Source organism: Microcaecilia unicolor, chromosome 6, assembly GCF_901765095.1.
Source record: "Microcaecilia unicolor chromosome 6, aMicUni1.1, whole genome shotgun sequence".
Classification (NCBI taxonomy): Eukaryota; Metazoa; Chordata; class Amphibia; order Gymnophiona; family Siphonopidae; genus Microcaecilia; species Microcaecilia unicolor.
This window is the reverse complement of record NC_044036.1, coordinates 324,326,295-324,459,758: the sequence shown is the minus strand read 5'-3', so window position 1 is coordinate 324,459,758 and position 133,464 is coordinate 324,326,295. Positions and strand designations below refer to the sequence as shown.

Genomic DNA, 133,464 nt, shown 5'->3' with positions numbered 1-133,464 from the left:
TTTGTAACAGGAGGGAGTGGTGTCCGTCATGGGTTTTTTTTCCTATAGCCCTGATCAAGGTTTGCTTTTGGATACCCCTGAATAAATGATAACATTTTGGCTTGTTTCAAGCAAGACACAAAAGGGGTTGCCCTGCTGCAAGCTGGAACTACCGCCGGCCCAACGCGGTCGCTGGCAGTGGTTCCGCCTCCAGCACGCACCATTTCCAGTGCTGCTGGATTTTCTTTTTAAACTAGTAAAAAAGGCCCGTTTCTGACACAAATGAGATGGGCGCTTTTCCTCGGAGTGTGTATGTTTGAGAAGAGTGTATGTGAGAGTGACTGTGTGTGAGAGAGAGAGTGAATGTGCAAGTGTGTGTGTGTGAGTGAGTGAGTCTGGGTGCGAGTGTGTCTGAGAGAGAGAGTCTGGGTGCGAGTGTGTCTGAGAGAGAGAGTCTGGGTGCGAGTGTGTCTGAGAGAGAGTGTGTGTGTGAGTGAGTGTGTGTGCAAGTGCGTATGTGAGACACAGTGTGAGAGAGAGAGAGAGTGTGTTTCACACAGATACAGTGTGTGCAAGAGAGAGAGTGTGTGTGAGAGACACAGACTCTGTGAGACTGAGTGTATGAGACCAAGAGTGTGTGAGTGACTGTGTGACACATAGAGAGTGAGTGTGATACAGTGTGTGAGAGACAGTGTGTGAGAGTGAGAGAGAGAAAGACATTGACTGTGAGAGAGACAGAGTGTGTGTGTGACAGAGATACCTCCCCCCCTCTCTCTCTGTCTGAGCGTTACTGTGCAGGACGCTGAGCTCTGGCTGTGCTTCAAGGAACTGACCAATCCTATTTAACAGAATGCACCTCCAACATTCTGAAGCTGAGAAACCTCGTGTGGTTGGTCACTTCTTCTTGTGAGGAACCCGGAAGTACGTGATGTCAATTCAGGAGATGGATACAGAGAGCAGGAATGCCTCAGCCATGTGCAGTCAGCTTCAGAATGTTGGAGGTGCGTTTTATTATATAGGATATATACTGTAGCGGGTTACCCGACGGTAATTGGCACTGCATGGTTACCGCCACCTCAGTGGGTGGTGATTAGCACCCCCCTCCCCAACATGGCCATGCTGTGATTGCCATGTGTTGTTTTTTTTTTTTAATTTCAGACTTTTACCCACTGTGGTAAAAGGACCCTGGCACGCAGCAAAATCAGCTGCCGCCGCTACCGCGAGGCTCTTTTTACCACAGCTTCGTAAAGGGGCTCACAACTTTGGAAGCACAGTTTGATCTTTACCGATTTGAGAACATTTTTGAGGACTGCGATATTGCTGTTATAGACGGTGGTTAGGTCTCAGTGGTTGATTTATGAGATTATCTTTAGTGCATCACATTCCCTCATTTCACCTCCTCAGTTTGATAATGAATTTTAAATGCATATGTTTATCGCAGTATGAATAATTGCATATTCTATGAATGTAACAAACTTTTTATAGTTTTATACAGCCAGTATTTAAGCTAGGTGTTACTAGCGGAACAGAAGAAACAAATGCTTCTACTTTTTTTTTTGTTACATTTGTACCCTGCGCTTTCCCACTCATGGCAGGCTCAATGCGGCTTACATGGGGCAATGGAGAGTTAAGTGACTTGCCCAGAGTCACAAGGAGCTGCCTGTGTCTGAAGTGGGAATCGAACTCAGTTCCTCAGTCCCCCAGGACCAAAGTCCACCACCCTAACCACTAGGCCACTCCTCTTCCACTGTTGCTACTATTTGAGATTCTACATGGAATGTTGCTATTCCACTAGAAGTCGGCCCTTGCAGATCACCAATGTAGCCGCGCAGGCTTCTGCTTCTGACGTCAGACTCACAGAAACAGAAGCCTGCGCAGCCTTCTACATGGAATGTTGCTAGTGGAATAGCAACATTCCATGTAGAATCTCCAATAGTAGCAACATTCCATGTAGAATCTCCAATAGTATCTATTTTATTTTTGTTACATTTGTACCCTGCGCTTTCCCACTCATGGCAGGCTCAATGCAGCTTACATGGGGCAATGGAGAGTTAAGTGACTTGCCCAGAGTCACAAGGAGCTGCCTGTGCCTGAAGTGGAAATCGAACTCAGTTCCCCAGGACCAAAGTCCACCACCCTAACTTTCTTTTTTTGATTAGAATTTTTACAAGATATTTTACATGAGAAATGTGAAATGTAGAAAGATTAAATCCAGAAACACTATAAAAGCAGCATCACTGAATATAATTATAGTAAAGCCTATGTTTACATCTCGAACAAAGGTTGAGAACAATCAAAATCTACACAAAAAAAGCAATACTTTCATAAATCTTAAGAGGTAATTAAATCTTACCTCATTAGAGCCTTAACAATCTAACAAACCCAATGATCTCAATTATTCTCTTGACCGTGATCCAACAAATATCCCTTTCCAGATTAGAGGGATCAAAAAATATAAATCTTTCCTTGATGATGTAACGGACCTCTATGGCGAAAACAAAAAATTCTTCTACCTTTCACCTGGAATGTTTTTGTGACAGTGTTGCGATTATGAGAAAACTGGCATTGAGAAAAGTAAATTTTATGTTAATGCTTTGTTTTGGGGGAGAAATTTTGCTCATACATAAAGAGCGAGGCATTTTCAAAAAGTCTTTTTTTTTTTGTTATACTATTAACCTTTCTGGTTGAGTGAACTAATCACAAAGGAAATGGCATTTTATAGTAACGTCAAGTTAGCGATAACGGCTTTAGCATAATTTTGGTTTCATAGAAATCTGACAGGAGCCACATTAGGACAAGGCAAAAAAACAGAAGACTAGCAACCCTTGCAGTCACACTAACAAGTCAAACACAGCAAGGGTGACAAATGATGGGAACAGCAGACGATGTTCAATATATTGAAGCTTTATTGCAACATCTGAGACTTGACACGAGTCGTGTTTTAGCCAAAAAAGATCTTCCTCAGGAGTCTAAAAATATATATGTGTAAAAAAATAAATGACAAAAAAATATTTAAAAACTGATCGAGAAAACATAATTATATCTTGACACAGTATAAATAAGTAAATAAAAGAAGATATCTTAACACCATATGGATAAACAAAGAAATGAAATTGACAGATATACTACATAAGTATGTATAATATTATACAGAAATGGTGAATAATGTAACAGAATAAATTGTACAATGAAAATTAAATAATTAAAGTAAAATATAGCCATATGATACACACATATATATTAATAATATTGCACAGAAATGGTGGATAATGTTACCATCTCAAGAAAGATATAGTAGAATTGGAAAAGGTGCAGCGAAAGGCGACTAAAATGATAGCGGGGATGGGACGACTTCCCTATGAAGAAAGACTAAGGAGGATAGGGCTATTCAGCTTGGAGAAGAGACGGCTGAGGGGAGACATGATAGAGATATATAAAATAATGAGTGGAGTGGAACAGGTGGATGTGAAGCGTCTGTTCACGCTTTCCAAAAATACTAGGACTAGGGGGCATGCGATGAAACTACAGTGTAGTAAATTTAAAACAAATCGGAGAAAATTTTTCTTCACCCAACGCGTAATTAAACTCTGGAATTCGTTGCCGGAGAACGTGGTGAAGGCGGTTAGCTTAGCAGAGTTAAAAAAGGGGTTGGACGGTTTCCTAAAGGACAAGTCCATAAACCACTACTAAATGGACTTGGGAAAAATCCACAATTCCAGGAATAACATGTATAGAATGTTTGTACGTTTGGGAAGCTTGCCAGGTGCCCTTGGCCTGGATTGGCCGCTGTTGTGGACAGGATGCTGGGCTCGATGGACCCTTGGTTTTTTCCCAGTGTGGCATTACTTATGTACTTATGTAGATGACCTCTATAAAATATATGTGATGTCTTGTACCTGAAAAAGGAGAGAATGGAGAGCATTTTAAAGCTTGGAAGTGTATCTGTATGTATTGTGTAAAAGTGATTTAAAAAACGTATAAAAACTATATGTATAAGTGAAAGGGAGGAGCTACACTGAGTAAATGGCGTCAAACGTATATTCATTAGTCTTATGAAGGAACATAAAATGTGGCGAATGTAAAAATAAAAGTCCAGACTCTTTATGGGTAAATGTTATAGAACCTCATTCTTCTCCTTTTAAAGTAAGCATTTTTTTAAATTTAAAGGTGATATTTTAAAATTGATGAAACAATCTGGGAGTAGCGTGGAAACTAAACGAGTCCTCTAAATGCAAGTACGAACAAACTATTTTGTACTGATAATAATATGTAATTGAGCCGCAGCTAAGATTACAATATTATTGTTCTGCAACTGAGCTACATTAGAACATTATTTTGTAATGGCCAACTAATTAGACTGAAAACACTGGCTCATTGCAGAGATCACCAGAGCTGGGATTTGAACCTCTGGCTTAATGGTAAGACTATGGGGCCTTTTTACTAAAATGTGCTTGAATTTGGGCTTAACGTGTGCTGGGATTTTACCACACTAAGCCCAGATTTAATGCAACACTTTCGGAGGAGAGGGGTTTAAAATATTTTATTGAAGGTCATGGGCTAATGTTATTAGCATGTGGTACCTACCTAGAGTTAACACAGATGTACTTACCGCCTCCTATGTACGAGATACAAAGTACTCCCATATTAACTCTGCAGTATTTAATCATAACACACTAGCTGCATAACCTGGGACCACCCATTCTCTGTCCATGACTCACCCCCTTTGAAAAATATTGTTTAAAAATGCGAACATGTAAGTTAGTATGCGTAAACAGGCAAAAAAAATTGCAAAACATTTACAGTGGACTTGTGTAAATGGTGGTTAAACTTAGCTATTGCAAATTTGGATGTAAGCAAATGAGTAACAAGCCAATTACTACCAATAATTGGGTACTAACAATCAATTGCTGGTATTAATTGGCAATTTGAATGGACATCTTGCTAAGCGCTATTCTATAAAGATGCGTACATGAGTCCTTTAGTGTGCAATTGAAAATGGGGTGTGGCCATCTGTAGGTAAGGGGCGTTCACTAAAGATGCATGCACTGCTATAGAATTCAGGGGGGGGGGGGGAATCCATGCCTAACATAGGCATAGGGATTTATACTAGGGTTTAGGTGTTGAAATCCTTATGCTTAAAGGTTGGGCGTGGATCCTGGTACTACTCGCTGTTCTATAAACAGTGCTTAAGTCAGAGCATCGTTCGTAGAATAGCACTTAGCGCACGTTATTTTGGGCACAATTTACTGAATTTAGGCCCATGTGCATTCCCATGGTAGCCTGTTTACTGTGCATTAAGGGGTCCTTTTACAAAGGCATGCTGAAAAATGGCTTGCGGTAGCATAGGTGCGAGTTTTGGGCGCACGCACCGATCCATTTTTTAGCGCGTCTGTAAAAATGGCCTTTTAAAAAAATTTCTGCCGAAAATGGACGTGCGGCAGAAAATAAAAAATATTTTTGGATGTGTGTAAATGGTAATGGAATTCAAACATGCTTGGGATAAACACAAAGGAATCCTGTTTAGAAGGAATGGACCTACGGAATCTTAGGGAAGATTGGGTGGTGACGCCGGTAACTGGAGAGTAAAACCAATGCTGGGCGGACTTCTACGGTCTGCGCCCTGATCGTGGCTGAATAGATATGGATGGGCTGAAGTGTAAATTTTAAGGGGCTTCGACATTAGCTTCAGAACTTTTAGTACAGGAACAGTGCTGGGAACATTTTCACGGGGTGTGCCCTGAGAAAGGCAGGGACAAATCAAACTCAAGTATATGTATAAAGTATTTCATACCATGTAAAATGAGTTTATCTTGTTGGGCAGACTGGATGGACCGTACAGGTCTTTATCTGCCATCATTTTTCTATGTTACTATGTTACTCTTTGGGGTTCCACATGGAATGTTGCTACTAATTGGGATTCCAGAATCTTGTAACTCTTTAGGATTCCAGAATCTTCAGAACTTTTAGTGCAAGAACAGTGCTGGGCAGATTTCTACGGTCTGTGCCCTGAGAAAGGCAAGGACAAATCAAACTCGGGTATACATATAAAGTATCACATACCATGTAAATGAGTTTATCTTATTGGCAGACTAGGTGGTCCATTCAGGTCTTTTTCTGCCATCATTTACTATGTTACTATGTAAAAATGGAATTACCGCCCCAGTGCACATGGTAGCCGGGCGGTAGTTCCAAACTGATAAGCGTTAGACGCATGTAGGTGCCCAGGCGCCTTTGTTAAAGGGCCCCTATGCTTGTACACGGATAGCGGCCTTTTGGGTTGCAGGTCCTGGACTGTGGAATTCCCTGCCTGGCTATCTACGTTACTGTACTAATGCAGGACATTAAGAAGCTTCCGGATACTCTTTTTTTTTGTTTTTTTGTTTTTTTGTTTTTGTTCAGGCCTTTTAATATCTTGTGGTAAAACTTTTTTAAGTTCCTGGCTGCTTGGGATACAGTGGGTATTGTTATTGTTTGTATTGTGTAAGAAATTGTGAATGTTATATTGTTACCCACTTAGGTTTAGGCGGGATATAAATTTTATAAATAAATTTGAGAATATAATGTATTTCTCTGATGAAACATCATTTTGTACATGTTTTGTTACTTTAACAAAATGAATGAAAAAGATTTGAACTAGAAAAAAAAAAGAAATCAACTTTTGTACCCTTATACATAGTGAAGTAATTTTGCTGCCAAGGTCAGTTATGTATTTGAATTCTGCTAACGAATCAGTTTGTTAAATATTAGTTATGTCTTATCAATGTGTCTAATGCTAATAAACAATGATCTGGCTCTTGTAACTGGCAGCTACTGCACAAAAGACTATTGTGAGATTTATTTACTTACTTTCAATATTAGCTCTTGTTGTTAATCTTTTGATGATGTATTTGATGCCAGGTGGAAAGCACCTACTTTGTTCAGCAGTTTCATAGTTTCTAATGTTTTTTTTTTACTTGGATTTGGAAATAGCCTGAATGTTTTACACTTGATGTACATTCTTTGAATTCTTCCTTTAACTACTGCCTCAATGGAGCATGTTAGAATTGAGAATATTAGCAGCCTCAGAGTTGCAGGGCTTTTATTGAGGGGGTACTTGGGGGTACTGAGTGCCGGCACCATTTCCATTGTCTGCTAAAATTGACCCACGGACCCCAAGTTTTAATGAAAGGGCTCAGGCTCTACACACCAATTCTGCCTTGTCATAGATTCTGTGACTGGTTGCAGGGGGCCTGGCTATTGTGGGGTGGGTCCCTCAGTGATCACTCCACCCCTGAAGGGTGGCCTGGCATTTGAGTACCAGCACCTCATTTGCTAGAGCAAACGCACTGGATAAAGGGACCCACGTGTGGGTTGATCAGGCCTTTGTGACATCACTGATGAGGTTGGCTGTTAGCCATTGGTGGAATGAGGCATTATGACATCACATTATCAAAAGTGAGCCAAGTATAGAACAATCAAGCTAATTACAAGTTAACAGTAAAATAACATGTCTTAACAATAGCTCATGTTGAAAAGCCCCCTAAATGAAAAAGAAATGCCTGTAGAAATCAAAATCACTGCTACATGTGATAAAAGCAGGGCTTTTTTTGAGGGGGTACTGAGTACCGGCACCTTTTCCATTGTCTGCTAAAATTGACCCACGGACCCCAAGTTTTAATGAAAGGGCTCAGGCTCTACACACCAATTCTGCCTTGTCATAGATTCTGTGACTGGTTGCAGGGGGCCTGGCTATTGTGGGGTGGGTCCCTCAGTGATCACTCCACCCCTGAAGGGTGGCCTGGCATTTGAGTACCAGCACCTCATTTGCTAGAGCAAACGCACTGGATAAAGGGACCCACGTGTGGGTTGATCAGGCCTTTGTGACATCACTGATGAGGTTGGCTGTTAGCCATTGGTGGAATGAGGCATTATGACATCACATTATCAAAAGTGAGCCAAGTATAGAACAATCAAGCTAATTACAAGTTAACAGTAAAATAACATGTCTTAACAATAGCTCATGTTGATAAGCCCCCTAAATGAAAAAGAAATGCCTGTAGAAATCAAAATCACTGCTACATGTGATAAAAGCAGGGCTTTTTTTGAGGGGGTACTCGGGGGGGGGGGGGGGGTACTGAGTACCGGCACCTTTTCCATTGTCTGCTAAAATTGACCCACGGACCCCAAGTTTTAATGAAAGGGCTCAGGCTCTACACACCAATTCTGCCTTGTCATAGATTCTGTGACTGGTTGCAGGGGGCCTGGCTATTGTGGGGTGGGTCCCTCAGTGATCACCCCCATCCCTGAAGGATGGTCTGGCATTTGAGTACCTGCACCTTTTTCACTACAAAAAACACACTGCAGAGTTGTAATGCAGAGCATCATTGGGGGAAGACAATGTCACTTGGCCTAACAGTTAGTGCAGCAGGCTTCGAACCTGACAGCTTGGGTTCAATTCCCACTGCAGCTTCCTGTGACCTTGGGCAAGTCACTTAACCCTCCATTGCCCCAGGTACAAAAAGTTAAGATTGTGAGCCCTCGACAGAGAAAGTATCTGCATTTAATGTGTACAGTGTTGCGTATGTCTAGTAGTGTTACAGAAATTATTAGTAAGGGGGCTTAGGTCAATCTCAGTTCCTCACTGTTGGACTACAGATAGTCAAGCCAAACCACCACGAGGGTGGAGGTACACAAATTCCTACGAAAAGTAGAATCTGAGGAAAGGAGGAGTAGGCTCTTGAACAGCACTAGTGGGTGTCGTAGGTTAGGAACAATCTCTTTATTTAAATATACACCCGAGTCGAGTGAATATTTAGAGATTGTTCCTAACCTATGTCGCCCACTAGTGTTGTTCAAGAGCCTACTCCTCCTACTCCCCCGTTCCTCAGGACTACAGATAGTGCCACAAAAATATGGGCCTGTTTGCAAAGCCATAAGTGTAGCGGTGTACTGAGGTGAGGCGGTGGGGTAGGTCCGCCCTGGGTACACGTTGCAAGAGGGGTGCAGGGAGCAGTCCTGCAACTGTTGGGTTCGCCGGTTCCCTGCTCCCTCTGCTGTTACTTCCTGTCTTCCTGTTCTAGGGCAGAGGGGCAGGGAACCGGCAGAGCTGACAGCCCCGCGGCTGCTTCCAGCACCCCAGAAGGTAAGAAGAATGCACCCGGGGGGAGGGGGGTTGGAGGTGATGCGTTTGGGGGGGGGGGGGGGGTGCACACAGTGGCAATCCACCCTGACCAAAGAACACCACTGCATAACTGGAATTGAGAAGATAGAAAGATTAACAAAGAACTGTAACAGAAGAACTTTGACCCAGCTGCTGAAGAAAACCGTGGAACGTCTCAGTCATGACTGACACAGCTGAGAGAGCACTTCAATAACTGCATCATTAAAAGTGAGGAATCACACAAGTGTCGTGCAAGGTTGCAGCAGCCGCAAGGGAGCTTTGCTCCTGCATCTATCACTCCCACTTAGACAACCAAGGGTACAGGTAGGCCTGGGGGGGGGGGGGGGGGGAACTGCTTCAGAGAAGGGGCTGCTGAGACATTGGGGAATACAGTCCTGGGGCCTGCATAAAACTAGCTTGGGTTAGGTCCATGGGTCCTGGCACCTGCATAGCTGCCTCTGACTCGCCCACTGCATTGGCTGGTTTGGTGCCATTGAAGATTGGGGGTTACGCAGGAGCCTCTCCCACCCACTTAAATCACTTTGCATAGCGGGTGGTTTCTTTTTAGGGTGAACCTTGCAGGTGTTTTACAGGATTGTCAACTCAGCCTCTGCTGTATGTCTTCCCGACAAGGACACCTCTGCTTTCTCTCTGGCTTGCTGCTGGTATATGTTCTTCAAAATCATGTTTCTACTTGTATGGTGAAAAACTGGTTTGAGCTTTCCTCTTGCTTCTGTACTTTTAACCTAACCAGAAAGTGAAGATGGATAAGCATTCTTCTGGAGCAAATGTCAGTATAGGGTGTGAATAATAAACAGTGGTTGGTTAAATGTACCGCAGTAGACAAGATCGGAAAACTTTCATTTCATACCATTATACCACTGCAGTTTTAAGAATTCAAGTACCACTTGCTGCTCCCCCCAAAGCAGTGGCATAGCCATGGGAGGGGCCTGGGCCTACCCAATTTGGACTCAGGTCCACCCAAAATTACAGCACTCTTTGCTGTGGCTGGTGGGGATACTCCCCCCCCCCCCCCCCCCCCCCCCCCAAGCTGAAGACCACTGGCTGCCCAAGGAGGAAATCTTCAGCTGATGGGGTTTGGGGAGCCACACCGGCTTAGGTTTTTAATATTTTGGCAGGCAAGTAAGGGCAGAGAGTGGAGATGGGGGGCGGCCAATTCTATGCCCACCCAGCTTGGGCTCAGGTGCACCCAAAATTGGCTGTCTATTCCCCTGCCCCCAACAACTTACATTCTAAATGGGCACCTGAGGTAAATTGATGTGCCCAAGGCAGTGGTGTAGCCAAGGGTGGGCTTGGGTGGGCCCAGGCCCACCCACTTTGGGTTCAGGCCCACCCAGTAGCAGCATACCTATGATGTGGCTGGCAGGGATCCCCAAGCCCCACCAGTCGAAAACTCCCAACAAGTGTCCCTCCTGCATACCTTGTAAGTAGCAGATCTTCGTCTGCAGTGAGCAGTGACATACAGACTGCTCGCACCAGCCCCACAGCCTTCCCTCTGATGTATTTCTGCCTAGGTGGAAACAGGAAGTTGCATCAGAGGGAAGGGTGTGGGGCCAACATGAGCAGTGTGTATTAGTTGCTGCTCGCTGCTGGTGAAAATCTGCTATTTAAAAGGTATACGGGAGAGGGAGGATGTTTGAGAGATCATATGGCATGCAGGCGAGAGGAGAGACCAAATCACCTGTGGGGCGGGGCGAGGTTCTTCTGCCCACCCATCTTGGGCCCAGGCCCACCCAAAATTGGGTATCTGGCTATGCCCCTGGCCCAAGGTCACAAGGAGTGTCAGTGGCCAGAAGTAGGATTTGAACCTTGGCTTCCCTGGTTCATAGTAGAAATGTGCACCCAGAACATTTTCATGTTAATTGTCATTTCCAGGAATGTTAATTTCTTCAGGGTTTTGTTTTTCTTTGGTGTTATGTCTTCATAGGAGCAATGAAGAGTGTACATTTTTTTTTTTGTTAACAGCACACACTCTCAGCAGAATACACACTACTGATGACAAACAAAAAAACACACACACATCAATATTCACAACAGGCAGGAGTGAGTGGGCTTCACTCCTGCCTGCTCTCCACTGGACCACCAGGGATGGGGAAGATAGACCCAGGGGTGGGGGTAGGTTGTTGATGTTTTGAAGGGGGAGCAGAAGGTGGGCTTTCTTCATGTTTTAGGGGGGTGATGTAGGGAGAGCAACAAGCTTAAGCCTGGTACCTCCACCCCCAAACTATAGGCACTTATAAGGAAGGTCACTGATAACTTGAATTATATTATCTTTCGATCAACAAGGCCTGGCCATTGCAGATCAAATCCTGTTGCAGTGCTGATTGCATCTTGTTTTGCCTCTGGCTTGCATAGCTTTGCATCAGATAGGCTTCATGCACAGACCCTGTGCTACACACCCCCAACTGTTTCTGCCCCACCCACTAGTTATGCAACAACAAGGGAAGCCAATGGCCCCCAGCTTCCCTTGCGGCCTGTGTGGTTGCATACAGTTAGCTAGGACCCAGGCATTAAACAGCAGCTTGAGCCAGGATTGCTGCTCTCAAGGTTGGTGCCAGCAAACAGTGCCCAGCGTCTGGAGTTTCAGCCAAACCTGAGTGAACAGGCAAGGCCTCAGATACACTAGTTACATCACTGAAAAGAACTTTTGGATGATATGTCTAACTTTAGCCAGACATCCTCATGTTATGGATCCTAAATTCACTTGATCATAAATGCACTCAGTAGAAGCTTGACAGCTTTGATGGATGAAGATGTGTCACTCAGTTCATATTTTCAGAGAAGGAAATCCTTCTACATTCTCTGACTCACAGCTTTTGGCATCAAGTGAGCTTCTCTAAAACTATGTGGAAACCATGCGTCCTGTTCCCTGCCCCTTCCTTGTCCTGCCTAATAACGGCAGCAGTGCCCTGGATCACAACAGTGGCGAGACTACAGTGTTACTCATGTATATACATGACAGACAAATCAGACATACAAAAATGCACCATACGTTACAGAAACCAAAATTTTTAGAAAAGGTACTGCAGTTACCACTGTTAAACAGGGTCGGTATTACACATACTGGGGTGGTCCCAGGGCAGAAATTTGGAAGGAGACACCAGAGCACACTAGCAGGCTGCATTTTCTTCAGCTTTGAGCAGGTTTGGGGACTCGGGTAAAACTGCCCTGTTGTCCAAATCACAAGGCTCGATGAACTGTTTGCACTTTGCTAAATGATTCAGGAAACAGGGACCCTTTTACTAAAGGGTGTAAAGCCCTTAGGGGTCCTTTTACTAAGCTGCGTAAATGCTTTGAAAATGAGCCCCTAAAAAATTAAGGCTCCTTCCTTATTCAGTTTATATAGATCAGGTAACTTGTTCTGTTGTTCACTGAGTGCCTACCGACAGAATCCTACCCTTCAGTGCTCACCATACTGGGGTCAATATTCAAAGCGATTTACCTGGCCAGAAAAGGCTCCTGGCTGGTTAAATCGCCTAGTCAGGGCTATCCACTGATATTCAGTGGCACTTAACCAGTTAGTACCACTGAATATCAGCACAGACCACTAAACTGAAAGCCGGTTATTTTGTTGGAGGTCCGGGGTGGAGTCAGTTTATGTTACGATATTTAGCACTTAACTCCCTAAAAGTCAGTCCCATCAAGGAGATTTGATAACAGGAGATGGTATGATGTCATAAGGCTGAAGCCAGTCTCTACCCAAGGTTTTAATTCTCGCCAATGCAGCTGCTGCCTTCTTGGTAAACCCAAAACAATTTGATAAGGAGACAAGCTCCACCTAGTGTCTTCAGGCCACATAATGGGGCAGATAGGCTCATGTCGTCTCCTGCTATCAAACCTCCTTGGTCCCATCTTTATACGGTGTTCCTTGAATGGTTGCTTGAATATTGCACTTAACCACATAAGAGATAGCCAGCTGCATAAACTGAGATACTGGATGCCAGTGCCCGGACATGGCCTGGCACTGAATATCCGAGGATAATGGTTACGGTGGCTGAATCTCTACTCTATATTCATGCCATAGTCTTTTGTACAGCACTGGTTTATCTCCTGCTGGAAACAGATTCAGCCACCACTTCCTTTCTTGGTTATGAAACAGGAGAGCTGAAGAAGGGCCTGAACATGCTGAATGACTTCAATTAGTTCACTTTAGAATTCCCTTGGGGATGGGAAATTATGAAAACCAGAGGTGGATCACGCTGGCAGGGTTGGACCAAGTCAGATGCCATAACTATCTACTAAACTAGAGACTGAGGAGCATCTTTGCCCCGTGGTGACTGAGAAGAATGCTCAGACAACCAACGCTGATCTCTCTGAGTTGAATTCCCTTGATCTCTTAGGGAGTTTACCCATGTGTTTATCATCAGTCAGCTATTTCACATCCAGATCCGTCTGACAAAATTGAGACCTGTTGCCAGAGGTTTCGGCGCAGCCCAGAGAACGTTCTCAGAGTCTACAGGAACTGCTTTCAGGTTCTGCCAACAACTTAAAATTGGCCAGAACCACGCTGCCTTGTCCAAGTTCCAGATGTTCTCTTTCACCATCTGTTTGACATTGTTCTCATTGACTTTCTCCCACCAGCTGTAAATCACAGCTGGAATTTAAAAAGCTTCATACAGCTAGTGAGTGTTGACATTTTAAGAAAGAACAATTGAGCGAAGATATCCAAAGTCTTGACATTTTTGTGAAAGATAAAATAAGAAAGCAATTAGAACACGTGTGGGACCAACCTTATTAACAGTATACTTTTCTTGAATCGCTTGGATTTCTATAGCTGTTGGCTTCTAAGACACTGAATGGATCCTGAATACCATGAGTCATGTAAGTGTGCATGCAATATGGATAAGTCAGCATAAGAGAGAGAGCTGGATGCGCGGAACCAGGGCCAACCTTTGGGGTGTGGGAGCTGAGATTGCCATACACAAGGAAGTACTGTCATGCTGTCATCACACCATTTCCTTCTACATCATAATAACATAAGGCCCAACATTCAGAAAATGCTGAGCTGCTAAGTTAGTCTCCTAAATTTGTGCCCGATTTTCAGCCAAACTTAGGAGCATAACTTCTCAGCAGAAAATTCATCCTAGTTTAGGAGTTTAAAAGTTATGCTCATAAATTCACTTGCCTAGATTTATGAGCCCAGTGCTAAGCTCCTTTCTTATCCAAATGTACAATTTCAACAAAAATGATTAAACAATCTTTAAAAATTAGAGGAAAAGACCTCAGATGCCCCTAATATGCTGCAAAGCAGTTTATACAGGGTCTATCCTTTATCTTTCATTTGTCTTAGAAACCTCCAATCATGCTTTTGTATTTTTAATTATCTGCTTTAAATATTATCCTTCATGCAACAACTGAATAATAAATATTAGTCCAGCACGTCTCCAAAATCCTGCGTTTTTCATCAACAAATTCTTTTCACTTATTCAAGGAAAAAGGGGACTTATCTGCATGAACTGGAGCATTCAGGGGTCCTTTAACTAAGCAGCGGAAGGGCTAACATAAGCCAAATCAGCACTATCACCAGGATAAATCTCTCTTGTCTGTCCCCTTCTCCTCTACTGCTAATTCCAGACTCCGTTCCTTTTATCTCGCTGCACCCCACGCCTGGAATAGACTTCCCGAGCCTGTACGTCTAGCCCCGTCTTTGGCCGTTTTCAAATCCAGGCTAAAAGCCCACCTCTTTAACGCTGCTTTTGACTCCTAACCACTACTCACTTGCCCTGTACCCTGTACCCCACCTCTTTAATTCCCTTACCTCTTAGCTGTTCTGTCTGTTTGTCTGTCCTGTTTAGATTGTGAGCTCTTTGAGCAGGGACTGTCTTTTCATGTATGGTGTACAGCGCTGCGTATGCCTTGTGGCGCTATAGAAGTGATAAGTAGTAGTAGTAGCAATGTAGAAGCCTGCCCTTGCAGATCAGCAACGCGGCCGCGCAGGCTTCTGTTTCTGTGAGTCTGACGTCCTGCACGTACGTGCAGGACATCAGACTCACAGAAACAGAAGCCTGCGCGGCTGCGTTGCTGATCTGCAAGAGCAGGCTTCTAGATGGAATGTTGCTAGTGGAGGAGTAGCCTAGTGGTTAGTGCAGTGGAACATGGAATGTTGCTACTATTTAAGATTCTGGAATTTTGCTATTACTTGAGATTCTACATGGACTGTTGCTACTATTGGAGATTCTGTTGCTACTGTTTGAGATTCTACATGGAATGTTGCTATTCCACTAGCAACATTCCATTTTTAGATTGTGAGCTCTTTGAGCAGGGACTGTCTTTTTCATGTTTGGTGTACAGCGCTGCTTATGCCTTGTAGCGCTATAGAAGTGATAAGTAGTAGTAGGGTAGCATGGGCTCCCGGTGGGAATTCCGAAGTTGGCGCATGCTGGTTCCGGTGGTAGAAAATAATTTTCTATTTTCTACTGCGGGGGGTGTTCCCAGCAGTAATTGGCAGCGCGGCCACATTGGCGCATGCTGTATGAGTAACGCTTGAGCCCTTACTGCTAGGTCAATGGTTGGTGGTAAGGGCTCAGGCAATAAATAGCCACACGCTATCTCTAATTTTAGCACATGGCCATTTACTACCCTCATTAGAAAAAGCCTTTTTCCCAGCCGAGGTAAAAAAAAATGGTCCAGCGAGGGCCAAAAACATGCGCCCACACTACCACAGGCCACTTTTTACCGTGGCTTAGTAAAAGGACCCCTCAGTTAAAGACCCTTTCACTAAGCAACGCTAAAATGTGGCCTGCAGTATCCCCAGCACGGGTGTTTGCCACACACTGAGCCCACTTTTAGCACGGTAGTAAAATGGCCCCATTTTCTATTTTTCCTATCAATGGCCATGCATTAGTTTCCCCATTAGCGCCGAAGCCCTTACCGCCACACACTAACCACAGGGCCGGTCCTAGGCAGGGGCGACTGCACAGGGCCTTGCACTGCCAGGGGGCCCTCCACGAACCTACCTTAATGCAAAGCACACTGGTCCTGGTGAAGTGGCATACTAAGGGTGGGGCAGTGGGAATGGTGCGCCCCGAGTACCGATCATGAAGGGATGCTGCCATGAGCGCCCATCCCCCCTCCCCTACTGGTACGCTATTCTTCTCCTTCCTCTTTCTACCCCCTGCCCACTCACCTGCTTGCCCACTGCAGCCTGCCAGCACCAAATCAGCAATGTAAGCGTCGCCTTCAGCCTGCCCCCAAAGCCTTCTTTATACAGCATCCCGCCTACGCAGGAACAGGAAGTGGCTGTACAGAGAAGGCTTCCGGGGCAGGCTGAAGGCGGCACTTACATTGCTGCCAGTGCCGGTGGCCTGCTCCTGCCTTGTGGATCTGACTGCTCACTACTCAGCTCTCAGGGAGGGAGGTTGGGGCTGCCGGACATCATACTGCCTCCCTCCTATGCTCAGCTCCGGGCTCTTCTTCATCCTCCTCTCAGTCCCCTTCTAACATCATTGAGCTCTGGTGGTAAGTGGCAGCGACCCCACCCCTCTCAACCCAGGGGCTGGGTTGGGCTAGGCAAGGAGCTGGGGTGCCCCACCGAACTGGTCTGCACAGGGCCCCGCAATTGCTAAGATTGGCCCTGGCTAACCACACACTAATCGGTTAACACATGGTGATATAGGTTCACTAGACAATTAGCACAGAACATACCTACTCTCCACCCCCAGGCATGCTCCCAGTGCTAAAAAATGAATTCTATTTTTTCAGCAAGTGGGTAGCATGCACAAATCCCAGAACTATGGGTACTGCTTTCTAACCTGACGAAGAAGGGCAACCTTCGAAAGCTAATCAAGAAATGTATTAAGTTATGTCCAATAAAAAAGGTATCATCTTATTTTCTTTTCCATGTTTTATTTTGTTTGATTTCTATTGATAACCTTTAAGAGTGGACTAACATGGCTACCACATCTCTCTACTTAACCTGCAGTAAGAACCCATTAGCATTGATCGTAGCTTAGTAAAAGGACTCCTCAGTTTGTTAAAACTATACATTAAAAAAATGTATTAACTATAGATATTAGTTAAAAATAGTAGTCCATTGGGGCAATTAATGATTATATTGAAAAGCATTTGGTTTGTTTCATCATTCAATCCATTTTTTTGTGTGTCATACACAGGATTGGTTGTTCATTCATTTCCTTTGATAACTGTGCCATCACGGGTGCTCTGATGAAGCTACTGTCATTGACGACAGAGGGGGTGCTGGGTCAGAGCTGCCACCACTAAGGAGGGGAGGCACAAAGAGGGTGTTGGTCAGCCTAGAGCCAGCCCTGCGTTGGACAGACTTCTAGTAAATGCAGTGGGGTAAAAATGGGATCAGAATTCAATCAACTATGGCAGTGCTTCTTACCCCAGTCTTTGGGGCATCATGAGCCAGTTGGATTTTCAGGATATCCACAATGAATGCGCATGTGAGAGATTTGCATATAATAGAGGTGACAGGCATGCTAATCTCTCTCATGCATATTCACTGTGGACATCCTGAAAATCCATCTGGCTGGGTGTGCCCTGAGGACAGAGCTGAGAAGCGCTGAACTATTGAACAGACAAAGCAAGCAAAGTCTGCTGTAAGGCAGCTGGTAAAGTTCTGTTTTTACTGGCTCTGGCTGTCAGTTTCTCTGTTTGTGGAACTTGATTCAAAGTTTTTACTTAGACCCAAGGAGGTTAGATAGAGACAGGCGAGAGCAATGAGCCAATTATGTGGGCTGAAGCCAGTAGGGCGGAGCTTGCCACCTTTTTAGTTCACGCAAAACAATAGCTAAAGATTATTAGCAATAACGGACTGCCTATGTGTGGTCCATCTGCAAAAAGTCTAAAGCTGTTCCAGTTGGATAGGCAATGTGTTAAAAGGTGGAGAATAAAAGATTTTTTAAAACTTACTTGGCAGCTTTTTTATTTATTTGAAAGCTTCCCATATCTAAATATATAGCTCATGAAATAGACTTGAATATCACTAGACCTCATAGACCTCCAAACCAGAAACACAAGATCAGCTCGATCGTATCTTAACCTCCACTACCCAAACAACAAAGGACTCAAATACAAAACAATATATGCATCCAGCTTTTCCTATTTAAGCGCACAACTATGGAACGCACTACCAAAAACAGTAAAAACAACATACGACTACCTAAAGTTCCGGAAAAAACTAAAAACGAACCTGTTCCAAAAGGCATACCCCACCAACCCAACGTAAGAACCAGAAAGCCTGCTACACAACAACACCAAGACTTTAATAGATTCACCCCTATCTCCCTCTTCACACTTAATGTTTCCCAATGCATTTACCAAATGTGAACCATACCCCAGTGGTGTTCCTAGGGGGGCTGGCACCCGGGGCGGATCGCCAATGTGCCCCGCCCCCCTGGGTGCAGCGCCCCCCCCCCGTTGCAGCGCGGACACCCCCCCCCCCCGGTGAAAGGACACCCCCGCAAATGAACACTCCCCCCCGCCGGGTGCACGCCGCTGAGGGGGGTGCCGCGCGCGCCTGTCCTCCGTTGTTCCAAGCTTCTTCTCTACCCCGGAACAGGAATGTTCCGGGGCAGAGAAGAAGCATGGAACAACGGAGGACAGGCGCGCGCGGCACCCCCCCCCCCCCCCCAGGAACGCCACTGCCATACCCTACCATAATCACAACTTGTACGTGAGCACACTATGTATTTGTTCAGACCGGAACCGGCGACCGCCGCTACGGCACTATGCAAGCCACATTGAGCCTGCAAATAGGTGGGAAAATGTGAGATACAAATGCAGCACATAAATAAATAAATAAAACAACTTTAAAAATGATTGCAGCTGGTAGAAACAGCAGTAATAAACTCTGGGGCCCTTGTCCTAAGCTGCGTAGGCGCCTACGCATGCCCAATGTGTGCCAATGTGGAACTACTACCTGGCTACCGTGTGGCCCAGGCGGTAATTTCATTTTGCACGTGTGTCCAGTAGGCGCCCCAGACATTTTCTAGCGCACGGCGCTAACCCATTGTACACATGCTGACGATTACCGCCCAGTTAACACATGAGACTTTACCACTAAGTCACTGGGTGGCGGTAAGGTCTCAGGCCCAAAATGGACATTCGCCAATTTTCATTTTGCCACACGTCCATTTTCGGCCCCCCCAAAAAGGCCTTTTTTTGCAGATGCTCTGAAAAATGAACCTGCGCGCATCCAATACATGCGTCTACACCAGCGCAGGCCACCTTTCGGTGCACCTTAGCAAAGGACCCCTCTGTATTTTGCGCTCACTTTCTTACATGGTCCTGTAGAATACAGTAACACATGGCCAAATTTAAGTGAGGATATAATCTGCCTTGGAAAGCCTGGTGTTATAAAGATGGAATATATTATAACAAAATAGAAGTAAAATTAAACTCCTTCCATTGGGGCACATGGAATCACATCTTTGTAGAAGTTTACATTTTAGATACACAAATGGATTATTCTGTTTTGAGCACGTTTCAGGAACAAGTGGTTTTAGAAGTCAAAATAATAAAAATAAATATTTTGTTTCATACAGATCTCTCATTTGTTTAAACATAACTAAATTGACTGTAAGCCCCTAATACACTCCATTGGTTTTCTTATATTTTGTTCTTGTGCTGACTTATACTATTCCAAAACTGAAAACTCTTATCTCTTCTATCTGGTTGATAATAAACGAAGCTCATTGTGAACACTATCCACCCTAAAAGGCTGTTTCTCTGGCTGAAGAAAGCATGAGGGATTGTGATATTGAATAAATAAGTGTATGTTTGTGTTCCTAGTCATGCACTTATATAATCCTTTCAAGAAACCAGTTAATCATGTAATTTATTAGTGGAACATAACCACAAAGGCATGGTGTGGTCACATTTTCAATAGACTAGAGCCCAGCTAAGGAACAGGTTATTTTGAGTTAGTCTTCACTGGACCAAAGTTGCTTTCCTTGTGCCATCACCATCCAGTTGGATAGACAGTGCCTTAAAGGGTGGAGACTTAAGGATTTTTTGTTTTTACATGTATATTCCACATTACCCCAAGCAAACTTGGGTTCAATGTAGTTTACATTCAAAAATACAGAAAGACAGAACAATATAATTCAGTAACATCATGGGAGCAAGTAGATGGATATGTCTGAAACATTTAACAAAGATGAGATTCCCATACTGGGCATTTAAAAGTCTGTCTTTTAATGATGCCGCATGTTCAGAAATCATAGCCATAAGTATAGACAGTTATTCAAATATTATTACATGCATACTGTCAGCCGCTCCTTCCGGCCGCGTAATTGTCTCTCTCCCTTATCCGTGCTGTCTGCTTCCGACTCCACACTCGTCCGTGCAGTTCGCTCTCACTGCCACACCATTCCACTAGCAAGGCAGGGCAACACAGTTCAGCTTGTTAGTCTTTTAAACAACGTTCAGCTAGTTAGGCTTTAAACACAGCCCAGCTTAGCCAGGCTTCTTCTCCAAAGTTCAGCTAGCCCAGCTTTCAAACACAGTTCTGCTAGCCGGGCTTCAAACACAGTTCGACTAGCCAGGCTTTCCAACAAAGTTCAGCTAGTCCGGCTTTAAACACAGTTCTGCTAGCCGGGCTTCAAACACAGTTCGGCTAGCCAGGCCTTCCCCCACCGCCTTCTTCAGCAAGGCCTCAAAACAGTTCAACTTAGCTAGGCTTTAAACACAGCCCAACTTAGCCAGGCTTTCTCTCCAAAGTTCAGGTAGCCCAGCTTTCAAACACCGCCCTCTTCAGCAAGGCCTCAAACAGTTCAGCTTAGCTAGGCTTTTTACACAGCACGGCTTAGCCAGGCTTTAAAGATCCACCACACTCATTTGTCAACACTTTACCTCTTGACATCCACCCGCTGGATCTCTCCTGACTATTATTCTTTTCTTGATACTTTTGGGCTCCTCTAGAAGTCACTCTTCTTCTCCAGCCACTTCCTCTCCCACCTCCATTTCCTCTTCCACACCTACCCCTCCTACCTGCTCCAACTCCTCCCATTCCATCCCCTCATTCTCCACCCCCTCCCTCAGGTGTTCCACCCTCTCCTCAGCTGATTCCATCTCCCAATCAGCCCCCTCTCCTTTCCTCTACTGCAGCTCAGGTACTCGTTTGTCCTCCTCTCTCCTATTCTTCCAGGCAGTCTGAAATCTGTGTTCTCTACGCTCCTGCCTCCTCCCCTCCCGCAATGCATTCTGGGATCTGTAGTTTTTCCACTCTGGCTTTTCTCTCTTCCCCCCCTGCATTCTGGGCTCTGTGGCTTCTCTGATTCTCACAATACATACACCAGAACAGGCATCCATACACACATTGCACAAGTAAACTTCTACAGAATACATCCAAAACAGCAGATGTAACGATCAGCAGGACCCAAAGCAGTCCAAAACAAGTAAAGTCAGAAACAATACAGTTTATTCTATTCTATATATAGCTTATATTCCGCTATATCTCCACTGGATTCATTGTGGATTACAATAAGAACATCTCAAACAGATGGAATTACAAAATAATACATCAGAACAGAATAGACTAAATTAAACTAAATCTACACCTAAAAATTTAAAAAAAGTCTTCAACTGTTTTCTAAATAAAAAATAAGAAGAGATAGATCTAATCTGATATGGAATTCCATTCCAAACGTTTACAGCTAGATACTAGAATGAATTACTCAAATAACTTTTTAATCTAACTCCCCAAAAAGTTGGGAACAGTAAGATATTAGAAAGTTTAGAACAAGAGTCTCAACTCATAGACAACGTAATTAAATATTTAGACAAACAAACTGAATTTTGACCCATTTGAGTTTTAAAAACCATGCAAGCTAATTAAAGTGTCTGTTATGAAAATTAATAAAAGAAACTGATTGAACAAAAAATATGTGATACATGAATGAATCGGCAACCAATGCAACTTTTTAAAGAGAGGAGACTCTAAAATTTATTGACTAAAAATCAGTCTAGCAGCCGTATTCTGAAGGAGCTGTAGTCTTTGTAAAAGCTTTAATGTAATCCCACCCCCCTCCCCCATATAGGGAGTTGCAGTGATCTAAATATAGTAAGAGAATAGCCTTGGCTAAACTCCTAAAACTTTCCATGCTCAAGCTAGACTGAATTGCTCTCAATTGATGCAAACAAAAAAAAATATTTTTTTACAAGAGCTGTAATATGAACATCAAAGGATAATCTTGAATCAGTATTATACCCAAAACCTTGGATTTATTTGTAACTATAAAATGTCTCCAGTAGCTAACTGTAAAGATTTCGGAGTTAATGCTCCAAAATTCACAAACCAAACTATATTGGTCTTTTGTCTATTTAGTTTCAGAAAATGTATACTAGCCCATAAATCAACCTTAGATATAGTTTCAATTAGCACTGAAGACGTATATTCAAAAGTATCTAATGCAGGACACAGTAAAAAAAATTATCATTGGCATAAGACAATACTTGTATACCAAAGGAAAATTTAATGTATACATTAAATAATAAAGGAGACAATGGTGACTCTTGGGGGACACCACCCAGGAATCAGAAAAATCACCATTTGTATGGACTACATAAGTTCTCTTGCCCAGAAACTCCGAAAACCAATTCAACACTTTTCCTCCTATACCCAATTTGGCAAGCCTATGAGGCAGCAATGAATGATCTACAGCATTGAAGACTGCCGAGATATCAAACTGCAACGAAGCAGCAAAGCAGCCTGACCTTCTTTACTGAAAATAGCCTTTATTTCTGATGTCAAAGAAAGGAGCAAGGTTTCAGAGCTGTGTAAGGGGCAAAAACCATGTATAAGCAATCATTAGAAAAAATAAACCTATGAAGCCGCTGATATACCAAAAACTCCAACAATTTAGCTATCCTTGGAATGCCTGCAACAGGTCAATAATTTTCTACAAGGAATAAATCTGCATTAATGGACTTGGGAATGGGGGTAAGAACAATACTTACTACTACTACTACTTATCATTTCTAAAGCGCTACTAGACGTACGCAGCGCTGTACACTTGAACATGAAGAGACAGTCCCTGCTCGACAGAGCTTACAATCTAATTAGGACAAACAGGACAAACAAGAGATAAGGGAATATTAAGGTGAGGATGATAAAATAAGGGTTCTGAACAAAGTGAATAAGGGTTAGGAGTTAAAAGCAGCATCAAAAAGGTGGGCTTTTAGCTTAGATTTGAAGACGGCCAGAGATGGAGCTTGACGTACCGGCTCAGGAAGTCTATTCCAGGCATATGGTGCAGCAAGGTAAAAGGAACAGAGTCTGGAGTTAGCAGTGGAGGAGAAGGGTGCAGATAAGAGAGATTTACCCAGTGAACGGAGTTCCCGGGGAGGAATGTAGGGAGAGATGAGAGTGGAGAGGTACTGAGGAGCTGCAGAGTGAATGCACTTATAGGTCAATAAGAGGAGTTTGAACTGTATGCGGAAACGGATAGGAAGCCAGTGAAGTGACTTGAAATTAAGTCAGGACAAATAACATCCTCCAAAAATACTCTCATTAACCCTGTCAACCAAATAACTACATTTAAAAAGAAATTAATTTCAACAAGTATGACAGACAGTTGTCCAACTTACAAAACTTCTTAGAAAGAGTATTTAAAAGATTAGACACAGCTTCTACAGAGACAAGAGAAAATGAATTCCAAGATCTATCTGCTGGAATTGCATCAGAAGTTTTAAGAATTTCCAAACCTAAAGTAAAGCAAGCATCAGATTTAGCATCAAAATTCTGCCTTATTTTCTGTATTTTAGTCTGAAGGACAAAAGCCAAATTATCTATAGATGGTTGCGCAACCTGAGATGAAGAGATTACAGTATCAAAGTATTAAAAATTCAAAATAGTTCTTTAGAAGAATTACCTGCCTGCTGTACTTGTAAATCATAAAAAATTAGTTTTAGAGCTGAGATTGCAGTCATATTTCCTGATATTCTTTTGCCAAAGATGATAAAAAAAACCTCATCTCTAGTCTTCCTCCATCACTTTTCTAGTCTTCTACAAATTTTCTTCTGATGGGCTAAAGATTCATTATACCAAGTCTGGTTATTTCAATGTAAAATCTTAACAGATTTTAATTTAAAGATAACTTAGAAAGCACTGTATCTACCCCAAGATTCCAGGAATCATTAGTAAATTCAGCAGGACCTGAACTTCTTAAATACTACTACTACTACTACTACTATTTAGCATTTCTATAGCGCTACAAGGCGTACGCAGCGCTGCACAAACATAGAAGAAAGACAGTCCCTGCTCAAAGAGCTTACAATCTAGTAGACAAAAAATAAAGCAAACAAATCAATTAATGCGTAGAAGAAAGAGGAGAGGAGGGTAGGTGGAGGCGAGTGGATACAAGTGGTTACGAGTCAAAAGCAATGATCCAGAATTAGCAATGTTGTAACATTTCTTAGACTGCACAGCCCAGATGCTCATGCGAGAGATCTGGCTCACGCTTCAGAACAAAGGTCTTTTTAAAGACCACTACAATACAAACTGTATTTTACAACATTGCTAATTCTGGATCATCATTATCGTTCTCAAGTATTTAGACTCCTGATGTAGGCTCTTTGGCCGAAACACAACGTTGTGTCGAGTCAATATACTGATTAATAAAGTTTGGTTCATCTTCACTCTGGAACCTCAGTTCATATAACCCCAATAAGGGCCCCCTGGTTTCGCACAGCTTCATCAGGAGCAGCAACTCTTCAACGGCATGAATTAGCTACCCCAAATATAAAGGACTAAAATACAAGTCCAGATACGCCACCAGCTTACTACTACTACTACTATTTAGCATTTTTATAGCGCTACAAGGCATACGCAGCGCTGCACAAACATAGAAGAAAGACAGTCCCTGCTCAAAGAGCTTACAATCTAATAGACAAAAAATAAATAAAGTAAGCAAATCAAATCAATTAATGTGAACGGGAAGGAAGAGAGGAGGGTAGGTGGAGGCGAGTGGTTACAAGTGGTTACGAGTCAAAAGCAATGTTAAAGAGGTGGGCTTTCAGTCTAGATTTAAAGGTGGCCAAGGATGGGGCAAGACGTAGGGGCTCAGGAAGTTTATTCCAGGCGTAGGGTGCAGCGAGACAGAAGGCGCGAAGTCTGGAGTTGGCAGTAGTGGAGAAGGGAACAGATAAGAAGGATTTATCCATGGAGCGGAGTGCACGGGAAGGGGTGTAGGGAAGGACGAGGGTGGAGAGATACTGGGGAGCAGCAGAGTGAATACATTTATAGGTTAGTAGAAGAAGTTTGAACAGGATGCGAAAACGGATAGGGAGCCAGTGAAGGGTCTTGAGGAGAGGGGTAGTATGAGTAAAGCGACCCTGGCGGAAGATGAGATGGGCAGCAGAGTTTTGAACCGACTGGAGAGGGGAGAGGTGACTAAGTGGGAGGCCAGCAAGAAGCAGATTGCAGTAGTCTAAACGAGAGGTGACAAGGGTGTGGATGAGGGTTTTGGTAGAGTGCTCGGAAAGAAAGGGGCAGATTTTACGGATGTTGTAAAGAAAGAAACGACAGGTCTTGGCAATCTGCTGGATATGAGCAGAGAAGGAGAGAGAAGAGTCAAAGATGACCCCAAGGTTTCGAGCTGAGGAGACAGGGAGAATGAGAGAGCCATCAACAGAAATAGAAAACGGGGGGAGCTTCTCCTACATTTGTATGCAACTATGGAACGCATTACCAAAGGCCATAAAAACAACGCAAGATCTAGCTAGCTTCCGAAGACTACTGAAAACTGACCTATTCAAGAAGGCATACCACAAACAACCATCCTAATTACTAAACATAAGACTGATCATGAACGAGACAGAACCGATCTCTTATCACTCGACTTGTTAGCCTCACTGCTTTTAATGTACAAACACTACCACTTCTACCCTAGAGTCGAAAATGATCTTTCTATAAATGATGACCCAACATATGTTACAATCCAATCTATTACTTAAGAATCTATTTGCAATACCTTAATGTATTCCTCTATCATGTATGTACGCACTTGAATGCAATACCATTTGTAATTCTGCTGACCGGAAATGGCAATTGCCACTACGGCAAATGTAAGCCACATTGAGCCTGCAAACTGGTGGGAAAATGTGAGATACAAATGCTACAAATAAATAAATAATAAATAATTCGAGAATATACATTCAAGGATTGAGGAGAAAGAAAGGATGGCATTATTTTTATATTTCGGAGCCAAATTGCCTTCATTTTCATAGAGGCTTTGTTATTGTCTTGTGTCCAAAGGATCACCATTGATTCATCACATTTGGGCTTTCAGGGCAATAAAGACAAGGGATAGGAATAATACCAGGTGAAGTAAAGGTGACCTCTGCTGGTGAGCAAAGGTTGTACAGCCTGGAAGAAGACCTTTTCAGCACTCAGCAAGTACAAGAGCTTAGTTTAAACTTCCTCTATCCCATCGGCCATGAGGCAAGATGGAGGGCAAAGAAGAGGGCTGGGGGGAGGGGGAGAGACTGCAAATCAGAAGGGAGAAGTTCTGCAGATGTTTTGGATGAGTATTAATATAAATGAATACTGTGTCTCTGGATCTATCTGCTGCATTCGATTTGCCCTGTCTGGCTATGCAGCATCCTGGGAAGGGGGCAGCAGCATCAGTCCTGCCCGGGGGGGGGGGGGGGGGGGCAGCAGCATTAGCGGTGGTCCTGCCCTGGGCCTGGCTCAGTCTCTCGGTGGCCCTGCATGCAGATCTCAGGATTCTGCCCAGTTTTGAGTGCTCAAGTACTTAACACACTTTAGTAAAGGGGTCTTAAAACTTACGTACAATTTAAAAACACAATAAAATCCCTCCTGCACCGCCATGACCCTCATCTCCCAGTCACCTCTTCAAAACACTCTGTTTTTCATTCCATTTCAAAAGAAATGCACATCTGATGAAATACCTATATTAGTCCATGAAGATACAGATCAATAAAAATATAACATATTTTTCCTTCGTTATCCCTGTAAATGCTTAAACCATTTTTTCTGAATTTTTCTCTGAGGGGCATGGTATGGGCAGAGAGAGGGTATGAAAACGTGTTATACTTAGCGTGTGCTGATTGACTAGCTCTGAGTTAATGCGGGAGCATTTAACATCTCCTAAACAGGAAGTGGTAAGTAGTCTTGCGTTTACGTTCCTGCAGGTACCATGCATATTAAATGACTGTAATCATGTTACATGAGTATTGTATGTTTTTCACATTATATTTGTATATTCACGTATACTATGGTAAACATATGACAATCACTTTTTTTAGACACTTGTTTACATGCATGGACACCAGTACACTTGTTTATCTTCTGATTATTGTATTTATACATATATTGATATCGTATTGTAATTTTCTTTTGTAAGACCCCCTGAGGCAGGTGCCCATCTATGCTGAAACACCGCCCGCATCGGGTCTTTTGCATCAAAGATTTCTACATTGTTCCAGTCTTAAGCAGTGGCGTAGCCAGACCTGACATTTTGGGTGGGCCCAGAGCTAATGTGGGTGGGCACTATGTATATAAGTATGAGTAGTGTTTCTTGGGATACTACAAAATAATGCCTTCCCTTCGCTACCTTACTCTATCCCCCCACATCTATCCCTGTAGCCTGGTATCAGCCCTTCCTTTCCCCACCATCCATTCCATAACTAGGTATCGGCCCTGTCCTACCCCCTACACATCCCCATTAAATATAAGACTTTTTTTTTTAATGTCCTGGGCACTGCAGAGCCCACCTCCTCCCAGAAAACTGCCTACACTTTTTTTTTTATTATTTTAACCTGGGCACTGCAGAGACCATCCCCACCCAAAAACCCGCCAACATGAGAAATAGACAACCTTTTTTAAAAATTTTAACCTAACTAATATTCAAATTTATTGTTGGTGGGTTTCTGGGTGGGGGTGGGCTCTTCACTGCCTAGGGCAAAAAAAATTCATATTTAATGATTACACCCAGGCCCACCCGTAGCTACGCCCCTGTCTTCAGGGCTGTTTTGTGCTTTTTTTTACTGTCCTCTTTTGTGAACATTAATGTATGGCCTGCAATGAAAAATGGAGGGAATGCTCCAAATGGTTCCGTGTTAAATTTGGACAGTGTATGGTCAAATCTTTGCTATTTGCCCTTCTTTTCTACCTTATTTCTTATGGGGATAACTCCACAATTTACGTACTCCAGCCCCTGACGATTGTGGTCTAATGTGGAAGGGCATGGAATATCTTTATTTGTCGCTTTTTAAATTTGTTTTCCATCCTTTTATTATGATCCAGTTGCTCTCTGTAACAAGCGCACATTTATGAATGCTTGAGATAATTTATAAATAAAAACTAAAAAAAAATCATTAAAATATAATGTCAATTGCTACCTTTTCATTGGATTAACCTACTATATTTCTTGACTAGTTTTGTGGACTTGACACTCCTTCGGGTCTAAAGAGAATGAGCCTGTCAGAGAAAAAAATTGGTTTGTCTGCACATCCATGTGAATCATAAAGGGGCCTTTTTACTAAGGTGCGTAGGCGCCTATGCGTGTCTAACGCATGTCGAATTGGAACTATCACCCAGCTACCGCATGTCCCAGCTGATCTGCAAGGCTTCGACCTGTAAGTCTGACGTCCTGCACATACAACGTGCAGGATGTCAGAAACAGAATGAAGGAAGCCTTTTGCGGGAAGCAGAGACCCTTGGCTGGCAGGGGTTGGGGTCCCCCGCCAGCGAAGGTAGGCGACGGCGGGTTGGCGGCGGGAGGGGGGCTGAGAGGGTCATCGGCGGGGGGGGGCAACATTGGTGGTGGCAGCAGCGGCGGGGTCGGTAATGGCGGGGGGGGGGGGTTGGCAGCGCCAGGGGGGGCTAAAATGTGCCCCTTCACCTCGGGCTCTGGCTACACCCCTGATCCAAAACATGCGGTAGAAAATATTTCCTATTTTCTACCGCATAGTGCTTGCCCTGCGTAATCTGCAGTTCATGCACACTGAGGCTTACCGCCCAGTTAGCGCACGAAACCTTATCGCTAAGTCAACAGGTGGCGGTAAGGTCTCAGGCTGAAAATGGACATGTGCTGGTTTTAATTTTGCCACCTGTCCATTTTTCGGCCACAAAGAAAGGCCTTTTTTCCAGGCGCGCTGAAAAATGGACCTGCGCAGGTCCAAAATACGCACCTACACCAGTGCAGGCCACTTTTCAGCATGTCTTAGTAAAAGGGCCCCTAAGTACATTATAATGGTAGAAGGAGGGGACTGGAAAAAGAGTCAATGTGTTATTATTATTATTATTTGTTACATTTGTATCCCACATTTTCCCACCTTTTGTAGGCTCAATGTGGCTTACATATAACCGTTAATGGTGTTAGCCAATTACTGTTAACATATGAGAATAAGTTCTGGTAGTGAGTTAAAAAAAATTTTTTTTATCTAAATTGGAAACAGGATACTGGGCTGGATGGACCATTGGTCTGATCCAGTATGGCTATTCTTATGTTCATAATGCAGAGGACTATTACTTGTCCTGGGATTGGAGAAAATGGAATGTTGCTACTCTGAGTTTCTGCCTGGAATCTTGTTACTCTTTAGGATTCCAGAATCTTGCTATTCTTTGGGATTCTACGTGGAATGTTGCTACTCTTTGGGATTCTGCCAGGTACTTGTGACTTGGATTGGTCACTGCTGGAAATAAGATACTGGGCTAGATAGAGCATTGGTCTGACCCAGTATGGCTATTCTTATGTTCTTATTTATTGTTCTGCTTTCCCATTATCCAGAGGTCCCCCGGATGAGGAACAGTAAGCACACACACACAGGGAACAGCGAAGGTGACTCAAAAAGAAGGATTGGGCAGTACTCTTGAATACAGAGTTTATTGATCAATTTACAGACTCGACATGGCCGTATTTCGGCCAAAGGGCCTGCCTCAGGAGTCTTGATTGATGCGATTAATAACTATATCTCAACAGGATAATTACGTTGTAATCAGTAAATGCTGGTAGCAGCTCTTGGTAGGAAAATCAAAAACCACCATTATTGAGGAACAGTAAGCATCATGGCCCTATGTACTTACGCTTTTATGCAATTGGCTTTATGGTAAATAACATGTGATAATGGCATTATTGTATGCAAGCATTGGTAAATAAAGCCATATATATAATATGCAAAGCATAAAAATTATAAAAGCAATAAAATAAGTTAAAATATGGACCATACAAGGTCAGCTTAGCAGGGTTGGATCTGGTCAGTATTTGGATAAAAGGCCTGCAGATATTAGGAACTGAAAAACTGTGACATCATCAGTCTAGGACCCTAATACTGCAGAGACTCCCATAAAAAATATGTTTTCATGCCACCAAAAAAAACAAACAAACAAACAAACAAACAAACTACTTAAAGCATGTCTAGTACTAATTTAAGTACAACTACATTAGTGCCAGTACAATGCCTGTTCTCTCCTGTTTTGCTTTTTAATCAAGTCCTTCAATTGTTCTTCAAAATTTAGCTGCACAGTAATATTTTGATTTACTATTAACCACAATCTTCCGCTGAAACTTAATCTGATGATCAAAGTAAAGAACAAAGGATAAGGTTCTTGGCCTGGCTGCTGGTTACATTCCGACTTTGGCAAAATTCTTTAAGAATCAGCTGGAGAAATGGGATGCTGCCCAATGTTTTTGCATTCATAAAAATATGATTTTATAAACGAGTCTGATATCTTAACTAAGAACTATCTTCTTAAAAATGATCTTTTTTTGCCATACTAAAGTGTTAACCATATCAAACAGAATAGCGTGCCTACTGCCTGCCTGGATCAATCGATGGATTTACTGTACAGTTGGGTAACCATTTCATTTTGTCCTTTCAAATGATTTGTCTTAATGCATCCATAACTCTGGGTGCACCCTATTAGCACAAATGGAAGATTAATCCAGATTCAAAGGTTAGGATAGAATCGTCGTGGATCAATGGCTTAGCAAGATCATCCTCATAATGGTTTCCCTAAGACCCTTTTGAAAACAAATACGACAACCATTTCAGAAAAGGATCTCAAAAGACATGAACTATCAACATGGTTGGTTTAGCTAAATTGAGATTTCCAGACAGGAATTATGTGTGTGGATCCAGTAATAACAGATTCTATTCTGCAATAATAAGATTGTTGGCTGGCTTCACAATTAAGCTCCCAGAAACACAGTGTTTTGGGGGAAAGTAAGGATGTGCACAAAACAAACATTTTTGGCTTTTTTTTTTTTTTTTGTCCTTTGGTATGTTCCCTTTCTTAGTGGACTTTTTTTTTTTTTTTTTTACTTATTTCACACATTTGTTTTAATCGACTTATCATGCATTAATTCATATATTACTGTGTGATAAATCCAATTTAACCTGCACTAAACTTTTTAAGGCACACTAATGAACCTCAATGAGAAGGTTGTTAGGCTGTATAGAGAGAGGTGTGACCAGCAGAAGAAAGGAGATGTTGATACCCCTGTATAAGTCGTTGGTGAGGCCCCACCTGGAGTATTGTGTTCAGTTTTGGAGGCCGTATCTTGCGAAGGATGTAAAAAGAATTGAAGCGGTGCAAAGAAAAGCTACGAGAATGGTAAGGGATTTGCATTACAAGACGTATGAGGAGAGACTTGCGGACCTAAACATGTATACCCTGGAGGAAAGGAGAAACAGGGGTGATATGATACAGACGTTCAAATATTTGAAAGATATTAATCCGCAAACGAACCTTTTCCGAAGATGGGAAGGCGATAGAACGAGAGGACATGAAATGAGATTGAAGGGGGCAGGCTCAAGAAAAATGTCTGGAAGTATTTTTTCACGGAGAGAGTGGTGGATGCTTGGAATGCCCTCCCGCGGGAGGTGGTGGAGATGAAAACGGTAACGGAATTCAAAAATGCTTGGGATAAACATAAAGGAATCCTGTTCAGAAGGAATGGATCCTCAGAAGTTTAGCGGAGATTGGGTGGCAGAGCCGGGGGGGGGGGGGGGGGGCTGGTGGTTGGGAGGCGGGGCTAGTGCTGGGCAGACTTCTACAGTCTGTGCCGTGAAAATGACAGATACTAATCAAGGTCAGGTATACACAAAAGGTAACACATATGAGTTTATCTTGTTGGGCAGACTGGATGGACCGTGCAGGTCTTTCTCTGCCGTCATCTACTATGTTACGTTACTCAGGGCAATTCTATACCTTGAAGAAACAAGAAGGCAGATGATCTACAAAATCCAAAAGTAGCAGACCAGACGAGAAACATCTGTCACCAAGTTTATTCACCACAACATATAATGATAAAAACTAGCTTCTATCACTATATATTGTGGTGAATAAAATTGGTGACGGATGTTTCTTGTCTGGTCTGCTACTTTTCTGCGTAATTCTGTAACTTGGCACCAAGATGTACCCAGCAGTTCTAGCACAGATTCAGGACACGCCTAAGCCATTAAGCTGAAATCTAGACACACCCACTTACAACATGTCAATGGCTGGGGTAAGTTTGGGAACCTACATGTGCCATGCAATGCATATAACTGATACTATTCTATCACTATAGTGCATAGAAAACTTAGATCAACATAAAAATATACGTGCAGACCAGTGGTATAAAATAGTTCCTGGTGTATTGGTAGAAAGTAATCAAATATTTATTGCAGCTACCCATATTCCATACTTTTTCTGTAACATTCAGATTTCTACAATTACAATGACTGCTTTGCTAATAATTGTGTAGAGGAAACAATAATTTTTGATCAATTGTAGATGATATAGTACTATTAACTAAGGGCATAGCCAGCCCTCCAATTTGGGGGAGGCCCCAAAGGTGGATTGGGGAGGCAATGTAGTCCTTCCCTCCCCCCCACCTTACCAGTGCACCAAAAATAATACCTTTCCCAAGGGGAAAGCCCCACCAGTCAAACCTCATCCTCGTACTGCTGTAATACAGAAGAAGTCGTCGACATGCCTCCAGCCACTGATGCCGGGACTCCCTGAGCATGCTCAGTTCTTGCAGAAACTGAGTATAATAGCAATAATAATTATAAACTTTATTTATAACCCGATGTTTCTAAAACAATCTAAGCGGGGAACAAAAAGTACATACATAATAAAATCCAATTTAACAAAAATAACTAATGATAAAACAAAATCATACATTACTACAGCTATTACAAACGATCCATATGCACAAATAAATATCTGGGTCTTTAGATCTTTCTTAAACTGAGTGATTTCCTGCACAGAGCAAAGTTCCATGGGCAACTCATTCCATAACTTAGGGCCTAAAACCTGTATTTTTCTAGATGAATCTGCTTAAAAGAAGGAACTTTGAGTAATTGTTTTGCGAGGATCTTGAGAGCATGAGGGTTGGTAAGTGGTGCTGAGTTCTTGTGTCAGTGGCTGAAGGCTCTGACTTCTTCTGTACTGCGAAACATGCCGCATGTCGGTCTTATTTACTATTGGTCCTGCTTATTAGCACCAAATTACTACTAAAAAGCTAAGTTCTAATTAATTTAGTTTCTAATATTTTGTGTAAGAATGAATAAATGTTTTGGAAGGAAGGTTGAGTGGACCGATGAGGAGCCAATGGCGTGTTAAGAGTTGAGAGCAATTGGGTCTCTTGACAAATGAATCACCACTATCGCACTCATTGTGCTACTGAGGTCCGTTAGTCAATTGAGCCAACTGACACTCTTTTAAATTTAAATTTAAAAAGTTTTTCGAAATCTAAAAAAGATCAGATGTATAGATTTGAAAAGTTACAAGGGAAGATACTACAGTAGGATTATTATGTGATCTGATGGCGCTGGGCAATTGCTAAGTGAATTAGAGAATCCAAATTAGACAGTAAAACGCTGTTCCCAAAAACTTATTAAAAGAATTGGGGTGGACCAAACTGTCTTGCAGCCAGAAGTAAGTTGCAATAAACTTTATTTAGCACTACTCGTGCATGTGACCTGACAAGGGCCATGTTTCGACAGGACACACCCGTCTGCTTCAGGGGTCTTACACTGTACATGGATAAATAAACACAAACAAGCAATTACAAATTCTTTAGTACATAAAACATATTAAAATAAAAATACACTATGAGTAAAAGCAAATTATCATAAAAACAACAAAATATGAAACTTGAGTGACAAAACAAGAGATGAAAATGTAGCAAAGGAACTAACCTTACAAAACAGGGAGTTGGTGCAGAAAAATAATTGTATTTGAAAACCCTAGAGACAAAAAACATGATGTATTAAGAAATGGATATGTGCCTAAAGACAAGATATATTGAAACAGATGGGTGTGTACCATCAAAATAAACTCACCTTGAACTAATACTGAAAAAGGTGGTACTTATTTACTTGGATTTAATTCATACAGTACCCCCCCCCCCCCAACAGAAGATAAATCCCAATAAATAAATATAAACAGCATGTGCAGTGATTAAAAAAATAATTTTCCTTTATGGGATACATTTTTATTCATTTTATCTATATTTCAGTTTTTGTTACTGTTAATTCTATAAAAACAAATGACCACATCATACAGTTTTCTTATGGGGCAGACTCAAGGAAAATGTCAGGAAGTATTTTTCCATGGAGAGAGTGGTAGATACTTGGAATGCCCTCCCGCAGGAGGTGGTGGAGATGAAAACGGTAGCGGAATTCAAACATGCGTGGGATAAACATAAAGGAATCCTGTTCAGAAGGAATGGATCCTCAGAAGCTTAGCCAAGATTGGGAGGCGGGGCTGGGGTTTGGGGAGGCGGGGCTAGTGCTGGGCAAGACCTCTGCGGTCTGTGCCCTGAAAATGGCAGATACAAATCAAGGTAAGGTATACACAAAAAGTAGCACATATGAGTTTATCTTGTTGGGCAGACTGGATGGACCGTGCAGGTCTTTTTCTGCCGTCATCTACTATGTTACAATCCACCTTATAATCGAAAGAGAAAAATGCCTAGATTTCGACCCAAATCGGGAGATAGACATTTATCTCACAAAAACGAATAAATCGGTATAATCGAAAGCCGATTTTGGACGTTTTCAACTGCACTCCGTCGCGGATGCGGACAAAGTTGATGGGGGCGTGTCAGAGGTGTGGCAAAGGTGGAACTGGGGCGTGGTTATTGGCCGAGGAGAGATGTATGCGTTAGGGCGATAATCGAAAAAATAAAGGCGTTTTTAGCGAAAATTTAGGACACTTTTGTTGGACCCTTTTTTCACACGAACAGGTCCCAAAAAAGTGCTCTAAATGACCAGATGATCATCGGAGGGAATTGGGGATGACCTCCCCTGACTCCCCCAGTGGTCACTAACCCCCTCCCACCTCAAAAAAAATGATGTTTCACAACTTTTTATTTTCACCATCAAATGTCATACCCACCTCCCTGGCAGCAGTATGCAGGTCCCTGGAGCAGTTGTTAGGGGGTGCAGTGGACTTCAGGCAGGTGGACCCAGGCCCATCCCCCCCTACCTGTTACAATTGTGCTGCTTAATGCTTATTAGTCGTTCAACCCCCCCCAAACCCACTGTACCCACATGTAGGTGCCCCCCTTCACCCCTTAGGGCTATAATAATGGTGTAGACTTGTGGGCAGTGGGTTTTGAGGGGGATTTGGGGGGCTCAACACACAAGGGAAGGGTACTATGCACCTGGGAGCTCTTTTACCTTTTTTTTTTTTTTTTGTAAAAGTGCCCCCTAGGGTGCCCGGTTGGTGTCCTGGCATGTGAGGGGGACCAGTGCACTACGAATCCTGGCCCCTCCCACGAACAAATGCCTTGGATTTATTCGTTTTTGAGCTGGGCGCTTTCATTTTCCATTATCGCTGAAAAACAAAAACGCCCAGCTCACAAATTGTCGAATAAAACATGGACGTCTATTTTTTGCGAAAATACGGTTCGGTCCGCCCCTTCACGGACCCGTTCTTGAAGATAAACGCCCATGGAGATAGACGTTTTTGTTCGATTATGCCCCTCCACGTTACTTACATGAGTGGTGCTGAATAAAATTTTTTACTTCTGGCTGCAAGACTGTTTGGTCCACTCCTACTCTTTGGATTTTATCTTGGATTATATGTAGGGTTTTTACCTTTACCTTTGAGTTTTGTTTTTGTGCTTATAAACTTATTGACATGAGCACAACACTATTATCACAATGTTTAATTGGGCACCACAGAACATACGGTAATAAAACCACAATTTATTTACAGACAGGGCAAACTTGTATAATTTAACTCACAGCTATGCAGTAGCAAACAGATGAAAACGCATTAAACATTGTTTAAGAGGTGTTAAAAAGTAAAAAAATAAAATGTTTGCATATATGAATACATCTACCCAATATCTGGTGCAGTCTTAGGAAGTTCATATGCCTTCAGATTCTATGTAGGTCACTCAAATATGGGCGTGGATCCCAGATCTGCAAGTAAACTAATTAGTTCATGAGTTGTTAACAATCAATAATGGGTGTTAATTGACCATCATTTGGAATCACGTGTGGATCTGCCCTGCATCCTATTTTCTAACATGCGCACCTACATTATCTGGTGTGCAATTCAAAAGGGGGTGTGGCCATGGGAGGGGCACAACGATGGCAAAAAAACAAGCAGACCAGATGAGAAAGTCAAACCAGATGTTTACTGAAATAACATAAATTCAAACTACCCGACACAGACTGTGTTTCGCTCACATCAGGACTGTGTCAGGGGCTCTATGAGGTGGCAGCAAAAAATATCATATCGGTTTGATAAAAATCTCCAGAAGATGGCAGCGTCACCTCATGAAACCAGCAAAATCTCCAGAAACAATGTTGCATGGCAGAACCACTGGTGAACAGATATCTTTTATGTGCCTTGAGCCAGATCTGTATCCAGTTCCTCCATCTGAGTCAGATCTACAGATGGCCCACAGCTTTCCCCATGCCGCCTGGATTTTAGATTTGTTGATATTACACTTAAAAAATATTGATTCAATTTTTGACTGTGAAGTGTTTCCCAGCTTGGTCCGACAGGTTTTGCAATTCTGTTTCAGGGACCAAACAGTGCATGCAGTGGCGTAGGAAGGGCGGGGCGGTGGGGGCGGTCCGCCCTGGGTGCACACTGCTGGAGGGTGCAGAGAGCAGCCGCGCGCCTGTCGGCTCTGCTGGTTCCCTGCTCCCTCTGCTCCGGAACAGGTTACTTCCTGTTCCGGGGCAGAGGGAGCAGGGAGTCAGTGTAGCCGACAGGCGCGCGGCTGCTCTCTGCACCCTCCAGCAGCCAAGAATGCACCCAAGGAGGGGAGAGCCTGATGCGCCAGGGAGGGGGTGTCATTGCGCCGGGGGGGGGGTGTGCTGCACCCTGGGGGGATGGATGCCGCTGCACCTGGGGGAGGGGGGTGCGCAGCGGCGATCCACCCCAGTTGGCAGCCGACCTAGGATCGCCACTGAGTGCATGCACAATAAATCTGCTCTGACTGGTTGGCTGGGGCAGCACCTGGCTTTCCAGAACTCGCTTCTCTCCTTTCACCTGGAGTTTGCTTCACATCTCCTGGGCATGAGATCTGCACTAAGCAGAATACTAGGTTTGTGCAGATCTTCCTGGCATCTAATTTTGGATGTCATTTGCTTAATCCTCCCACCGCAGCCCCCCCCCCCCCCCCCCCCATGGTCCTTAAGCCTAAAGCACCTAAAATTTAATGTATAGGGCCCTGGCCCATTGCTGTGATTCTGAGGCTCCTGTTGCTGCAAGGGTTTAAGTTCCCCTAAGTTTTCAGTTCAATTCAATTCTTGTACACTGCTAATTTCCCCTTTCCAGGGTTCAGTGCGGTTTACATTCTAAATGAGACAAAAGCAGATAGTGCGGGTGTGAGGTATGAGAAACATTAGAGACCATTGGTGTAATGCATGAGACTAAAAACATTAACGGAAAGGACAATGGATGATACTAGGACGTAGAAGTCATGATGGATTATTATGACTCTGGGCAAGTCACTTAACCCTCCATTGCCCCATGTGAGCCGCATTGAGCCTGCCATGAGTGGGAAAGCGCAGGGTACAAATGTAACAAAAATAAAATAGATACTCTTGGAGATTCTACATGGAATGTTGCTACTATTGGAGATTCTACATGGAATGTTGCTATTCCACTAGCAACATTCCATGTAGAAGGCTGCGCAGGCTTCTGTTTCTGTGAGTCTGACGTCCTGCACGTACGTGCAGGACGTCAGACTCACAGATGCAGAAGCCTGCGCGGCCACATTGGTGATCTGCAAGGGCTGACTTCTACATGGAAGAATAGCAACTTTCCATGTAGAATCTCAAATAGTAGCAACAGTGGAGGAGTAGCCTAGTGGTTAGGGTGGTGGACTTTGGTCCTGGGGAACTGAGGATTCCCACTTCAGGCACAGGCAGCTCCTTGTGACTCTGAGCAAGTCACTTAACCCTCCATTGCCCCATATAAGCCACATTGAGCCTGCTATGAGTGGGAAAGTGTGGGGTACAAATGTAACAAAAATAAAGTAAAATGAAGCTGTCTTTGGGAAGAGAAAGGTTTTTGGCCTCTTCCTGAAGTTGAGGTAGCTGTTTTCTGTTCTGATGGGAATAGGTAGAGAGTTCCATATTTTGACTCCAAGTACGGGGAATAGAGAGCTGAGAATCTTCAGATTTTGCATTGTCTTTCGAAATGCTGATGCCAGCATTAGTTGTTATTTCAGTCTGTTAGATTGGACCGGACATAGCGAAGTGGTCTTAGTCAGCCGTTATTTATTGGCTTTTACGTTTGTCTATGAGAACATATGAGAATTTTATTTTTCAACTACTCCCTTTTTTTTCCTTTTTGGGTGCTCCTAGGTACCTTGAGATTAGGGATCATATTGCAGGCCTAGGGTGGGTGCAGTCGAACACCCGAATTTATCGAAATTTATGGGAACCGCTCTGTTGTGTGCTGAGACAGATAATAGAGCTGCATCTTTGTTTTGAATTACATTGAAGTGAGGAAGTTACAAAGCTGCATTAGGGCCTTAAGTTATGTTATTTGCCTCTTAACATGACTTAAAGGGCTCTAACACAGCAAGTTACATAGTAATGAGGTGACATGCAAATGTATGTAAAACAGCTCATTACTATGTGAAAACTGGATCATAGTAACATATACATAGTAACATAGTAGATGATGGCAGAAAAAGACCTGTACGGTCCATCCAGTCTGCCCAACAAGATAAACTCTTATGTGCTACTTTTTATTTGTACCTGTACCTCCCAACCACCAGCCCTGCCTCCCACCACCAGCTCTGGCACAGACCGTATAAGTCTGCCCCGCACTATCCCCACCTCCCAACCACGAGCCCCACCTCCCACCACCGGCTCTGGCACAGACCGTATAAGTCTGCCCCGCACTATCCCCACCTCCCAACCACGAGCCCCACCTCCCACCACCAGCTCTGGCACAGACCGTATAAGTCTGCCCCGCACTATCCCCACCTCCCAACCACGAGCCCCACCTCCCACCACCGGCTCTGGCACAGACCGTATAAGTCTGCCCAGCACTAGCCCCGCCTCCCCCCACCGGCTCTGATGTGATGTGCTCTGGGTGCACATTGCATTGCATTCTGGGCTTAAAATGATGGTAAAAGAACCCCAGCCAATAGCTAGGGTAATTTTACCATACCAAGAAAATCGTAAAGGGCTGAGGATACCCCCCCCCCCCCCGCTGGCATCCCCCATGTCCTCCACAAAGGTCCCCCCACCATCTTTCACAGCCTAGCATCAGTATCCCTGGTGGTCCAGCGGTTTATGGGCAGGAGAGATTCCCCAGTAGCTCCTACCCTGTCAATGCAATCTACAAAATGACACCCCTAGTGGTAGTTTCACACTACTAGCACTAGGGGTCATATTTCCTTATCAGGGGTGGGGCTTGATCAGAGTGATGTCCTCAGCCAATTTGTAAGTGCAGCAGAAGCAACTGGGGATAACTCCTGCCGAAGACCGCCGGATTACCAGCAATACTGATGGTAGGTAGTGAAAGAAAATGGGGGGCTCTTTAGAGGTGGGGGGAATGGCACCGAATCTTTAGTCTCCGTTCTGGGAACAACTAGAGTAACGCTGCTTGTGAGGTGGCTCATGAGCAACATTAGTCCTTTACCATGGGAGTCAGCAAGCTTTTACCACAAATTGTAAAGCGCTGCGTACGACTGGTAGCGCTATAGAAGTGATTTATAGTAGTAGTAGTAACTTGATAGCTTCCCTTTTAATTGCCAAGTTTGTAACCTATTGTATATATACTCCTGATGTTGGCATAATGCCAAAATATGATCATGTCAGGTGTATTTTTTTTAATATGTTAAATACGTTTTCATGTTATAATTTGATTTTGCTGTGTCTATACATAAATTATTGCGTGAAATAATGCTTGTCACACTTAAACATTGTGGGGTTGATATTCAGACTATGGAAGGCAGCTTGGCTAACTCCCATGGTTGATGGTGAGACTGGACACTCAATGCCAGACTGTTTCCGGTGACCGGCATTGAATATACAGTTTATTTTTGATCGGTCTAAACCAGCCAAGTCAATGGCCTGTTAAGTTTATAGCGGGCAAAGGTAGGCCTGTTATTTTGGCAGCCGTTAGCCGCTAAGCACTGACTGGGAATGTATTAGTGGGAGATAACCGGCTATCTCCCTCTGAATATTCACAGATAGCTGAATATTGGGGGTGGGGGACATTAGTGTTGTACCCCTTCATTCTTTCTTCTGCATTTTATTGATTTATGGAGGTTTGTCCCCTGGCCCTTTCTTCTGTTGGTTGGACTTGGGCATGACTATAGGTGGGTGTGTTCAGCATTAATCCTCCATCAACAGCGAAGCAATGGTAAGATGAATCTAAAAGTTCCACTAAGTTAGTCCCGCCTGGTATAAAGCCATCAGTGCTAAACAAAGTGCCAGCCTCCAAAGCAGTCTGAGGACACATTGATTTTCTATCACTTTACAGACTGTAAATTTGGTAGCCACCGACTATCTTGACACTAATTCCTGGATCGGTCGATCAACTTGATGCAAACATCCAGGCCTAAATTATATCTGGGAATGCAACCAAACCTTAACATCCTGCAGTCAGCATTAAAAGTGATTGCAATTAGTCTAATGCAAAACAGATCCAAACATTTGTTCTTAATTGTTAAAGCTCAACGGTACAAATGGACTGAAATTGCTAATGTGCTTTTTATTGTTGCTATAAAGGATATACAGTAATGAGCTATGGAAACTCATAGGGGTCGATATTGAGCCAACGGTGCTCAGGGTTTTTCTGACCGCCACTGGCAATATGGCCGAAAATTCAATGCCAAGCCATGCTCAGGCTCCAGCATTGAATATCTGGGTTTACGAAGCCGGGAAACCATAGCCAGTGTCATATCATATTTATTTATTTAGGTGATTTATACCCCGCCTTTTGCCGCAGCCCCAAAGCAGCTTACAATGAACTAGTAAAATAAATACAGTTACAATAAAATAGTTAGGATCGGAAAATCAGGGAAAGGGGAGAAAGACCAAGAGGGACGGTAGAAATCCAGGCGAGATGATGAAGATCCAGGTAAGACACCGGGGCTGGAGCCAGTCCAAGCAAGATGATCCCCAAATGAGCACTAAGAAAAACAGAAGCAGCAGGGCGGCCAGGAGTGAGGCGACGAGCACCAGAGGCTGACGAAAGCTTGGTAAGTTAAGCACCGATATTCAGCTTTTAACTGGCTAAGGGTTACCATATAAAGATAGAACCGATGTTTATGTGGTCCCATTTATGCGGTTACCTTTGCCGGTTAAGAGCTGAATATCAGTGCTTAACTGACCAAGTGCGACTCCACTCCCAAAATAGCTGGTTTTGAGTTTGGCACGAAGGAGGAGATTCTATACATGGCACCTAAAAAAATCAGTGCCTAGCTATGGCGTAGCCATGGGTGGGCTCAGGTGGTCTGGGGCCCATCCACTTTGGGCTCAGGCCCACTCAAAATTGGTTCTTTCTTAGTGTGGCTGGTGGGGAGCCCCAAGCCCCACTAGCCAAAGACCTCCTACCTGCTGAAAGAACTTACATCTTGTGCAGCCGCTGGCACTGTCCCCGAGTTGCTGCTTCCAGCCACAGACCCCTCCCCCCACCACCACTCATGCTCAGTTTAGCGCATGCTTGAAACTGAGCATACACTGAGGCCTGCCCAAGATGTAAGTTCAGTTGGCAGGGAGATCTTTGGGTGGTGGGGCTTGGGGATCTCCACCAGCAAAAGTATTTCATTTACTTGGGAGGGGCTGAGCAGAAATTAAATTTGGGTACATGCTTTAGTTGTAGGCCCATCGCCCAAACATTTTATTATATTTTAACTTTTATTTAATTAATAGACAATATATATCCACATCTGTTTTTCATGTAGATTCATCAAGACCCCTGAGGCAGGCCTTCGGGCCGAAACACGGCAGTGTCGGGTCGTATCTTAGGCATTCCTTATACAGACTTTGTTGTTATCCTCCTTGGATCCACCTCGCTGTTTTCTTTTCGCTGCGCACGGTTTCGTGAGGATTGTTCCTTCTTTGTGGTTGTTTAAACCTTAATGCCAATGTTCTTTAAAAGTACTGACAATGTGAAAGTTAATCCAAACCCACATTTTCAGAACATTTAATACATCATACATACCGACCCAAGTTATCATCAATAAGCTTAAACTACTAACGATTTCAAAAGTCCCAAAGTCATCTTATCTGTGAATAATCTCTCTATATAAAAGGCAACACCAACGTTCTAAGAAGCCTCCAGCCGGAAGTGTGAAGGGGGAGAGATATCCGGTTTCCCCATGAGTGTCTGCCCCGCCCTCGCCCTCGCTCTCTCTCGAACACAAACAGTGAAGGAAAACAGCAAAGCAGAAAATCAAATCGCTCTCTCTGTAACAATGAAGGACTCAGAGTGGGGAGGGGAGAGAGGGCAGAGAGGGCAGGGACACACACACTCCCACATGCACACAGAAGAAAACCTTGCTAGGCCCCGTTTCATTTGCATCAGAAACGGGGCTTTTTTACTAGTAAATATATAATCTTTACTCTGTCGTTTAAACATTGAAGTTTTTATTTTTCTCTTTCCCATATATATTGTTCTTTCAAAATACATGGTCAGTATTTGTATTTGAAAAATACTGTACAAAAAAGTATTATAATTACTCTGTATAAACTTTACATGCGTTATAATCTCTCTTCTTTTGGTCTATAGTAAACATTATATTGATCAGCTTAACCACAGCTTATGACAACACCAACTGCCTTTATGAAATACACCAGTGTCTTTTACATTCATCTTCAGAAGTCTACTTTATAAAAACCCTAAAATAAAATAAAAAAAAGCACTTAACTAAAAACATACAGAATTCCAAAACAATGAGATCATGAAACACTCCAAATTTTGTCACATGAAAAACAGAATTTCATAAGCGTACCAAAGAGTCGAGGCTCTAAAGGGGATTCTTTTTACAAAGCTGCGTTACTGATTCTCAGTTCGGCAAACGAGAGGGAGCCCATTCAATTCTTTGGGTTTCCTCTCATTTGCCGAACAGGAATTGCTAGCAGGGCTTTGTAAAAGAAGCCCTACAGCATCTAATTGGTGATTTATAAAAAGTTCTTTGTTGTTATCACAAAATTGGTAGTAATAATAATAAAGGGAAACAAATGTAATTTTGTTCGTGGAAATCTCATCCTAAAACAAATTTCAAGATGGCTTAACGTCTAGCCAGGCAAAACTGGTTCCTTTGCTGTTCTGGACAATACATTTGTGATCTAAGGAGGTCATGCAGTACATAGCTTTTCTCAAGGATGGCTTATTTCTGTTGCTAGGAGGAGCCATTTTGTGAAACCACCAGGAGGACATTCTGATATCACTCACTGTTCTGCTATTGTTGGAACAAAATGGCTGCTCCCAAGAAGGCCTCTGCAAAGTAAGCAACCCCCCAAGAAGTTGTTTGGATGTAAACCTCCTTTTCCAGCCAAGAAAGAATTCAGATCTTGGCAGGACAAATCATTGGAGAGCCACTGTACTAAAGGGAATCAGCATGGGCCATAAAGGTGCAGTAATTACACTGGATTGGCAGACTTCATGGGCCATGTGGTCTTTATCTGCTGTCAACTTCTAGGTTTCATGTTAAAAAGACATGAAAAAGAGTTTTGCATTAATTTTCAAGCATTAGAAAAAGATACCGCTTGTACACATACATTACCAAAAAGATGCTTCTAAACCTCTGAAGTGTAATTAACTTTGTGCTCTTAATAGGTCTCTGTTAACTGCACTAACAGTTTTGCATCCCAGTAGCATATCGTGCTGCATTAAAATTCACAAGCTAGTTCACGTATGCAAGAAGAGCTGATAAGTGCAAGATAACGACGCTCATTTTCAAAGCGCATAGCCTTACAATGTGACACAGTAACCTATGTAACTCTGCAACACAGTCTATGTGCTTTGAAAATGAGCCTCTACAGGTGCTAAAAATAGGGTCTCTTTACTAAAGCTCATTAGATTTTGCAGTTACTGTTGCTCAAGGAGTGGCTTAGTGGTTGGGGTGGTGGACTTTGGTCCTGGGGAACTGAGTTCAATTCCCACCTCAGGCACAGGCAGCTCCTTGTGACTCTGGGCAAGTCACTTAACCCTCCATTGCCCCATGTAAGCCGCATTGAGCCTGCCATGAGTGGGAAAGCGCAGGGTACAAATGTAACAAAAATAAAATAGATACTATTGGAGATTCTACATGGAATGTTGCTACTATTGGAGATTCTACATGGAATGTTGCTATTCCACTAGCAACATTCCATGTAGAAGGCTGCGCAGGCTTCTGTTTCTGTGAGTCTGACAGACTCACAGAAGCAGAAGCCTGCGCGGCCACATTGGTGATCTGCAAGGGCCGTCTTCTACATGGAATGTTGCTAGTGGAATAGCAACAGTCCATGTAGAATCTCAAATAGCAGCAACAGTGGAGGAGTGGCCTACTGGTTAGGGTGGTGGACTTTGGTCCTGGGGAACTGAGGAACTCAGTTGGATTCCCACTTCAGGCACAGGCAGCTCCTTGTGACTCTGGGCAAGTCACTTAACCCTCCATTGCCTCATGTAAGCCACATTGAGCCTGCCATGAGTGGGAAAGCGCGGGGTACAAATGTAACAAAAAAAAAAAATTGATGTGCTGTTGCTGCAAATCTAATGTGGCAACCATTGGGTGTGGGCCCAGCATTTTCCACTGCAGGCCGGGCATTATCAGACTGCTTTTGGCACAGAGGCCCGTACCCCCAGATTTTGGATAGGTCACCCACAGTAAAGTGCTCAATTTTGGTGATCCACATGCTCAGTAATTGGCAATAATAAATCAATAGAGTTAAAAACTTAAGTGGCAGTAATTAGGAGTTACATGCAGATCTGCCCTACGCTCTCTTCTATAATACTGCAGAACTCCAAATGGGAGTGGCTATGGGAGGGGCATGGGTGAGTCAAGGGCATTCCCGGAATTTTGGTACAGTGTTACAGGACACCTACATTTGCATGCCTAACTGCCATTGGTCCAGTGTGTGCAGGGCCAGCCCAAGGCAAGATGGCGCCTGAGGCGGAGCTTGCATGCCCCCCCACCCCCCCCAGTCACATTGACTTTCCAAACCTGGCAGCGGCGGCGATTCCTATACGCTGCCCACCTCTTCCCTTTACTGCGCACGTTAACCCTCCCGCTGCTTTGTAAAAGGGTCCCCTAATATGTGACTTAGTGCACAACAACCTTGAAAATCTTTGTGTTAGCTGATACCACCCACTAAACCATGCGATAACATCCTAACACACTTTAGTGAAAAGGCTACAATGTTTTTCGCTTGTGTTCATGCTTGCAAAACTGTTCACACACATTAGTACACTGGCCGTCTCAAAGGTTGAGCACAAAAGCTTCCTTTTCACATGCGAAGCCAATATGACGTTTTTTTCTTTCGTTTTATGTTTACTAGTTCCAGTCTGTCATTCCTTCCCCCTTTCTCCTAGTAAAAGAGGTTAGACGTACATTTCTTTGTGGGTCTTTAGTCTGACTGAAAAGCATAAAATCAGCCCACATCCTAGGGAAAAAGCCAGCATGACTCAAGATACACAGGATTATTGCTTCAGGTAAAAACAGTGCAAAAAAAAAAAAAATCTTACAAATCAAACCCTGTCCTAAGAATAATGTTCTTAACCATGAAGAGGTCACTAAAAATGAAAGGAACCTTAGCAAATACAAAATCAGTAAATATAAACTCTAAGTACAGCAAATTCAACTTAACAGCACTTTACAAATATACCACCAAAAATGTAATAAAAAAATTAATCAAATAAAAGCAGCTAATAAATTAAATATTTTTCTGTGCAGTGTATTACTACGTTTTTCATATATATATATTTTTTTTATTAATTATAAATTAGCTTCTTTTTTTTAATGAAATTATATATAGTTTTGTTTTATTTTTTTAATGGGAGGGCTTTTTTTTCATTGGAAATTTTTCCATGCCAGAGAAAGAGGGGAAGGTGAAACACAGAATCTATTCAGAGGCATCATTAAAGAACAATTTCCCTCTGGAGGTTCTCACCACGTCTGGTACATGAATGCAGTCTCCTTGAAAACAGGCGTCAGAGAATGGGAAGTGCCGAAATACACTTGTACACAACAACAAAAATATATAAACATATATCATAACATTAATTCAGTTTGTTTCTGTTTCCAGTAAAGTGCTGATGACAAAGATTGGTTTGGATACGGAGCTGTCGAAAAGGAAACACATCGTCCATCTAGTCAGATGCCAAAGAGCACAAGACAAGAGAAGCCATCTACAGAGGCCCATGCCTCGCCTCGTATTTAGCAAGTGCGCTCTTGCATCTGCTTAGCTCCCTCCGTAAATCAGCCACCTCGAGGCGCAAGGCACAGTTCTCCTTCTCCAGGAACGATGCACGGATGGCGATCTGGTTCTCCTTCAGCCGCCGGGCATCTCGCGAGCGTTTGGCAGCCATGTTGTTCTTTTTACGCCTTGCCCAGTATTTGTCATCCTGCTCAATAACGAAATGAAGAAAACAGAAACAATTAGATTTCAGAAAAACAACACAAACGGTTTCATTTTTCTTTCTTTCTCAAAAGAACTCTCTCAATTGACAGGGATTAACCTTAAAAGAACAACGCAATAAATTCTCAAATTTACCACTGCAACAGGAGAATGAACTTGGTTAACCTCAGATTTGAACTGGGGCAGAAGTGAGGATCAGTTTGGATAAACCTCATTCTCAGGCATTTATAGCCCGCTGAATCCTAATTGATTCAAAGTGACTTGCAAAAACTACTACAAGATCAAACTTTACAACCAACAAAAAAAAATCAACTGATATAAAAAACCTAAATAATATCACCCTAGATATTTGTGACAAAGAAAAAAAAGTTTTTAAATATTTACTAAACGAAGATTAAGTAGGTTGTTGTTTAACTATTCCAAAATTGAGGAGTATGAACAGGAAAAGAACTCCCAAATATTTACATGGGGGAAAACGAAGCAGGTAACATCACTGATCAGAAGGTTTTTTTGGTTTGTATCTTTTTGACCTGTGTTCAGGTTCAAATATTAACAATTTCTCAGTCACCTTTAATATATTTACGGGGCAATATTCAGCGCTGGTTAACTGGACAGGGAAGGCTCTCCTACCTGGTTACGCAGCACTAACCTGGTCCCCCCCAACAGGAAATTCAGTGGCATATAACCAGATAATCTGTCTGACCACCGCAGCACTATCCAGTTAGGGTCAGGGCTGTCCTAAATTAACTAGACAGCTGTCCAGGCACCATCACTGAATTTGATAGTGCCTGGGTAATTCCTGGTGGCGGCGGCCCCAGACCCAGATTTTCAGAGCCAATATACAGATAAGGGCTGGGTCTAAATATCTGGGTTTAATTTAGCTGGCGGGCAGAAACACTGACTGCCGCAGGCTAAATATTACTCCCGGATTGTATATATGGTGCCTAAACTATTGGCAGAAAGAAACACGCTTAGTGCTAGTCTAGAAACCTCACCTAAAGTTGGGCACTGTTTACAGAATAAGTCTGGAGGCCATCACATGACTAAAATTTAAAGGCGCAAGCCATGTATGCCGACTAAAATGTGTGTGGAGTGGAGGAGTAGCCTAGTGGTTAGTGCAGTGGACTTTGATCCTGGGGAACTGAGTTTGATTCCCACTGCAGCTCCTTGTGACTCTGGGCAAGTCAGTTAACCCTCCATTGCCCCTGATACAAAATAAGTACCTGAATATATGTAAACCGCTTTGAAAGTAGTTGCAAAAACCTCAGAAAGGCAGTATATCAAGTCCCATTTCCCTTTCCCCTTATGACATCACAATATCAGAAGTCAGCCAAGTATCAGGCAATCAAGCCATTGTGACATCACTGATGAGGTTGTCTCTTATTGGTGGAATGAGTTGAGGAGTAGCCTAGTGGTTAGTGCAGTGGACTTTGATCCTGGGGAACTGAGTTTGATTCCCAATGCAGCTCCTTGTGACTCTGGGCAAGTCACTTAACCCTCCATTGCCCCTGGTACAAAATAAGTACCTGAATATATGTAAACCGCTTTGAATGTAGTTGCAAAAACCTCCAAAAGGCGGTATATCAAGTCCCATTTCCCTTTCCCTATTTGAGATTCTACATGGAATGTTGCTACTATTGGAGATTCTGTTGCTACTATTTGAGATTCTACATGGAATGTTGCTACTATTTGAGACTCTACATGGAATGTTGCTACTATTGGAGATTCTACATGGAATGTTGCTATTCCACTAGCAACATTCCATGTAGAAGCCTGCCCTTGCAGATCAGCAACGCAGCCGCGCAGGCTTCTGTTTCTGTGAGTCTGACGTCCTGCACTTTTCAGCGCACCCTGGTAAAAGTACCCCTTTATATGAAGGTATTTTCTCTGTCCCTAGAGGGCTCACAATCTCTTTTTTTGTACCTGGGGCAATGGAGGGTTAAGGTCCCCTTTTACTAAGGGGACTGGTGTCAGCACATGTTTTTGACGAACATTGAGGCTCCCTTTTACCGCAGCGGGTAAAAGGCCAACTTTTTTTTTTTTTTAAGAAATGGCCATGCGGCAAGTGAACCATTTGCCACGTGGCCATTTCAGGGGGAACACTTAAAGCCACCCACTGAGGTGGCACTGCACGATTACCGTCCAGTAAGTACTGGCACTACCAAAAACGGCGCGTGCTGGGGGTGGGAACTACCACCAGGCTGCTGCGGTAGCCCGGCAATAGTACCAAATTAGTGAGTGGTAAAAGACCCCCCCCCCCCCCCAGGGCCGTGCTAACCCGGTAAGCGAGGTAAAAATGGCAGGGGGGCGCTTCCCTCTGGGGGGGCGCCGCCGCACCATGCTCACCTCGCTCGCCCTCCCCCAACATACCTTTTCTTTTTTTTTCTTTTTAAATTTACCTCCGTGGCGGCGGTTCCGGCAGCGCAGCATCAGGGAAGGAGGCGGCGCTTGACGTCAGAAGAAGGCGGAACACAGCGAAGGGAAGGCTAGAGACGTCGGGAGCGCCGCCTCCTTCCATGACGCTGCGCTGCCGGAACCGCCGCCACGGAGGTAAATTTAAAAAGAAAAAAAAAAGAAAAGGGATGTTGGGGGGAGAGAAGAGGGTGGGCAGTTGAACAATGGGAGCGGGAGGGCAGGGGAGAAATGACAGCAAGGATGCGAAGGGGGGGGGGGGGAGAAGAGGGCGGGCCAGGCTGGGACATGGGAGAGAGAGGAGCATGGATGCGAGGGTGGGTCATGGAAGGGAGAGAGGGGAATTTCTGGAAAAGGATGAATGGAGGGGGCAGGGGACAGAGGAGCATGGATGGGCATGGATTGGGAGGGCAGGGAGAGGGGAGAGAGGAGAAATTGCTGGACATAGAGGGGAGGGAAGAGAGATGAGGAAATGAAATGAGGGAAAAGGAAGAGAGGAGAAAAACTGCACATGGATGAAGAAAATAGGCAGAAGCTGAGGACCAGAAATGAAGAAGAAAGGAGGAAAGGAAAGAAATTCGCTTAACCCTGCATAATATAATCTCTAACTAACTGTAACAAATTGTATTTCCAATATTCAAATCATATTGTAAGCCACACTGAACCCGCAAAAAGGTGGGAAAATGTGGGATACAAATGCAATAAATAAATAAAATAAATAAAGGAAGCCCTGGAAACGGAGTTAAGAGGACAGATAGCAGCAGAATCAGATACTGGGCCAGCATGATCAGAAAAAGAAAGTCACCAGACAACAAAGGTAGAAAAAAAATCATTTTATTTTCATTTTAGTGTTTGGAATATGTTCACTTTGAGAATTTACATCTGCTATCTTATTTTGCAATGTATAGCAATTTCTTTCTAAGAATATTGCTGACAATTCCTGTCAGTGTGGCAAGTGGTGAGCGATCATTTTCACGAGGGGGAGGGGGGGGGTGGCGCCGGTGCCGCCAACTGATAGTCTGCAGGGGGGCGCCAGAGACCCTAGGCACAGCCCCCCCCCCCCGAAGTGGCTTGCCCAAGGTTACAAGGAGCTGCAGTGGGAATCGAACCCAGGTTGCCAGGATCAAAGCGTGCTCCACTAACCATTAGGCTACTCCTCCACTCTGTAAAAGTGCATGTAATTTTCATTAACACCCATCCCTCTCCCATGGCCACGCCCCCTTCTGTGGTCCACACATTAGAATTTACGTGCACCACTTTACAGAATACACTAAGTGGCTCTGTTTACTAATGTGCACAAATGTTGTTAGAACACACTAATGCTTGAAACACCCACAGGAATATATGGGTTTCTCTAGCATTAGCACGTTCATCAGAGCTCTCTCTTCCTTCAACTCCCTCTCCAGTGCAGCATCTTTCTCTCCCCACCCCCGTTTCTGTCATCTCTGTCCCACTACCCCCTTCCCTGCATTCTGGCATCTCCCTCCCTTCCTCTGACTGAAAATGCATCTCTTACCCTTCCTTCCCACCCACCTCCCAACATAGTCCAGCGTGTCTCCCTCTTCATCCTGCGTGCCCTACGTAGTTCCGGAATCCCTCTGCTCCCCAGCACACCCAACCCCTCCCCCCCCCCCCCCCCCCCCCACTGTGATCCTTCCTGTGGGTCGCTGGCAGCATCAAAAAGCTGTTTTGACCGGCCCCGGAAGCGTTCTTGTGTCCTGGCTATGCGGACACAGGAAATTGTGTCAGACAAGTTAACAGAGGGAACGCATCTGAGGCCTGCTAAAGCAGCTTGTTTTTCTTGCTGATGCTGCTGACGGCCCACAGGACCACTGGAGGATCACCGAGAGGGGGGAGGGTGAGAGATATACCGGACCACACAGGGCAGGCAGGAGGAAGAGGGAGACATTCCGGATGGTGAGCATTGAAACTGGGGTGGTAAAGGGGAGACATATCTCAGCTCGAAGCAGTGGCGGGGCTCAGAAAAATACACAGTTGCAGGAGCAGAACAGGTAAAACACTCAGAGGCAGACCCTTTTGTCAGAAGGCTCATTTGTCGGGGGGCCAAATTGTGGGCAGGCCCTTTTGTCAGGGACTGCAGTGTTGCCAGGGCTGCGGGTTTCCCGCCCAATTGGGCTCCTTTCCGCAACCTGCTGCGGAGTTTTCACGCCGCGTGGAGGTGCGGGATTTTGGGTGGCTTTTTCTTGCCAGCCGCATTTTTTTTCCCACGGCCATCGGACGCGGGTTTGCTCAGTTTTCCCACGGCTGCAGCCACTGGAGGCGGGCTTAATGATGTCATTTGTATGCAAAAGGCCTCATTAATATTTATTAATGATGTCATTCGTATGCAAATTTACTTTGCATGGTTTTGGGCTGGTTTTGGACGTGAACAATTTTTTCCATCTGACAACACTGGTCAGGGGCTATTTTGTCTGTTTTTTAATTGTTTGGACCATTTTGTCAGGGCTTTTTTGACCAGGTACTATTTACATACAATGAAGGTAGTGCATAGAAATTTATCTCATGCATATTTATTGTGGACATCTTGAAAATCAGACTGGCTTGGTTTGCCCTGAAGACTAGGTTGAGAACCTCTGTTTTGTTTGTAATGACATTTTCCAAGTCATTTCATATCATTTCTCACCTGAAATGACAGGAAAAAATCCAGGGTGCCCTGTTTGGACAACAAAATCTAACCCGTGCAACACTGAACACACGTTGGAACACTATACAAATATTTACAATTAGTAGCAGCAGAAATAGACAGACCAGCTGACTCTCATCATTGAATTGTTTTCATCAAGTTGCATTCACTTTCTGTCATCAAGTTGCATTCACTTCCTGTCCTCAGTCAACTCTTAATATAGAACTACATATCCCAGAATGCAGTCATGTCACCTATACTCTAACAAAATGATGCCAGCAAGGAAACTAACTGAAACCAGAGGAGATATTTCTTTGAACCCTTTTTGCACTCCAGCCTGGTCACCAGTTCCAACTTACCTTCAGATCTTCTGCAATGAACACTTTGCGAGCTTTTTTGATCATAGGCTGTGGTTTGAGCTCCTCCTCTGAGAACTTGCGTTTGCGTGGATCAAACATCTCTTCTCCCGGGATACTGGAGAGTGCGAGATCTGCAGGGTCTGGTTCAAAACCCACTGGAACTTGAATGGTTTCCGGGTCAATGGGGCTCGGTGTGTTGCGACTGGATGGTAAAATGTGACCTACAAGCAATGCAAAAGCGGATTATAAGGTTTGCTTTTAGAAATGGAATTTTCCCATTCCGTTCTTATCACCTTATTTACAAAGCCGTGCGCTACTGCCGACGCAGCCCTTTCAATCAGTGGCTTAGGGGCCCTTTTACTAAGCCGTGTAGGCACCTATGCACCCCCAATGCGCGTCAATTTTGATTTACCGCCCGGCTACCATGTGGCCCTTGCATTTTGACGGGCGTCTGCTACATGCGCCAGAAAATAGTTTTAGTTTCTGCCGCGTGGGCGGTAATCGGCATTTTACGCGCATAGACCGTGACCGCCTGAGACCTTATCGCTAGGTCAATGGCTGGCAGTAAGGTCTCAAACTCAAAATGGATGTGCGGCAATTTTTATTTTGCCGCACGTTTCATTTTCGGCAAAAATTTTAAAAAGGCATTTTTTTACAAGTGTGCTGAAAAATGATTCTGCAAGCGCCCAAATCACGCGTCTACACTACCGCAGGCCATTTTTCAGTGCGCCTTTGTAAAAGGGCCCCTTAGTAAACAGGGTGGGGGGGGGTTAAGTTTCCCCATGAATTTTCTGACTCTTTTATCCTCATTATGTCAAATTTTTTATTAAAGAACTGTGTTCCATTTTTAAAGGCCCGTGGTGCTGTTTTTTTTGTTTCCACCATAAATGTAAGCATGTTTTCTGCCACCTGTGCTAGTATTCTATAAAGAAAAGTGGACGCCTGCTTTTCTTTACAGAATAGGCTTTAAATAGACGCCTACTTATCTTATGCAAAATACACTTCTTAAGAGCCCTGCATTTCATGTCTTGCTCCGTTTGAATGAGTTGCCATAAAAGACTAAATATTTCTATACTGCATCAAACATTTGGATACATCTGCACAACAGCTGCACTCCAGAGGAAGCAACGTTCCTTTCACTTTCCAGCAGAAAACATCTGGATCTTGTTGTGCTTGGGAAAGGGCCGACAATTAAGAGAACATTATATTGCACTCATAAAAAACATCTCATCAATGCCTCAGTTTAGTGGTGGTTCTTCAATGGTAATACCAACATTTAATGCAGTTTACAGTGAAAATATAAAATAAAATTAAAAAAAATGCCTGGCAACAAAAGAAAACTGAAGATGAGACATGGAATATGGGGGGGAGGGGGGGAGAAGAGATGAGAAAGACCAAAAAACTGGATTTAAGATTTGTTCTCTATCTGCCTGACATAAATGCCTGAAAGTTGGGATAAGATATGGGACAGAAGAGGAACACTTTAATTGCTTAGAAACCGGTTCTTAATGGAGAAAGCCAGGACTTCGATGCCAATTTTCCTTAACCAGCTTTGATGACTGTTGCTACAGAAAAAGAAGGATCAGTCTTTCACTTGTTTTTTTGTTTTGTTTGAATGCTTGTTTTTTAGTTACTCCTAATAATAATCACCAACGGAGCAATAGGCAGTCGAATCTTTCATATATCAACACACATATAACTTTAGACTCCTAAATAGATATCGATAGCGTCAAATATGGATTATACTTAAATTATAGGGGAAAAGCTTCAATCCTGGCGTGTGCTCCTTGTGTTGTATAACAACGTTAGGGAGCACCGCCCGATCATCACTGGTGCTCCCTAACGTTGTTATACAACACAAGGAGCACACGCCAGGATTGAGGCTTTTCCCCTATAATTTAAGTATAATCCATATTTGACGCTATCAATATCTATTTAGGAGTCTAAAGTGATATGTGTGTTGTTTTTTTAGTTACTCATTACGTCTGTAAAGATTCCAATGATTGCCAACCAACAAAGGCACCATCTCCTGGTCTAGGAAAGAAAACGGAAGTCCTGGGACGGAGACCGGATGTTTTCCTGTCTCGTTCAAAAATGAATTATGAAGAACTGTGAAGACAATGGTTCCAGCTGGAGCCTACCTTCCACTCAAGGAACGCATAACTTTTAAAGTATGCACATTAGTCCACAAAATCATTCACGGTGAAGCCCCAGCCTACATGTCAGAGTTGATAGACTTACCACCCAGAAATGCCAAAAGATCATCTCGAACCTTCCTTAACCTCCACTTCCCCAATAGCAAAGGCGTGAAATACAAAACGTTACACGCGTCAACCTTTTCTCACAAGAGCACGCAGTTTTGGAATACATTGCCGCGCAACCTAAGAACAACCAACGAGCAAGCCTCCTTCCGCAGATTATTGAAGACCCATCTTTTCGAACAAGTCTACGGAAAAAAACAAAACACATAAAGTCCATACTTACTGTTCACTAATGCATCGTACATCCACCTCGGAACTCCCATTCCCGTATTATCACATCACTCATACCTTTTCTCACAGAAAGCTATATACCATATGACTTCATGCCTTTCTATCGCCCCTAAGCTCCCATTGTTTCCTTCCAAAGCTGCAATGCCTATGGTTCCATTATTACATCCCTTAACGACACCTCAATTGTTTCGCTTAACCCTGCATAATATAATCCATAACTATCTGTAACAAATTGTATTTCCAACATTCAACTCATATTGTAAGCCACACTGAACCCGCAAAAAGGTGGGAAAATGTGGGATACAAATGCAATAAATAAATAAATAAATACCTGGATCATGATCTATCCTCACATATCCTGCCTCCTTTTCAATCTACAGATAATGAACTAAATTACCCCATTGGGTTTCCACTTTCCACCTGGAGTAAGTCCAATCCTCCATATGCCCAATTAGTGCTTATCCATACTTTACGAAGACACCCCCAACCCCACCCCCCCATCCTAATATTTGTCCGAACAATAAAGAATCTGGACCAATAGTTGCTCAAACATCTGGCCATGAACTCCAGAAAACATAAAAGACACTTACAACTGCTCAGCCCCCTAATTTGCCTTTTATAGTTCAAGCCTCAGTACAGTATGAAGATGACCTGCAGTGCTATTGTGAACCGTGATCATAACCAGCAGAATACCACTAGAGGGCGCAACTTGTCTATAGTACCAGTGAAGTGCAGCCTACCTCATTATCACTAGGCTATGCTGCTGTTCTAACTTCTGGCTCCAAGGTCTGAACACAGAGTCATGGCAACTGCATTTCCACTATGCAAGTTTTAATAAATTTTAAAAAAAAAAAACGGATTACAACAGGAAAGGTGTGCTCCAGGTCCTGAAACAGCTTTCAGCAAACCACATCTGAGTTTCTTTAAATACTGTCCTTGAAGAGAATATTAACTATTTGATAACCTTACGGAGATGTCCCTTATAACCTGAATGGATGGCTAATTCCACTGCACATACGAGTCTGGTTAGAAAAGGGGATTTCAAGATGAATAAACCATAAAATTATACTGCTTTCTCACCCTCTTTTCAACCATCCACCTGTCTCTGTCTCTCACCTTACCCACCCCTATCCTCTTCCTGTGAGACTGTCATAGGAATGCTTATTTGAGATCTGAAGTAGAGAGAGAATTGCAGGAGGACAGAAATCTAACCTGTCCCCGCCAGTCCCTGCTGGAATCTTACCCGTCCCCGCCGGAATCTTACTCGTCCCCACCCATCCCCACAAGAATTTAACTCATCCCCACCTGTTCCTGCAAGAATTTAATGGTACATTTTTAAAAATTCCGGTCGGCTCTCTCAGTCTCTCCTTGGGTTTGGGCTGCAGCACTGCAGGCAAGGATGGAACGGAAGTTGGAACGTGGAACACTCTGGTGCGCACATGTAGGACTTGTCTCTGATTCACTGGCACTGTGTGCTGAGAGGTTGACACATGCATGTGCCAGTAGGTTAGGTGATCACTGATGCTCGTGCCTGTGTCAGAGCTGAGGTCTGCGCATCAGCCCGGGAGCAGAGAGGATTAATAGGAACATAGTAAGTGATGGCAGATAAAGACCTGAACGATCCATCTAGTCTGCCCAATAGTCACACTCATTATCAATCATGATTAAATCAACGATGAACACAATATTATATACTTGATTACGGACTTTCTTTGGCATATGGGACATAGACCATAGAAATCCGCCCAGCCCCGTCTTTATATTCTAACTGCTGGAGTTGCCATTGAAGCCCACTCCTGCCTATTCAACTTCTCAATTAATTATTTATTTATTTATTTCTGCACTTGTATCCCACATTTTCCTGCCTATTGGTAGGTTCAATGTGGTTTACAAGAGTCAGGAGTAAATTGGGTACAATTTGTATAGAACTAGGTTACAATTTATATAGGAGAACGAGAGTAACATTTGTCGAGTTAGACAGGCTTTATGTGTTTACTAGTAAAAAAGGCCCGTTTCTGTGAGAGATGAAACGGGTGCTAGCAAGGTTTTGGTGTCCAGCGATCCTCCTGTCCCCCGGGCCCCCCTGCAGGCACCCATCGTCAGCGACCCAGCTGTTCCCCAACCCCCCTCCAGGCACCTGTCCGCTCCGTGATGCGGGTTCCATATGAAAAATGGCCACCGAGGGGTAGGGGGAGATCGCGTTTCGTGGAGTGTCAGTGCTCCGCCCTCGTCGTCATCACGTTGTGACGCGAGGGCGGGGCACTCAGTCATGGGCAAAAAGGATATCTCGACACCTCACACTTCCGGTTGAGGCTTCATTTAGAACGTTGGGGTTGTGAACTATGTGCGGATGGGGCGTGGCTGAGGGCGGGTCTATGAGTGACAGTGAGTGGTGCATGAGTGAGAGTGAGTGTAGCTGACAGCCTAGCCTACCAACACTGCAGGGCTTCAGTGTTTCCCTCCCACAGAGTGAGCTTCAGAATGTTGCAGGTGAGTATTATTTATATAGATAGTAGCTTCAAGTAGGCGTGTGAAGTGTTTGGGATGAATTGGGTGGCGAAGCTTTGTTCAGTTCTGTCCATTGTCGTCTTCTTGTAGTGCTGATTCGGTAGTCTGGTTGGTTAGGCTGGTTCAGCAGGGAGGAACTTTCTGAAAAAAATGGGCTTTCAGGTGTTTTCGGAAGATTAGGTAATTGTCCTTGAGTTTTAGGTCTTTCGGTATTGTGATCCAGACCGTAAAGGTCTGTCTAGCACCGTCCTCATGTTCCGGCCACTGAAGCTGCTGTCTAAGCCTTTTCCAACCCATCCTAAACCAGATAGCCATATACGGTATCAGCTCTAGTTCATCACAGCCAGAGCTGCCATCTAAGCGTCATGCGACACATTCACACACATGCAGTCATTTAAGTTTAGGGGTTTTTTTTTAATAACTTCCATTTTCTAATTTGAGATCCTCTGTGTTCATCCCACGCCTTTTTGAATTCCGTCACCATTTGTTTCTCTACCACCTCCTTAATGGAAGACTTTCCGCATCGGCATTGTTAAAGCAAGAAAGAGGAGACGTAACTCAAAGAACTTGGTATTTGGTAGGTGAGAGGCCAGCACAGGTGCTGCTTACACTTCCACGGGAATCCCACAGGAACCCTACAGAACTGCTTCCATCCCCGCAGGAACCCCCACAGCCCCAGAGGAGATTCCCGCAAACCCCGTTCCCGTGCAGGTCTCTAATCTGAAGCAGAAGGTTTCAAGAGCTTTCAAGAGCTAATCAAACATGTATTTAGTCCAATAAAACAGGCATCATCTTATTTTTGTTCTTTGTTTTACTTTAATGTATTACTTTCAAAAAGAATGAAACTGAAAAAATGTCTTTGATCTTTAGACATCAGTACTCTCATCTCTTCTTTAGAACACATGTAAGCCACATTGAGCCTGCAAAGAGGTGGGAAAATGTGGGATACAAATGCAATAAATAATAATAATAATGTAAACAAACAGCATTATGCCTCTGTTAAGAGTGCCGGAATCCTCGTGCAAGGAACCTGAACTAAGTATTGTGAAAGGTGATTCTATAACTGGACACAGGCAGTTTCGTGCACCTTGTATCTGGGTGCACTACACGCTGTAAGATGGCACATAAATGCAAGGGGGCATAAGCAGGGGTGGTGCATGGGAGGGACAGGAGCATGTTTCCTACATACACACACAGGGCTTCAGAGGCGTAGCCAGAAAACAGATTTTGGGTGGGCCTAGGCTCTTGCCCTTTGGTGGGCACCAAATGTTCTCCCTCCACCACCACCACCAAAAAAATATCTCAGCTGGCGGGAAAACGCTTCTTTCCAGCTTGGCAGTCTGCAGCAGGCATGTGCTGAAAACTGAGCATGCACAGGCTGGTATCGTGGAGAATAGCGTTTTCGTTATCATCAGGGGGAGGTCTTCAGCTGGCAGAGCTTGGGATCCCCACCAGCTACCGCTAAACGTGTGCTACTGTTGGGTGGGCCTGAGCCCTAAGTGGGTGGGCCTTGGCCCACCCAGGCCCACTTGTGGCTACGTCACTGCAGGGGTTTACACTAGTATTCTGTAGCAGCATCTTGCTGTACAGATGCTGTTGTCGAATTGGCACTCAGGATGAAGCATCAGTGTGCCAAACTGGAGGTGCCAAGTTATAGAATTGCCTCTTAGGAGTAGAGGAATAGCCAAATGGCTAATGCAGTGACCTGAGAACTAAGGAAACTGAGTTTGATTCCCACCGCAGCTCCTTGTGACTCTGGGCAAGTCACTTAACCCTCCATTGCCCCTGGTACAAAATAAGTACCTTGAATATATGTAAACCGCTTTGAATGTAGTTGCAAAACACCTCAGAAAGGCGGTATATCAAGTCCCATTTCCCTTTCCCTATTTGTAGATTCTACATGGAATGTTGCTACTATTTGAGATTCTACTAGCAACAGTCTGCAGGACGTCAGACTCACAGAAACAGAAGCCTGCGCGGCCGCATTGCTGATCTGCATTGCTGATCTGCAAGGGCAGGCTTCTACATGAAATGTTGCTAGTGGAGGAGTAGCCTAGTGGTTAGTGCAGCTGGCTTTGATCCTGGTGAACTGGGTTTGATTCCCACTGCAGCTCCTTGTGACCCTGGGCAAGTCACTTAACCTTCCATTGCCCCAGGTACAAAATAAGCACCTGTATATATCACTTTGATTGTAACCACAGAAAGGAGGTATATCAAATCCCATCTCTTGTTTCCTTTTTCCTTTTGCATCTGAAGCATCCTTCTATCTGCAGCTTGAATGCAGAGGCGTCAAGTCAAACAGGGTCCACGAATGGGAAATGCATCCCCCTAAAATCTTCAGATGCTACTAGCTCCATAAACGAGATAATTGCAAAGGAAAAATACAAGTCCGGCCCCTTCACTGAATGTCCATCTTTATGGAACACTACAATTGTACTATGAACATTAGTAATAATATATTGGATGGTGGTGGGTTGGGGGAAGGTTCTCAGGCTCCTTTGCTGGTAGGAGGAAAGTGCAGGCGTGAAGATCTCCTTCTCATTCCACATTTCCTGTTCACAAAAAGCCAATTTCTGTGTTTCACACTTCAGGAGGTTACCTAGCAACCCTGCTGGAGCCCCTTCTCGGAAGATGCAACGTTTTTGCTGGATCTGAAATACCCAAGAAAAGCAGCAACTAAGCAACCTCTCTGTCTCACCTCAGTCAATCCAGGAACACCCCAGGGAGGATGCAGGGTCTTCTGGCCCACGAGATTTGCAAATAATACAAATATTCTCTCTCATAACTGTGGGTGATGGCAGCAGAAATCTGAAAATGCCCCTCAGAAGATGTGGCAGTGGCTATAAGTGCCAATCCCCCTCCCCCCACCTAAGGGAGGGTTGACTGGTAAAATTGTTATCATTGATTGTGGTCCTCTTACCGTCGTCGGTATGTATCAAGAAGCCACACAGTCAATCGGGAGAAAGGGGGGAAGGGGTAAAGGGAGGAGAGGGGAAAAGCTTCTCAGTATATTCTAGAGGCTGGGTGAAAATGTGCTATTATAGAGCAGACCAAGTCGGGAATTACGCAGAAACTTTGATTTTCGTCTTTTGAGTGTCCACAGCTCAAGCTTTAATATGCTGCATCAAGCTCTCCAGGTAGGAAGCTGAGGGCAGGTGGGTTTTTTTTTCGCATTTTATTAACTGACTTTCCAAACCTGAGCTCAAAATGAGCTTCAATTCAAATACCATAGATATTTATCCCTGCCCCAGAGGCTTTACAATCTACCTGATGCAATGGAGACTTCTCCATCATCACAAGGAGCATCATTAGGAGAAAAGGGATTCAAACACTGGCTTTACTGGTTCTCAGTCTGCTGCCCTAACCACTAAACTACTACTACTACTACTACTATTTAGCATTTCTATAGCGCTACAAGGAGTACGCAGCGCTGCACATACATAGAAGAAAGACAATCCCTGCTCAAAGAGCTTACAATCTAATAGACAAAAAATAAAGTAAGCAAATCAAATCAATTAATGTGAACGGGAAGGAAGAGAGGAGGGTAGGTGGAGGCGAGTGGTTACGAGTCAAAAGCAATGTTAAAGAGGTGGGCTTTCAGTCTAGATTTAAAGGTGGCCAAGGATGTGGCAAGACGTAGGGGCAAGTACCTGGCAGAAACCCAAATAGTAGCAACATTCCATGTAGAACCCCAAAGAGTAGCAAGATTCTAGAATTCTAAAGAATAACAAGATTCCATGCAGAATTTCAAAGTGTAGCAACATTCTATATAGAACCCCAAAGAGTAGCAAGATTCCATTCAGAATCCCAAGTACATAAGTATATAAGTGTTGCCACACTGGGACAGACCGAAGGTCCATCAAGCCCAGCATCCTGTTTCCAACAGTGGCCAATCCAGGTCACAAGTACTACTACTACTACTACTATTTAGCATTTCTATAGCGCTACAAGGCGTACGCAGCGCTGCACATACATAGAAGAAAGACAGTCCCTGCTCAAAGAGCTTACAATCTAATAGACAAAAAATAAATAAAGTAAGCAAATCAAATCAATTAATGTGAACGGGAAGGAAGAGAGGAGGGTAGGTGGAGGCGAGTGGTTACGAGTCAAAAGCAATGTTAAGAGGTGGGCTTTCAGTCTAGATTTAAAGGTGGCCAAGGATGTGGCAAGACGTAGGGGCAAGTACCTGGCAGAAACCCAAATAGTAGCAACATTCCATGTAGAACCCCAAAGAGTAGCAAGATTCTAGAATTCTAAAGAATAACAAGATTCCATGCAGAATTTCAAAGTGTAGCAACATTCTATATAGAACCCCAAAGAGTAGCAAGATTCCATTCAGAATCCCAAGTACATAAGTATATGTGTTGCCACACTGGGACAGACCGAAGGTCCATCAAGCCCAGCATCCTGTTTCCAACAGTGGCCAATCCAGGTCACAAGTACTACTACTACTATTTAGCATTTCTATAGCGCTACAAGGCGTACGCAGCGCTGCACATACATAGAAGAAAGACAGTCCCTGCTCAAAGAGCTTACAATCTAATAGACAAAAAATAAAGTAAGCAAATCAAATCAATTAATGTGAACGGGAAGGAAGAGAGGAGGGTAGGTGGAGGCGAGTGGTTACGAGTCAAAAGCAATGTTAAAGAGGTGGGCTTTCAGTCTAGATTTAAAGGTGGCCAAGGATGTGGCAAGACGTAGGGGCAAGTACCTGGCAGAAACCCAAATAGTAGCAACATTCCATGTAGAACCCCAAAGAGTAGCAAGATTCTAGAATTCTAAAGAATAACAAGATTCCATGCAGAATTTCAAAGTGTAGCAACATTCTATATAGAACCCCAAAGAGTAGCAAGATTCCATTCAGAATCCCAAGTACATAAGTATATAAGTGTTGCCACACTGGGACAGACCGAAGGTCCATCAAGCCCAGCATCCTGTTTCCAACAGTGGCCAATCCAGGTCACAAGTACTACTACTACTATTTAGCATTTCTATAGCGCTACAAGGCGTACGCAGCGCTGCACATACATAGAAGAAAGACAGTCCCTGCTCAAAGAGCTTACAATCTAATAGACAAAAATAAAGTAAGCAAATCAAATCAATTAATGTGAACGGGAAGGAAGAGAGGAGGGTAGGTGGAGGCGAGTGGTTACGAGTCAAAAGCAATGTTAAAGAGGTGGGCTTTCAGTCTAGATTTAAAGGTGGCCAAGGATGGGGCAAGACGTAGGGGCTCAGGAAGTTTATTCCAGGCGTAGGGTGCAGCGTCCATGAAGAAGCATTGAGGAGTTGACCCATCCAGGAGACCTGCCAGTGAAGACTTTCATGCAATCAAAGTATAACACATTAGTAAAATGTACACCTCTATATTCACCTCTCTAAACTTCGGTCCTGTATCTCCCTCCTTCCATCACCTCCTTTACAGCCTCAAATGATGTCTCCTTCTTCTAGAATACCTATTTCCTCTGAAAACTCAAGCCTGGGATAACCTTTCTAGTCCAGTAAATTCGAAAGCTGGAGTGAATCCAAGATTTCTGTTTAATCCTCTACTTCGATAGACCGGGAGTGGCTTATTTCCAAAGACTGCAATGAAATTCTCCAAAGATTAAAGGATAAAAATAGCTGAATTAAAAAAAAAAATGTTTTTTCTCATTGCTGGGGTGTAATCCACCCTCTACTTAGACAGCTAATGTTTTGCCTTTCGGCAATGTTGGAACCCTTAGTTGCTCCACCAGAGTGATGGAATTCTGAACATTTTTCTCACCCCACATTTTCTAGAACAGGGGTATCTTCCTTCCTGACTGACAGGGTGGGAGGATACATTCTTTGCAGGAAAAACCTGGGCTGGTATAAATACCCAGCTAAGGGAAGGTTCCTGGTCTTTGGTTCCAGATCTCCGGCCACTATACCGTAATGTAAGGGGACCGGGGTTTGGTTCTGAGTCCCTGGCCATCTCCCTTAACGAGGGGGCAGAATCCAACAATTAACTTCTAGGCTGCAACATCTACTTATCTACTAAAACAAGTCTTTGACTAGCACAATCCCTGACTTTAAGCAGACTGTGGGAACCAACCTCAGAGCAAGGGAAGACGGGTACAGGGAAACTGTGTACCAACAGTGCATGCTATGGAGCAGGAAGAAGAAAGAGAAGAGATGTTACAAAATCCAGCCTATGACGGAGAAGAAGGAACTAGGGAGAGTCCCAAGATGATCAGCCATATCTCTCTGTGGAAAACCAGCTTTATTCTTAAGAATTATATCTAAGCCTAGCAAACTATAGGGGAGATCTGTAGACCATAACTGTGCTTACTGAACTTGTTTATATTGTGAAGCTATAACCCGGTTATCTGACTTCAACTTGTGTAAACCCTTTATGGTTTAGAACAGATATCTGTTAATCATATTGCCTTGGAGTGAGGGGGACCATGTACTGTTAGTTTGCATCATATCTTTCAGGGCAGACTATGCAAGTGAATTGGGAGGGTACTGTGTCAGAGGTTTTTGACGTAACCGTAGGGCTCTTACCTTGTCAGTACAATTATTTCATTTGTATTTGACACCCCGCCTTGTGCTGTGTTGCTTGATGTGCAAGTGGAGTTTATATGTTACGCTGATGACATTCTGGTTTTTTTTCCCTGTTGATGTGAAGTTTATTACTGGGCAATTGCACTTGGATACTTATTTGGGAAAGATTAAGCAATGGATGCAAGCGATTGATTTGGCTTTGGATTTTTTTCAACAAGCCTAAAGTGATTTCAAGGCCTGGTGTTGACGGAGACTACAGTAGCCCCGTTGTGTCTGAAGGGATGCAGATCCCCATCAAAAATCAGATTATGAGCTTGAGTGTTATTTACTGACTCGCAACCGACAATTGCAAGAGCAAGTTTCCAGATTGGTCCAGATGTGTTTCTTTCAGTTAAAGGTTCTGAGTAAACTGAAACCACTGTTATTGAAGTATGTTTTTCAGATTGCGGTTCAAAGTTTAGTAATTTCAAGGATGGATTATTTTAACAGTTTATTTTTAGGGATATCAGAAACGAGACTGTAAGCGTCACAAGTCATGCAGCATCCTCCAGTTCGTACGATCTGTGGCTTGAGTCATTTTGAATCTGCTACAGGAGTGATGAAGGTGCCTTCACTGGCTACCAGTTGCTAAAATGTTGTTATTGGTTTTTAAGACTTTGTATGAGTCTGCCCCTGCTTATTTAAAAAAAAAATTACAGGTTTATATACCTACTCGGGCATTGCGTTCAGTGAACTCGCAACAACTGGTTATTCCGCCATTGAAGCGAGTGCATTTTTCTGCGACTGCGAAGGTGGCATTATCTCACGCCGGCCCTATTGGGTGGAATGAGTTGCCATTATTAAGAGGTCTTGATGTTTTCAAGAAACAGCTGAAGGCAATTATTTGCGAAGGCATATTTTGAGATTCAGATGTTGAAATGTTTTGATTTATGAAGACTACACAACTCAATAGATGATTACTGTATATTATTTTTCTTCAGACCATCAGAGGTAGACCTAAAGTCTACAGCTTATTTATATATATATATATATATAAAAAAAAAAACATATTTGTGACCTATGATGAGAAGGGTATGAACCCTGTCACCATATATAAAACAGCGTTATGGTGACTAATAAGTGACTTTGGGTCTACCTCTGACGGTCCGAAGAAAAATAATATACAATAATCATCTATTGAGTTATGTATTTTTCACGAATATCGTATAGGCACTATTTTGAATTTGATTTATGAAGATGACATAACCGTGTCTTTTAATTATATTTATTGATTACATGTATGTATGTGACTGTTACTAATGAACATGTGTGCATTTTTTGAAACCCACCTAGTTAACAGGCGGGCTATAAATGTTTAAATAAATAAATATACATGCATGCATGGACTACATTCCATAATAAAGTGTCAGCTAGCATTTGCTAGTCACAGCCTTAACCCCCAAATCAGTCAATAAACTTTTAAAGTAACCTACCCTGATGCTCAGAAGGCATTCTAAGGGTTACACCTAAGGTTATCAATAGAAATCAAACAAAATAAAACATGGAAAAGAAAATAAGATGATACCTTTTTTATTGGACATAACTTAATACATTTCTTGATTAGCTTTCGAAGGTTGCCCTTCTTCCTCAGATCGGAAATAAGCAAATGTGCTAGCTGACAGTGTATATAAGTGAAAACATTCAAGCATTACTATGACAGTAAAATAGATACCATTGGAGATTCTACATGGGATGTTGCTACTATTGGAGATTCTACATGGAATGTTGCTATTCCACTAGCAACATTCCATGTAGAAGGCTGCGCAGGCTTCTGTTTTTGTGAGTCTGACGTCCTGCACGTACGTGCAGGACGTCAGACTCACAGAAGCAGAAGCCTGCGCGGCCACATTGGTGATCTACAAGGGCCGACTTCTACATGGAATGTTGCTAGTGGAATAGCAACATTCCATGTAGAATCTATAGAAATCAAACAAAATAAAACATGGAAAAGAAAATAAGATGATACCTTTTTTATTGGACATAACTTAATACATTTCTTGATTAGCTTTCGAAGGTTGCCCTTCTTCGTCCTTCGAAAGCTAATCAAGAAATGTATTAAGTTATGTCCAATAAAAAAGGTATCATCTTATTTTCTTTTCCATGTTTTATTTTGTTTGATTTCTATTGATAACCTTAACAGTGGACTAACACGGCTACCACACTCCTCTACTTAAGGGTTACACCTGAAATCCCAGATCCAAAACCAGATGTAATTCTAAAACATTAGAAACTGACACCTCATAGAACCACTGAGGTACTGCAGAGTTTGCCTAGAGGCTGAAGTCCTTAAAGAGACCGTCATTGCAAATTATTGCTGCTTCGGTGTTATCTGAATTCAGATAAAGCAGTAAATAAGCTTTTTCTTAACAGCAAGGCACGGTCACTCGCTTCTCATTTCAATTCTCCTCAGGCGATGACTGACTATAGCAAGGTTTCTCAAGCTGATCCTGGGGTTACCCACTAGCTGGTATGGTTTTCAGGATATCCACGATGAATACATATGAACTGGATTGGCATGCAAATCTCACTCATGCATATTCATTGTAAATATCCTGAAAATCAGAAGGTTTGGGGGTAAACTCTGGACTGATTTGAGAAACACTACAATATCATGAATGGTTTTCTGCAGCAGGTACCTCAAAGCTGAAGCAAAACCAAACTCTGACATGGGAAGCAGATGGCACTGAGAGGGAGAAAAAGACCCAAACCACAGTTTATACTATACTCCGCAAAAACTGAGAAAAAATGGCCACCAGGTCACGATCTCTCTCCTCCTTCCACCCTACCAAGTACCCGAAAGAGAGAAAGAAAGAAAGAAAGAAAGAAAGAAAGAAAGAAAGAAAGAAAGAAAGAAAGAAAGAAAGAAAGAAAGAAAGAAAGAAAGAAAGAAAGAAAGAACATTGCCAAGGCTCCAGAACTACTTTCCAGATCTGGTTCCTGAGAGAGAGAGAGAGAGAGAGAGAAAGAGAGAAAGAGAGAAAGCTAATTGCCAAGGCTCCAGAACTACTTTCCAGATCTGGTCCCAGAGAGAGAGAAAGAAAGAAAGAAAGAAAGAAAGAAAGAAAGAAAGAAAGAAAGAAAGAAAGAAAGCACATTGCCAAGGCTCCAGAACTACTTTCCAGATCTGGTTCCTGAGAGAGAGAGAGAAAGAGAGAAAGAAAGAAAGAAAGACAGAAAGAAAGAAAGAAAGCACATTGCCAAGGCTCCAGAACTACTTTCCAGATCTGGTTCCTGAGAGAGAGAGAGAAAGAGAGAAAGAGAGAAAGAAAGAAAGAAAGAAAGAAAGAAAGCACATTGCCAAGGCTCCAGAACTACTTTCCAGATCTGGTTCCTGAGAGAGAGAGAGAGAGAGAGAAAGAAAGAAAGAAAGAAAGAAAGAAAGAAAGAAAGAAAGAAAGAAAGAAAGAAAGCACATTGCCAAGGCTCCAGAACTACTTTCCAGATCTGGTTCCTGAGAGAGAGAGAGAGAGAGAAAGAAAGAAAGAAAGAAAGAAAGAAAGAAAGAAAGAAAGAAAGAAAGAAAGAAAGCACATTGCCAAGGCTCCAGAACTACTTTCCAGATCTGGTTCCTGAGAGAGAGAGAGAGAGAAAGAAAGAAAGAAAGAAAGAAAGAAAGAAAGAAAGAAAGAAAGAAAGCACATTGCCAAGGCTCCAGAACTACTTTCCAGATCTGGTTCCTGAGAGAGAGAGAGAAAGAGAGAAAGAAAGAAAGAAAGAAAGAAAGAAAGAAAGAAAGAAAGAAAGAAAGAAAGAAAGAAAGAAAGAAAGAAAGAAAGAAAGAAAGAAAGCACATTGCCAAGGCTCCAGAACTACTTTCCAGATCTGGTTCCTGAGAGAGAAAGAGAGAAAGCTAATTGCCAAGGCTCCAGAACTACTTTCCAGATCTGGTCCCTGAAAGAAAGAAAGAAAGAAAGAAAGAAAGAAAGAAAGAAAGAAAGAAAGAAAGAAAGAAAGAAAGAAAGAAAGAAAGAAAGAAAGCTAATTGCCAAGGCTCCAGATCTACTTTCCAGATCTGGTCCCAGAGAGAGAGAGAGAGAGAGAGAGAGAGAGAGAAAGAAAGAAAGAAAGAAAGAAAGAAAGAAAGAAAGAAAGAAAGAAAGAAAGAAAGAAAGAACATTGCCAAGGCTCCAGAACTACTTTCGAGATCTGGTCCCTGAGAGAGAGAGAGAGAGAGAGAGAGAGAAAGAAAGAAAGAAAGCTAATTGCCAAGGCTACAGAACTACTTTCGAGATCTTGTCCCTGAGAGAGGGAGAGAGAGAAAGAAAGAAAGAAAGAAAGAAAGAAAGAAAGAAAGAAAGAAAGAAAGAAAGAAAGCACATTGCCAAGGCTCCAGAACTACTTTCCAGATCTGGTTCCTGAGAGAAAGAAAGAAAGAAAGAAAGAAAGAAAGAAAGAAAGAAAGAAAGAAAGAAAGAAAGAAAGAAAGAAAGAAAGCTAATTGCCAAGGCTCCAGAACTACTTTCGAGATCTGGTCCCTGAGAGAGAGAGAGAGAGAGAGAGAGAGAGAAAGAAAGAAAGAAAGAAAGAAAGAAAGAAAGAAAGAAAGAAAGAAAGAAAGAAAGAACATTGCCAAGGCTCCAGAACTACTTTCGAGATCTGGTCCCTGAGAGAGAGAGAGAGAGAGAGAGAGAGAGAGAGAGAAAGAAAGAAAGAAAGCTAATTGCCAAGGCTCCAGAACTACTTTCGAGATCTGGTCCCTGAGAGAGAGAGAGAGAGAGAGAGAGAGAGAAAGCTAATTGCCAAGGCTACAAAACTACTTTCGAGATCTGGTCCCTGAGAGAGAGAGAGAAAGAAAGAAAGAAAAAAAGAAAGCAAGAAAGAAAGAAAGCTAATTGCCAAGGCTCCAGAACTACTTTCCAGATCTGGTCCCAGAGAGAGAGAAAGAGAGAAAGAAAGAAAGAAAAAAAGAAAGCAAGAAAGAAAGAAAGAAAGAAAGCTAATTGCCAAGGCTCCAGAACTACTTTCCAGATCTGGTCCCAGAAAGAAAGAAAGAAAGAAAGCTAATTGCCAAGGCTCCAGAACTACTTTCCAGATCTGGTCCCAGAGAGAGAGAAAGAGAGAAAGAAAGAAAGAAAAAAAGAAAGCAAGAAAGAAAGAAAGCTAATTGCCAAGGCTCCAGAACTACTTTCCAGATCTGGTCCCTGAAAGAAAGAAAGAAAGAAAGAAAGAAAGAAAGAAAGAAAGAAAGAAAGAAAGAAAGAAAGAAAGCTAATTGCCAAGGCTCCAGAACTACTTTCCAGATCTGGTCCCAGAGAGAGAGAGAGAGAGAGAGAGAGAGAGAGAGAGAGAGAAAGAAAGAAAGCACATTGCCAAGGCTCCAGAACTACTTTCCAGATCTGGTTCCTGAGAGAGAGAAAGAAAGAAAGAAAGAAAGAAAGAAAGAAAGAAAGAAAGAAAGAAAGAAAGAAAGAAAGAAAGAAAGAAAGAAAGAAAGAAAGCTAATTGCCAAGGCTCCAGAACTACTTTCGAGATCTGGTCCCTGAGAGAGAGAGAGAGAGAGAGAGAGAAAGAAAGAAAGAAAGCTAATTGCCAAGGCTACAGAACTACTTTCGAGATCTGGTCCCTGAGAGAGAGAGAGAAAGAAAGAAAGAAAGAAAGAAAGAAAGCACATTGCCAAGTCTCCAGAACTACTTTCCAGATCTGGTTCCTGAGAGAGAGAGAAAGAGAGAAAGAAGTATTGCCAAGGCTCCAGAACTACTGTCCAGATCCACAGGAGGGGCAGCAGATCTCCTAAATACAGAAATATAAAGTGCTGGTTCTCGACTCAGTCCTCAGGATACACCCAGTCCAGTGGTTGGGATATCTACAATGAATATGTAGGCGACCAATTTGCCTACAAGGGAGACAGTGCATGTAAATCTGTCTCATGCATATTCATTGCGGCTATCCTGAAAACCCAACTGACTGGACATTTCTCAACATCGTGCCTTAAAATAAACAAGTGAAATTCTCTGTGTACTGTACACAGGCTATGAATAGAATATACTGCCGAGGTTTTCAACCCAGTCCTCGGAGCACACCCAGCCAGAGTTTTCAAGATATCCTGAAAACCCCGACCAGCTGGGTGTGCCCCGAGGACTGGGTTGAAAACCTCCAATGTACAGTGTGTACGTCGTAACAAGACAGGTATAGTCAGTGGCGTAGCAAGGGCGGGGCGGTGGGGGCGGTCCGCCCCAGGTGTCTGCGGGTGGGGGGTGCTCCGTCGCGTCTCTCTCCTGCCACCGCCTGCCTTTTTCTTTTTTCTTTTTTAAATCCGTGCAGCCACGCAGGCAGCGCTTCGCGTCTGCCCTGCGTGTGCTGTGAAAGAAGTAAATCGCCAGCGCTGGCTTTGGGCCTTCCCTCGATGTCCCGCCCTCTTGTGAGGTAACTTCCTACTTCCTCGAGGGCGGGACATCGAGGGAAGGCCCGAAGCCAGCGCTGGCGATTTACTTCTTTCACAGCACACGCAGGGCAGACGCGAAGCGCTGCCTGCGTGGCTGCACGGATTTTAAAAAAAAAAAAAGAAAGAAAAAGGCAGGCGGTGGCAGGAGAAGAGGGCTCTGTGGCTCTCAATGGAGGGGGGAAGGGACTAGGTCAGAGGGGGGAGCTCAGAGGAGGGGTGCTCAGAGGGGAGAAGGGGATTGGAGAGGGTGGGGGTGCTCAGAGGGGAGAATGGGGATTGGAGAGGGGGTGGGGGAGTTCAGAGGAGGGGTGCTCGGGAGAAGGGGATTGGAGAGGGGTGGGGGAGTTCATAGGAGGGATGCTCAGAGGTGAGAAGGGGATTGGGGAGGGTGGGGATGCTCAGAGGGGATAAGGGGACTGGGGAGGGAAGTGCTCATGGGAGAAGGGGTCTGAAACTGGAACTGGGGGCTGAAAAGGGGCAGGGGCTGAAACTATGGGGACTGGGGACTTTAAAGGGGACAGGGAGAACTGGCTGGGGCTGAAGCTCAGTACTGGTGAGAGAAAAGGGCTGGGGTTGAAACTAGGGGCTGAAAAGGGGACAGGGAGAAGTGGCTGGGGGCTGAAGCCCAGGACTGATGGGAGAAAAGGGCTGGGGACTGGTGGGATAGTGGGGCTGAAAAGGATGGCAGGTGGGAGATGTGGGCTGGAACTGGAACTAGGTGCAGGTGGAAAGAGGGGGCTGAAAAGAGGAGGCAGAGAGAGGGGACAGACCCTGGATGGAAGGGGGAAGCGTGAGGGAGGGCAGACCCTGGATGGATGGGAGAGGGAGGGCAGACGGATCGAAGGGGCAGAGAGAAAGGGCAGATGGTGGGTGGAAGGGGAAGAGAGAAAGAGGGCAGATGGTGGATGGAAGGGGCAGAGAGAGGGCAGACACTGGATGGAAGGGACATTAGAGAGGGCAGACACTGGATTTCAGAGAAAGAGCAAAGACAGATGCTGGATGGAAGGAAGACAGTGAAAAGAAGATGAGGAAAGCAGAAACCAGAGACAACAAACTGTAAATAAAATATATTTTTTTTATTTTTTTGCTTTAGGGTATAGTATTGTATCTGTGTTTATGTGTTAATAAATGTTTATAAATAGAACATATAAATAAGGTAATCATTTTATTGGACTAATTTTTAATACATTTTGACTTAACTTTCAGAAAACAAAACCCCATTCCTCAGGTCAGGATAGGATACTATAACAGCACTATACTGTATTGACCTGAGGAAGGAGGGTTTGGCCTCTGAAAGCTAAATGTATTAGTCCAATAAAATGGTATTTTATTTTCTATATTTGTTTTATTTTTATTTGTTAATTTGTAAAGTGGTGATTGGTATTTGTTAGTTTTTTTTCCAAATTTACATCTGCTGTCTTTATATTTTGCACAGTACTAGGGGACATTTTCTGTTTCTGTGGTGTTGCATTGTATGCAGAGTCTGGCATCGGGGGTTCAGTTTAATTTTTGTCTAAATAGAAAGTTTATGATTGCTTATTCTATAGTGGATTAGGGTGTATCTGTGTTTGTGAAAAAGACGTAGCTTTCGGTTGGCATTGACTGTGCAGGATTGACGATCTGTACTAATCTGTCTGTTTTCGTTTTACAATAGGTGAATTGATGTTCTAGTGCTCACTGTAGCATTTAAGATGCTTGTGTGACTCGTAGAAATGACTGCTTATGGTATGGTAGAATTGCGCTATAGGTCCTGAGTGTTTTGTATTCTCGGTATGCCTAGTACTGGATTTGGGGGGGGGGGGGGTGTTAAAAAATGACCGGCCCCGGGTGTCAACTACCCTAGCTACGCCACTGGGTATAGTATATGGTGTAATAACAAATACCCTGCATGGCCTGTGAAGTACGAGGAATACAGACTGACTCCCTTTGATCCCCCAGCGCATGAGTTATCACAAAGTGTGCCTTGATTCCTACAGTGTATTATTTAAAAAACAAAACAACAAAAAAAAAAAAAACGGAGAATGACCACTTGTAGGAATGAAACCATGCCAAGATTTTCCTCAATGAATATTTCTCCTAAATCATTTCATATGAAAACACAAATGTAGGCAAGAGAGATTCAGACCAAGCCAGTCTAGCTCTGATTTTTTGCATACCAACGGATAGAACAAAAATTAGAGCTACGTTGAAACAGTCACACATTAGAGTTCTGACTGAGTGAACACTGGGTGTTTCATATACTGTCAAATGCTTGTTTGTTTTTTAATAAAACAAATCAAAAATGACAAGCAGGCTCATTTTCAAAGCACTTAGCCTCCCAAAGTTCCATAGAAACCTATGGAACTTAGCCTCCCAAAGTGCTTTGAAAATATGCCTCAAGGTGTATTAACTTTGGCTAATGTATGGAGTTGTTGTCAACAAACATATTTTGGCTTATTCATGGTCTGTAAGGCCAACCCCTTTTTCCATTGTTTTGGTTTAACTCTACAATGATATGCCCTTGCTTTTCTCACTTTCAGACACAGCTTCCTACAAAGAAGCTGATCTTCTGGAAATGTTACTTCCATTGAATCTTTCCAAAGCTGAAAGAGGTCTCTATTTTCCTTGCACGTGACAATGAGCTCTTCCACTTATTGAAAAATGTCTTCTGCTCTGCATCTGGATACTCTATGCAGAATGTCTACCATACCCTGCACAGCTGGCATGATCAAAGACTCCAGTTTCAGTATCCAACTTTGCCAATCCCTGAATTTTGCAGTTCAAGTAACTCCTGAATCCTATATCCCTTTCCCAATGTTCATTTTCTCTTGTTACTCATTGGGTACATTACCGAGTACCCTTTTTTTTTTCTCTTACCAACAGCGGCTCATTATCTCATATGTATATTTATTGCGGATATCCTGAAAATCCAACAGGCTATGGGGTCCCTTAAGCCAAGTTTGAGAACCATTGCGTTAAAATAACAAGCAGCTGTTGGTGAAAAGAAGGTACTCAGTGCATTGAACAGATGACAAAAACATAAAAGGAGTTACATTTAAGAAAACATGGACAGCGTGAAAGATATAACCAAAACATTCCACCATATTTGTGATTATAGCTGAGCTACTGCTTTTGAGAAAGGTTTTTTCTGTGTGTGTGTGTGTGTGTGTTCATCTTCCTCTAGTGTGTGAAGACTGATTCAGAACATGATGAATTGTGGCTGAGAACAGCACCAGGCATATTTAATTTCAAACTGTCGATATGGTTTCTCAAGTCAAGAGAACGTTGAGATGTTGAGTGTACAAGATGCTTGAGATGTCAGCGCGTTCTCTCTGGCTGCTTCTTGTTTACTTAGAAAACTGCTCGTTATAACAACTGATCTGACATAAAAATTTATTTTCTTTTATGCCATCACAATTAACCAGTTTTAAAGCACAGAAAAAAATAATGAATCGATACCCCTTCACACACCTCTTCAATCAACACAGCTCTGCGAAAGGATGAAGATGGTAAATAGCCCAAAGAATGAAGGGTCCTTTGGATACAAGGAGTGTCTGTCTTATGCAATTAAGACAGAAAAAGTGAAGATTTGTGTCATCCTATAATGAGTACTGTAATCAAGGCTCATGTTCTAGCAAATATCGTTGCTACTCCAATGCCTTTGATTTTCACAAGGTAAAGACTCCGTTGCCTCAGCAACTGCTGTAGGACATCCTTGAACCTATCACTGACATATTGGCACTGTCTTCAATAGATCAAGGCAAGCAAGCTACTTCTGAGGGGACCCTATAAGGCAGGGGTGAGCAACCATGATCCTCAAGGACCACAACCCAGTCGGGTTTTCATGATTTCCAAGATAAATATGCATGTACTGCTTCCATTGTATGCAAGTAGATCAATGTTTATTGGCGATATATCAAAATAAACCTGACCTTGACCTATGCCTATCTCCAATCTTGTGTCAAGATCATTTTATATCCTGAAACTACTTTGAGTAGTCCATTCCCTCTTGGCTCGGTCAGCTCTATGTCTCCACCTTCACTCTTTTTTCCCCTCCAAATATTTTTATTAAATTTTTAAAGATACAACAAACGTTTTAAAAACAAAAGAAGAAGAAAAAAAACATATACTATAATACAATACAATGAAATAAGCAAAGCCGAGTTCTAAAAACAATATTGTAAGGCTAAGCAATAGAAGAGAGAAAAAGGTCTAAAGTTTTCAATTTCTTAAGACCAGTTTTAGGACCAGGCAAGGAATATATAGTAGACTGTTCATATTTTTTGTAACATTCACTTGAGAGTTATCTTTCCAATGCGATACTATTAATTTCAATGCAACAGATAGTAAGAAATCAAACAATAATTTATCATCTTCTGAAAGAAAAAATGGAATGCAAATGGACTTCCAGATTATATATTTTGGTAAAAAAGATTCTTGAAACCCAAAAATCTTTTTTAATTTATCCCAGACATGGGACCAGAATAAGACTAGATTAGGACATTCTAATAAAAGGTGTACAAGAGTTCCAGTGGGTTTTTTTGCAAGACCAACATAGATCACAATTAGAGGACCCAGACAGTTTACTCTTTCTAGGCGTCCAAAGGGCCCTGTGGTACATAAAGAAAAGAGATTGTAATAACACAGCCGACAAAGAGGCCCTTGGGCCAATTGACCATATACGAGACCATTGAGTATCTGACAATGAATCATTGAGCTCTAATTCCCATACATGTTGTGTAGAACAAGAAGAAGCAGTAATGCAGGGATAGTGCTGGGCAGATTTATATGGTCTGTGCCAGAGCCGGTGGTTGGGAGGCGGGGCTGGTGGTTGGGAGGCGGGGATAGTGCTGGGCAGACTTATACGGTCTGTGCCCTGAAGAGCACAGGTACAAATCAAAGTAGGGTATACACAAAAAGTAGCACACATGAGTTGTCTTGTTGGGCAGACTGGATGGACCATGCAGGTCTTTTTCTGCCGTCATCTACTATGTTACTATGTTACTATTTCATTGCTTTATAAAATAATGAGGCCCTACGCTGCAGTCTGCAATGATTGGCAATAAAACCAGTAAGAGCCATGTCATGCATTGCATAGTTTAGATTCCATTTTTTTGGATTTAATTACACCACGCAGCTGATACCACTGTAATAATTGAGAATTAGGAAAATTAAACTCAGCTTGTAACTGAGCAAATGTTTTAAGAATACCATCAGATATCAATTGACTCAAAAACCAGATATTGTAATTTTGCCAAATAGGCCAATTTATAGTCTTTCTATTAATCATTAAATGCTTATTATTCCACAAAACCAAATTAGAGGGAAAATTTAAAGATTTTGGGAGAGACTTTGACAAAGCTGTAATAGTTGTAATTATAACCCCTCTACTACTAGGGAGCAAACTCCTACAACTTTTAGGGCCCAATTCTGCCAATACATTCAAAGGAAAATGGCGGACCATTCTATTTTATTGGGTATTTTGGATCGTTTTGGTTTGACTGGATCTGTGATCCAGTGTTTTGAAGGATTTTTAAGTAGTAGGGTTTAAAGGGTTCAGAAGAGGCAACAAAAATCGGAATCTTGGGTTCCTATGGTGGGTGTCCTGCAAGGCTCCCCCCCCTTGTCCCCAGTTCTTTTTTAATACTTTAATGACAACTCTAGGGAGGTTTTTTGATCTCTCCAAGAACAACATGTACTTGAATGCAGATGATATTACTATAATTCTTTCACTAGCGAAGTCTCTTGAGGAAGTATTGATGAGATGATGCTATGAAGAAGTGGGCTGCTCGATATAAGCTGAAGTTAAATACTTGCAAGACAATGATTATCAGTTTGACTTCACCATTTAGGCAACCCCTGAGTTCTCCATTAGTAATCTCCAGTGTTATTCAAAGTACTAGGTCAAAGTACTTAAGTAAAAATAAAAATAAATGTGTATTTTAATACTTAAGTAAAAGTACAACGAAATCACGTGAAAAAATGTACTTAAGTTAATGTAAAAAACGTACTGCCTAATAAAATACTTTTTGAGTAAAAAGTAAAAGTACCATAACGGCAATAAATGCAACTATTATTAACATTTTTAACCCAACAATTTTATTTCCCTACAATTCAATCTACTTTACTTTTAGTAAATCTAAATTTTGAAAATGATTGTCACTCCCGTGAGCACGCTTGTGAGTCATTAATCCACCACAGCTAAAAAGATGTGCAACAACGGCACTATCAAGACGTGGATTGTTCAGTCTGATAAAAAGTTCCTTCAAATCAGACCAGGCCGCAATATTACTGATGCCTTTTATGGGTCTGCAGGAATCCGTCCCTTCATCTCTGAGCACTCTACCAGAACCCTTATCCACACTCTTACCACCTCTCGTCTTGATTATTGTAACCTGCTTCTCACCAGCCTCACTCTCAGCCATCTCTCTCCTCTTCCATCGGTCCAAAACTCTGCTGCGCGACTCATTTTCCGCCAAAGTCGCTATGCGCACATTAGCCCCTTCCTTAAGTCACTTCACTGGCTCCCTATCCATTTCCGTATTCAGTTTAAGCTTCTCTTATTGACCTATAAGTGCATTCACTCTGCTGCTCCCCAGTACCTCTCCACTCTCGTCTCTCCCTATGGCCCCCCTCGGGTACTCCGTTCTGTAGATAAATCTCTCTTATCCATCCCCTTCTCCTCTACTGCTAACTCTAGACTCTGTTCCTTTTGTCTTGCTGCACCTCACGCCTGGAATAGACTTCCAGAGCCTGTGCGTCTAGCCCCGTCTTTGGCGTCTTCAAGTCCAAACTTAAAGCCCACCTCTTTAACACTGCTTTTGACTCCTAACCTCTACTCACTTGCCCTGTCCTTTATCCTCACCTATTTATTCCCCTACCCTTAATTGATCTGTCTGTTTACCTGTCTTATCTAGATTGCAAGCTCTTTGAGCGGGGACTGTCTTTTTTGTGCATGGTGTACAGCGCTGCATATGCCTTGTAGCACTATAGAAATGTTAAATAGTAGTAGTAATTGAATCAACGGAATCTCTTTCTGAAGCACTTGACTTCCTTATAGCAAAGAATGCTTTATCACCATCATTGTCATTATCATTTGCACGAGTAGTAGTGCTAATTCATCACTTGTATCTTCATCTTCACCTTTGTTTTCATTGTCATGCTGTCCAATTACAGAGAAGGTTTTCACAATGTTGAAATCATTGTCTGTTCTTGTCCTAACAATATTTTTGTCTGAAGGCAAACTCTGAATATCTTCAAGAACTGATGCAAGAATGTCAAATGTATGGGAACTCTTCAGTCTTAAGGCTAGAGAAGCAGAATATCAATCCAGTGGACAGTCACGCCAATGGAAAGTTTTCCATGGGATGTCCAGCTGTCTGTTATGATAGAAACAGAGAAACATGATGGCAGATAAAGGCCATATGACCCATCCAGTCTGCCCATCCTCTGTAACCCCTAATTCTTCCTGTTCCTAAGCGATCCCACATGCTTATCCCATGCCTTTTTAAATTCTGGAACAGTCCTCGACTCCACCACCTCCACCGGGAGGCCATTCCACGTCTCCACCACCCTTTCTGTGAAATAATATTTCCTCAGTTTGCTCCTAAGCCTATTCCTCTCAACTTTGTCGTATGCCCCCTCATTCCAGAGCTCTCCTTCATTTGAAAAAGGCTCTCTTCCTGTACATAAATGCCCTTGAGATATTTAAACGTTTCTATCATGTCTCCTCTCACCCTCCTCTCTTCCAGCGTATACATGTTGCGGTTCATAAGCCTGTCCCTATACTTTCTGCATTCAAGGCCGCTTACTAATTTCATAGCCACCCTCTGGACCGACTCCATCCTGTTTATATCTTTCCGTAGGTGCGGCCTCCAGAACTGCACACACGTGCAGGACGTCAGACTCACAGAAACAGAAGCCTGCGTGGCCGCATTGCTGATCTGCAAGGGCAGGCTTCTACATGGCGTGTTGCTAGTGGAGGAGTAGCCTAGTGGTTAGTGCAGTGAACTTTGATCCTGGGGAACTGGGTTCAATTCCCACTGCAGCTCCTTGTGATTCTGGGTAAGTCACTTAACCCTCCATTGCCCCAGGTATAAAATAAGTACCTGAATATATGTAAACCGCTTTGAATGTAGTTGCAAAAACCTCAGAAAGGCACAATATCAAGTCCCATTTCCCTTTCCCTATTTGAGATTCTACATGGAATGTTGCTGCTATTGGAGATTCTAGATGCAATGTTGCTACTATTGAGATTCTACATGGAATGCTGCTAGTGGAGGAGTAGCCTAGTGGTTAGTGCACTGGAACATGGGATGTTGTTACTATTTTAGATTCTGGAATGTTGCTATTACTTGAGATTCTACATGGAATGTTGGTACTATTGGAGATTCTGTTGCTACTATTGAGATTCTACATGGAATGTTGCTATTCCACTAGCAACATTCCATGTAGAAAGAAGCCTGCCCTTGCAGATCACCAATGCGGCCGCGCAGGCTTCTGTTTCTGTGAGTCTGACTTCTACATGGATTATTGTTAGTGGAGGAGTAGCCTAGTGGTTAGTACAGTGGACTTTGATCCTGGGGAACTGGGTTTGATTCCCACTGCAGCTCCTTGTGATTCTGGGTAAGTCACTTAACCCTCCATTGCCCCAGGTATAAAATAAGTACCTGAATATATGTAAACCGCTTTGAATGTAGTTGCAAAAACCTCAGAAAGGCACAATATCAAGTCCCATTACCCTTTCCCTATTTGAGATTCTACATGGAATGTTGCTGCTATTGGAGATTCTAGATGCAATGTTGCTACTATTGAGATTCTACATGGAATGCTGCTAGTGGAGGAGTAGCCTAGTGGTTAGTACAGTGGACTTTGATCCTGGGGAAGTGAGTTTGATTCCCACTGCAGCTCCTTGTGACTCTGGGCAAGTCACTTAACCCTCCATTGCCCCTGGTACAAAATAAGTACCTGAATATATGTAAACCGCTTTGAATATACTTGCAAAAAATCAAGTCCCATTTCCCTTTTATGGTTACTAGTTTGATTGGGGGAGGACTATTGTTTCTGTTCGATGATGGGCCTGTTATATGTTGATGCTATGCATTTATTATACTATGAAAAGTTTAATCAAATCTAAATTATAAAATAAATAAATAGATTATCTCACACTTGTACTTCCCTCTAAGAAGGAGCCCACACCTAGTCCCCAGGTTCAGGAAAAAAAAAACAAGCGCTATTTACATACTCCCCATTACATCATAACGGACAATGCCTCCAGGCAGACTTCCTTCTGCTCTCCCTGGCTGTAAATAACTCACAGATATCACCTGGCAGAACACAGTGAGGTTTTTGTAAATTGGAAGAGGAGAATTCCAGCAGCCAGAAAAACCCCAAAACGTTACTCCAGGAAAGCGAGCAACCAAACTGCCATTTTATTTGTTTTGTCCACTTTTTTTTTAAGTTCTGCTAAATCAGAGCAGTAAAAATGGAATTTTGAAATAATGTATGTGTAAAACTTGCTTAACCGACCCCCCTCCCAACACAAAAAGTCCATCAAAGCAACATACAATATGTAAACAAATAAAAATATAGACAATCAGAACCTGTATTAGCAGATCTGCATATCTACCAATGATATTTCGGGGTTCGGATTAAGCAGGTGCTGAGGGACAGCAGTGGCGTACCAATGGGGGGGGGCAGTGGGGGCGGTCCGCCCCGGGTGCACACCGCTGGGGGGGTGCCACGTGCCTGTCGGCTCTTCGTTTTCATGCTCCCTCTGCCCCGGAACAGGTTACGTCCTGTTCTGGGGCAGAAGGAGCATGAAAACGAAGAGCCGACAGGCCGCGGCACCCCCCCCCCCAGCCGCGTGCACCCGGGGGGGGGGTTCTTTTGCCGGGGAGTCGCACTGCACCCGGGGGTTATTTCGCCGGGGGGGGGTCGCGCTGTTCCGGGGGGGGCGCTGCACCCGGGGGGGTGGGGCGCATCGGCGATCCGCCCCGGGTGTCAGCTCCCCTAGGAACGCCACTGAGGGACAGTACCACTGGTTGCCGATTATTAGCACAGCATCATTATTTGTGAATTGTGCTCAGCTCGTCTAATTAACAATCACCACTTCTACTTACATTTACCCCATTTTGGGACCCTTTTACTAAGCTCTATTTTTGGGAGGGGGCTCGTCCTTGCTAATCAGTTAGCACAGCTATATCACCACATGCTAAATGATTAGCGCATTTATTTATTTATAGCATTTATATCCCACATTTTCCCACCCATGGGCAGGCTCAATGTGGCAAAAAAAAAGATACATCAATGTAGCTAACAATCAAAAGCAATGAAGTAAAGAGAAGCAAGTAACAGCAAAGGAGTGGAAAAGAAGAAAGTCTAATAGAATTCAATATGTCGTAACGTCTGCAGCAGTTCAGAAGTTAGAGATGCTTTTTCTACCATCTCTATGCTGATGACTCCCAAATCTACCTTTCTACCCCTGATATCTCACCTTGCATCCAAACCAAAGTTTCAGCGTACTTGTCTGACATTGCTGTCTGGATGTCTCAACGCCACAAACCCACCTCCCCGCTCCCCCCCCCCCCCCCCCCCCCCCCCGTTTTCTATTTCTGTTGATGGCTCTCTCATTCTCCCTGTCTCCTCAGCTCGAAACCTTGGGGTCATCTTTGACTCTTCTCTCTCCTTCTCTGCTCATATTCAGCAGATCGCCAAGACCTGTCATTTCTTTCTTTACAACATCCGTAAAATTCGCCCCTTTCTTTCCGAGCACTCTACCAAAACCCTCATCCACACCCTTGTCACCTCTCGTTTAGACTACTGCAATCTGCTTCTTGCTGGCCTCCCACTTAGTCACCTCTCCCCTCTCCAATCGGTTCAAAACTCTGCTGCCCATCTCGTCTTCCGCCAGGGTCGCATTACTCATACTACCCCTCTCCTCAAGTCGCTTCACTGGCTCCCTATCCGTTTTCGCATCCTGTTCAAACTTCTTCTACTAACCTATAAATGTACTCACTCTGCTGCTCCCCAGTATCTCTCCACACTCGTCCTTCCCTACACCCCTTCCCGTGCACTCCGCTCCATGGATAAATCCTTCTTATCTGTTCCCTTCTCCACTACTGCCAACTCCAGACTTCGCGCCTTCTGTCTCGCTGCACCCTACGCCTGGAATAAACTTCCCGAGCCCCTACGTCTTGCCCCATCCTTGGCCACCTTTAAATCTAGACTGAAAGCCCACCTCTTTAACATTGCTTTTGACTCGTAACCACTCACCTCCACCTACCCTCCTCTCCTCCGTCCTGTACACACTAATTGATTTGATTTGCTTACTTAATTTTTTGTCTATTAGATTGTAAGCTCTTTGAGCAGGGACTGTCTTTCTTCTATGTTTGTGCAGCGCTGCGTACGCCTTATAGCGCTATAGAAATGCTAAATAGTAGTAGTAGTAGGCAGGTCTGCAGCGTAAGCTTTCCCAAATAGTAGAGACTTTTGGAAGGCCAAATGATCTTGAATAGATTTTACAGATTTTGGTATACCATTCCACGAGTGAGCGCTAACAAAGGGAAAGGTGAATGCGTAGGTGGTTTTATACTTGATGCCACAACAGGCTGGGTAGTGAAGATTCAAGTACGTGCGCGACGATCTGGAAGAGTTCCTAGGTGGTAAGCTGATAAGGGCATCCATATATGCTGGAGCTTCACCGTAGAGAATTTTATGCACCAGGATGCAAACTTTAAAAGTTATCCGTGATTACCACGTGAGCCCTTACAGCCAACAAAATGGGAGGCAGTGCTCATATGCGGTCATTTTTATTAACAGCCATGTGCTAATGACATTAGTGCGTGGCCATTAATACAAAAAAATGGAAAATCAGCCATTTTACAGCTGTAGCCGGTGGTGACCCTACCATTAGGCCCCCTGACGCGGGGCCTCAGGCGGCACTCTTTTGCAACGGCACCCACCCCCACACCCGCTGCGCTCTGACATCACCCCTCACCCTTCCTTCCCAGAATTTACCTTCTTTTCTTGCTTTCCAAAAGTCAGGGCGGTAGCGGTTCCCATACGCTGCCCTGCTGCCGACCACTTCTCTCTTACGGTCCGCCTCTCTGACATCTTCCTGTTTCCTCAGTGGCGGAGCGGGCCACAGTAGAGAGAAGGGGCCAGGGCCAGCGTCAGGGCAGCATTTGGAAACCGGGTGGCAGAGTAGAGCTGGGGGGGGGGGGAGAGCCAGAGGGTCAGACCATTCCCTCACCTAAGGACGCAGACTGTCTTGGGCTGCCCCTGGCTGCAGCAAAATTGGCCTTAGTGTGCAAAAAAAAAAAAAAAACCCTCGTAAGAGCATGCTATGGCCATTTTTTTGCTGTAGCTTAGTAGAAGAGCCCCTTCATTTCTTGGTATATATTTACTAACCGTCATGGAACCCACCCCACATTAAAATTTACAAGCCTCAAAGAATATCACGGGCCAGAACTGAAAAATACTCCAGGCCAGACCAGGCAGGGCGTAGGCAGACCTTGGCGGGAAGGGGGGCCAGAGCCCGAGGTGGGGGGGGCACTGTTTAGCTGCCTCCCCCGCCGCCGTCCCCCCTCGCTGCCGCCGACTCCCCACCACTTTGGACCCCCCCTCGCCGCTGCAACCACAACCCCCTCCAGCTGCCCCCGCCCCGCCACCGCATCAGGTACCTTGTTTGCTGGCAGGGGTCCCCAAACCCCGCTAGCCGAAGAGTCTTCTTCAGCGCCGGTTGACTCCGGCGCCTTCGTTGTGGGATCATCTGTTTCTGACGCCTTACGTCCTACACCATGCATGTGGCCCCGTGCAGGATGTAAGGCATCAGAAACAGATGATCCCACAACGAAGGCGCCGGAGTTGACCTGCGCTGAAGACGACTCTTCGGCTGGCGGGGTTTGTGGACCCCCACCAGCAAACAAGGTACCTGATGCGGGGGGGGGGGGGTCAAATGTAGAGGGGGCAGGGGTGTAATCTGTGGGGGCCCACGCCCCCGTGGCCCCACGTAGCTACGTCCCTGGACCAGAGTGATCCTGCTCTCTCTCAGACACCTCCACCCTGGGCTCATTTACTGCTGTGCCAGATTGGCCAGACTGACTGCAACTTGATCCAAAAATAGAAAAGGTAGTTTCCATTCACCAGTATTAAATGTTGCACATGAAATTCAGGTGGACCCTAAACATAGTGGTATGGCTTACTCCCACAAAATGCACATCTTTGGACGTGCTCCCTAAGAGTTAACGTGTCTGTACGCTCCAGCCCAAGACGCTGGCTTGGCTTGGCCGTGTGCCTGGAGTTTTTCTGAACTTCGCTCAGGCAGCTCCAGCCTGGCAACAAAGACAGAGCACACGCTCAGCTCCACGTGAGGGAGAAGCCAGGAGCAGGCCGCCTCCCTTCTCAACGCTGTGTCCAGGCCTGAGAAAACGTGATCAGGGAAGGAAGGAGAGGGAAAAAAAATTCCAGTACCACTGCTGTCACAACAGTTGAAAAAAAAGGGGGAAAAAAGTTAGTGTTGGCTACAGCCTTAAACCTATTCTACAAAGGTCTTGTGCTTGTGTGTTTCATAGTACCACAAATAAACAAACAAGGGCTTTTGTATATTCATAGGGAGCTGATCCATAAAATCAACCTTGTTAAGACCTTCTAGAGGGCTCTCAGGATTTGTGTGCTGGAGAAGAGAGAGCTCCCTCTTCTAATTGCTTTTCTGGCGAGAGGGGGGGAAGGGGGACCAGATCCTGCAAATATTAAAGAATTTGGGGCTCTGGGAAGAGAGCATGGAAGGGGGGGGGGCAACTGCCACAGTGCATACTCTTTATGTGCGGCTTTTTTGGAAGATTATTTATTTGTAGTATTTATACCCCGCTCTTTCCCGCTCGATAGCAGGTTCAGTGCGGCTTACAATGTATGGTACAAAGTATCTCAGAAATAACACAATTGTGTAGATTAGGACAAGAGGAAGAAATACGGGGGGAGGGAATGAGGTAAGGGTAGTGTTAGTGGTGTGGATTAGGTTTGTGAATTAAGTTGGGTCACATGGGTAGGCTTGTTTGAAGAGGTAAGTTTTCAGCAGCTTTCGGAAGGGTAGGCGTTCTTTGGTTGTTCGGATGTGTCTTGGTATGGTGTTCCAGAGTTGGCTGCCTATGACGGAGAAATTACATTTCAAAATGTGTTTTAAACTAATAATACAGGACCATCTGACTGCAGTTTTAAACCCATGTAAAAGCAAGTGTAAAAATACTGGGGCCCTTTTACTGTGCCGCGTAAGCGTCTACACGCGCCCAACGTGTGCCAAAATGGAGTTACCGCCCAACTACCGCGTGGCTGTTGCGGTAATTTCTTTTTTGGCTTACGTCCGATACGCGTGTCTGAAAAATATTGTTTTATTTTTGGGCACGTGTAACAGACGTGTGCCGAGTGGCATTTGGCGCGCATAGGTCATTACCGCCCGATTACCACGTGAGTCTTTACTGCTAGGTCAATGGTTGGCGGTAAGGTCTCAGACCCAAAATGGACCCGCGGCAATTTTCATTTTGCCGCCCTTCCATTTTCGGCAAAAATGTTAAAAAGGCCTTTTTTTACAGGTGCGCTAAAAAAATGGATCGGTGCACACGCCCAAAACCCGCGCCTACACTACCGCAAGCCACTTTTCAGCGCGCCTTTAATAAAAGGACCCCATTGCTTGGAAACCCAATTATTACAATTAAAAAGCTATGAAACTGTTGTACTGGTCAAGTAGCAAGTCAGCTTCTAGCTCGGGTCTTCTGCTCACCCTACTGACCAGCTGCGAGGATGCTGGGGGGTGGGGGGGGGGACACAATACTTAGTGGCTGAATTTTCAATGTTCTGGAAGAAGCACTACTGATTTGCCCCAGCAAAGGGCTACTGGACTGAAGTCAGTCAAGAGGGGAAATAAAATGGGGGAGGGGCTGACAATCCTTAAGTACTTGAGAATGAAGAGCAGCAGGACCAGGGCTGGCCTAGCCTTTAGGCAAGACTAGGTGATCGCCTAGGGTGGCAGCTACTAAGAGAGAAAGCAAAGAGCAGCTGTATTCACAGCTAAATAAGAGATCCTGAAAAGTGGGTAGGCCGTTTTCAGGGGACGTTATCAACATGGGCTACTGTTAGGACGGGTTAATTTACCGCTAACTCATTGTATGTTAGCACAGGACTCATTTTGATGCAATAAGACCTAGTTACTGATAACTGGAATTCAAGGTAAAATAACATGTCTTAATGGGAGCCTACATGGATAACTTCCAGGTAAATGGCTTTTGGACATACCCCTCATTATACTGAGTGAAGTGGAATGAGTAGAGATGAATTACATGTTTACTCTTTCCAAAAATACTAGGACTACGGGGCATGCAATGAAGCTGCTAAGTAGTAAATTTAAAACAAACTGGAGAAAATATTTCTTCACTCAAAGTATAATTAAACTCTGGAATTCATTGCCCGAGAATGTAGTGAAAGCAGTTAGCTTAACAGATGGCCTTGGGAAAATTCGCTGCTTATTTCTAGGATAAGCAGCATAAAATCTGTTTTACTGTTCGGGGATCTTGCCAGGTACATGTGACTTGGATAGGCCACTGCTGGAAACAGGATACTGGGCTTGACGGACCTTTGGTCTGTCCCAATATGGCAACGCTTACATTCTTATGTATAAATATATATAAAAAGTTTATATATTTAAAAAAACATGATGTTGCAGGGTAATTATGATTGGATGGGTCGATATTCAAAGCGACTTCACCAGATCCTGGCTGGTTAAAAATCACCTGTTTTGGGGCTAGCCACTAATTCTCAGTGGCACTTAATTGGTTAGTGCTGAACTGAAAACTGGCTGTTTCGGGGGAGTTCCAAGGTGGAGTCAGCACTTAAAATTGTCAGGTCTATCTTTGGGGCCCTTTTACAAAGCAGCAGTAAGTGCTACCACCATTTTGCTGCGTGTCAAATCGGGACTACTGCCAGGGCTTCTCATCCATTTCCGGAACTATAAAGATACTAGTAAAAAAAGCCTGTTTCTTACTGAAATGAAACGGGCACTAGCAAGGTAATGATCTTCTGCCATTAATGTTCTCCCCCCTCGTCTCAGGACCCCAACCTGTCGTCGCAGCACCCCCTCCTCCTCTCTCTCTCATCTCAGGACCCCCCCTCTATCCAGGCCCCCCCCTCCCATTTCCACCGGCCAGCGCCTACCGCCCTCTGTCTCTGTGGCCTCCGAGTGCAAGGAGGACGTGTGCGGGTGCCCCAGCCCTTCGTACATGGCAGCTGCTGTTTAAAAAGTTTTACCTCCTGCTCGTCCGGCAACACTGAAGTGCAGCAAGTACAGACGCCGCTTCTTTCAGCTGTTCCTCTGGTCCCGCCCTCATTTCATGTTTCCAGAAGGGCGGGACCACAGGAACTGCAGAAACAGAAGCAAAACCACAGAGTTCCCTCTAGGGTGGGGCCGTGATCGGGAGTGCGATTACGAATCCTATGAACACTACACGGCTTCACTGCCACGGAGTCAGCTTCAGAACACTGGCGGTGTGAATTATTATATTAGATTTTGTATTTTTGTAGCACCAGAGCTTACCCTGTGGTAATGGGGCAGCACCACGCTGTGCCCAGTTACTGCCAGGTTAATGCAGAAGCCCTTACCGCCACCTAAATAGGTGGCGATAAGGGCTCCCCCCCCAGAAATGGCCGCATAACAATCCCTGGGATTATTGCAGGGCCATTTAGTTTAAAAGAAAACTTTTACAAGCTGCGGCAAAAGGGGGCCTCGCCGCGCATCAAAAACACGCACCGAAGCTACCACAGGCCCCCTTTTACTGCAGTGATGTAAAAAGGACCCTTTATACAGTGACCCATAGCCGGCTAAGTGCTGAATATCAGCTATGACCCATGCATTAGCTGGCTCCGGAAACCCGGAAATTCAAAACCGGTGCCCGGACGTGGCCCACCACTGACTTTCCAGGTTTAATGCTGGCGGAGGTCAGCAAAATGCTGATCGCTGCCGGCTGAATATCAGGTCTGTACAATTTAATTATCAAAATCAGAGGTGGGGGAGCCGATGGACTATGGACCTGTAAATTAATTGGGGGGGGGGGGGGCGGGGGAGGGGGCGTAAGGCTGCGCCTATCCCTGAGAAGGAAACTGTCAACTCCAAAACAAACATGACAAGTACACATCATTTCTTTTTTATGTAGGTAAAGTTTGCAGTTAGATTTTGAAGGATGGTACCATGAAGTAAGAAGTTCAGAGTAGAGGCTATGGGGGGGGGGGGGGGGGAGGGGGGTGGCTGAAGGGGAGTTAATGGTATAAAAATTGATGAAAATTGATGAAACAGTTAAGATGTATATAAATGCATAAGTTGTATTATTATGATTCTAGAATGTTTGCCTTCTATAACTCTGTTTAAAATGTTTGATCATCAATAAAAACTATTTAAATATAAAGCTATGTTTGAACCCCTGCCTATGTCACAGCATCAGACTCTACAAGACCATACTGTTATTGGTGATTTTTATCCAAATGAGGTATTTAACATGGCAGATGTTCTGACAGAATGTCAAGAGACAGAGGTGCTCATTTTCAAAGCAACATAGACTTAAAAAGTTACAGAGTGCTTTCAAAGTTCCACAGTTACCTATAGAACTTTGTAAGTCTAAGTGCTTTGAAAATGAGCCTTTAAAGTGTATCTGCCACACAGTGCATAATATTTGAATAACGCACTGCAGCTAGGAACACAGAACATGTACCCTACAATCAAAACATGGCTTGTCAGACAGGCATTCGATGTTTAGCCATTAGGGGTCCTCTTGCCCTTATCCTCAACCCTGGAGTCCCATTTCCCTGTTACTTTCTTCTCCTTAGTTTTTCCCTTTTTCTTTCCTCCCTTTGATTGTCATTTGTTGTGTTTTGTTTGTTCCCTTTTAGCCCGCTTTCCCTCATTGTAGCTCATTCTCCGATTTTGTTTAGTATATTTTTGTGCAGATTCTGAGTTTTAGTAAACCGCTTGGTTCTAAGCAGTAGAGCAAATGGAAACAAAAAATAAAGAATATCCATTCATAATGTTACTTTCTAACTCTCTTAAAATATCTTCTGTTCCTTTGTGACCTCACCCAGGCTGGATCTGATTGGCTCACGCTATGATGTAACAAAGGCCAGTCAGAATTATTAGCAGTATCCAGACAATGTGGCTTGTGTGAGCTTCTTTCAATCCACGGTTATTCCCAGGGCTTCAGGACACTTGGATGGGTGCTGTCTAAATTTTATCTTGGTTCTAGCAGCTGAAAAGTTACATTTCCTTTATGCATGGGTGTTTTATTTATACTTCAGGAGGGCAAGCCAAAGAGAACATTGTACAGCAAGAAGTATGGTGTGGACCTCATAAGATACACTCATGCTGCTAAACACAGTGGTGTACAGCTCCAACAAAATTGACGGTAAGAGTCGGTCTCGTGGGCATGGGTATCTGTAGGCATTAAAACAGTGTTCTCCATATTGGAAGTAGACACTAACGGAAAACCTCCACCGGAACTAGAATGGGATAGCATGGTGGTGTTTGCCGGTTGGAATAAGCATTGTGTGAGTGTATGTGCAAATAAAGTACCGTATTTTTCGGACTAAAAGACGCACCGGACCATAAGACGCACCTAGGTTTTAGAGGAAGGAAATAGGAAAAAAAAATTTTCCTTTTTCCCTCCTCTAAAACCTAGGTGCTCCGGTGCGTCTTGTCCGAGTTTTGGATCGCCCTCCCCTACTTACGTGACGCGATGTTCCCTGGTGGTCTAGTGACGTCGGGGCAGGAAAGAGCCCCCTCTTTCCTGCCCAGCGCGCTGCTCTCTGTGCTCCTGACTGCTTCCTGATGGTCTCGGCGAGATTCAAAATGGCGCTAGACCACCAGGGAACATCGCGTCACGTAAGTAGGGGAGGGCGATCCAAAACTCGCTACCTTCGGACTATAAGACGCACCCCCCATTTTCCTCCCAAATTTTTGGGGAAAAAAGTGCGTCTTATAGTCCGAAAAATACGGTAAATATCTGATTATTTTATTCTCTTTAAAGACTTGTGTGCAGATCCCTGTGTTACATTAATTGATTTGATTTGCTTACTTTATTTTTTGTCTATTAGATTGTAAGCTCTTTGAGCAGGGGCTGTCTTTCTTCTATGTTTGTGCAGCGCTGCGTATGCCTTGTAGCGCTATAGAAATGCTAAATAGTAGTAGTACTTGCCAGATGGGCTTTTGAAACTGCACGAGGGTGCAATTTTCCTTGGTGTATAAAATGAAAAAAAGAGGGCCTTAGTGCCTAATATAGATCTGTTATGAGTTTGCCAACAGTAAACAGGACAGTGTTTTCCACTAACATCTGGAAAAAAACACTAAACCAACTGAACGAAGCCCAAACGTCTGTTCATCCAGATTTAACAAAATTGAAGGGCTTCGGGGCCAGTGGTCAAAGCGAACACACATCCTAAACACAAAGATCTGACCTGCCCTTTGGAAAATACTGGTGCAATGTCTGTTAAGGGTGATTTACTATTCTTCTTTACAAATTCAAAAGCCCATTTCTATCACGACATTTCCTGTTTTTAACCTGTTAGGTCTGTTACCTATTGCTGTTCGCTCCTTCTTGCTGCGTCCCCCTGCAGGAGGGCACATAATTGACACCGTACTTCCTGGGCAATTCAGCACAATATGATTCCATTTGTACTATGAAAACAGTGATGGGATAACCAAATAGTAGAAATTCAAATTAATGATCATCAAGTAAAATATTGGCAAAGACCCAGGGAAATCTATCTCAGAAGAAATAGGTGAGCCCCCCTCCCCCTCCTTCCCTGGGCACTCCTTGCACTGCATGGGGTGTTTGAGTAGAATGTACACTATTGGTGCAACCTCCAACCTCTATCCTCAAACCCTCTCCCCTCCAATAATGCAGTAAATCTCTATTTGACCCAACTGGGTCTGAAGTGTTGCTGGTTGGCTCCGACCCTGGTGAACAGCTGATTTTGTCGACTTGCGGAGTTTTAGCCAGTCCGTTGATGTCTCCGAACTCCACCAACATTGAATGCCGCTCAGTTGTGCTGGCGGGCCGTGATCTTCGCCTACAACGCCGATCTCCAGTTGCAGAGCGCCGCCTGCGCTCCGATCGCCTCCTGCACCTCTTCCCACTCAGCTGCTCATTGTGTGAGAAACTGACCGGCGTGGGAGAGGCGGAGCACCATACCAGCTGATCGGGGGGGGGGGGGGGCCGGAACAGACGATCGAGGAGAGCAAGTGAGAGGCACCACGAGGAAGCGTTTGGACAGGGCCCTATTGTATCTACTCTTCACACGGACCAAACAGCTGGACTTGAGATCCTTTAGACTATTAATACTCCCTATCATTGTCTCGGCGAGTCTGATTTTGGTCTCTCTTTACTCTTTGCTTTCCCTTCTTTTTGCTTTCTTTTCCCTGCCTGCTTATTTGTTTAAATATTGTATTTATATTCCCTTCCCTTCTGCCTTCTCAACTGTCATTGTAAGCCGCTCTGGGGCTGCTTTACGTGGCAAAAAGCGGGGTATAAATGATCTAAAATGAAATAAATAAATAAATAAATAAAATCTAAGGACATTCTAGTAACAAAAGTTGAGACTAGAAGGGGAGTCGCCTAATGATGAGTGAAGTGGACTGAGAACCAGGGAAGCTAGGATTCAAACCCTATTATTGCTCCTTGTGACATTGGGCAAGTCACTTAACCCTCCATTGCCTCAGGTACAAACTTATAATTGAAAGCCCTCTAGGCACAGGGAAATACCTAGTGTATCCAAAAGTAACTCACCTTGAGCTACGACTGAATAAGGTGTGAGCTAAACCCTAATAATAATAATTAGTATTATTAATTAATTTAAAAAAGGGTGGAGACTTTGGCTATGGGGTTCAGCTGAAGATTGCAAGCCTTTTAAGTTGAATTTCTGATGAAATGACTCGCAGCTCCCCTATTGTATAATTCTAGACCTAAATTACAGAGCATACTACAAAAATGAACCCACCTCATGGACGCACAAACACACTCTTGACTGTGCGCATTGCTAGTACAAAAAGAAAAACAAAAAAAGTTCTTGGTTCTTTAAACCAAACAAAACACACCCTTTCTCTTGCCCAGAAACACACAGCTGCCACAAAATGAAATTAGAGATAATCCTAAACCCAGTCCTGACCGTTATTGAGTGCCTTATGGCAATTTCCCATTCCATGTCAATTGATTGAGCAAATGCTATTTAAAGCAAGTGTCGAATGTACAACTGCCACAACTCATAGTAACATAGTAGATGATGGCAGAAAAAGACCTGCACGGTCCATCCAGTCTGCCCAACAAGATTAACCCTCCATTGCCTCATATGGTCACATAGCAGAAGGATGGCTTCCCCTATCCCCATCTTAGAAGGCTGGAGAAAATCGTCACGTGCACCTCTGGGCAATCAATCAGTGGCCTGGTCCATGCTGGAGTATCTCATAAGGCCCGGCAGCTTTTGGGTGGTCCAGTTTGCTGTCAGAACCGTTGCACGCTGGCAGTGCTGTACCAGGGATTATGCGAGCAGTCTAGCCACGCGATGCAAATATGGAGCCCACTGTTTCCTCTCCCCAGTGATGATGCCAGTGGGCAAGTTCCACAGGGTATCACTATAGCTCGTACACTCGTACACACTGGTAGCAGTTTCCTACAATGGAGTAAAATTTCCCTGACTCCCCCCCCCCCAACCTAAACACACAAAAGTTAGTCTACTAAAATCAAGACTGTCAGGAAACTCATATAAAGTCACATCCATTAGACATGCAAAACCTCAAAGGGAAAAGGGAGAAGGAGAGGCTTTTAGCTAAAATTTAGTGATTATGTGGTTCACAATGTTCCACTGGGGAAAAAAAAAAGGTAGGTCAAAATACCCTGGTCTGGAGAGTAACTGTGAGAGGAAATTGCTTCTGATGCTGGGAGGAACATTCAAATCCAGTTCCTAATAGGGTGGCATGTCACTACACTGAACCAAAGTACACGTGGAGGGGCATTTTCGAACGGGGACGCCCATCTCTAAGGACGTCCCGGCGAAGGGGCGGGGAAACTCATATTATCGAAACAAGATGGGCGTCCATCTTTCGTTTCGATAATACGGTCGGGGACGCCCAAATCTCAAAATTTAGGTCGACCTTAGAGATGGTCGTCCCCGGTTTTTGGCCATAATGGAAACCGAGGATGCCCATCTCAAAAACGACCAAATCCAAGCTCTTTGGTCGTGGGAGGAGCCAGCATTCGTAGTGCACTGGTTCCCCTCGCATGCCAGGACACCAACCGGGCACCCTAGGAGGCACTGCAGTGGACCAGAAATTGCTCCCAGGTACATAGCTCCCTTACCTTGTGTGCTGAGCCCCCCAAAACCCCCCAAACCCGCAACTGTACACCACTACCATAGCCCTAAGGGATGAAAGGGGACACCTACATGTGGGTACAGTGGATTTTGAAGGGCTCACATTTACCAAGACAAGTGTAACAGGTAGGGGGAGATGGGCCTGGGTCCACCTGTCTGAAGTGCACTGCAGTACCCACTAAAACTGCTCCAGGGACCTGCATACTGCTGTGATGGAGCTGGGTATGACATTTGAAACTGGCATAGAGGCTTGCAAAAAATGTTAAAAATTTTTTTTGGGTGGGAGGGGGTTAGTGACCACTTGGGGAGTAAGGGGAGGTCATCTCCGATTCCCTCTGGTGGTCATCTGGTTAGTGTGGGCACCTTTTCAAGGCTTGGTAGTGAAAAAAAAATGGACCAAGTAAAGTCGGCCAAATGCTCGTCAGGGTTGCCCTTCTTTTTTTCCACTATCTGCTGAGGGTACCCATCTCTTAATCACGCCCCAGACCCGCCTTCGGTACGGTGCCGACACGCCCCCGTGAACTTTGGTCATCCCCACGAAGGAAAGCAGTTGAGGGCACCCAAAATCAGCTTTCAATTATGCCAATTTGGGCGACCCTGAGAGAAGGACGCCCATCTCCCGATTTGTGTCGGCAGATGGGCGCCCTTCTCTTTCGAAAATTCCCCTGTTGGTATGCACCATCTGCACCCACGGAAAATGTTGAAGGAGCTCCGATACTGGAGCTGGTTTCAGATCTGCCACATTACATAGTATTTGCCTACAAACTAACCCCCCTGTTTACAAAGCTGCGCTATTGGCTGCTGCACGGCAGTGCCGACATAGCCCATTCAGAGTAAACGGGCTGTGTCAGCATTAGCTTGTGGCTTCGTAAACGGGGGGGGGGGGGGGGGGGGGGGGTAAGAAAAATGGCTAGGAAAGTAGACCTCTGTCTTTCCAGCTGACCTACATTAGAAGCAGTTATTCCACACGGATGATTCCATTTCTCTCATTTTATCATCCTCATAAACCCTACTGCTGCTTTCCAGGGGGAGCGGAACAAAGGACAGGCAGTGTTCCAAATGTGATGATGGATGAAAAGTCTCCTATGCTCTGTTTTACTAATGGTTTGGTCATGCAAGCATTAAAGATGTGAATGCAATAAAACCCAAAGGAGTCAGCTCAACGATACACCTTCCCCAACCTCATGTCACAAAACTAAAAGATATGAAAGTGACAAGAAAAAAAAAACACAGCAACTCACAATGAATCTGCAAAATCATTAAATGAAATCAAGTGCCTGAACAAGAAAAGTTAAATTATCAAAATCTCTTTTGCAATGCTTCAGAAATAGCCAGTGGATCAACTTGCCAACCTAGATAGCACAGGTCTCTAATTTGTTTTCCCTGTTAAAAAAAAAAAAAGTTCCCAGGAACGATACCTCTTCACTTCCTGGTCCTAATACAACACCGGACCACATAGCCTGGCTATGATAAAAAGTGAAGGGACTGCAAATGGTCAACTGCAGCAGGAATGGAGAAGGGCAGAGGAACCTCAAGTTTTCATCTGCACAGGGCTGGCCCAACCACCATGACTAGAAAGTCGCCTAGGTCAGCAGGTTCTGCGGGGCAGCACAGCCAAACATTAAACCTGGACAGCCAAAGAACCACCAGTATGTACTTTATAGTTGCAGGAAACTGAGATGTTTCCAATAGCCCATTTATCCTGATTATTCTGAGGTGATCACGATTGTTTGGGGGACGTGGGCAGCAAAGGGCCTAAAAGTTAATTGGGGGGGGGGGGGTGGAGTGCAAAGCTGAAGGTTTGCCTAGGGTGCCTAATCCCCTTGCACCAGCTCTGCATCGGCATGCGTGTCCTACGTTTCTACATCACCATCATGGCGGACGATACGTGCGCCTACCACATTTATCACGGCCCAAGAAAAATGTGGGACTTTGATTAAATCGCACCAAATGTCAATTTATGATCTCCTTTGACTGCTGATCAGATCACCTCTTTATAAAGCTGTTTTGCGTTTGACTTAAACACTCATCAGCAGTGCCTATTATTAACAATGCCTCAAAACAAAGCAATAGATAAATACAAATTAAAAGTTCAAATAAAACGATAAATCCCCAAAATGGCATGGGAAACTAAACTAAATGATCATTTTTAGCCTGCACTCCATTAGTGAACAGGAGACCACCAAGGCGGCAAACTAGTGTGGGGGGTGGGGAGTGATGGGACAAGAATCAGAAGAGGAACAGTTGGACATCAGTGTGAGAAGAAATGCATGTGGGACGTGGGACAAGGTGTGTGGAAAAGATAAGATATAGATTAAGAGTACAGAAGGAACCAAATGTGTGTTGCGAGATAGGGAGAAAGCCAGGAAGGAGATAGGCGACCACCAGCTGAGAAAAGCACAAGAAAGAGGCAAAAGAGAAATGGAGAAGGAAAAAGAAAAAAAAAAAACCAATAAAACACTACTAAGTTATCATCCACAGCCCTCACCTGTTCTGCTCCCCTCAGCGAGGTCATCTTAGTCATCATAAAATAGTTTAACAAGGGGCTTTGGAGAGCCCCCCTCAGGATGTCACCAAAGAGGAGAAACTGCAAAACTACTCTTATTCCTGAGAAGTCAGAACAAAAGCACCATCCTCACTGGCCTCCCACTTAGCCATCTATCCCCCCTTCAATCCGTTCAGAACTCTGCTGCGTGTCTTATCTTCCGCCTAGACCGATATGCTCATATCACCCCTCTCCTCAAGTCACTTCACTGGCTTCCGATCAGGTACCGCATACAGTTCAAGCTTCTCCTACTAACCTACAAATGCACTCGATCTGCAGCCCCTCCTAGCCTCATCTCCCCTTACGCTCCTACCCGTAACCTCCGCTCTCAGGACAAATCCCTCCTCTCAGTACCCTTCTCCACCACCGCCAACTCCAGACTCCGCCCTTTCTGCCTCGCCTCACCCTATGCTTGGAATAAACTCCCTGAGTCCATACGCCAAGCCCCCTCCCTACCCATCTTCAAATCCTTGCTCAAAGCCCACCTCTTCAATGTCGCTTTCGGCACCTAACCATTGTACCTCTATCCAGGAAATCTAGACTGCCTCAATCTTGATTGACTGCACTTTTTGTCCTTCAGATTGTAAGCTCCTTTGAGCAGGGACTGTCCTTCTTTGTTAATTGTACAGTGCTGCGCAACCCTGGTAGTGCTTTAGAAATGTTAAATAGTAGTAGTATCCTGAATCAGAGAGCAGCGGACCCTACAGATTATCAAGAACAAAGATATGTTTGAAAGAAATGTAAGAAATGACAGGAAGGCTAACACAGTGACTCAGTACTAGTCCTGTGCATTACCATACAGAAGGTCCCTGGTTTGATGCCCATGTTGGGTCCCCTGCTCCTCGGGTCAGTTGGGAAAGGGGGAGAGTGTGTGTGTTGCAGAACAGTATTCACAGCCCTTGGGGGAAAGGGGAGGAGACAGTCATGATCACTGCTTAAGGGTGACACCTAGTGGCTGGTTTCAGGGTCTACAAGTGCAGAGTTCCATAAGAAACTCTAGTTCAAGGCTCCTGGACCAGAAGTATCACTACAATGACCAGACTAGGTAAATGTTTTGCAGGGTGTGTGTGATGGAGGGAGGGGGTTGGAATGTAAAATAGGAAAAAAAGTCCCAGGGTAGTTGTGAATGAAGGAATATGGACACCAGATCCCACCCTGTTAGAAAAGGTACAAAGAAGGGCGATGAAAATGATAAAGGGGATGGGACGCCTTCCCTATCAGGAAAGGCTAAAGCGGCTAAGGCTCTTCAGCTTGGAGAAAAGACGGCTGAAGGGAGATATAATAGAGGTCTATAAATTAACGAGTGGAGTGGAACGGGTAGACGTGAATCACTTGATTACTCTTTCCAAAAAAGGGGGAACGCAATGAAGCTACAAAGAAGTAAATTTAAAACTAATCAAAGAAAATATTTCTTCACTCCACGTGTAATTAAACTCTGGAATTCGTTGCCAGAGAATGTAGTAAAAGCAGTTAGCTTAGCAGGATTTAAAAAAAGGTTTGGATGGCTTCCTAAAAGAAAAGTCCGTAAGCCATTATTAAAATGACTTGGAGAAAATCCACTGCTTATTTCTAGGATAAACAGCATAAAATGTATGGTACTGTTTTGGGATCTTGCCAAGTACTTGTAACCTGGTTTGGCCACTGTTGGAAACAGGATTCTGGGCTTGATGGACTTTCGGTCTGTCCCAGCATGGCAATAGTTTATTTACTGTTCTGGCTATCTTGAAGCATAAAGGATTAAGAGAAAACCTGTCAGGGGAAAGTGGAGAACAAACACAATTTATAAATAAATACATAAATGATGTCATAGGCCCAAAACCAGACATTTCTACTGAGTTTCCCAAAGTGCACGGTCTCACTAACTGTACCCCTTAAAAATGCTATAAAACCGCAGTTGCTAAGATTAAGGGGAAAAAATATAGGAAAAAACATGCAAACTCCACAGAGCTGCTATTATGGATTTGGAGAGAATTGGCTGTCTCCGATTCTGTCATAGCTATTGGGTCCAGGACATAAAACAGTTTGAGAAACAATGTTAAGCCTTCCCTCACAAAGCACAGCACTGTTTGCTAGATTAGGATCTGTTTTCAGTTGTTTACCAAATGTGAAAGCCACTAATCAGTCCTCTGCACATAAATGTTGAATCTCTTCAATGAATGTCTGTTCCAGACTTTAGACTAGACTGAGAGATTTGTCTAATGTGAAAATACAGCATTATTGCCATCAACCCTAACACATACCTATGCAGGCCCACCCTGGTGTCCCCAGTTTACCCTTTAATCAAGGACTAGTAACCAGTGGCATAGCGAGGGCGGCTGCCACCTGGGGCGGTTCACTGCTGCGCGCACCCCCCCCCCCCCCGGTGCAGCATGACACCCCCCCTCGGTGCATCACCCAAGCCCCCCCCCCCCCCGAGTGCATTCTTGCCTGACGTGTGCACGCCGCTGGGGGGGGGTGTCGGTTCCGCTGGTTCTCTGCTCCCTCTGCCCCGGAACAGGAAGTAACCTGTTCCGGGGCAGAGGGAGCAGGGAGCCAGTAAAGCTGACACCCCCCCCCCCCCCCGCGGCGTGCACCCGAGGCGGATTGCCCCCACCGTCCCGCCTTTGCTACGCCACTGCTAGTAGCCACTAGTACTGGAAAGACAATTTAATTGAGTCAACCGTCTGCTGAAAGCAGCTTCTGAGAGGGACTTTGACCTGCAACCACTATTTTGTCTTATAAATTACTTCCAGGATGTTCCTAGTCTTAGGGGAGCTTTTACTAAACTGCAGTAGCGTTTTTAGCTCGTGGTACATATCAGCTGGCAGAAAACGCTGAGATGCCCATCATATTCCTATGGGTGTCTCAGTGTTTACTGGCAGCTGATTTCTACTGCGAGCTAAAAGATGCTACCGCGGCTTAGTAAAAGACTCCCATGGAAGGGCATAATCGAACAGGGCGCCCAAGTTTTCATGAGGGCGTCCTCAAAGGACGGCCCCGTAAAGGGGCGGGGCAACCCGTATTATCGAAACAAGATGGACGTCCATCTTTCGTTTCGATAATCATGAAATTTAGGTCGACCTTAGAGATGGTCGTCCTTAGGTCGTTTTTCAGATGGTCGTCCTCGGTTTTTGGCCATAATGGAAACCAAGGACGTCCATCTCAGAAATGACCAAATCCAAGCCATTCGGTCGTGGGAGGAGCCAGCATTCAAAGTGCACTGGTCCCCCTGACACGCCAGAACACCAATCTGGCACCCTAGGGGGCACTGCAGTGGACTTCAGAAAAAGGTCCTAGGTGAATAGCTCCCTTACCTTGGGTGCTGAGCCACCCAACCACCCCCCCCCCCAAAAAAAAACCACACAACTGTACACCACTACCATAGCCCTAAGGGGTGAAGGGGGGCACCTGCATGTGGGTACAGTGGGTTTGTGGTGGGTTTTGGAGGGCTCACATTTACCACCATAAGTGTAACAAGTAGGGGGGTGGGCCTGGGTCCACCTGCCTGAAGTACATTGCACCCCCTACAACTGCTCCAGGTACCTGCATACTGCTGCGATGGACCTGAGTATGGCATTTGAGGCTGGCATAGAGGCTGGCAAAAAAGTATTTTTAAAGATTTTTTTTGAGGGTGGGAGAGGGTTAGTGACCACTGAGAGAGTTAGGGAAGGTCATCCCCGATCCCCTCCGGTGGTCATCTGGTCAGTTTGGGCACCTTTTTGATGCTTGGTCATGAAAAAAAATGGACCAAGTAAAGTCGCCCAAGTGTTCGTCAGGAACGCCCTTCTTTTTTCCATTATCGGCCAATGACACCCATCTCCTAAGCACGCCCCAGTCCTGCCTTCGCTACACTTCCGACACGCCGCCATGAACTTTAGTCATCCTTGCGACGGAAGGCAGTTGGGGACGCCCAAAATCGGCTTTCAATTATGCCGATTTGGGCGACCTTGTGAGAAGGACACCCATCTCCCGATTTGTGTCGGAAGATGGGCGCCCTTCTCTTTCAAAAATTCACCTGATAGAGACTTTGCCTGTCAAACACATTTTCTCAAAAGAAACAAGTGGTATTAAAATAGAAATGAAAGTGTTAAAATGCCTTTATACCACATAGAAACATAGAAAATAATGGCAGAGAAAGACCATGTGGCCTATCCAGTTAACCCTTCTACGTCAACGACTCAGCACTAGAACTTCCTCTCCCTTGGAGATCTTCTGTGCTTGTCTCATACTCATTTCATTTATTCCTTCCTATCAACAATTTACGAGGCAGTATACATATTTTAACATGCATAATATGAACACAAAACATAATAAAATCATATGCAAGGGACCAAAGTCAATAAAAATAAGCCATAAATCAGATGAAAATCATTCAAACACTTTCATAAATAAACAAGACTTCAGTTTCTTCATAAAATCATTCAATTCAGCTTCAGTCATAGATCTACTCCACAGCTGCAGACCACATTTGGACAACCTTGATCTTGTGCTCACTTTTCCCACTACGTGAATAGTAAGACACAGTAAATCAGCACCACTGCAATGATTGAACAGTTCTTCGATCAGAGTAACATAGAGGGGCATAATCGAACGGAGGCGCCCATCTCTAAGGACGGCCCTTTAAAGAGGCGTCCCCAACCGTATTATCAACATAAGATGGGCGGCCATCTTTCGTTTCGATAATATGGCTGGGGACAGCCAAATCTCAACATCTGGGTCGACCTTAGAGATGGCCGACATTGGTTTTCGCCGATAATGGAAATTAAGGACACCTATCTCAAAACCGGCCAAATCCAAGCCATTTGGACGTGGGAGGAGCCAGCATTTGTAGTGCACTGGTCCTCCTCACATGCCAGGACACCAACCAGGCACCCTAGGGGGCCCTGCAGTGGAATTCACAAATTGCTCCCAGGTACATAGCTCCCTTACCTTGGGTGCTGAGCCCCCAACCCCCCCCAAACCCACAACTGTACAACACTACCATAGCCCTTAAAGGGTAACGGGGGGCACCTAGATGTGGGTACAGTGGGTTTTGGGTGGGTTTTGGAGGGCTCACATTTACCACCACAACTGTAACAGGTATGGGGGGGGATGGGCCTGGGTCCGCCTGCCTGAAGTGCACTGCAGTACCCACTAAAAACTGCTCTAGGGACCTGCATAGTGCTGTGATGGAGCTGGGTATGATATTTGAGGCTGGCATAGAGGCTGGCAAAAAAATGTTAATTTGTTTTTTTGGGTGGGAGGGGTTGATGACCACTGGGGGAGTAAGGGGAGGTGATCATCTGGTCAGTTCGGGCACCTTTTCAAGGCTTGGTCGTGAACAAAAAGGGACCAAGTAAAGTCAGCCAAAATCTCAGGGACGCCCTTCTTTTTTCCATTATCGGCCGAGGACGGCCATCTCTTAACCACGCCCCGTCCTGCCTTCGGTACACTGCCGACACGCCCCTGTGAACTTTGGCCGTCCCTGCGACAGAAAGCAGTTGAGGCCGCCCAAAATCGGCTTTTGATGGCCACCCTTCTCCTTCGAAAATAAGCTGGATAGTAACACAGTAAATGATGGCAGATAAAGACCTGAACGGTCCATCCAGTCTGCCCAACAATATATACTCATTTTACATGGTATGTAATACTTTATATGTATATACCAGAGTTTGTCCCTGCCTTTCTCAGGTATAAATCTTATATTCAGTTTCTACACGGAAAGGGCATGTGTACTTTTAAAACTGCCACAGACAGGGTACCCACTGTCTTTCCTTACAGGGAAAAAGTTTCTGGAAAATAATACTTAAAGTTTTAATAATATGGTTTAAATGAACGGAAAAGTATGTGAACTGTGAAATGACACTCTCAAGGGGTAATTCTGTACATGCTAAGTGAGAATTCTATAACAGCAATTACACATGCAATTCAATTACATGCACAACTGCCGCATTTATACATTTAACATTAGGCGCAAGCAGTAGTAACATTGTAACGATCTGTTACATTCAGATTTGGATAAATCAGGAAACCCTTATATATCAAACATATACATTTGAAAAGTATTCTATCCTTAACAGGCAATTGGTGTAACCGTTTCAGAAAAGGGGAGAGATGGTCAATAGGCATGACATCACAAACCATGCAGACAGCCGCATTCTGAGCTAATTGCAATGATCTGATTGATATATCTGGAAACCTAGATCCATCACGTTGTGATAGTCAACGTATAGCATAACTAGCAATCGCATTGTTGCAAATGTGACATAACTAACAGGCATAACCATGCAAAAGTCATCCAGCGCAAGGAACATTTGTAGTCACCTGACCTAACAGAGCTTAAAAATATGGCAGACAACTGGTGATCCAAAATAATGCTCAAATATTGCACTTTTTAATGAACTGGAATGGAATCCATATGATCACAGAGCTCTGTCGAGAAGAGTAGAATTTACATCACAGCAAACAACCATCATAACTATCTTTTTCAAATTAATACATGGTCCGTTTGCGAGAAGACATTCCATAGTATTTGAAAAAGAAAAGCACCGAACACAGTCCTCGTCACCACCATCTAGAATGAAACAAGACAGTATTTTCTGGTTGCCTTAAGTTACAATAAATAGACGAACAGCCCTGCGGGTCTTGAAGATTCAGGTAGATTTGTGAATATGTCTTTATCCTCACAGGATTGCACTGAGCAGAAGAAATTACCATAGGTCATTTCCTTTATAGGGAAAGGGAAATGGGAATTGATATACCGCCTTTCTGAGGTTTTTGCAACTACATTCAAAGCGGTTTACATATATTCAGGTACTTATTTTGTACCAGGGGCAATGGAGGGTTAAGTGACTTGCCCAGAATCACAAGGAGCTGCAGTGGGAATTGAACTCAGTTCCCCAGGATCAATGTCCACTGCACTGACCACTAGGTTACTCCTCCACTAGCAACATTCCATGTAGAAGTCAGACTCACAGAAACAGAAGCCTGCGCGGCTGCGTTGCTGATCTGCAAGGGCAGGCTTCTACATGGAATGTTGCTAGTGGAATAGCAACATTCCATGTAGAATCTCAAACAGTAGCAACAGAATCTCAAATAGTAGCAACATTCCATGTAGAATCTCAAACAGTAGCAACAGAATTTCAATTAGTAGCAACATTCCATGTAGAATCTCAAATATGGAAAGGGAAATGGGACTTGATATTGTGCCTTTCTGAGGTTTCGCAAATGCATTCAAAGCGGTTTACATATATTCAGGTACTTATTTTGTACCAGGGGCAATGGAGGGTTAAGTGACTTGCCCAGAGTCACAAGGACCTGCAGTGGGAATTGAACTCAGCTCCCCAGGATCAAAGACCACTGCACTAACCACTAGGCTACTCCTCCACTGCAGGTGGGGTTGCTGTAAGTGAAACATTTCTTTGGATATTCTTAGTCAATAACTGCCTCTGGCATCCAACACATAAATATACAAGATTTCACATCAAATCTATACTAGTCTGTATGTCTCTGCTTTATGATTAATTCTGTATATTTATGTGGGCTATCATTGTAAAGGAGTTCTGAGCCTTCAAGGAACAGCGGTTTAAAAGTTACTATTGAAACTGAATTGCAAAACGAACAAGTTTGGGTTACACAGAACAGCAAAAATACCCAAGCAGGCACATCTTTGCCCAAAGACTAAGGGGTCCTTTTACTAAGGTGCGCTAAATAAGGTGCCCATAGGAATATAATGGGCATCTTATCATTTAGTGCACACTAAATCCATTAGTGCTCCTTATTAAAAGGGCCTCTAAAAATCCTGCTACTTTCAATGGTGAGAAGAAAATGCAGAGAAAAATCACACACACACACAAAAAAAACCTGGTTCAAAAAATTCACTGTGGGACTCATGCACACTGGTGATAAACCTACAAACCAGCTTTGAGCTCTCTCCTAAGCAAACGGCAAAAAAATAACAATTTTCATAACAGGAGTATTTATTACAGGTTAGATGTCCACAAATTTTAAATATTTATTATTTTTTTTTATCATCAGCCCAGGTAAAGTATAACAGAAAACCTACAATTCTGTTCCTCAATCACCACTAGTACATTTTGATCAAAATAATAGCAAATAACCTATCAGTAGAACATTTTGGGGCAATTATTTAAAAAAATATCAAGTTTGTACAGCGCTATTTCCTTCCACATTAGACAGTGTTTTTGCATTTTCCATGGCCTCATATTATTCAAATTTGACCCAGGAATATTGTAAATATTACTACAACATTAACATTGTGGTTTGTATCACACTACTACCTTTGCAGTTCTAAGCGGGTAACAATCAACAAAAGCCAGAACAGTCATCTGGGAATTACACTAAATAAATAAAAAATGATGTCAAAAGCCTTAAAGCACATATTTCTTCTGTAAATTATCTTACACCAGCACCCACCCCCCCCCCCCCCCCCCCACCCAGCACATGAGCTGTGCCACCCAGCTTCCCTGCTGCTGTGAGTTCACTATGGGATCACTGTGGTTGTGGCGTTTGCACGAGGTCTGTCACGGTGCTTCTAGCCAAAGCAAAGCCGATGCTGCAAGACTGCACAGGGCAGGGCATGTGCTGGAAGCACATGGTGCTACAGGCCACACCAATACCTCCGAGCATGACTCACGTGAGAGGAAATGTGAAGAGAGGCATTCAGTACTGTACTGTCACGTGCAACTCATGTACAACACTACGAATCCTACAGCTAAGAATTACTATGAAAAATTAGTCACTGTGCAGTGTACACAAAACAATACATGCAGATTGATCAAGATTCTGCCTTGTACTTTGGAAAGGGGTTCCCCAAATCAGAAATCATGCAAATATTTCAGCCACCAGGTGCAAAAAGGCTTTGGTAAAACGAAATCAGTTTTCTGCTAGGATTTATTTGCCTTACAATTAATTGTAAGTAAGGCTTCATTTCCAGCTAATTAGGGATTCTTTCAGAGTACAAAAAAAAATGGAATGTTTCTGCGGCTTTGGTGCCATTCCTGGGTACCTTTTCCAGCGGGATCAGGTGTCTAGGATCTCTGTACAGTGAACAGGCATGATACGGTACATCTGCACGCACTGCCTCCATCATGTCCAAATCTCTCTCGTGAGCATGCTGAAAAATCAGTCTTCACTTCCAGCGCTCAAGGGCTGCCAAGGGGGTCAGGTTTTCAGGAAATCCCTAATGAAGATGCAGGTGAGATCTGCAAGCCTGCTAGTCTCATTGTATACCACTCTCTCTCATGCATATCCATTAGGAGCATTCTGAAAACCTGACCCGTTGGCCGCCCTCGAGGACCAGGAGCGACGACCACTGAGATAAAGAGTACCTCAGGACAAAGTTGAAAAACTTCTACCATACGTATATATTGAGCCTTTTTTTTTTTGGGGGGGGGGGGGATTCTGGATTTTGTACTGACAAAGCAGGATGACAGAATCCATAATGCTAAGGATTTGCAGCTGAAAAAGCAGGTCTGGTTCAGGGGGGTCCCTGACGGACTGAGCTGAGCAATGTTTTATGCCTTAAATATTTCCTTTTGATTCCTACAGCCATGACTCACTGTGCGACACCTTAAAACATATCACTTAATCTCTCTCCCATCAAAACTGAGAAGTGTTTCCCCCTCAATTTGTTGGCTGTTGGGAAACAAACTCCTTAATTAGCTCATAAGAATTCAAACTCCTCAGCAACAGAATGGGGGAATTAAAGCAGACTGATATATATGTTATCGTGAGCAAACAATTCTACCCTCTTCCGAGCCACATACAGCCGCATCAGTCATAAACTCTTTCCTGTATCACAGACCTCAAAATAACCCCCCCCCCCCCCCCCACATGCACACCTTCCACAACAATTGTTTTTAAAATAATCCAAGTCTGACTTTGATAAAGTTAGCTGGCGCCTAATTTAACCTGTCCATTTACCTCTGCTGCTAAAATACAGAATAATTCAGACTTTGCTTTCCCAAGCCAGCCTGTCCCCCGAACAGAGCTGTCAGGGGGTTGATGAGCTCGGCAGCTAAAACCGAATTAAATTCCTTTCAATTGCTCCAAGCTCTGTTTTCATCCACCGTGAATGGAAAGTACATCCCTAGTGTGGATTCTGATTTTAGATCAATTGCATTGATCTTTTACAGGAAAAAAAAAATAAAGTATCACGCCAGCAGCTACACTGCACAAGTTCACTTCTTTTAGATATAATTTCAGAAAACATAGCACTGCATTTAGATATCAAATGAAATGTCACATGATCAGACAACCTGATAACATGTAATTAGTTTTTCCCCATAAAAAGCCACATTAAGAAGCAAAACTGTGCTTTAGAAGGGTTATCTTTTAATTCAGCAAATATACATCAGAAATCTTTGCATGGGCAAAGTGATATTAAAACACTGCATTCAGGGAGGAAATAAAGAGATTGCGGTGAATGTTGCAATCTAGAAACAGTCTTCCATAATTATTGCAGACCCAACTCAAGCAGTGCTGAATGCTACCTCGTATATCTCAGGACTGCAATTTAGATGCATCTGGAATATTTATTTATTTATTGCATTTGTATCCCACATTTTCCCACCTATTTGCAGTCTCAATGTGGCTTACAATATTACAACATGACAGGCGTCACGAAGGGCAAATCAATTCAGGAGGTACAAAAGCCCCCTCTCAAGCTTGTGGACCTGTTCCTGCACTTGGGTACTACTACTACTTAACATTTCTAGAGCGCTACTAGGGTTACGCAGCGCTGTACAAATTAAACAAAGAAGGACAGTCCCTGCTCAAAGGAGCTTACAATCTAAAGAACGAAATGTCAAGTTGGGGCAGTCTAGATTTCCTGGGTAGAGGTGTAGTGGGTACATATCAAATGAAATAAGAACTACATTTTCTAGGAAGAATTTCAGCAAAAACGACCATCACTCTACTTTACCAATGCGTGTTCAATTCTCTCACGCACTAATGGAATACGTGGGATGCAACGCAATCCCAATGCCTAGAACAGTGGTAAGCACCAGCCAGTGAAGTTTTCAGAATACCTCGTAGATTTGCGTGCACTTGCTCTACTGCATGCGGATTTACCTCAAACCTATTCATTGTGGATACCCTGAAAACCTAACACACTGATGGCTACGCCCAGGAGAGATCCGAGAATCACTGGTCTAATGAAGTAAAATCAAACTATGCTGTAGTCAGTGTGTTATTTCTAGTAAAAAAGGTGCCGGTACTCAAATGCTAGGCCACCCTTCATGGGTGGGGTGATCACTGAGGGACCCACCCCACAGTAGCCAGGCCCCCTGCAACCAGTCACAGAACCTATGACAAGGCAGAATTGGTGTGTAGAGCCTGAGCTCTTTCATTAAAACTTGGGGTCCATGGGTCAATTTTAGCAGACAATGGAAAAGGTGCCGGTACTCAGTACCCCCAAGTACCCCCTCAAAAAAAGCCCTGCTTTTATCACATGTAGCAGTGATTTTGATTTCTACAGGCATTTCTTTTTCATTTAGGGGGCTTATCAACATGAGCTATTGTTAAGACATGTTATTTTACTGTTAACTTGTAATTAGCTTGATTGTTCTATACTTGGCTCACTTTTGATAATGTGATGTCATAATGCCTCATTCCACCAATGGCTAACAGCCAACCTCATCAGTGATGTCACAAAGGCCTGATCACCCATACTTGGGTCCCTTTATCCAGTGCGTTTGTTCTAGCAAATGAGGTGCCAGTACTCAAATGCTAGGCCACCCTTCAGGGGTGGAGTGATCACTGAGGGACCCACCCCACAATAGCCAGGCCCCCTGCAACCAGTCACAGAATTGGTGTGTAGAGCCTGAGCTCTTTCATTTAAAACTTGGGGTCCATGGGTCAATTTTAGCAGACAATGGAAAGGTGCCGGTACTCAGTACCTCCAAGTACCCCCTCAAAAAAAAAGCCCTGCCTGTAGTAAACATTTAGCTGTCACATTCAGTGGTCTACTACATCAAGTGGTAGCCAATAAGTATTTGTATGTATGTGCCAAAAACCACATCACAGAACTGGGCTTCCTGATTACCCCACCCTCTCCACACCCCCCAGTCAGTCGGGTTTTTTTTAGGATACACACTTTAAATATATATGAGATAGATGTGCCTATGATGGAGATCTGGTATATGTAAATTGATGTCATGCATATTTAGCATGCATCTCCTGAAAAACCAAAAGGCTGCGAAGTCACCAATCTGAGAAGCCTTGCTCTGGAGATACATCCAGCCACAAATACTGGATCACGTGAATAGCCTCATGTGATTGCAAACTTTAATACCGTGGCAATGCAGGGCTTGCTTGAACCAGTAGGCTATTTATGCCTGAATTAATGTTTGTGGCTCGTTTTAAACATGCTGCAGCTCGCCATGCAGGAGATGCAGTTAAATCAGGTCTTTGATGTGTGAACCAAACTTACAGTGGATAAACTTCCCATAGGAAGCAATGCTTGTATCACAACCTAGCCTTGTGTCACTGGAATGCACTGAATTCTAGGGTGCAGGGTCAACCCAGGGCTGCCGAGAGGGGGGCAGGGGGGACAAAATTCCCTGGGTTCGGGCCTCCAAGGGGCGCCGCAGTCCCCTCCACCCGTCCCCTCCGTCCACCACCGGGCCGGGCCCCCCTGAATTCAAATCATAGCGCCTCACCTCGACCTCACTCCATGTGAAAGAAGCGCAACAGAGGCAGTCTGCAGATCGTCTCCCTTCGGGCCTTCCCTCCCTGTGTCCTGCCCTCGTCTGGCGTAACTTGCACAAGGGCGGGTCACAGGGAGGGAAGGCCTGAAGGGAGACGATCTGCAGACTGCTGCTGCTGCGCTTCTTTCACACGGAGCAAGGTCGAGGTGAGGCGCTATGATTTGAATTCAGGGGGCCCGGCATGGTGGTGGACGGAGGGGGGCAGCGACAATGACGACCTGGGGGGGGGCAGCAGCGGCGGGACCCCGGGGGCAGCCTTGCACCGGGCCAGTCTCTCGGCGGCCCTGGGTCAACCTTCTAATTCACTGTTGCAGGTTTTGGAGAAGATTGTTCTTGGTGCATGGGCATTAATGCTTTTCAATTTGTTTACTCTTTCCTGACACGAACACTGAGCGAAGTATGTAACATACATGATAAGACCTCTCCCCTCACTGCCCTCACTAACAAAACTAAGTTATAGCTGAAAAATGCAGTGATATTTTCTCAGTACAGGCAACTGTACCACAGGAATGCTCACCCTATGCTTAGAATAAACTCCCTGAGCCCATACGCCAAGCCCCCTCCCTGCCCATCTTCAAATCCTTACTCAAAGCCCACCTCTTCAATGTCGCCTTTGGCACCTAACCACTATACCTCTATTCAGGAAATCTAGACTGCCCCAACTTGACATTTCGTCCTTTAGATTGTAAGCTCCTTTGAGCAGGGACTGTCCTTCTTTGTTAAACTGTACAGCGCTGCGTAACCCTAGTAGCGCTCTAGAAATTTTAAGTAGTAGTAGTAGTAGTAGTATTACATATAGCAGTGATTTAACCAGAGCTGAGATTGTGATGTCATAATGCCTCATTCCACCAATGCCTAAGAGCCAACCTCATCAGTGATGTCACAATGGCTTGATTGTCCTATATTTGTCTCACTCTTATCTATTAGATTGTAAGCTCTTTGAGCAGGGACTGTCCTTCTTTGTTAAACTGTACAGCGCTGCGTAACCCTAGCAGAGCTTTAGAAATGTTAAGTAGTAGTAGATGTTCAAGCTGGCAAAGGAATCGCACTAATCAAGGTTCAGGAAGCTTGTTCCCCTCTGGAAAACTGGACTGCCCCAGACAAGCTGATTTCTGCATCATCTCTCTCCACACGCAGTGTTGCCAACCTAGCTTATTTCCCGCGAGTTTGGGTTTGTTATTTTTTGAAGTGGCATTTTATTTTTCTGAACACGCGGGTAGCTTTGTTTTTGGGCTTGTTCTTTTTCCTTTCATTTGACTTGATATACCGCCGATTGCCCACAACTGTCGCCGTGATAACACTGCAAGTAAGTGTGTCAGCCGGCGCTCAGTCCCGCCTTTTCGTGTCCTCATTGGCTATGGAAGGAGTTAATCACAGCATGCACCGCCCCGTATTAGGGCTGCCTTCTGACACCCAGGGCATACTTTAAGACACATAAAAAAATTGGGCTTATTTTTAGGAACTAACATGGTAACATAGTAGATGACGGCAGAAAAAGACCCGCACGGTCCATATAGTCTGCCCAACAAGATAAACTCACGTGTATACCTCACCTTGATTTGTACCTGTCTTTTTCAGGGCACAGACCGTATAAGTCTGGCCAGTACTATCCCCGCCTTTCAACCACCAGCCCCGCCTCCCACCACCGGCTCTGGCGCAGACCGTATAAGTCTGCGCAGCACTATCCCCGCCTCCCAACCACCAGTCCCGCCTCCCACCACCGGATCTGGCACAGACCATAAAAGTCTGCCCACCACTATCTTCGCCTCCCCACCACCAACCCCACTTCCCCCCACCGGCTCCACCACCCAATTTCGGCTAAGCTTCTGAGGATCCATTCCTTCTGCACAGGATTCCTTTATGTATATCCCACGCATGTTTGAATTCCGTTGATATTGCTTGTTTTTTTAAGTAAAACATGTTTACTTTTTTTCCACAACTACCTGGAAATACTGTCCACCTGTCTAATCACTTGTTTGTCTACTAGGCTGGTTTTCCTCTTTCCTTCTAGTTCTAATTTCTTGTAAATAAAATTATCCTTACTTACTTTCTTTTTTTTTCCTCTCCCTTTACGTTTTCTCCTTGTTACCATACAAACTATTGTCTCATTAGTAATACTTTTCTTTCTTGCAAAAAAAAAACAAAAAAACAATGAGTGGGTGTTGAGAGAGAGACAGAGAGAGAGAGAAACAGCAAGAAGCAGAAGATATACTCAATGCAGCTATCGAGAAATATCCCCGCAGGATCCGATAAAATGCTTCCAAACAGCCTTTGGCCTTGCTTACATCTTACCTTTCTCCTAAAAGTCTCTCTCTCTAGGGTCTAGGTTTACTTTTCTTAGGATGAATTGTGCATTCAACAAATAACGACCAGGGAAGGCTTACCTGGCCTGATGGGGCTATGCATGCAGTTTGGAGACCCCATGCCTGGGTGGACTGATGTTGATGCTCGATTACTCAAGTCCACAACAGGAGGAGAGGAGGAGGGAGGTGGCTGGAGGCCCGACTGGTGCGGGCTGTGCTCGTGGTGCGAGGGGCTAGGTGGAATGCCATTTTCCGAGAGGAATTCCTCCAAATCCATGTATTCCAACTGGAAAGTGTCTCCATCGTACGGCAGTGTCTTGTCCCACAGTGTCGGACCCAAGAAAGCAGACTGGGGGACTGTGGAAGCAGAGCTGTCATCGTCCAGTTTCTTCTCTTTTTCTTTGCCAAAGACTAATAGGAGAGAGAAAGAACATAGGATTTGCATGAATGGGTGGGAAAATGTGGGATACAAATGTTACAAATAAATAAATAAATGACATGAATAGTTTCTCATTATAAAGACCTTCTACAAGACATGATGTGGGACAGTTATAACGTACATAATGTATGCAATATTTTGCTTCTCAAGCCTTTGGATAACTGAACATCTGTATCCATGTTAGAGATGTAATCTTACTGCACAGGAAAATATGTTAAACAATGAAGACGGAAACATTTTGTATCTTTATAGAGGATTATTTGTGGCCAGGGATCAGTTCTTACCTTTTTGCAATGAGACATTTAAAATGTGTTGGTTTTATTATGTTAGCGTTATTTTAGTGCATTGTTTATGTTTCGTTAAATTGTTGACCTTTTTGATAGTTCACTGCTCTATGGCCCTTAACATTTCCAAATTCTTATGACCAGATGAATATATGTACTTCTAAGAGCCCACATTAATCTAAGTAAACACAGTACATCCAGCTCTAACAGAGACAGATTTAAAACTGTCCAAGCCCTCACTGTAGCCAGAATTTCACCATGCTACCGTAAGTGCCTGAAGAAAAAAAAAAAAACCAATGAGACATTAGTCTACCTCCAGGGTTGATCTTCATTTTCCCACTCATTTCCATTCCTCATAACAACTAAACTTCAAGGAATTCCCAGCTCGTCTGAGGTGCTTTGGAATCCTTTATCAAGGGTTATCTGCTGCCTGATAGTATATTGAAATGCCAAGATCCTAATGCTGTTGGTCACATGGACATAACCCGCTTTGACTCAACATCTAATAACAACTGATTCATCTTTTGTTAAGAGTCCCTTTGCGTTTTATGGTAAACAGTATTAACAAAAAAATAAAGTAAAAATTAAGTAGATTGTCCAGGGCATAAATGAAATATTCAAATCTTAATCAGTCCCCCTTCCCCAAATAATAAATGGGAAATGTGCCAGATCCTTAGTACTGACGAGCACAGAAGTTTTAATCATCTGAACAAGTCCACCTGTAGTTGAGTCCAGTGACTACATTGCAATAGAAAAATTAAAAGGGGATGGGGTGTGGAGTTCATTTTCCCCTCTTCATTACTGTGCCCTGACCCTAAATTTTAACCTGGATTGCTCTGTAGCTGAAACTTTAACTCCGATCCCTTTAATAACTCCCAGACAGTCACTGTAAATTATAGCCAAGGTAGGCAGCCTACCTGTAATAATATGCAGTGTCCTTAGACACGCTCCTACAGGTTCGATATTTTCAGTTCAGAGCGACGAGCGCAACTTGCAAGAAAAATACCCCCTGCCACCCTTCCCCCAAAGAAAGCACTATCAGTAATAATTATAATAATGATTATCATTAATGTGTGTACAGAGAGCAAAACTTGGGGATGCTGGAAATCTGGTAGCACATGATGCACCCCCCCCCCCCTCCAATGAAGCTACAGGGATGCCAAAGCAGCAGCAGCGTTACCGTCTTCCAGCGCCAGCTTGAGCGGGTTCTCCAGCAGGGATTTGAGCACGCCGTACGTGGGGGGGACGAAAGCCGAGCTGAGAGGCAACGAGCGAGACAGCTTCTCCATCTCTCACCGCGGAGGTGATGATCTGCGCGCAGTACAAAGACCAGGACCAGGACCAGGACCGCCGGCGCCGCCTCGGCTAATGCCGAGCCCGCCCCGCTCACTCGCAGCTCCATGTGCCCCGACCGCCTGACGTCACGGCCCAGCCCCCTGTCTGCGCGTCACCGGCGTGGGCGGGCCTACGGGAGGGGGGCGGGTAGGCGCTGCTGCAGCTGCACACCGCGTCCGCGCTGCTGGCCAGGCCACCTCTCTGGACGTGCAGCAGCAGCGGCGGCGAGAGTTGGCGCGCAATTAGGGTCGTCTAAGCAGCGGCTTTTAAAAAGAAAACGAAGTGATCTATACAGCCAGATGCATCTCTCTCTTTCTAGATACAGAATCACGATCACAATTTGCATTCGCTCATCGGGACCTCAGGGTTCGTTCTTCAGTGATTCAACGCGTTTCTTAACGTGTCCTTGCACTACCTGTAGTGTTCCTCAAGGATCGGTCCTGGCTTCTGTAGCATCTGTTTTAACCCTTTGGCAACATTGGTCCAGGACTCAGCGTGAGAGCGTAGTGCAGCGGCCTGAGGATCTGGGTTTGATTCTCACTGCAGCACCTGGTGACTCTGGGCAAAGTCACTTAACCCTCCATTGCCCCAGAGATACAAAACAGTTACCTTTTGTAACCACAGAAAGGCAGGACTGTATATCAAGTCCCATCCCTCAACTAATTGGGCCCCTATAGCCCAGACTGTTCCCAACTACATTACTGTCTGTCTTGCTGACTTATTTTGAACCCATGCAAGACCTTGGATCACTGGTTGACTTTTCCTACCCTCCACTGCATCACTGTGTCCAGGTGACCCACTTACCCTCCTGGACAGCTCTAAGTACCTAGGCACATAGGTTCCAGTGCTGTGGGTGCTTGAGCATCCCCTAATATTGAGCAAACTCCATTACTCTGATCAGGCATTAGCAATCAGCTCTCTTTTGCAACCCAGTTCTCTGCAATGGTGAATCTGGGCATTTTAGCTCTGCAGCAGTTCTGCTCAGTACCTGGACAAATCCACAAAGGTAATTCTATTACAATCCCTTTTAACTTCCCACCCACCCACAGATCAGCTTCTTCCAAGCAACAAATTTGTGGAGCATATTGCTCCTTTTCCCTTGCAAAGAAGCTTCATTCAAAAAATTCAAGGCTGCCCTGTCTGACTTGGCTTTCCAAGAGTAAATGCTTAAGTAGAGGAGTGTGGTAGCCGTGTTAGTAGTCCACTCTTAAGGTTATCAATAGAAATCAAACAAAATAAAACATGGAAAAGAAAATAAGATGATACCTTTTTTATTGGACATAACTTATCCTGTTAGAATATCAATGATATGCTTTGATGTCCCCATGCAAACCTCCTACCCACCCCGTCAGACTGTCATAGTAATGCTTGAATGTTTTCACTTATATACACTGTCAGCTAGCACATTTGCTTATTTCCGATCTGAGGAAGAAGGGCGACCTTCGAAAGCTATTCAAGAGTAAATGCAAAATGTGAGACGTGCAGCAGACAGGTATCTGTGACCTTCCCTTTTCTCCTCTAAGCCTTGTCTTCTGATCCCAGGTGTATTTTAACCTCTTGTTTACCAAAATCTCTGGTCTATTTCTTTCCTATCAAGAGCTATGGTGTTCCTTTTCTACCTGCTGTTTGTCTGTAAACCTCTGCTTATCTGTTGCAAAGGGTGGAATAGAAAGTATACAAGCACACAGACAGAGCTGAGATTGTACAAGCAGCACTTTTTAAAAAGGAAAATAAAATGATATACAAATATAGATATACTGGCAAAGCAGCTAGAAACCCATGGTATTTATCATCATTACTGACGGTGTGATATTATTGTATATTTCACCACAGTGAGCATTTTTAATGGAAACCAAGGTTTATAAGACTGAGATAATGTTGTGGAGATGTCAGGAACATTCATGTATTACTATAATTTATTCTTCCAATTTCTTACTCAGGAACTTTCATGGATTACCATAATTTATTCTTCCTTAACATATATATGCACATGATCTATATCTATACCATGATCTGTTCACGTATGTTATGTTACATGTATGTTACCATGTATGTTTAAGAAGACACCACGTGAGAGAGGACTTTTTTGGATCCACTGTTTTCTTCACCATGTATGTATGCAACTTAACACATTACCATATGTAATTCTATTACCCGGAAATGGCAACCGCCATTATGGCAAATGTAAGCCACATTGAGCCTCCAAATTGTTGGGAAAAAGAGTGGTGGACTTTGGTCCTGGGGAATTGAGTTCAATTCCCACTTCAGGCACAGGCAGCTCCTTGTGACTCTGGTAAAGTCACTTAACCCTCCATTGCCCCATGTAAGCCGCACTGAGCCTGCCATGAGTGGGAAAGCGCAGGGTACAAATGTAACAAAAATAAAATAGATACTATTGGAGATTCTACATGGAATGTTGCTATTCCACTAGCAACATTCCATGTAGAAGGCTGCGCAGGCTTCTGTTTCTGTGAGTCTGACGTCCTGAACATACGTGCAGGACGTCAGACTCACAGAAGCAGAAGCCTGCGCGGCCACATTGGTGATCTGCAAGGGCCGACTTCTACATGGAATGTTGCTAGTGGAATAGCAACATTCCATGTAGAATCTCCAATAGTAGCAACAGTGGAGGAGTGGCCTAGTGGTTAGGGTGGTGGACTTTGGTCCTGAGGAACTGAGTTCAATTCCCACTTCAGGCACAGGCAGCTCCTTGTGACTCTGGGCAAGTCACTTAACCCTCCATTGCCCCATATAAGCCGCACTGAGCCTGCCATTAGTGGGAAAGCGCAGGGTACAAATGTAACAAAAATAAAATAGATACCATTGGAGATTCTACATGGAATGTTGCTATTCCTCTAGCAACATTCCATGTAGAAGGCTGCGCAGGCTTCTGTTTCTGTGAGTCTGACGTCCTGCACATACGTGCAGGACGTCAGACTCACAGAAGCAGAAGCCTGCGCGGCCACATTGGTGATCTGCAAGGGCCGACTTCTACATGGAATGTTGCTAGTGGAATAGCAACATTCCATGTAGAATCTCAAATAGTAGCAACAGTGGAGGAGTGGCCTAGTGCTCAGGGTGGTGGACTTTGGTCCTGGGAAACTGAGGAACTGAGTTTGATTCCTGGCACAGGCAGCTCCTTGTGACTCTGGGCAAGTCACTTAACCCTCCATTGCCTGCCGCATTGAGCCTGCCATGAGCGGGAAAAAGTGCAGGGTACAAATGTAATAAAAAAAAATGTGGGATACAAATGCTACAAATAAATAAATGTAATCATAGGAGCCAACTTCTCAAAATTATTGGGGGTGCTAAGCCCAGTAGAAATAACCCCTCCCTGGACACATACAAGGAATTTTCTCAATATTGGAGGTGCTCAAGTAGCCACAGCACCCACAGAGCCGGCTCCTATTGATGTAGTAGTATTACAATACTCTGGTGAGAGATATTATGTGGGGATACAAAAGGACCCTGGCAGGGAGGTGTTTGTTGATACCATTTGATATGGCAGTTAGTGGAGTTACCTGGGTACCACAGATATTTAATGGCGGAACCTGGAAAGCTACTTGGTTAAATTATAACTTTTTTTTTTGTCCTAAGTAAACCAGGTGGTTATCTGAGTGGGTGGCACTGAATATCAGCAGTGCCTGGGTAACATATGACTCCTCCCACTCTTTGGCCCTGGACCACCCTGGCACTAACCTAATAGCGCATGGCGGTTTCCTCAGATTTTCAGTGGCACTATCTGGTTATATCACATTGAAAATCTGGAGATAGCTGAATATTGGTCCCATGGTTGTTTCCCTAAATCAGTGCTGGAATCTGTTGGTGGGAAGATTTTGTACTGTTGTCAGGCAGGAGGTAAGAGCAGTATTTTAGGATTTTGGGCGGAATCTTCCCGATGATGATATCACCAACTTTTGCCCTATTTCCCAGGGCCGCCGAGAGGGGGGCAGGGGGACAAAATTCCCCGGGCCCGGGCCTCCAAGGGGGGCCCGGCACTGCAGTCCCCTCCACCCACCCCCCTCCGTCCACCACTGGGCCGGGCCCCCCTGAATTCAAATCATAGCGCCTCACCTTGACCTCGTTCCATGTGAAAGGAGCGCAGCAGCGGCAGTCTGCAGATTGCCTCCCTTCGAGCCTTCCCTCCCTGTGTCCCGCCCTCGTCTGACGTAACTTGTGCGAGGGCGGGACACAGGAAGGGAAGGCCCAAAGGGAGGTGATCTGCACACTGCCGCTGCTGCGCTTCATTCACACGGAGCGAGGTCGAGGTGAGGTGCTATGATTTTAATTCAGGGGGGCCCGGCCCGGTGGTGGACGGAGGGGGGCGGCGGGGCCCCGGGTCCGGCCCAGTCTCTCAGCGGCCCTGCTATTTCCTATTTGCCTTTTACCTCCAAACTAATGAACATAAGAACATAAGTGTTGCCATACTGGGACAGACTGAAGGTCCATCAAACCCAGTATCCTGTTTCCAACAGTGGCCCATCCAGGTCACAAGTACCTGGCAAGATCCCAGAACAGAAAAACAGATGTTATGCTGCTTATACTAGAAATAAGCAGTAGATTTTCCCAAGTCCATCTTAATAATAAAAGTCAATCAATCAATAAACAAATTAAAATTTAAATGGCTGCAGGGGATTGGATGTGTGAGTGATGCTTGGATGGCTACTCTGGCCGGTGCCAGGCAGACTTTGCAGCTCTGTGTCCGTATATGACAATCCAGTTTAGGATAAGCTGGAAAGGGTTTCAATGGCAACTTCAGTAGCTGGAACCGAGGACAGTGCGTGGGCAGACTTTTATGAACTGGGTCCCGCAAATGACAAGACGGATTTGGATAGGCTGGAGTGGGCTTTGATGGCAACTCCAATAGATGGAACATAAGGATAGAGCTGGGTGGACTTCCACGGTCTATGTCCCTGAAGTGCCGAAGAAAGACTCATGATAAAGTATATAATATCACATTCATTGTTGAGTTAATCATGAATTGATAATGAGTGTGACTGTTGGGCAGACTGGATGGACCATTCAGGTCTTTATCTGCCGTCACTTATTATGTTACTATCACCTGCCTACAGATTTTATTTGCGCCTTTTATTTGTTTCCTTGTCTTATTTGTTACATTATGTGTTATTATTGTTTTAACATTGATTATGTATGTTTTAATTGGTACCCACCTTGGCTCAGGCAAGCTATAAATAAACAATAAATACTTGTACAGTTGCACAATACTCGTTGTAAACATTTATGTCACACTACCAGATGTGCACAGTGCTGTAAAGATGGGCCTAAGAGACAATCCTGCTAGTTGACAAACATTGAGGACTGATGGAAGTCCTAAGGAATGAGATACTATGGTACACTGTGAATTGGGATCTTTTTACATAGAAGCTTGATGGCAGATAAGGGCCAAATGGCCCATCCAGTCTGCCCATTTTCGGTAACCTCTAACTCCTCCTAAGAGATCAGTCCCCCACTTTCTTAAATTCTGACACGGTCATGGCCTCCACGACCTCCACTGGGAGGCCATTCCACGCATCCACTACCCTTTCGGTAAAAGAGTATTTTCTTAGATTCCTCCTAAGCCTATTTCCTCTTAACTTCATCCTATGCCCTCTCATTCCAGAGTTTTCCTTCATTTGAAAAATGCTCCCTACTACCATTGAGGTATTTAAACGTCTCTATCATGTCCCCTCTCTCCTGTATCTCTTCCAGTCTGTGCATGTTGAGGTTCATAAGCCTGTCCTTATATGCTTTAAGACAGAGACCACTGACCAATTCTGTAGCCGCCCTCTGGACCGACTCCATCCTGTTTATATCTTTTCATGGATGCAGTCTCCAGCCTTGCACGTAGTACTCCAAATGGGGTCTCACCAGAAACTTACACGAAGGCACTATCACCTCTTTTTTTCCTGCTGGTCATCCCGCTCTTTATGTACCCAAGCATCCTTCAGGCTTTGACCGTTGCCTTTTCTACCTGTTTGGCCACCTTAAGATCATCAGACACAATCACCCCCAATGCCCGCTCTTCTTTCATACACAGAAGCACTTAACCCCCCCCCCCCCCCTCTATATTGTACCGTTCCCTTGGATTTTTGTAACCCAAATGCATGACCCTGCATTTCTTAGCATTAAATCTATGGTCCAGTAATTGGCAACTAAAATTTCCTCAGGATCTAAAGGAGAAAGCTGAGGGGGGGGGGGGGGGGGAGTAGAAAAGGAACAGAATGTATTTGCTTATTACAATTAAGCAACATTTAATTATCTTACACTATTGTTGATGTTACTGACATTTTAGTGTTACTACCTAGTGAGTTTTGCACATTATACAGTAAAATAATGTCATTCAAATGATACAATTAACAATGTGTTAGAATGTTGCAGTTACTGTGACTGTTCAACCCCCCCTGGATACTATATATGGTGCTTTGAATTGCGTTCATAAATTGGGGTGCTTGCCCAATTCGCACAAGCAACTTAATTGAATAACAAGCCAATCAGTGCCAATAATTGCATAATAACAAGTAATTAGTGCGCAAGGAGTTGCTGAGAAAAAAGCAAAAAACTCTAGGGGGTTACTTTTATGCCTCACCCTATAGATCATATAGAAGAAGGGAGAGGTCATGGATTTGATATTTTATAACTCATATCCTTTGCCAATTCTGATTCCATCAATGTGATTGAAGTTGTATTATATTGTAAGCCACATTGGGCTGCAAATAGGTGGGAAAATGTGGGATATAAATGCAGCAAAATAAATAAATAAATATGTATACAGCCTTGGGTGAATATCTTCATAAATGCATAAATAAAATATAGATATACATATAGACACTCACCTACGAAAGAAATGCAGCCCAAGACCCATAAAATGCGGCAGAAAGGTACAGAAATATTTCCCATTGTTTTGGGTGCCACGGAGTTGATCAAAAGAATTTCCAAAACTAGATAAGTTGCCTACACATGTTACATCTTATGAACTCCGGAGGGAGCCTCTCTTTGGCGCAAAGCAAGTACTACAGCGAATGTTAACAGTAAATTTAAACGATTGAGATTTATTTGTTTGTTTCTTAGGATTTATTTACCGTTTTTTTAAGGAATTTACTCAAGGCGGTGTACAGTAAAAATATTCAAATAACAATACAAAGTGGCAAAGGAGAGTAAAAAGGATTTGTCTGCCAAGTTGGAGATAGCAGCACATTGGAAAAGACAAATGGGTCCTTCCATCCAGAACTGGAAAGTGCGGATTCAGACTTTAACTGAATTGGAAAAGTTGACGGATCGGAGGAGTGGAAGGTGCAAACCAGATGCACTGGAGTGGAGGCATTTAGATGGACTATAGACTACTGACACTGTTAGACAAGAGAACCTATTAAGATAAGAGGAGTGGTGAGGGGGGGGGGATGGGAGTGGGGAGGGGGTGGGAGGTAGGGGAGGAAAACAATATACTGTTGGTTTGTTATTGCAGTTGTGGATTTTGTTATATATGAGAATTTGTAGCCTTGAGGCTACATGAGTTAATGTGATGTATACTTTTCAAAGTGTGAAATAAAACTTTAAATTGGAAAAAAAACCCAATACAAAGTGTATACTACTTACGTCAACACAATATGAATAGAACATTTTAATTGATAGTGAAGGGTATAAGCAAAGATGAAACATACAGATAGGTAAGAGCGTAAGAAGATTAAGAAAGTAAGGCGACTGATTTAAAGAAAGTTGCATATGAGGTCAGAGAGATGGTTAAATATTGTCTCAGCTAGGGTAGGAGTGGTAGATGATGCTCTACATATCCTGTCTTAGGAAGGAGGTTCATTCCTGTCACGGTATGTTCAAAACTAACCCGTTTGGAGAAATTGCCCCCTAGAAAGTGATATAAGGATATACTTTGAGTCATATTTTCAAAGCACTTAGACCTATAAAGTTCCATAGTAACCTACGGAACTTTGTAAGTCTAAATGCTTTGAAAATGAGTCCCAGTGAGATGATATATAGGTCAACAACAATATGGAGATACTTATTGGATTAACTTAATATATGTAACTTGTTTCTTATCTATTAGCCTTTATTTCTGTGCATTCCAGTATACTAACTCAAGAGATATATACAAAGATGCTAATGATCCAGTCCAAGGCGGGAGGTTTTAAACCCGTCATTCTGAGGTATCTTGGTACCCACAACGTTGACTTCATATTGTAGCAGCTGATGCTACACTTACCATCATGCACTAGAATGTAAATTCAAGAAGCAGGAAGGCTAAAAATCTTCCTAGAACTGGCTCATTTGGTAGCTCTCTTTCTATATGTAAATATGAGAATGAATAGACCAATAGGTATGTATATGCCATAATGATTTTCTGCCACATCATGAATCTGGAACCTTCTTGAACTTGTGTCCTTTTCCCCAGAGCTGCTGGAGCAGAAAAGGACCCTGACCCTATACCATTTTTTATTTTTAGAAAATGACTACAATATTTATATACTAGTAAAAGAAGCCCATTTCAGAGCAAATGAAACGGGCGCTAGCAAGGTTTTCTTCACCAACACCCCCCCCCCCCGGCCAACCCCTTCGTTGTTCTGGCATTGCTCCGCCCCCAACATCATAACATTTGACGCGATGGCGGGGCCCGGAGGATTTCCCACCCCCCTGCCTCCCTGCTTGCCAACCCCTTCGTTGTTCTGCCATTGCTCCGCCCTCGAGGGCAGGGCCCGGAGCAATTTCCCCCCCCCCCCCCTCCGCCTCCCTGCCTCCCTCCCTGCTAACCCCTTTGTTGTTCTGCCATTGCTCCGCCCTCGAGGGCGGGGCCCGGAGTGATTTCCCACCCCCCGCCTCCCTGCCTCCCTCCCTGCCAACCCCTTCGTTGTTGTGCCATTGCTCCGCCCTAGAGGGCGGGGCCCGGAGCAATTTTGGTGGCTTCACCACCACGAACCTTCGAACCTTTTTGAAGGAAGTCAGAGCTTGGCTTCACTGACGTCAGTGTCCTCAGAACGTTGAGGGTGAGTTTTATTATAGTAGATATTCTCTCTCTCTCTCTCTCTCTCTCTCTATATATATATATATATATACACACTTTTTTTAGGTCACCTTTGAAATTCTAAACTTTGGCTCTTCCTGATCAAAGCCTTGTCAGTTTTAACCAAGTTTGTTGTGGTAAATGTTTAGAAATCTCTTTGTCTGGTCTGTGTGTCTTGACTAGATTATAAAGGTGATGCAGCCAGGGCTGTTTCCTGTTTCTCTATACTGCATCATTGAAGGGGGGCAGACTCAAGAAAAATGCCAGGAAGTATTTTTTCACGGAGAGAGTGGTGGATGCTTGGAAAGCCCTCCCGCGAGAGGTGGTGGAGAGGAAAACGGTAACGGAATTCAAACATGCGTGGGATAAACATAAAGGAATCCTGCTCAGAAGGAAGGGATCCCCAGAAGCTTAGCTGTTGGTGGGAGGCGGGATTGGTGGTTGGGAGGTGGGGATAGTGCTGGGCAGACTTATACGGTCTGTGCCCTGAAAAAGACAGGTACGGTAACGGAATTCAAACATGCGTGGGATAAACATAAAGGAATCCTGCTCAGAAGGAAGGGATTCCCAGAAGCTTAGCCGGTGGTGGGAGGCGGGACTGGTGGTTGGGAGGTGGGGATAGTGCTGGGCAGACTTATACGGTCTGTGTCAGAGCCGATGGTGGGAGGCAGGACTGGTGGTTGGGAGGTGGGGATGGTGCTGGGCAGACTTATACGGTCTGTGCCAGAACCGGTGGTGGGAGGCGGGGCTGGTGGTTGGGAGGCGGGGATAGTGCTGGGCAGACTTATACGGTCTGTGCCAGAACCGGTGGTGGGAGGCGGGGCTGGTGGTTGGGAGGCGGGGATAGTGCTGGGCAGACTTATACGGTCTGTGCCAGAGCCGGTGGTGGGAGGTGGGACTGGTGGTTGGAAGGCGGGGATAATGCTGGGCAGACTTATACGGTCTGTGCCAGAACCGGTGGTGGGAGGCGGGGCTGGTGGTTGGGAGGTGGGGATAGTGCTGGGCAGACTTATACGGTCTGTGCCAGAGCCGGTGGTGGGAGGCGGGGCAGGTGGGTGGGAGGCGGGGATAGTGCTGGGCAGACTTATACGGTCTGTGCCCTGAAAAAGACAGGTACAAATCAAGGTAAGGTATACACAAAAAATGGCACATGTGAGTTTATCTTGTTGGGCAGACTGGGTGGACCGTGCAGGTCTTTTCCTGCCGTCATCTACTATGTTACTATGTATTACTATTTTATTTCTTTAAAGGTTCTGATTGGATGATGGCAGTCATGTGATGCATTGCCAGCGTAACAAGAAGGAATTTTAATGGTGTCATGACCTTTCATGAGCACCCAGGCATGCTGTAAAGAAAAGCATGTCTTAAAGAGTTCCTGGAAAAAAGACTTGACTTTTAGTGCAAGCGAGAGAAACCACGAGGGCGGATTAAGCAGAAACAGCATTTTCCTAGTTTTCAGGCAGGATCTGCTTTTCATGCATGTTGTCTTCTTCTTCCTGTTTATTTCTTCGTGCCAGTCCTGAAGCTGTGGTAACTTCTTCAAACTGAGCCCTTGTGCTGCACAGCAGTGAATGGAGATGGTAAAGTCCACTGTACATAGCAAGGCGAGACACAATGCAGTGAGGAGAAATGAATTCACTTGGTGGAAATTTTGGAGAGTGCATTTGCTGGCCTGGATTTTGTTGAAAGTTGCTATAAGGTTTTTGATAGTAGCACTTGCTAAATAGAATGAATGAATCAAAATCAACCTACTCCTCCTGAGAAGCTCCATAGAACTAAACAGCGAGCAGCACCCTTCCGTGGTGCACATTAATGAAAAAAAAGACCACAAAAAAGTGGAAAGAACACAAAAGTCCCACGGGATGGACAAGGCCAAAAGCAAGAAGTGGGAACTGGATCGGGCTCTTCAAAACCAGACTCGGGACTCTCAACGCGAAATTAAAGACGTTTAAGGTTACTCTTGTTTTTGCCTGTGCACATTAATGAAAACAGTTTCACATAGGTGAGCGGGAGGGGAAAGAAGTGAACACACATCTCCCCTTACGTTCCTACCCATAACCTCCACTCTCTAGACCATAGGAGCCAACTTTTCAAAATTATTGGGGGTGCTAAACCCAATGGAAATAACCCCTCACTGGACACATACAAGGAATTTTCTCAATATTGGGGGTGCTCAAGCACCCAAAGAGTCGGCTCCAATGCTCAAGACAAATCCCTCCTTTCAGTACCCTTCACCACCACCGCCAACTCCAGGCTCCGCCCTTTCTGCCTCGCCTCACCCCATGCTTGGAACAAACTCCCTGAGCCCATACGCCAGGTCCCCTCCCTGCCCATCTTCAAAGCCCTGCTCAAAGCCCACCTCTTCAATGTCGCCTTCGGCACATAACCACTTTACCTCTATTCAGGAAATCTAGACTGCCCCAACTTGACATTTTGTCTTTTAGATTGTAAGCTCCTTTGAGCAGGGATCGTCCTTCTTTATTAATTTGTACAGCGCTGTGTAACAGTTAAGTAGTAGTAGTAGAAAGAGGAAAAAGGAAGGTTATAAAAGAATGAGTATAGAACAACGCAAGTTTACTTGATTGGTGAAAAACAACAGACTAGCAAATAGGCCCTGAAAAAGAGAGTTAAACGTTACATAGTAACTTAGGGGGTCCTTTCACTAAGCTAAAAGTGACTAGTACACCTTTATGTACGGACCGGTTTACCCAAACACCTTAGGCCAGGGGTTCCCAAACTTTTTTTAGCTCATGGCACCCTTAGGGTCTGAGCAATTTTTCGCAGCATCCATCCCCCCTCCCCTAGCCACATGGGTCTCCGCACCCCACCCCCGGCCACATGGGTCTCCCTTTCCCTGCAGCCCCCTCTTCCCAGAAAGTCCAGCACACCATTCCCTGCAGCCCCTTTCCTCCCATAAATCCAGCACACCTCTGCCTTCCACAAATCCAGCATCCTTAGTTACCTTCCTTCCTGCAGGTCCAGGATCACTGCCGCTTCCTTCTCCTTCCCCCGCTGCTATGCTTGCAGCTTATATTTTTGGGCCGTTTGCGATTCACACAGGCAGGCACTCCGGGGCCTTCCCAGTCTGCCGTGTCCGGCCCTCTCTGATGCAACTTCCTGTTGTGAGGGCCGGAGGCGGCAGAGGGAAGTCCCCGCAGTGCCTGTGTGAATCTCGGATGGCCCGAAAATGCAGTGGCGGCGGGGGAAGAAGCGGGAAGCAGCAGATTCTAGACCTGCGGGAGGGGAAAGTAGGGAGCGATGCTGAATTGTGGGTGGCGGGAGGGAGGTCAAGATGTCTAGTCTAGTTAGGGCTGTAACAGCTCATGGAAACAGTGACCCCAGTTTCAGTGGGACAATAAAGGACATTGATTAACTGAATGGAATATTTAAGTACCAGTTAGAAGCAGCTCAGTGAACACATGGCAGACAGAATAGCTGTTTTATTGTCCAAGGAGACCTCTGAGGTTATCATAAGGTAACTTTGCAGTAATCGCTGAGCAGGGGTGTAGTTAGGAAGGTGACCTGAAGGTCAAAGGCATTTAGAACTAATTGCTGCTGAACATTGGAATTAGTTGTCTTTGGAGTTAATGTATTATTCCAACCTGATGGCTTTTAGGAGAGGTGTGAAGACATTTCTATTTCTAGTAATTTAAGAGAAGGTTGAGCTAATGGATTTTATTGGATCTGATTGGTTATTTTAATGCTTTCTTTTTCTGTCTGCAATTGTTGTTTTACAAATGTGAATCATTTTGAATGATGTATATCAATAAGATGGTATATAGGGGCTATTCTAATAATAATAATAATAATAAAAACAGGGCCAAATTTGCAGTAACTAAGGCTAAATATTGGACCTTACTCTGCAGAAGCTGCAAATGTAACACGGTTCTTATTTTTCTATTTATTTATTTGTTGCATTTGTATCCCACATTTTCCCACTTATTTGCAGGCTCAATGTGGCTTACAGTATGCCGTAATGGCGATCGCCATTTCCGGAATAAGAAATACAACGTATTATTAAAGTTCATAAATGTAAAGTAAGTTGGATAAACAGTTCATTTCAGGCATGAGAGATGGGGGGGGGGGGGGGGGGGTAGGATGTTAATGTTCATTGGTGACAAATTGATTGAAGCAATCAGGTGTAGAGAATTCAGTTTTATCTGGTTCTGATAGAGTTTAGATGTTAGGTCATTTATGATGGTTCATTATTGTATGTCTTCTTGAACAGGTTAGTCTTTAGTAACTTCTGGAAGGCTGTTAAGTCGTGCATTGTTTTTAAGGCCTTTGGTAGTGCATTCCATAGTTGCGTGCTGATGTAGGAGAAGCTGGATGCATATATTGATTTGTATTTGAGTCCTTTGCAACTGGGGTAGTGGAGGTTCAAGAATGTGCATGCTGATCTTTTTGTGTTCCTGGTTGGTAAATCTATGAGGTCTGACATGTATGCCGGGGCCTCGCCATGAATGATTTTATGAACCAGGGTATAGATTTTGAACGTAATTTGTTCTTTCAGAGGGAGCCAAAGTAGTTTTTCTCTTAGGGGTTTGGCGCTTTCGTATTTCGCTTTTCCAAATATGAATCTGGCTGCAGCGTTTTGGGCAGTGTTTCTATTGCAGGTCATGTGTTGACCTTCTCATTAACATGCAGAAGTGCTAAGTGCCTCGTATTTAGGAGATGGCAAGTCCCATGTTAACTCTGCATTAGTTAGCATGCAGTAAGTGCCAAATGCCTTCCATGCTCATTTCACCCATGCTACGCCCTCAACACTAAGGGCCCCAATGTGCGGAAATTCTGAGTTACTGCCTGGACCGTGCAGCAATTTCATTTTTTATGCGTGCTGTAAAAAATTTTAATTTTCTGGCGCATGGGCGGTAATCGGGCAGTAATCAGTATTTTACATGTGCAGATCATTACTGCCCGGTTACCACGTGAGACCTTACCGCTAGGTCAATGGCTGGCGGTAAGGTCTCAAACCCAAAATGGACATGTGGCAATTTTCATTTTGTCATACGTTAATTTTCGCAAAAATTTTAAAAAGGCACAGTTGCGCCAAAAAATGATTCTGCATGCGCCCAAAACACGCGTCTACTACCGCAGGCCATTTTTCAGCAGGCCTTAGTAAAAGGACCCCTAAAAGCACTTAATGCCCGGTTTACCACATGGTAATTGGTAAAGTACAACAAAGCCCCTTACGTGGCTGTGCACTAGAACGAACGTGTGATAAACCGCATCTTAAGTGCTTAACACGTTTTATTAAAAGGGCCCCATTTTAAAAATTTGAAATAAATTCAATAGTGGGAAATGTTATATGAGATTGAGAGCATAGCCGCTGAGAGGGGGGGGGGGGGGGCAGGGGGACAAAATTTCCCAGGCCCGGGCCTCCAAGGGGGGCCTGGCGCCGCAGTCCCACCCACCTTCCGTCGTCGAACGTCTGCCCCTGCATTGAAATCACAGTCTCACCTCCGTGAAAGCAGCACTGCAGGCAGCAGAACGCCTCCTTTCGGCCCTCCTTCCCTCCCTGTGCCCCGCCCTCACGGAAGTTACGTCAGATGAGGGCGGGACACAGGGAGGGAAGGAGGGCTGAAGGGAGGCGTTCTTCTGCCTGCAGCGCTGCTTTCACGGAGGTGAGACTGCAATTTCAACGCAGGGGGCCTGGCCCGGTGGCGGATGGGGGGTTAGCGGCGGCAACCTCGGGGGGTGGAGCAGTGGCTGCAGCGACCTCGGGGCAGGTGGCGGGGGGAGTGGCGGCGGCGAGGGCGGCAGGGGCAGGGCCCCGGGGGCGGCCTTGCCCCGGCCCAGTCTCTCGGCGGCCCTGATTGAGGGCATACCTGCAGCTAGGTTTCTGCGACAGGTAGCAGGCTCCCAATACAGATTATGAGTGGCAGACCTGGTGGAACATGCAGGTCTTAGCTGGATACACCTGGTGAGCCACTAGGACAATTGGAACAGAAGACCTGGTAAAACCTGTGCTGGAAAATGGTGGAATGAACTGCCAAAGGCCATTGGATTGGAACAGGATTTAACTGCTAAAATCTGGTTGTTTCTTGTTCAAGAGACTCTTTTTTTTTATTTAGAAGTGATGAGGTTGGGGGCTGTGACCCCTGGGGAGAAGGAAATTCGTAGGTTTTTCTCTGAGGATCCAGGAAAATGCTAAATTTGGTGGTTTCCTGTTTGAGAGATGTTTTCAGGACTTTTATTTTTTTTTACATGTTGTGTTATGATCATTTTGTGTACACTTTATTTGTAAACCACTTTCTGAACAAATAACCATTTGATTGTTGGCATAAGTGGTAAATTAATTTTGAAATAAAGGTAGAGGTAAAGATAACCAGTTGTAGGAGGCATATTCCTGCTGTCAGCTGGGTCTGCCTGGCAGATTGATAGCAGCTGGGGTTAGATTTCCAGCTGTGGATGGGATGAAAATAAAATGTGTCATTCTGGGTCAAACAGAAGATTCATCAAGCCTAGCATCCCGCCTCTAACAGTAGCACATCCTGGATCATTAGGAGATACTCAGCAGATCCCAAATGGAAGATCCACTCCTTGTCTCTTAAGAGGCAGCTTTCACCAAATCTGTTTGGCTAATAATTGTTTATGGACTTTTCCTCCAGCAACTTGCTCAAACCCATTTTAAAGCCAGTTTTATTAACTGCTTTGACCACATCCTTCAGCGACAAATTACAGAGCTTGACAGAGGGCGATTCAATAAGCCAGGGAGGTGCTAACGTTTACGTACATGTTTTGCATGTAAATGTTTAGAACACTAGCATATATGTGTACATACTATACATACCAATATTCCACCTAAGTGCTATTCTGTAAATATATGTCTAAGCACATACTCACAAAGGGGGTGTATACAGGGGTGGAGAATGGGTGAGACATATGTGTGTCTCTCACTAAAACACGTAAAATACAGAAGGCTGTAAGTTATGCGCATCGCTGCCTCACACAGGCGCTCACATTACACCAGCTGTTTGGCTTGTGTAACAGCAGGCACCTATCATCATCATCAACTTTGTTTCATATTTATTTATTGTACATTTATACCCCACGTTTTTCCCCACAGTTGTGCAGGCTCAAAGTGGCTTACAATGCATGAAATAAATACAAATACAATAAAATTAATTAGAATAGAAGGAACGGGGAAGAAGAAGAGAGTCTAAAATGGTCCGATAGAAAGGACTGCAGGCGATACGTTGAATCCATGGAGTTGGCTGACAGGCGACCAGACACACCAGGATGATCTCGCACGAAGTTGCTCCTCGACCGTCCACTCCTGCTCCCAGAGCTATAGGTGCAACGACCCACTCATTTGCAGACATCCTCAACGGGAACAGCAGGAGACAGAGTGGGAGTTAACCAATCAGGCCGGTGTCGCAGCTTGAGTCGGCAGGGCAGGGCCCAACGGTGCAGCTGCAATGATCAACAGCCAGCAACCGACCGAGCAGCAGGCCAAGGACGGCGGGAGACCCGCAGCGCTGAAGAAGCCAGTGGCCCGGAGGAACAGACAGAAGGCCACAAAGTCATGAGTACGGCTAAGCTGTTTACAATCTCACCTAGGTGCGCCAATACTGGGCTATGTAGTGGCATGGGGGTCCTGGGCCCCCCAACTGCTGTTCCTCGAATGGCTGGTGACGATGCCCAAGCCCCACCAGCCAAAGAGATCCAAGGCCCGAACTTCCCCTGGTGTGAGAAAGTCGGCAGCATGTTTTCTAGCAGCCAACACCAGCACTCCGCACATGCTCAGTTCATGCGTGTGAACTGAGCATGTGGGAGGAGCGCCAGTGTTGATGTTTTGAAGCATGCTGCCGACTTCCTTACACCAGGGGAGGTTTAGGCTACAGCGTTATTTGGCTGGCAGAGCTTGGGCATCCCGTCAGCAAAGGTAAAATTTTTAATGGGGGGGGGGAAGAAATGGAGTCGAGGAGAGAGAAGAAAGGAATGGGTGGCCCTAGTCCCCCCTCCAAAAAATGCACTGCTTGGTATGCCCCTGCTTTGGTGGTGCGGCGGGATGGGGTTGCCCACTAAGCCTGCTTTTGTCTCTTGGTGGCCCTCTTTTCTGGTGCCCATTTTTGAGCATGATTTATAGAATTTCTTCCTAAATTCCTATCCTCTAAATGGCAGCACCTACTTATAGAATTGCTCAACCCCGCCAAGTGCAAAAATAGTTCATCCAATTTGTTTTACATCTGGTACCTTTTAGTTTCATGCAATGTCCCATAAGTCCTAGTATTATTTGAAAGGGTAAATAGCTGTTCTCCAGTAACCTGTTCTAAAATATGCATGATTTTATAGACCTCTATCATATTTCTAGAAACATGACGGCAGATAAAGGCCAAATGGCCCATCCAGTCTGCCCATCCTCCGAAAACCCTAACTCTTCCATTTCCTAAGCGATCCCACGTGCTTATCCCATGCCTTCTTAAACTCTGACACAGTCCTCAACTCCACAACCTCCACCGGGAGGCCATTCCATGCCTCCACCACCCTTTCTGTGAAATAATACTTTCTTAGATTACGCCTAAGCCTATTCCCACATAATTTCATCGTATGCCCCCTCATTCCAGAGCTCTCCTTCATTTGAAAAAGGCTCTCTTCCTGTACATAATGCCCTTGAGATATTTAAACGTTTCTATCATGTCTCCTCTCTCCCTCCTCTCTTCCACCGTATACGTTTTTTTTTAGTAATCTTTTTTTGTTTTGTTTTTCTTACATTTGTATCCCGCGCTTTCCCACTCATAGCAGGTTCAATGTGGCTTACATATTATATACAGGTACTTATTTGTACCTGGGGCAATGGAGGGTGCCCATAGTCACAAGGAGCTGCCTGTGCCTGCAGTGGGAATCGAACCCAGTTCCCCAGGACCAAAGTCCACCACACTAACCACGAGGCCACTCGCTGTTCAAGACAGCTTACTAATTTTGTGGCCGCCCTCTGGACCGACTCCATCCTGTTTATATATTTCCGTATGTGCGTTCTCCAGAACTTCTCATAGTACTCTAAATGGGGCCTCATAAGAGACTTCTACAAGTGTACTATCACCTCCTTTTTCCTGCTGGTCATCCCTCTCTCTTTATGCAGCCAAGCATCCTTCTGGCTTTGACCGTCGCTTTTACTACCTGTTTGGAAGCTTTAAGGTCATCAGACACAATGACCCCAAGTCCTGCTCTTTCTTCATACACAGAAGCACTTCTCCCCCTTTCCTCAGTTTCTTGTGACCCAAATGCATGACCCTGCATTTTTTAGCATTCCATCTTAGTTGCCAAATATTGGTCCATTCCTCCAGCTTCGCCAGGTCCTTCCTCATGTCATTCACACTCTCCAGGCTGTCCACCCTTTTGCAGAGTTTGGTATCATCCACAAAGAGACAAACCTTACCTATCTGAGTTGTCTTCTCCACGCCAAGGAAACTTATCCTGTTCAGCCTTTCGTGCCTATTTATTTATTGCATTTGTATCCCACATTCCCCCACCTATTTGCAGGTTCAATGTGGCTTACATAGAATTGTTAACATTGTCATATCAGGATATCAGATACAGTTAGTATCTTACATTTCTCACACCCCCTTTTTCACTTCCTTGCTCTCTTGTTACAGCTGAGGGACCTGGGAGAAAGTACTGCTGAACTGCCACTACTTCCTTTCTCTCTCAGGGGTCCTTTTACAAAGTCGTGCTAGCGGTTTTAGGGTGCAGTAATCATTAGCACATGCTAAACGCTAGCGACACCTATAGAAATATATGGGTGACTCAATGTTTAGCACGTGCTTATTTTTAGAGTGCGCTAAAAACACTAGCATGCCTTTGTAAAAGGACCCCTCAGCTAATTGGTCACTGTGCTCCAGAGAACCAGTCACAGGAGGCACAAGCCAGCAACAGGTCTACAGGGCTTCCTCCAGGGTCCTAGGGCTGCTAGGATTCAGTGACCCAGCGAAGTATGTGGGAGCTCCTTCAATGAGTTGCTTTCTCTTTTTCCCGTCCACATAGCAGTCTCTGCTGCTTCTAACCAGTGCATTTTTTCTAGTGAAAAAGGTGACGGGTACTCAAATGCTAGGCCACCTTTCAGGGGTGGGGTGATCACTGAGGGACCCACCCCACAATAGCAAGGTCCCCTGCAACCAGTCAGACAAGGCAAAATTGGTGTGTAGAGCCTGAGCTCTTCCTTAAAACTTGACCATGAGTCAATTTTAGCAGACAGTGGAAAAGGTGCCGGTACTCAAGTACCCCCTCAAAAAAAGCCCCGCTTCTAACATAACATCAGGATTTATATTCTGCTGTTATCTTCAGACCTGGTGCAGCTGCAGTGTTCATACAGACCTAAAACCAGCCCTGATGCAGGACAGTCTGAAAGACATCTCAGGAAAAAACCTTAGGAGGACATCTTTCAAGAACAGAAAATCAGTTAAAAAATGTTTTAGCTACTTTCCTTTTCTTGTGGTCTGACTCTTCTCTGAACTTTATCAAACAGCTGGTGGAAAAATATGTAGCTGTGAAAAACAGAGTGGCGGATAATTTGACTTTATTCTAATGTAAAAAAATCCAATATGGCATAAAAAAAACATCCCCAGGGCATCTGTTTTTGATTATGTAGTGTGCATTCACCCATACCTGTTCTGGTGCAAAAATGAAATTCAATAAATTAATTTTGTGTAGAAATTCAGTATATAGAATGGTCTGACTCCGTGTTCAGTGATCTCATTTTCCGAGCTCTTTCATGCACTATGCACATGAGATAGATATTAATTTTTTCCTGATTACTTTTATTGGGTTGCGCACTCAGCCTCCCTTTGAATTAAAGAGACTCTTAGCACATTTGTATTGGATTAGCCAATTGGAAGAAAGAAAAGTTTAAAAATTGCCAAATTCATGTAATGTCGCAGATGAAAGCAATGTACATGATTCAAGTTTAAAAAAATATCATAAAGCTTCAAATCATAGGCAACCTCAGTTTCACAAGTAACTCACTGCTATTAACACAGTTGAGAGATGGCCAACTCTGACCCTCGAGTACCACAAAGATGTCAGCTTTTCATGATTTCCTACAAGATATTTGATCCAAGGTCCAGAAGCTGACCATTTTGCAACATGAACCTTTCAAGGCCATCCCAAGGACTGTATGAGTGGTTCAGCTATACAGGGCACAAGGGAAATGGCTCGCAAAAATCCTCCCCCATCCATTATTTCCCCTGTGGTAGCTGTACCACAGTGGGTGGGGCAACGGTATAGGTGTGGCACACAGGCAGGGCCGAGAGGGGGGCAGGGAAGATTCCCCGGGCCTGGTCTCCAAGGGGAGCTCAGCACCAGAAGGTTCTGCTCCCTCAGTCTGTCTGTCTCCTGCTGCTATGTGTCGGGAGGGACCCAGGTGATTGCATTAATGTGATAACCCAGGTCCTGGCACACAGGAGCAGGAGTGACAGACTGAGAAAGGAGCAGACCCAGGAAGGTAAGGGGGCGGAAAGTTATTTAAACAAGCTTATGGAGGTAATATTTACCTCATGGTGGTCAGTGTTTTTTTTTAAATGCTTGCCGTCACAGGCGTTTTTATATCTGGATATTCAGTTAAAATGGTGTCAGTGGATGCAATTTTAGCTCATTAATGGAAAATAGCATGGCTGTTTTCCAGCCTGTTGGTTTGCTGTTGCTTCCTGATATTCCTTTTCACTTAATACCACGTTCCCACAGCTAAGAGGGATTCAGTAAACAAGCTTTGCTATCATGTGATGTACCCTTGTGGTCTGCGCCATTAAGCTCCTCTTCTCTTCTGAGGGTAATATTATAGCAGGTCACCTGTTTCAAGAGGATAGGTTGCCTTCTCTGCAGAAGAAATTTCTTCATTATGGGTTAACTTAATGACAGATAATGCGTTGCACCTATTTGAATGACTTTAACTGTGCAACATTATCGGCCATGTTAAGTTAATGCACGACTACTTCCAGTGTGTTAACTGCAAGGTGCATTCCCCACCCCTGTACGAAAGGACCCCGGGTTTAAAAGGGCAAGTCAGTGTC

General features: G+C 44.2%; 1 protein-coding gene across 2 annotated transcripts; it reads right to left on the bottom strand.

The window, feature by feature from the left end:
* Nucleotides 1-46,521: 46,521 nt before the first annotated feature.
* Nucleotides 46,522-112,467, bottom strand: HLF (HLF transcription factor, PAR bZIP family member). 2 transcript variants are annotated; one of them, XM_030206419.1, is made up of 4 exons: nucleotides 112,295-112,467; nucleotides 110,473-110,802; nucleotides 52,538-52,758; nucleotides 46,522-47,111 (listed from the first exon to the last, which is right to left on the bottom strand). In XM_030206419.1, the coding sequence occupies exons 1-4, from the start codon at nucleotides 112,401-112,403 to the stop codon at nucleotides 46,893-46,895; spliced, it is 879 nt and encodes a 292-aa protein (XP_030062279.1). In that variant the 5' UTR covers nucleotides 112,404-112,467; the 3' UTR covers nucleotides 46,522-46,892. The 2 variants fall into 2 exon arrangements, with proteins under 2 accessions (XP_030062279.1, XP_030062280.1); XM_030206420.1 differs by having other exon boundaries at nucleotides 46,522-47,108.
* Between the last annotated feature and the right edge of the window lie 20,997 nt (nucleotides 112,468-133,464).

Excerpts from the sequence above, each read along its gene's own strand:
- HLF (XM_030206419.1), bottom strand. The coding sequence starts at position 112,403 with ATGGAGAAGCTGTCTCGCTCGTTGCCTCTCAGCTCGGCTTTCGTCCCC. Across the intron at positions 52,759-110,472 it reads GCATAGCCCCATCAGGCCAG|GTCACATTTTACCATCCAGT; the intron begins GTAAGCCTTCCC and ends CATTGCTTGTAG. Across the intron at positions 47,112-52,537 it reads TCATTGCAGAAGATCTGAAG|CAGGATGACAAATACTGGGC; the intron begins GTAAGTTGGAAC and ends TTCGTTATTGAG.